Source organism: Sciurus vulgaris, assembly GCF_902686455.1.
Source record: "Sciurus vulgaris genome assembly, chromosome: X".
Taxonomy (NCBI): Eukaryota; Metazoa; Chordata; class Mammalia; order Rodentia; family Sciuridae; genus Sciurus; species Sciurus vulgaris.
Genome location: NC_136471.1, coordinates 49,660,929 through 49,805,107, shown reverse-complemented (window position 1 = coordinate 49,805,107; position 144,179 = coordinate 49,660,929). Strand labels below are relative to the sequence as shown.

General features: G+C 37.6%; 3 protein-coding genes and 1 pseudogene across 7 annotated transcripts; 1 reads left to right on the top strand and 3 right to left on the bottom strand.

The window, feature by feature from the left end:
* Positions 1-21,584: 21,584 nt before the first annotated feature.
* Positions 21,585-28,536, bottom strand: TSPAN6 (tetraspanin 6). The gene is made up of 8 exons (XM_079124178.1): positions 28,339-28,536; positions 27,287-27,475; positions 26,926-27,000; positions 26,175-26,273; positions 25,653-25,787; positions 24,795-24,878; positions 22,994-23,100; positions 21,585-22,001 (listed from the first exon to the last, which is right to left on the bottom strand). Exons 1-7 carry the CDS (start codon positions 28,423-28,425, stop codon positions 23,032-23,034), a joined length of 738 nt encoding a protein of 245 aa, XP_078980304.1. The 5' UTR covers positions 28,426-28,536; the 3' UTR covers positions 21,585-22,001; positions 22,994-23,031.
* A 7,456-nt stretch (positions 28,537-35,992) lies between these two features.
* SRPX2 (sushi repeat containing protein X-linked 2) lies at positions 35,993-60,674 on the top strand. Its single transcript, XM_079124075.1, has 11 exons — positions 35,993-36,318; positions 37,988-38,190; positions 42,566-42,646; positions 50,932-51,123; positions 53,216-53,392; positions 53,680-53,806; positions 53,961-54,082; positions 55,112-55,291; positions 55,627-55,760; positions 58,074-58,195; positions 59,314-60,674. Exons 2-11 carry the CDS (start codon positions 38,109-38,111, stop codon positions 59,492-59,494), a joined length of 1,398 nt encoding a protein of 465 aa, XP_078980201.1. The 5' UTR covers positions 35,993-36,318; positions 37,988-38,108; the 3' UTR covers positions 59,495-60,674.
* Positions 60,675-62,795: 2,121 nt separating this feature from the next.
* On the bottom strand, positions 62,796-129,262 carry SYTL4 (synaptotagmin like 4). Of its 4 annotated transcripts, XM_079124061.1 has the most exons (17): positions 129,130-129,262; positions 93,324-93,497; positions 92,855-93,070; positions 92,422-92,531; positions 92,081-92,183; positions 80,650-80,751; positions 80,091-80,166; positions 79,520-79,610; positions 79,303-79,406; positions 78,639-78,776; positions 75,894-76,072; positions 75,507-75,609; positions 74,593-74,754; positions 69,438-69,546; positions 67,264-67,363; positions 66,296-66,504; positions 62,796-64,443 (listed from the first exon to the last, which is right to left on the bottom strand). In XM_079124061.1, exons 2-17 carry the CDS (start codon positions 93,431-93,433, stop codon positions 64,295-64,297), a joined length of 2,061 nt encoding a protein of 686 aa, XP_078980187.1. In that variant the 5' UTR covers positions 93,434-93,497; positions 129,130-129,262; the 3' UTR covers positions 62,796-64,294. The 4 variants fall into 4 exon arrangements, with proteins under 4 accessions (XP_078980187.1, XP_078980184.1, XP_078980186.1 ...); XM_079124058.1 differs by lacking the exon at positions 62,796-64,443 and having other exon boundaries at positions 65,956-66,504; XM_079124060.1 differs by lacking the exon at positions 62,796-64,443 and having other exon boundaries at positions 65,956-66,504; positions 79,303-79,385.
* LOC306651815 (ribosomal L1 domain-containing protein 1-like) lies at positions 96,361-98,262 on the bottom strand (annotated as a pseudogene). Its single transcript has 2 exons — positions 97,853-98,262; positions 96,361-97,666 (listed from the first exon to the last, which is right to left on the bottom strand). The product of its transcript is annotated as a ribosomal L1 domain-containing protein 1-like (transcript).
* Positions 129,263-144,179: the final 14,917 nt, after the last annotated feature.

Here is a 144,179-nt window from a genome sequence, read left to right as displayed (position 1 = left end):
GAATCAGGCCTAACATTGAAAACCTCCTTAATCAAAACACTCTCAACTACCACCTCATATCCTTTTTCTTCTTCCACTGCTCTGTCTACTCCTGTGGCTTTTCCAGACACCTTAACTTTATTCTCTATTTATCCAGCCATCCCATTTCCTTTAGAATTGTCTCTTAGTAATTTGAAGACGTTGTTATATTCCATTTTCTTCTTGCCTAAATATGAAATCTAAATCTTTTCTCTCATTCCACACCTATATAAGTTAATATTGTTCAATGCACATACCCTTTACATATATGTTTAATGTTCAAGTTCTAAAAAAGTAGGTGTCTAGAAACTAGTAAAGACTAAAGCATATGGGTGCTCTTCAAATTATAGACAGTGAGAAAAAAAGATGGGGGAGAAGGTAGAAGAAAAATAGGAGGTTGTAACAGCACACAGCTACAGAGCCCTTCAGACTATTATTATAAAAAGTGAGCCTGAGTTCTGTTCAAATTGGGGATGAAATGTCTTATCTTACTTAAATCCATTTTCTATTCCTCATCCTTTGACAATTTCTACAAGAGTAAGGAATTTCTCTAATCCCAGGATGATCAAAAGCATCGATGATTGCCCACAGCCAATGATATGTTTCCATTATACGAGCACAGGTTTTTGCATTTTTCTCAATTTTCAATGATTTTTATGTATTAAAAGAGAAACAAAAAGCATATCTGCTGTTGAATCACAAGAAATATCATATTGCCTTTCATATTCTTTGGGGATCTAAATTCCAATTAAGAAAAGTCAGGTGAGGCAAATCCATCCATTGCTCCCACTCAGCTTAAGGACACTATGCATTAGTGTGCTCAGCGCCTTCCTGCACACCTAAAATGGCTCTTTGGCAGGACTAGGGGCAAAGGAAATCTATTTTGAGTCTTTATATATAAGGCTCACTGTCTGGCTGAGTCCAAAACTGTCACTTTGGCTCCTAAAGTCTAACGCTGAAAGCTTACTGAGATAAATATGGACCTTCTCATTCAGGCTGTCAGGAAATGCGTGGATCTATTTTATTTATACCCTTAAAAATGATTTCATTTTGGCTTTCCTTTTTTGAAGAAGTTTCATTCTGGGGCTTAATTTTGCTGACAACATGCTGTTCCCTAACAAGAAAGAAAAGTGGCTACATATTAAAATCTAGGTATGATTGTACACAAAAAAATATTGCCCCTGGCATTCCAAAGTGCAGCTCCAAAGTCTCTTAGGGTATTTTCAATCAATTTTCTTGAAACCTACTTACCCAATGTTTGCAATAATTATTAACTTAGGTCAATACTCAATTCTGGCATTTGTCACCCAGTCAGTAAATAGACACTTGTCTCCTTGCTGCTTTGATATTTGGTTTCTATTTACTTCTTTTCTTCCATTCTTTTACTTCATACTTATGCTTATTGTCCTTGATAAAAGGATTTAAAAAGAGAGGCAGATTGAACTAAGGAAAATAGATCAAGGCACAGCAAATCCCTTATCCAAAACAAACAGGTAAAAAACAGTACAACAACAACAAAAACTCTCCAGCAACTCCAAAATGTGGAGATCTCTGACAATGATATGAATATATTGTTTATATTTATCTTTCTCTGATTGACGCAATCATTTGCCATTCTGAATTTTCCACTTACAGCAGCATTTCTGCTGTTCTGTCTTACTACTAAAACACAATTCAGGCTGACACCCATGTCAGTCATCATTGAGCCCAGAGCAAGATGTCTGCCAAGGGCAAGGGATTGGCGTGCGGGCCCTAGACATGGTTGAGTTCCTAAAGCAGAGAATTAAAAGCAGCACTGTGTCTATCTAGAATACCATCTAGCTTATTTATTTTGCAAAGGGACCCAGGTGGCTTGCCAACTCACAAATTCACTCTGTCCACTGAAATCCATTCTTTGAGGTAGGGGGTTGCCTCTTATACAGCAATGTTGTTCTGGACATGTGTATCTAGCGAACCACTGTGATTTAAATTTCCCATGTCCCCAATAACAGCCTTTGATGTTTTGGTTACACTAAATCATATACTAAAATCAGAATGGTTCATGATTGACCTTTTACATTTCTTGTTCCTCTAAATTATTTCTGGGAGTTTCTTCCTACAAGGATGTGCCAACCGGGAGCAACCGTTAAACTAATATCAATGAGAAATGATGAATCTAGCACTCTTCTAAATATAATGACAGCAGGTAGAAAATCATTTTTCCTCTTTGTCGTCCAGTCATTTACAAGAAAAGCTGGCACGATAAGACATAGAGTTTGTAAACAACTAAGAAAGTATGGGAAATTTTTCAGAGGATTCATGAGAGCAAGAATTCTTCACATATGCTTCCCAGAGATCAAAAACCCTTACAAAAGTCAATCAGGATGATTTTCTCAGAATCAGCCTACTAACTATGCTGAGAGATCTGCAAAGCCCGATTTCCCAAAAATAGTTATTTCATTGTAACCTTAGGATCAAGTTCAGCTACATATAACAGAAAAATCACAAAATATGTATCTTAAACCAAGAAAAAGTAGGTCTACTCAAGTTGTCTACTCAAGTGACCCATGCACCTTTCTGTGCCACCATTTTCAATACATGGTTTTCATGCTCAAGGTCACCTCATGACCTATGATAATTCTAGTTCTAGCCATTATATGAACTTCCATTTTGGCACCAGAAAGAAGCTGGATAGGACAAAAGGTAATCCCTATCTTTTAGGGAGACTTTCACTTACATATCATAAATATGATATGACCAAATTTTGCTTTGAAAGATACTGGTATTAGGCTTTGTTCTGGATGCATTATCACTTCAAATGTAACCAAGATTCTGTTAGCAAATAAGAAGATAAGAAGACACACTAGAGAAAGTATTCTGCAATCTTGGGAATATCTAGTAACTTCTCACAAGATCTAGAAGGCCTGTTAAAAAGTCATCCATCCCTTTTATATAAAGTTGCTTTCTCTCAAAATCTCTGTTAAATGCAATTATATTACCTGAATTGTGGTAAAGCATTAACACATTAGGACCAATTCACATATTATTGCATACAAATTCGTGAGATTAACTTTTTCTCTGAAAAATGAAACCATAACAGAACCAAAAACACTCATAGAAAAACAAATACTGGATATGTTAAGGGAAAGCATCTAAAGGACTCTATGAAGTCGAGGTACTACACATCAAAAGGCTGAGGGTGCAAGGTATGGTAGCACACATCTATAATCCCACCATCTTGGGATGCTGAGGCAGGAGGATTGCAAGCTCAAAGCCAGTCTCAGCAACTTAGTGAGACCCAGTATCTAAATTTAAAATTTAAAAAAATGGGCTGGAGATGTTGTTCAATGATTAAGCACCCCTGGCTTCAATCCCTGGTACAGAAAATTTGCTGAGGGTAGGAAGAGATTTATAAACAATATTGCTGACTTCATGATTTTGCTGTAAACTGATTCCATGTGTATAGATGAAACAATGGTATAGAATTGTTATAGCTGAGATATCATACCCAAAGGCAGTATACGACAAGGCAAATAATCCAATTTACTACTATCTTTTACAAGATTTTTATCTGTTTTTCACTTTTATCAGCAAAGAAAGGAAAGTGGCACTAAGAGATTTAGAATTAGTTGGAAAAAGAAGAGAAAACCCCCTTCCAAATAATCATAGTTCTTGCTCTTGTATCAAAATAGAACCTAGTTTTGAAAAAAAAATAAGGGGACTGGTTTTTCTTTTTAAAATTTCTTGTTAGATTTTATAGTAATGCCTTTATAAAATATTATTCATTAAACAGGTTTTTTGACAGAGTTAAATTGACTAGAGAAAGTTCATGTTCTACATTGTGGGGAATCAAAATGTGTCTAGCAGTGTAAATTTCATGACTCATCATACACAGAGCAGATGTGAGAGTCTGAGTCCAGAAAAAACAAGTTTTATTTTACTGTCACCTAGGGAAATTTCCCTTTTCTTTCAAGTAGCCAATAATCCACACTTATTTTTCTAAATCCTCATCTTTTGTACCATCAGTGGATCCCATCAGTCATCCCAATGAATATGACTTTGGAGATATAAAAGGCTGTAACCAATTTATAGACAAATCTCAAGAGCAAAAACCTTTATATTCACAGAAACTATGATGACTATTTAGGCCACCAGAGAAAAACTGAAGAAAAAAATTTTATTAGTTTGAAACTTGTTCAATCTTCAGGCCAACTAACACAAACTCCCTACAGCACATTCATTGTGGACATTCAATAAATATTAACTAACATTCCCCTATGTTTTGACCCAGAATTACATTTAGGCATCTTAAGAATGAGCCTACTTCAAGTACTGAGAGATTGCTTCACAGAAATTCTACATGTCTTGATATACAGTCCACTTTTTTTTTCATTCTAAAACTTGTTTTTACCAATGTCTGCATTCTATTAGTGAACCAATCCTTCTCTTTGAATTCATGGACAGTTGTACAGAAAACACTGATACAGTTTTTTTTTTTTTTTTTTTTTTTTTTGAGGGCAATGTTAGTGGTCACAAACATTTTGACTTCAGGGAGCTGGAGCAAGGGGAGGGAAAGCTGATCCATGTTTTAGCTTCTTTCCAAGGCCCCAAACCTGTGCCCATCCAGGTTTTTTTTTAGATGATACTTAAATGGTCTGCAGGAGCAGAGGAAAAAAAATCCTCCAACCACAAAAAATTTAAATTTATCTTTCATCAGACATTCAAGTATTTCCCTCTAGGTATCTAATTACACATGCCAAAGCACATTATTTTCAAAAATAGAGCAATTCAACGTCTTGAAACTTTTCTTACACGTTTATCTACTTTTCACACCCTATTCCAAAGTGCTCAGTTGGAGCCCACGTTATTCATGAAAAAAGGGCTCTATTTCATTTCATGGCTTGGCATGTCTAAGAGATCATATTTTTATATGTAAGAAGTTTAGATGTGTTTCATTATATGTCATCATTGAAAAATGATCAATCCCACCTGAGAGTCACATTTCTACCCTACAACAGAATTGGTCTTTGTCTCTTAAAGCTATCCAACTAGGAGGATAAGATTTCCATAGTAAAAGAGAGAAAATATCTTCTCAGAATTTTTTGTAATACAAAGTTTAAGATCAATAGACTGACTGTGCTCCCTACTGGTAAAATCAAGAGCTACAGCCAGTATCAAAAATGTACTTGGCAAATACCTTATAGAACTAAGAATTAAACTTTTCTTTACCATGTCCAGAAGCAGAATATCTTGTAGTCCAACTTCAAAAATTACACAAAAAATGTATTCCTTAGCTTGAGAGCAAAAGCAAATAAAGTTAGAGCAGCTCCAGGATCAAGCTGATTTTGGTTTCATAAACTAGTGCCATTTGACATTATTGTCTGTATTACTAGCTACTTGTGCTGTGGCCAAACCATACCTAAATATTTCCTGATCTGCTGGTTCTCACTTGGTAGTATATATCAGAAGTTCCTGGGGCACCTGTTAAAAATATACAATCTTGCTAGGAAAGATGGCACATGCCTGTAATCCCAGTAACTCAACAGGCTGAGGAAGGAGGATTGCAAGTTTGAAGCCGGACTTGGCAGCTTAGAGAGACCCTGTCTGAAAATAAAAAGTAAGAAGGACTGTGGATGTAGTTCAGTGATAAATCACCCCTGGGTTCAATCCCCAGTACCAAAAAAAAAAAAAAAAAAACAAAAACAAAAAAAAAAAAACTCTACAGTCTTGTTTCCATAGTCTAGGAATTCTGATTCAGCAGCTTTGGAAGGAAGCTCTGGAATTTGCATTTTATTAATTTTTCCCTTCACTGGCAATTCTGATGCAAGTAGCCCAAGGATACATTCGGAATAACATTGGTATGTTTTATAAAACATGCTGATAGCATAGACAGAACAATTAATATTATGTAAGCAACACCATTGTCAGAACTATGATCTCCTTGGTGGGACTACGTGAAAGCCTATGGTTTCCTTGCTGTCATCCTTGCCAGCCCTCTACCTCCACCTGCTCTTACTGGTTCCTGTTCATTATGTGAGCAAAGGAGGGCATTTTAAATGAGTAATAATAATGGTTAAATTTTATTGAGTGCTTCCTATTGACCTAATATGGAGTGTTTTTCTTGTATTAACTAATTTAATCCTTATAGCAATCCCATAGATAAGAGGAGAACTATAATTAATCCTATTTTATAAATGAAAAAACAGAGATATTGTTCAAGGTCATGTGCTCTGATAAGTGGCAGAGCCAGGACACCAGAACAGGTTGTCTGGTTCCAGAGTCCACAGGTACAACTGCTATACTATAGTAACTGTCTACATTTCAAAGGGAAAATAATAGTGTTTTTTTTTTCTTGGTGATTATATGATTTTCACTAAATTAACTAAGGTACAAAATTATTGTAAGAATTTTTTTAAAAATCTAAAAATATAATCCTTCATCAGTGGCTTTCCTAACCAATTTCAGTTTCCCTGAAGAATTCATGATCATGGTAAAAACCACTACAGTGCTTTTATAATGCTCTGTGTTTCCTACTAATTGATTGTCTCACTTGAGAATTGGAAACTGAGACATTAATGCAACTTTTCCAAGGTCACCAAGAAGTCTATGGTGACAGCATAGTAAGACCACTATTTATCTTCCATGCTGCCTGTACACTACTCCCCACCTCCAAGTCCCTGTGTGCTACCCATTCAATGCGTTTGCATACTAGCTTGATTTGAGTAACATAATATCCAGATAGCCTGGGAATGGCCATGTATGAAGGATATGAAAGAATAAGCTATGTGTTTAGCAAACTTGGCATGGTTTTTGGAAATGATGCTAGTGCCAAAAGACAACAAACATAATTGAAGACATCAGCTTAAACAAGGAAGGTGTTTTCTTTACAGATGTCATAATAAACTCCCTTTGAACTTTATCTGGCATTTAGGTATGTCAGATCTTAAATGGCAGAACTTCAATTACTTTTCTGACTTTTTTAACCTGCTTTTCAACATCATTATTTTCTCTTTTATAGCAATCTGGACACAATAGTTTTTTTCTCATGTTTTCTACAAAAAAAATTAATGAGCCCAAGGTATGTGCAATACATTCTAGTTGCAACTGTGAAAGAAAAAGGTCACTAGTTGCTAGCTAAAATGTTCATGGATAATGATAAATTCCATTTTATCAGAGATCCAGAGAAATTTATAAGAGGGCACTGCATTTTAGTCATAGCTAAATAAATTAGATTGCACCCCACTCTGAAATACTACATAAGATTGGCATGACCTAGTATAAAAAAAAATCTTTACAGGGGGGTTAGAAGCTGCAAAATAGCTTATAAAATATAATAATAACTAAACAGGTTGGATTTCTGGAAAGGCAAAGTGAGGACCTCTATAAATCACTCCTCCATAGAAGCAAGAAAAATACATATAAAATTATAAAAGCTAACATTCTTGGAAATCTGGAAATTAACAAAAGACCTAAAGCAATCGGTAAAACACATATTAAAGAAAAACTACTGATCTTCTATAAGATCACTTTAGGGCATTTTTGGCCTATTTCCTTGTTCTCCTCAGTAACACAGTCATCTTAATAGCAAGCAGACCCACAATCATAGTAGCTATGAAAAACAGCAGCCTTACAGCCACCAGAGCGGGCTGACTGGGTTTGAAACTCCTCGAAAAGTACCATCCCCAGAGTATTGTCACTATTTGACCTGTCTCATAATTCCCTGGGAAAACCACATTTATAGAGCTTTTTAATTATTTGACCTGACTCAAGAGCTTCCTGAATGAGAAAATTCCATCTGTAGTGCATTTGTCAAAAACAATCGGCTGCAATTGTTTAATATGACAACTGCCTGAATTAATCAAAAAATTAAAAGAAAGATCTAGATGTCCATAGTGGGCTCTAAAGAGCTCTTATCTGTTTCTAGGGATTTAGAAAGTTACGTGCATGTGCAGAGCTGTGTACATGCCCATGAAAGATCTGAGACCATTAATCTCCCATCTCTGGCAAACCAAACTGAGGGTTGAGAAGGGGTTGTAAACTTCCTGTCTGAATGTCAAAGTTGTGCCCCAAATGGCATAGAGCCCCCTCATCACTGGTAAAGGGTAAAAAAATTGTTTTGAGACATTTAAGGAAATATGTGACAAATAATAAGCTTATCATTAAACTAAATGATCAGAGACTTACATTGCCTCATACCATAGGCAATATAAACCTCAATTCAATCCTGAAAAGTCACTAAACGAAAGAACAAAAAATGAACAAACAAATCAACAACAGCAGAAAATCTGGGGGGGGTGCCTTAGGTGTCAAATTATACTATCTATAATTTCCAGTTTTTATCAAAAAATTATAAGACAAACAAAGACACTAGGAAGTATGACCCATATACAAGTTAGGGAGATCGGGCAATAGAAACTCCCTAAAGTAGCTCAGGCACAGATTTATTAAGCAATGACTCAAAGCAGCTTTATAAATATGTTCAATAAACTAAAGGAAATCATGTCTGAAGAATTAAAGAAAAATTTGATGGTGAAATCTCACCAATAACAGAATATCAATAAAATATAGAAATTTTAAAAGATTCAAATTGAAATTATAGCATTGAAAAGTACAATATTGAAATGAAAACTTCAATAGCAGAGTTCAACAGTAGATCTGAGCTGACAAAAGAAGCAGAGGATCCAAAGACAGGTCATGTTAGATAATCCAGTTTGAGTAACAGAAAGTAAAAAGAATGGCTGGGCATGCATGCCTATAATCTCAGAAATTTGGGAGTCTGAGACAAGAGAACCACAAGTTCAGCCTTGACAGCAGAGCAATACCCTGAGCAACTTAGCAAAATCCTCTCTTGAACTAAAAAACACAAAGGACTGGGGATGTAGCTCAGTAACAAAGTACCCCTGGGTTCGATCCCCAGTATAAAAAGGAGAAAAGAATGAAGAAAAAGGAACAGAACCCCAGAGACCTGTAGGATACCATCAAGAATACCAATGTACATATAATGGAAGTTCCAAAAATGCAAGAGAAAGGGTAATGAACCAGAAAGAATTATTTGATCAAATAATAACCAAAAAATTCACAAATTTCATGAACTTTGATTTACATAATCCAAAAGCTCGACAATCACCAAATAGGATGAATAAAAGAATATCTTTGCCCTGACAGATCATAGTCAAACTGTTGAAAGACAAAAACAAAGACTCTTTAAAGAAAGAGGGAAGTAATTTATCAGATAGAAGATATCCTCAGTAAGATTAACAGTAGAACTGTCATCAGAAACCATGGAGGCCAGAGTTGATTAAGATGACATACTCGAAGTGCTGAAAGGAAAAAAATCATCAATCAAGAATTCCTAGTGCTCACTTCAACAGCACACATATTATAATTTGAACTATACAGAGAAGATTAGCATGGCCCCTGTACAAGGCTGACATGCAAATTCATGAAGCATTCCATATTTTTTAAAGAACCCAAAAAACTTAAAACCAATAACTCAATCAATAAATGGGCTAGGGAACTGAACAGACACTTCACGGAAGAAGAAATACAATTGATCAATAAATATATGAAAAAATGTCCAAAATCTCTAGCAGTTAGAGAAATGCAAATCAAAACTAAGATTTCATCTCTAATCAGAATGGCAATTATCAAGAATACAAGCAACAATAAATGTTGGCAAGGGTGTGGGGAAAAAGGTACAATCATACATTGCTGGTGGGAATGCAAAATGTTGCAAACATTATGGAAAGCAGTCTGGAGATTCCTCAGAAAACTTGGAATGGAACCATCATTTAAACCAGTTATCCCACTCTTCGGTTTATACCCAAGGACTTAAAATCAACACACTACAGTGACACAGCCACATCCATGTTTATAGCAGCTCAATTCACAATAGCTAAGCTATGGAACCAAACTAGGTGCCCTTCAACAGATGAATGGATAAAGAAAATGTGAATTCCATCATATACATATATATGATGGGATATTACTCAAACATAAAGAATGAAATTCTGGCATTTGCTGGTAAATGGATGGAGTTAGAGAATATCATACTAAGTGAAATAAGCCAAACCCAAAAAACCAAAAGCCTAATGTTTTCTCTGATATGAAGAAGCTAATTCACAATAAGGGGGGATAGAGGAGAATAGTTATTTCATATTAGGTAGAAGGGAGTGAAGGGAGAGGAAGGAACGATAGTAGAGTGAAACAGACATTATTACCTCATGTACATGTACATGACTGATGTGATTCTGCAATATGTATAATCAGAAAAATGAAAGATTACACTTTATTTATGTATGATCTATCAAAATGTATAAATGCATTCTACTGTTATGTACAACTAATTAAAACAAAATTTAAAATTTTTAAAAAATTTAACACATATTTGCAATGTGAAAAAAGAATTCCTATTTTTGACAAAACTACCTTTCAAAACTGAAAGACATTAACACATTCCCAGATAAACAAAAACTGAAACCATTTTTTAACTAGCAAATCTGACACATAAGAAATATGAATCTGATATAATTTTCCTATTTACATATATGAATAGAGTACAGTGAATGTCAACAGTATGTACATCCACAAGAATGGGGTCCTAACTAGAATAAGACATACTCCATGCTTGTACAATTATATCAAAATGGATTCTAAGGTCATGTATGACTAAAAAGAACAAATATATAAATAAATAGTTCTTTAGTCTGAAATGAAAGGGTTAAGCAGTAACTCAGATCTACACAAAGAAATAAACACCAGTAAGGTAAACACATAGGTAAATATAAAAGCACAAATGCATGTTCATGACTTTGTTTTCTCTTTCCTTATTTTTTTTTATTGTAAACAAATGGGATACATGTTGTTTCTCTGTTTGCACATGGCGTAAAGGCATACCATTTGTGTAATCATAAATTTACACAGAGTAATGTTGTTTGATTCATTGTTATTTTTTCCCTTCCCCCCACCCCTCCCACCCCTCTTTACCCTCTATACAGTGCTTCCTTCCTCCATACTTGCCCCCCTCCCTAACCCTAACTCTAACCCTAACACTAACCCTTCCCTCCCCCCCATTATGTGTCATCCTCCACTTATTAGCGATATCATTCGTCCTTTGGCTTTTTGAGATTGGCTTATCTCACTTAGCATGATATTCTCCAATTTCATCCATTTGCCTGCATAGATTCAAACTAAAAAGCTTTCTCTCAGCAAAGGAAACTATCAGCAATGCAAAGAAAGAGCCTACAGAGTGGGAGAATATCTTTGCCAATCATACTTCAGATAGAGCACTAATCTCCAGAATCTATAAAGAACTCAAAAAACTCTACTCCAAGAATTCAAATAATCCAGTCAACAAATGGGCTAAGGAAATGAATAGACACTTCACAGAAGAAGATCTACAAGCAATCAACAAACATATGGAAAAATGTTCAACATCTCTAGTAATAAGAGAAATGCAAATCAAAACCACCCTAAGATTCCATCTCACCCCAATTAGAATGGCGATTATCAAGAATACGAGCAACAACAGGTGTTGGCGAGGATGTGGGGAGAAAGGTACACTCATACATTGCTGGTGGGGCTGCAAATTAGTGCAGCCACTCTGGAAAGCAGTGTGGAGATTCCTTAGAAAACTTGGAATGGACCCTCCATTTGACCCAGCTATCTCTTTCCTTATTTAAAGTACAATTATATGAAGAAATAGTTATAAAATTATGTTGATGAACTAATAATATATAATGATACAATTTCTATGATAATATTAGCACAAAGGAATGAAGAGGGGATGGAGCCATACTGAAGCAAAGAATATATATACTATCGAAATTATGTTGTCAATATTAATTTGAACCATATTGTTTCTTTTTTTCATTTTTTTATTGTAAACAAATGGGATACATGTTGTTTCTCTGTTTGTACATGGAGTAAAGGCACACCATTTGTGTAATCATAAATTTACATAGGGTAATGTCAGGATTGAACCATATTGTCTTAAGATGTTAATTATAATCCCCAGGGCAACCACTAAAAAATTAACTCAAAAAGATACATAATAAAATACCAGTAAAATGTAACTAAAATAAGAAGAAAGTAATTAAAATAGCACACTAGAAAATACCTATTTATCACAAAAGAAGGCAGTAATGGCAGAAAAGAGATCAAAAAAGGTACAAGACACACAGAAAACAAGTACAAAAATGGCAGGGGCCAGTCCTTCATTATCGGCAATTACATGAAATATTATAAATGGAGTAAAATCTCCAAATGAGAGACAGATTAACAGAATAGATAAAAGGAAGTATGATCAACTATATGCCATCTACAAGAGACACATTTTATATTCAAATATCCAAATAGGTTGAAAGTAAAAGAATGAAAAATATACACAGATATTTTTTGTGTATGCTAAAAGATATACACATAGTAACCAAAAGAAGGTTGGAGTAACCAGGTATGGCAGTGCATGCCTGTGATCCCTGAGGTTCAGGAGGCTAATGCAGGAGGATCGTGAGTTCAAAAGCCAGCCTCAGTAATTTAGTGAGACCCTAAGCAACTTAGCAAAATAAAACAAAAAATTAAAAAATAAAAACAGGCTGGGAATGTGACTCAGTGGTTAGGCGTCCCTGGGTTCAATCCCAGTATGAAAAAAAAAAAAAGCCTAGAGTAGCTATAGTAATAGTGAACAAAATAGACTTTAGACAAAGAATGTTTTTAGAAATAAATAGTTACATTTTATAATGATAAAAGGGTCAACTCCATAGGAAGATATAATTTTAATACAGATGTAGGGGTGGGTGTGTGTGTGTTTGTGTGTGTATATAATAAAAAGGCGTCAGAATACATGAAATTAAAATTAAGATAATTGAAGGGAGAAATAGATAATGCAACAATAATAGATATTTTAGTATCCCACATTCAACAACAGGCATAGAAAGTAGGCAGAAGATCAACAGGTACTAGAACATAAGAATGACACTATCTAACAAATCAATCTAACAGACATCTATAGAACACTCTGCCTAACAGCAGTAGAATATAAATTTTCTCAAATACACATGGAACATTGGGCAGGATAAACTTATGCAGACCATAAAACAAGTATTAGTGAATTTAAAAGAAGTAAAATCATATGAAGTCTATCATGTGACCAAAATGGTATTATATTAGAAACTAAAAAAGACGAGGAGGAGGAGGAAATGTAATAATACATTTCTAAAAACCTTACAGGTCAAGGAAGAAACTCCAAGGGAAACTAGGAAGTCCATTTATCTGAATTGAAACAAAATCACACAAATCAAAATGTATTGGATGATAGACAGGTGAGGTGGCGCACACCTATAATTCCAGCAGCTCAGGAGGCTGAGGCAAGAAGATCACAAGTTCAAAGCCAGCCTCAGCAAAAGCAAGATGCTAAGCAGCTTAGTGAGACCCTGTCTCTAAATAAAATACAACATAGGCCCAAAGATGTGGCTCAGTGGTTGAGTGGCCCTGAGTTCAATCCACAGTACACTACCAAAAATGTATTGGATGTAGCCAAAATAGTACTTAATGGGAAATTTATACCTCTAAATGCCTATGATTAAAAAAAATCTCAAATCATAATATAAACTTCTATCTTAAAAAAGTAGAAAATAAAGGGCAAACTAAACACAAAGGATATTAAGATGATTAGTGTGGAACTAATTGCTTCAGAGAATAGAAAAACAAAGAAAATCAATAAAAACAAAGTTGATTCTTTGAAAAGGTCAACAAAATTGATAAACCTTTAGCTAGGCTGACCAAAAGGGAAGGAAAGAAATCTCAAATTAATAAATTATGAACAAAAGAATAAACAACACTATCAAACTTAGAGTAACAAGAGCATTTATAAGGGAACACTATGGATAATTGTATGGAACCAAAATTAGATAAACAACATGAAATAGATAAATCCCTAGAATAAAATGAACTACGAAAACTGACTCAAAAAAATAGAAAATCTGTATAGATTTATAGCAAGAAATTGAATTATGAATCAATAAACTTTCCAAAAAGAAAAACACAGGTTCAGAACCTGTTTATTAGTGGCTTCACTAGTTAATTCTATCAAAAGTTAAAAGATGAACCAATATCTATTTTTCACAAACTCTTTCAAACATTAGAATGGGAAGGATCACTTCACAATTCATTCTATGAAGTCAATGTTACCCTGGTACCAAAATCTGACAAAGATATCACAGAAAAACTACAGACAAACATCCCTTGTGAATATGGGCACAAAAACCCTCAACAGAATGCCAGCAAACAAATTCCAGCAATATAAGAAAGATTTATACACTTTGACCAAGTGGGGTTCATCCCAAGAATGGAAGGTTGGTTCAACATATGAAAAGCAATCAATGTAATGATATACCTAAAATGATCAATTAAATTATTTTAAAATATAAAACTCAATTACTTCAGTAGACACAGAAAAAGGGTTTGGCAATATGTAATACCCTTTCATGATTAAAAAAAATACTCAGCTGGGGGTAGAAGAGAACGTGTTCACCCTGATAAAAGGGCCTTATGAAAAACCCACGGTTTATCATGCTTGGCTATAGATTCATAGGCACTTTTTTTTTTTTTTTTTTTTTTGCAGTGTTGGGATTGAACTCAAGGCCTTGTGCTTGCAAGGCAATCACTCTACCAACTGAGCTATATCCCCAGCCCCTCATGCTTGTTTATAAAAGACTGAAAGCTTTCCTCTAAGATCAGAAACAAGACCTGAATATCTGTTCTTGCTACTTTCATTCAAAATTATACTGGAAGTTCTATTCAGTACAGTTACACAATAAAAAGAAAAAAATTGTCCAGACCAGAAAGGTAGAAGTACAACTACTCTATTTGCATTTGATATACTCATGTATATAGAAAATCCTAAGGTATTCAAAATAAAATCACTAAAAATATTAGAAATACAGCAAGGCCACAGGACATAAGATCAACACTTGAAATCAATTGCCTTTCAAACACAAGCAATGAACCATCCAAAAATCAAAGAAAGAATGAAATATCACTTAAAATAGCATCAAAAGAATAAAATACTTAGGATGAATTTAATATGCCTACATAAAGACTTGTACAAAAATGCTCATGATAGCATTATTCATAATTGCCAAAAACTGGATACACCTAGATGTCCATCAACCGGCAAATGGATAAACAGAATGTGGTCTAGCCATGCCATGAAATACTATTCACCAATGACAAGAAACAGACTACTAATTCACACTGCATCATCGATGAACCTCAGAATCATTTTTTAAATGAAAAAAGACAAACACAAGTGACCAAATATTGTATGATTCCATTTCTATGAAATACCTAAAAAAGAGAAAGTAGGTCAATGATCACCTAGGTTTGGGGATGGGAATAGCAATTAAGTGTAAATGAACACAGGAGATCCTATAGGGGGCTGAAAATGTTCTAAAATTTATTTATAGTGATGATTACATCACTCAGTAATGTTCCTAAAAATCACTTTAAAATAAGTGAATTCTATGATACATAAATATATTTCAATAAAGTCCTTGTAAAAATTAGAACTGACAACATAGTATTTAGTATGCAGCAGACACTGTTTGAAGTACTTGGAATATAGCAACTCATTTAATAGCAACTCATGAAGTAGATAATACTATTTATCCCCCTTTCCTAAATGAGAAGACTGATGCACAGAGAGCCTATGTAACTAGCCATAGAGCATACAAATAATAATTTGTCAAGATGGAATCCAAATACAGTTTGTCTTACAATCTGTGATCTTAACCTTGGCTTCCTTGTAGGAAGAAAAGAATGTACAGATATACTTGAATATGGCAATGTGTGGAAAGAATCACAAGGAACCTTAATCTGTGATCCCCCCTGGGCAATAAGAATGAGGTAGGCAAGAGAGACTTTCACATATTACTTTATACTTCTTTGAACTGTTTTTAATACATTTTTTAATAATTCATGTGTTCATTTCATGGATAAGCAATATCTATTTTTAGATCAAAACATTGGTTATCTTTGATTTGTTAGATTATACATTTTTAATTTTCCCTGAACCTTTTTATCTTTTCCAAACTCTTTGGGGTATATCTTTATGCCAAGTTCTCAAATAATTGCCTTGACTTGTTTTCTACTGCATTTCATTCTGCCAATGTGGGAGCTCCATGATTGGGTTGAAGCCAAGAAGGGTTGGGTAGGGGACTGAGGGAGACTTCATGAAAGAAGGGCCTGTGTGGTTTGCTCTGCTTGGGTGAAATGGTATTTGGGCTGGATTCAAGGCTGCACTGAGATGTAGTGTGCATCTCTCAACCTGCTGAGTTCCCCTGGGTCACACCAGGCAGGCTGGCTGCCTGGGAAATTGCTGCTGTTCTACAGGAGGATAGATTCTCTGCATGCATGTACACATGTGCAAACCAACCCATTCAATAAAAACATGAGTTTGGATTTGTGCCTATGGGGTGAGAGTGATTCTGCCTCTGGCATGTGTCTGTGCAGCAGAGGTTTATTTAGTTTTGGTTTTTGTTTAACTTAATAAAAATATTCACATGGGAATATACTATGAAAGCAACCAAATGTTTTAGAGTATATTTAGTAACATAGATATTAGTATATAAACTTTAAAAAGCATTGGACAGTGTGACAAGGAAAAGAAAATGGGAGGGGTTAATGTTTAAACTGTAATTACTTCTTTGTAATTATTTCCTTTGTTCAAGAATATGGTGGAGGTCAGCAATAACAAGGGCATGGTATGAGAAAATAGGATACACTTTCATAAGGGTTCCTTTCTAAAGATTTCATATTTAATGGATTAAAAGATATTTTGAAGTAGGACTTTTTTTTATGTCTGGTCCCTGGCTATGGGCTGTTACATAATTCCCTTTGCTATTAAAATGCAATAAAATCAGGGCTAGGAGCAGGGCTCAGTGGGAAAGCTCTTGCCTAGCATGCATGAGGGCCTGGGTTTGATTCCCAGCACCACAATAAAGAAAAAGGTGCAGCAAAATCCAGGGAAGAAGCATGGGCTACAAGCAGCTTTAAATTCAAATCCCAGAACTGCAACATGCCAGCTGAAAGACCTTGGGCAAGTTATTTAACAGTTTTTCGTTTTTCTGGAAAATGAGGATAATGCTACCTCCCCACATAGGTTAGACAATTGGAGCAATTAGTAAGTGCTCAATAAATATTAATTCTCTTTCCTCCCCTCTGGAGAAAGTCTTTGTGCAAATGGTCTTCTCTTATATACCATTTTCCTACTAAGGAAGTGCATGGCCTTCTCAGAGAGAAAAGGCATGCAATGCCATCCCTTACCTCTCAAATTCTATTATGCTGTACCCTAGGTGAGTTGTCCTACCTGTACACATAATGTAGCTACTCTACCTCTCCAGCAATGATTCTGGCTAGTTGTTTCACCTGTTATACACTATATAAACCTACATTTTAATTTATTATATATATCCATATCATATCAATTTGATTTGCTATAAGGATGTTATGACTAGATTGTGTTTTCCCAGGAAAGGTGGTGAGAAACTTCTGTTGCAGTAGGAAAAAAGCCTTTCCCACTCACCATTTTAATTTTTTTAAATAATTTTAAGGATATAGTTATGAGAATACTGTCCAATCAAGTATGATAATCTCACCCAAAGAACTCATGTTCACCTGATAAATGCAAGTGACAGAGCCAATGAGAGTAAACTCTTAGAGCAGCTGCCCCATTTTCCCCAGTTCCCACAAATGGGGTTACTCTGGTGAAAGAGCTCAACATCTAAATGAGTGCCTACTACGGTCCATACACTAGATGTTATAGGAAAGATGTTTTTATATTTTTAAGTGTTCATAATGCAAGGCTTTTAGGTGTTGGAGAGTCAAGGAAATGGAAGCAAGGTAAACATACAACTAAAGCACATGACCTGAAAGTAACACATTAGTCATGTTGATCATCCACATTTAATTCCTTAAAGTAAGATCAGCATAATCTAAGATCAGAAAGCTAAATATAAGCCCTTGGGAGCTGCCACACTGGAAAAAAAGAAGGCAATTCAAATAGTAAACTCAACTAGAGAGAATAATAAAAGGGAAGAAAATCAGAATATTACAAAGTCAAAATGAAACAAGAAAAAATTTCAGTGGTATCAAATCAGCAAAGAATTCAAGAAAGAGAAGCAGGGAAAGTGATTTGATCAGAAGGAAGTTAGCAGTGGTTTCTGAGGTTAAGTGGTTTCTGACTGGGCAGGTGGTTTCTTTTATATAAATAGTGGCTTTTATAGAAAGAGATGTTTAGATCAATATCTTATTTCACACAGAATATTAAAAAGTAATTATAATTACACTCACTCATTCATTCATTTATTCATTGGCATTGACTGTGCTCTTACAAGTGCCTAACTCTACTAAGCTAGAAGAGCAGTAAACTTTAAAATTTTTAAATAAAATCTCAAAGTAGCTTATGTATGTTGTGAAGAAAAGCCGAAATGGTATTTAAACCTTGTTAGATTTTTTTCTACAAACACAAAAATACCCACACAGAATAGTCCAAAGGAACCAAAAGTTTTTTCAGTTTCACACACAAAAAAATGCTTACATTGCCTTGCATCTCATAATTTAACGGATTTGTTTGGCCACATCACTAGCAAAGTACCAACTTGGATTCTGACAAGAGGTTAAAAACAGCAAGTCTGAAAGAATCTTGTGTGAGCTCTGAGGAAAAACACAAACGGTATTTATACCTTGTATTAGGTATTTATTTCCATAGAAGTTTCATGCCCACCATATAAAGCCAACAACCCACATGGAATAGACCAGGGAAAGCCACTAAGCTTTTCACATTTTCAGAAAATATACCTATACATCTCTGCTTTTCAAAGTTGAGTTCAGAGCCACCTTGCAGTGAGAAATCTGGTGTCTGGAAATAAGGCAACCCACAGGATACATTTGGCACATCAAAGATGAAGAATTATTTTAAATTTAAACATGGATATATAGCAGAATAAAATATAAAATTTGCCAGAGTTTTTTTTTTTTTTTTTAAAGAAAACTTCAAAGGAATTGCATTATGAAGACCAAAGTTCAGGCCTGCAACACTGGAGCAAATTCACTCCCTCTGCCATTAGGGATGTCACCATGGAAAGATGCAGATGCACTGCACCAGTGGAAACTGTTAATGTTTAATTTACATCAATAGATAGCCTCACTCTAACCAGCTGTTCTAATTAGCAAATTATTAAAGGCAAATAAACATTTCATTTCTCTAGTTATAATCAGGTGTAATTAATGTACTCATTGCCATCAGATTTAAGGTCTACAAATCAGTAAGCATATAAACAAATGTCAGATGTAAGGGATTTTGGAGCCAGTCATCCAAAATAAACTCACTTTAAAAACAAACCAATGTTTATAGCAGCACAATTCACAACAGCCAAGTTATGGAACCACCCCTGATGCCCATCAACAGATGAATGGATAAAGAAATTGTGACTGATAGAAATCACAATTCTCAAGAAATTGAGAATGATAGATATATAGATACATACATACACATACAATGGAGTTTTTTTACTTAGACATAAGGAAAAATTAAATTATGGCGCCTGCTGGTAAATGGATGGAAGCGGAGAACAATACGCTAACTGAAATAAGCCAGATTCAGAAAATCAAGGGTCAAGTGTTTTTCTCCCATTTGCAGAAGCTAGAGCAAAATAAGGAAATTTTAAAAAGGGATTCTGTGAAAACTTAAGGGAGAACAGTGGAGTAGAGGAAGCACATTGAGGAGGAGGGAAGAGAGATGGTAAAGGGAACTGTGAAATGAAATTAACCAAATCATACTGTGTGCATGTAAGAATATATCATAATAAATTCCACTTTCATCTATAATGTGCCAATTTAAAAAAACAATGATTAAGTAAAATTAAGACCAGTGGAGTAGAGGAAGGAGATCACGGAGGAAAAGGGAAAGGATAGGGAAAGGTAAGTACTGGGGAATAAAATGGAGTAAATTATATGTATGCATGTATATGTCAAATTGAACCCCCTATTATACATTTAACTATTATGTACTAATAAAAACAAAAAATAAATGAATCTACTGGACATGTGATGTGTGATGTTTTTTCTACTTTCGATATTTTAATTTTCCATAATTATTTTTCATTTTAATTAAAGAAGCTGGGGATGTAGAATGTTTGAATAGTATTTGTGAGGCCTGGAGAAAACCTTAAAAGATTTTTCAAGGGGCTGGGTTTGTAGCTCAGTGTTAGAGTAGCTTGCCAAGTGTGTGTGAGGCACTAGGTTCAATCCTCAGCACCACATAAAAATAAAATAAAGGTGTTGTGTCCATCTACAACTAAAAATATAAGGTTTTTAAGGTAGTTCTAATGAAAAATTGCTGATAATCCTTTAAATATTTCTTTACCTTCATTAATCCAAATAGTCAGAAATCTGATTTTACTACATCTGAAGTCACTATTTTTCAACTGTTTTCTTATCACTCTTCTTGTGTCACAAAAGCCACTTACTAAATGTTTTAATGGAGAATACCCTTTTTATGCAATAACTCCAAACATTTTGAGACATGTACCCAGAATTAATTATTCTTACTTAACTAGTTTTGTCCATTTTATTTATAACAGTAATTGACTGCACTTACCATCAATTCAGGAACTATGTGGCAATCAGAAATGAAATAGATTCTAATAGATGCATAAAGAGACTCAGAACACAAGAATTACCAAATTTCAAGTCAAATTTTAGTAACTATTAATTCACTTATTATCCTAAGGTACAGGTTAAGTTTTTCCTATACAGCTTTTTAATACAAACTATACAAACAAAAAAGTCTGCTTTCTAGGAGAATGCTAAGCATATGCTATTTAACAACATGGAATATGATCCCTTATTATAGGAAACAGTTTTTTAAATAGGAACATTAATTTTTTAATAACACAAGAGTTAAGGCCTCAGCTTTCATTTCATACCTAAAAGATACTCCAAGTAGAAACTTTGGGCTTCATTTTCTCAGTGGAAAACAACCATCCCAGAAGACTTTTTAAAAGTTAAACACAATTCTTTTAGAGAAAAACAATATTTATTGAGTGAAAGACTTTTATTAAGTGCACAAAACTAAAACTATTAAAGTTGACCATAATATTGACAGTTAAGTCACATCAATCAGGTAAAGAAATTTTAGCTAAAGTTAAATGAAAAGTTCCATTGAGTTTCTAAGGAAAACACAATAATTCTAGCACCACTAAAGTAATAATTGGAATCTTTCAAACAATAGGGAAAGTATAAACACCAGTATAAACACCTTAATTTGGAAGCAAAAAATGTAGATTGCATGCTGAACTCTGATGTATCACAGAACATGGGTAGTACCTTTCAGTTTCACTGCTTTAGACCAAGGCCTGAGACTATTACCACCACCCAGGAACTCCAATGATAGGTTCTATCCGATGACTAGCTGGAATTAAAGTATATAGTGTGACCCTCTGACTGTCAGTAGAACAGAGACATGGAACATTTAACTTTCTTGGTGTAAATTATACAATCAAACCAGATAACCTTAGCTGGGAATCTATCACACTACATCAACTAGCAAATTCAGAGGGGTCAAGTTTCCCTCAATTACACTGTATAAAAGAGCAAATTTGCAGCGCCTTTCAAAGGCTACACTTTGAGAAAAATAAGTCAAGAGAAACATAGTTTTACTTCATTTTACAATTTACTAGCTCTTCCAGTGTTTCAGAGAGATACAGGGTTCCAAAGGTCTAACATGAATGAGACATCATGGGACAGAAAGTGGACTTAGAACATACTGAACAAATATCTTGACTGAACCAGTCTACTGGTATACTTTTTCAGTCTACTGATGTAGTTTTTCAATCTACTGGTGTAGTTTTTCAGCCTACTGGTGTAGTTTTTCAGCCTACTGGTAACTAGCGACGTCAGTCTTCCAACCAGGCGATTTTATAATTCACAGGGGGGACTTAAGTATCCTAAAATTAAAGAAAAAAAGTTAATTTACTTGTTACCTAAGTTTTAATAACTACAGTCATTTTTTACCTCAATGTTAATATCTATATTCATCTGCCCACATTCTAATCTATTCCTCCTAATGAAGATCTTCTCATCTGTTTCTTTTCAGTGGCTCAATTACAATGTGAAAGGTGCCCTTGGGGATTCAGCCAGCCAACAAGTCTCGCAATATTTTATTTTCCTCAAAATATGGTTCCTGGTTAGGCATGATAAATTGATGGCTCCAAACAATAGTCAACCAAAAACATCTCTTTACCAAGAAAGCAACACTTGAAAGCACTAATTAAGACTGTGGTGAGCCAGGTACAGTGGTGCACATATATCATCCCTGTGGCTCAGGAGGCTGAGGCAGGAGAATTGCAAGTTCAAAGCCAGCCTCAGCAACTTGGTGAGACCCTAAGCAACTCAGTGAGAACCTATCTCTAAATAAAATACAAAAAATGTCTAAGGATGTGGCTCAGTAGTTGAGTGCCCCTGGTTTCAATCCCTAGTACCCAAAAAAAAAAAAAAAAAAAAAAAAAAAAAAAAAAAGACCGTGGTGAATGAAAACTAGGGAAAGGACTAGAGAAAGAACCAATATCGGCCAATGGTCAAATGGTCAAGAGCAGGGTGTACTTGACAGGGAACCTCATGAATAAAGTTGCTACTGAGATTTTCTGCTTCAAATATGTGAGAAAAGGGATGACTACTTATGATCTTTAGGTTGCCATGTGCATGTAAACATGTAAATCCATAGGGATTTTCCTGTTGCATAAACACAGAAAGCTAAGTTCTTCCTTTCTGGCCAGGTCTTGTATACAGAGACCTAACCTACCTAATGCAGGGCTTACACAGCATCAGCAAGATTTGAATATGCTACTGGACAAAGCTTGGCAAACTCAGTCCATGCGATACACACACAAGCTGGAGTAAATATCAGTGCTAACAGAGCTGAGAACCAAAATGAACGCACCTTAAAGTTGAAGAGAAATAAGCCCTTGTTTTTTCTGGTCACACTATCTCATACTGGTTATTTGTTATGGCACGAGAGAGGCAGTAGGCTAGAAAGATTCCGACTAGCTGAAAATAAAATACAAACAAAATTAAAACACACATACACGAGATAGCTTGAAGATCTCAGGATACAGATGTAGTCTCCTTTCATTTGTAATTCCACCAATAATTTGAGTTTTATATAAAGTTATGTTTGATATTCTGCAGACCCTAAATCACATTCAAAGAACATAAGTGAAGTTTTACTACTACTGTGGACCCAGAATTTCACAATTGGCTCTGAAGGAAAATTCAGGAGTCATAAATATTGAAGAAACCCTCGGTTAACTAGAATAAAGAAGAATAGAATAAGCATCTTATCAAGTAAAATCTCCATCTATGAGGGCACTGATTTCCTTGAAAAGCAATGCTGTAATGATGTAAATGTTCTAGAATATTCTAGAATGTGTTGTCCAATACAGTAGGCACCAGGCCCATGTTGTTTTTGAGCACTTTGAATGGGGCTAGAGTAACTGAGATTTTAATTTTATTTATTAATTAGAACTGTTCAAAACGAGTTACTGGATACTGTTATTAGTACAGATTTAGATAGTTCTACATGCTACTTTATATTAGGACTACCCTTGGATTCATCTTCTTTTTAGAGTGTTGAATATAAGAAAAAAAAAAAAGCCCATGTCCTAAAAAAATAATTTAAGCCATAACACAAATTTTTCATGTTACAGCAAGAAACATACTTGGTAAAGACAACTCACCTACAAAATAATGTCTACAAAAAATAATAGGCACATATTGAATGTGAAGTTGCATGATCTTAATTCTCATAGGTTGGAAATTATATGCAACTAACTCACTAAGGCAGCTGCAGTCCAGGAAAGATCCTCATGTTTTCAGAATCTTGACTGATTTCTGAGAAAAACAAGGTTCCCATCCATCTCATGTTTTGTTTAGTTAACTAAGATGTCACTGCATCTTCCTATAGTTCATGCCTTGAAACAACAAAAGCCATGATAATGGTAATAAAAAATGTAGAGAACTCTGCAGTTGTGAAAAGTTGTGAAGGAAAACCTAAGATCCAAGATATACTCCCTTTCTTAAATAAAACAAACCTAAAGAATGACCCAATCACAAATCAAAATCGATACTATGTGTTATGGTTTGGATGTGAGGTGTCCCCCAAAAGCTCATGTGTGAGACAATGCAAGTAGTATTACAGGAGAAATGATTTTGTTATGAAAGTCTTAACCCAATCAGTGAACTCATCCTCTGATGGGATTAACTGAATGGTAACAGAAGGCAGGTAGGGTGTGGCTGGAGGAAGTGGGTCACTGGGGGGTGTGCCTTTGGGGTATATTTTGTATCTGGCAAGTGGAGTCTTTCTCTCTCTGCTTCCTGATCATCACGTGAACTGCCTTCCTCCACCACACTATTCCACCCTGATATTCTGCCTCACCTCGAGACCCAAGGAATAGAGCCTACTATCTATGGACTGAGATCTCTGAAACCATAAGCCCCCAAATAAAGCTTTCCTCCTCTACAGTTGTTCTTGTCAGGTCTTTCAGCCACAGCAGTGAAAAAGCTGACTAAAATGTTATGTATACAAAATAAGTTCAATCATTCCACCGAAAGGAAATTAAAACGATTTCTATACTGTGATGGCTGAAAGTTTTTCTAAAATGTGACTTTTCTTATATTGTTCCCTTCAAGCACTAACAGTGAAAATCTTAGCTTATACCTACAAGGGGAATGAGGAGACCTACCTGGAAGCAAGCAACTCCAAAGGAAATTCCGGCAACAACTCCCATTTCTGACTCTATAATGGTCATCACCTTTATAAAACAACCCTAATGGGAGGGGGAAAAATCATTAAGTATGACACAAGAAATCTGTGCTTTTCTATATGATAATAAATACTTTGATTGTATACCTTTTGCAGAAAGAGAGCTTTAACAACCATTAGCCTGTCATTTTTTTTTTTTTTTTTTTTTTTTTTTCGGTGTTGGGGATTTGAACCCAGGGCCTTGGGCTTGCAAGGCTGCTCTACCGACTGAGCTATATCCCTAGCCCTAGCCTGTCATTTTTACTGAAATCTCTTTTTCTGCAAATGCTCTCAATCCCAACTATTTCCACTTTTTCAATTACATATGTGAGGGCTGGGGAGATAGCTCAGTCAGTAGAGTACTTGCTTTGCAAGCACAAGGCCCTGGGTTTGATCCCCAGCACTGCATCAATTACATATGTGAAAGTATTACTTGTTGTTGCAAGAAATCAAGTCATACTTGCCCTGCCTACTTTAGATTGTGTGCATAAATATGAGCAAAAATTAAATATTGAATCAACTCTGTATTAAGCCCTCAAATATTGTCAAATAAATTCTAAATGGCTCCTTGCCGGGCATGGTGTGTACACACCTGTAAAATCCCAACAGCTCAGGAGACTAAGGCAGGAGGATCACGAGTTCAAAGCCAGCCTCAGCAACTAAGCAGGGCCTAAGCAACTCAGCAAGACCCTGTCCCAAAATTAAAAAATAAAATAAATAAAAAGGGCTGGGCGTGTGGCTCAGTGATTAAGTACCTCTGGGTTCCCCTGGTACCAAAAGAAGAAAAAAGATTCCTTACTTCTTTGTTTACTTTATCTGCATCTTTTTGTGGAGAACAATCTTCAACCTTACAGCAACTCTTGGGAAATCCTGTTTCTATGTAATATTTAGTATCTTTCCAATCACTATAATCGGTGACACCGCAACAATGCAACTGAAAAATCCAACAAAACATAGTTCATAGACAACTCTGGAGTCAGATATTTAACCAGACATTATCTTCTAACGCAATTTGTGCTCAAAACAACATTTATTGTACTCGATGGTCTCTCACCTCAATTGATTCAAGAGATTTCACTTGGTTCTGACACCAAGCATGACAATTTTGGACCGACCTTACTTTCCTGCTATAGTAGACACTAACAGTATTTGTCTATGATGTAATTGGGGAGGGAAGAAAACAGGCACACATGTGAGGAGAGTCCACATTTCTTTCCCCATCACAAGTGAACAATATCTAGTAGCCTGGCTCTATCCTTTTCTCTGAGGCAACATGGGAAATGTTCCCCTCTTTAGAATCCACCACCTATAACCAACTTACCGTACTTTGGATCTTGTCTACTGCTTCACTTCTATAATCTCCCGTAGAGTTGTACTGCTTTAAAGCCTTCTCATAATTATTCTGAAAGCTGTTCTTAATCTACAGCAAAGAAACACAATGCCAGTAAACAAATATTCTACGAAGTTATTTTGATTTCTAGGGTCAAATAAGAAATTCCCGCATGTATCTTTGATGTATGATGTTCAACTTTTATAGTCTAGTCCTATCTTCTTAGGAATAGAGTTTAGCTGAGGAGACTAAGCAAAACATCACAATGTAAGACAATAACCATGATGATTTCAAAGTGCTGTGATAGAATTTATCTATCCAAATGGCAGCTCTGTACTGCCTGTTCCACACCCTTCACCCCCAATCTTTCTCCACTTTAAACTGAGTATAAATTTGATGACTATGGAATTAAGCTATGAAACCTACTTTGGGAGACAGTATGGTTTGTTAAGACACTAATTAATGAGCCTTTGCTATTCATTGAATGATTTCCTAGCAACCCCAGGTACCTTTAATTTTCTTCTGGTGATTGTCAGTCTATAATTTCTAAATTTTCATTCATAAATTCAGTTAAGAGCGGGCCAGAATTTTTACTAGAAAGCCATTAGTGTCAGCTACAGGTTGAAATTAAGGTTTAAGTGACTTTTAACTATTGAAAGTTACCTAATGCTGCTACCTAATCCATTTTTATTGTCTTAGAGGATATATTTTACTACATCAAGATTCCCTAAATCAGTTTTACCTCATGTCTGAAAACAAATCCTACGATGGCAGCAACCAGTTCGACCAAAAAAATGAGAGTCAGAAACATTGCATACTGTGGGATAAAAAGAAAGTACAAGTCAGCATAAATAAGATCACAGCTGCAAAGGGTGGAAAAGTATTTTTCTCAGTCAGTTCAGCATATTTTTATTGAAGAGGGTAGGGAAAGAGTATCAAAATGTCTACTTTGAAAGTGAAAATTGGCAGAACTGTTTCTTGGCAAAATTTTCATAAGGAACAGGAAAAATTGTAAAGGGCTGTGACCAGTTCCAAGAAACAAAGACCATAACATATAAGATTTTCAAAGGCAAGAATCAAATCTAAGGAAAACATGGACTCACCAGTTTCAGCATCCATGCAGAAGCTCGGCAGGTAGCAAAACAGCCAAAGGTGCCCAAAAGAATAATGACAGTGCCTGTACCGATGAGCACGAAGGGGACATTGGTAGCCTTCTCATTTAAAAGTGAAAAATAGTTTTCCAGGCTCACCTTGCCCCAAATGCCAACAGCAAGAAGGATAACACCTGTGATCTATGTGAGAAATCAAGAGAATAGAAAGTTAGGCACTGTATACACAGCATTTTCAAATCACAAACCAGGAAGTATTTAAAATACAATGGGTGTGAAAACTAATTTAGCAGTCTGGTGGCCAGACCATTGTAGCTGGGATATGGCAGATAAGTGAGGAGGGTAGATGAGGGTATGAAGATCTTCCCACAGATGTAGGCCGTGAACAAAGCATCTTATCAAAATTCTTTAAATTCATCAGTTTTCTTGTTGTAAAAATAAGCTCATGGTATATTTGCCCGAGGGATCAAAACTTCCTTCACCCTTTTACTCCAGTCTTTAAAAAGAAAACCTTCCTGAAGCGGGGGAAAACGTGTTTTTGAGTTCCAGAAACCTCCCCCATCCCCACTCTCTAGCTTAGGGTTGAACAGGATACAAAGGGATAGTATACAAAAGCAAACCCAAGAATAGACTGGCGGGAGTGGAGCCAGACTATACTTACCTGAGAGAAACACTCCCCTCTTACGAAGCAGTGAAAAGAAAGACACTAGTAGGCAAGCGAGCCCTCACTGGCTGGGCTAGTCTTGCCTCTCCGAACGTTCACGGACACCCCTCGCGTGCTCCGGGGGTTTAACTCCCTTCCTCGCCTCCCGCATCGAACTCGAACGCTTGGCGTGCCTGCGTCCTAGCTCAGCCAGTCAGCTGCCCCTTCCCGCACCCTGACCCCGTACAGATTCGAAGCCCAGCTACTAGTCGCCGGCGCCCAGGAGCGACGGTCGCTCAAACCCCACCCAACCCTCGACCGGAGTTCCCTCCACTCAGAGTCACACCCCCCCCCCAACTCAGCCCGAAATCCCGGGCCGTTCGTGGGCGCCTCCGTCTCTCACCCAGAAGATGAAAGTGTAGATCAAGAGAACGCTCTTGAAACAAGTAATGACTGGTTTAGTCTGCAGTCTCCGAGACGGGGACGCCATGACTATCCCGAGACCCTGCACCACCGCACCAGGCAATCGAACAGAGCGAACCAGACGCGGAGTCCCCGAATTTCTCCGGAAACTGCCGGAAACTTACGAGCGTCTGCAACTGAGAAGAGCCGGAAACACTGTACGATTTTCTAGAGGGTAAAGTCCGGGAGGCTGTCCGGAAAGTAGCGATGATTTCCGAGCACCCCCTGCCGAAGGTGACCGAAAACTGTATACAAAGGTTCTACTGTCGGAAATTTCTTAGATCTTCAGTGGAGCTTTCTTCAGTTTTTTTTCCCCTCTCCCAAAGAATCTTACCCGCCCCCCACATTCCTCCCGCCCTTATAACTTCGTCCTATTGTTTCTGTCATCAGCACCGCCAGCAGTGCTCTAAGATTCGGCCTCCCTGGCCCTGCTGCCCTAGAAGGAAGAAAAAGAATGAAAAAGGTTAGAAATTATATAAGAATGTTGTTACGTGGTAAAATACCCACAAGAAATATATTTCCAAACAAACAAAACAGATTGCCAAGCAATACACACAGTAGAATTTGTTTAGACAAAAAGTTAAATTTACCTCTAGTGAAATCCGGCTGATTTTACTCCTCACTTTTGCTTTCAATTTATGAACATTGTTTTATGGGGGGGGGTAAGAATAAATGGAGGGAAATAATCACTTTTTGAAAGAATTCCAAAGCTAGGTATTAAAAGAAAAATTTCAGAATGTCCTTCAGGAGTTTGCGAAACTCCATTAACCCACTGGTTAACATAGAATTCAGCCACTAACTGCAAACTTATTAAAATGGAGGATACTAAAGAGAATATCAGGTAAATGTGAAGCCCCTCTGAAAATGTTAAAACTGAAAAGCACTGTGTATTCCAGCCCCCCGATTTTTCCCATTAAGAACCAACTGATCACAGATTAAAACCTAAGGTCACACAGCTAGTATCAAAGCCAAAACTAAGATTCCTGTGCTTTCTAATCCAGGCTGCCTCTTCTATTTTAACAGCTGTTTATGACACTTGGTTTTGGGGTGTCTTTTGGTGAAACTAAATTAGTACGACCATTATGAAAATCATTATGGAGTTTCCTCAGAACACTAGCAATGTTCCATATGGTCCAATTTAGATAAATTTCTTGATGTTTATCTAAAATAATCAAAGTCAGCATACTATAGCAATACATGTATACCATTTTATAGCAACACAATTCACAATAGCCAAGTTACAGAACCAGTGTAGTTGTCCATCAACTGATGAATGGATAAAGAAAATATAATTATATATATATATATATATACATACATACACACACACACACACACACACACACACAAAGGAGTTTTATTCAGCCATAAAGAAGAAGGAAATTATGTCATTTGTAGGAAAATGGATGCAACTGGAGAGCATTATGCTAAGTACACTTAGAAAGTCAAGGATCAAATGTTTTCTCTCATGTGGAAGCTACAAAGAATAAAGGGAAAAAGAAAAGGGACAATCTCATAAAAAATAGAAGGGAGACCAGTGAGTAAAGGAGGAAATGGGAAAGAGGAGATACTGGGTAATGAGATTGACCAAATTACATCATGTGCATGTATGAACATGTCACAATGAATCCCACTTTTATGTATAATTAAAATGTACCAACAAAAAATAAATCCTAAAATACTCAATTTTCAGTTAAGTAGAAAATATATACTTCATGAAACTTTCTCTAGGTCTTCCTGCTTCCTCTACAAAAATATATCCTTATATGGGAAAATATAGTTACCTCAAGGAAATCTGAGTTGAAACTAACACAAATAGTATAGATTCATATGTTCCTCTATCCATACAGTGAAACAGAGCATTGAAGTTTTATAAGTGGACATCCCTAGTAAATTATGTCATTTAAAGAATGAAAGTGAAATTGTTTTCCCTCTTAAATCATGTACATAGGTTCATGTTTCAATAAGTATTGTAAACATATTGATCTATATTGTTACAGCACAGAACGTGTGTTAAGGTCTGATTTCTCAACCAAAGTATTAAGTTTTTTGAGGGCAGAGACTGAATGTCAAATAAGTGTATGTTATCCCTTAGAGCAGTGGGGTTAGAAGGCATTATCAGTTCCCTATCCATCCCATCTCATCATTGACATAAACTTCACATCAAAAGGGACCATTTATTGTGTTGCTAATGAAAAAAGTCCTGTTTTCATGGAGTAGAGGTGGATGCCCACATTTTTCTGCTTGAAATTTTGCTTTAAACATACACCACAGAACCAGAAAACAGGAAAGTTCCATTGATTTGGTCACACAGAGCTCCCCTGTGCTTTGAATATTGACCTAGGACCATTTCCTATAACATCCTGCCAGACATCTGAGGTCCAAGGGAATAACTATTGGAGAATGAATTATTGCACTGCCAGTCTTTATCCTAAAATTAGAAAGGCCTAACACAAAAAGACATAGAATGGATAAATTATATTTTATATATAATTTTAGTTATATATACATATATCCTATGAGGGATCTTTGTACTAAAAACAAGCATCCAGAGAAGTCTTGCTAACTGCTCATCTTAAACAGAAAGTTTCCTTTGAAGCTTAGGTTTGTACCATGTCCTGAAAAGGGTTTTCACTTTGCGCCTGAGAGCAAAGAAATATTTCTGTGGCTGACAGAAAAACAAGATTGCTAAAAGCAAAAGCCACATCTTATTTCCAAGAATGTGTTGACTTTCCTCCTCACCCTTCCTCTGCCACTCACAACGCTGCTTTGTTTGAACAACTGTCCTTGCCAAATTAAACCAGAGACTGACATGGAAATTAATATTCCTATGACCACAACACCTTGCACCAGTGCCTCCCACCCTCCTGCACCCAGTGCCCTCACCCCCCACCTTTGCCATACCACCAAACTCAGACATTCAGTTCAAACCTAGGCCTATGTCCAGGTCCAAACCCAAACCAAAGGGACAACTAATTCTATCTAAGGCAATTTAAGAAGTGTTTCCTTAGGCCATAAGATAAATTTATCTCTTAAAATAGTAACAAAATAACTAATAGTGAGTGCTGACTATGTTACTAGCCACCATTGCTAAGCACTTGACACTGGTTACCTTGTGACTACATCACAAAAGCCCTATTATGAGGTCAGCATTGCTGCTGCCCTCATTTTATAGATGAAGATACAGGTTTGAAGAGACTAAGTAGCTTCCCTAGATCTAAGCCCAACCTTCTTCTGTTTTCTTCATCAGAAACAGGGCCCACTCTCTGATGAGACATGGCTGCTATTGTACAGCTATCTTGACTCAGAATAACCTAAGCAAAGACTGCTGTTTCTCAGACATTTAGCCATAAACAAGGGCTCTTTGGAGCCCCTGAAGCATAAGGAACTTGATGATTGCCCAAATTCTGTCTTGCTCTTGGGATCTTTTTGTTGAGGTTTATTCTTACCTTCCCTTACATAACCCAATCACTCAGGAAGTAACCCTGCCTGTCTCAGAGTGGCAAGGTAGAGCATTCAATGATTTCCAGTTAAACCTCTTAGTTTCTCCTTTCTAAGCACCAAAATACATTTGATATTTAAAAAAAAAAGGAAACTACTTTAAATGGTTTCTTTGGCAGACATCAGGTAAGGGAAATGACATAAACAAGATTTCACTTTTAAAGCAGACCTTCCCTATGCTACCCCCACCTCCCATCCCTTCTAACCACTCCCCTACAACACAAGCTTAACCTATTTCCCACTGCTTTCCCGATGTGAATTTTCTGTTATATATTAAGCCAATATGATTATTCCCCACAATAAGCAAGGCCTGTTTCCCTACTCCCTGCCCACCCAAACCCAATTTATTCCTCTACACAATGTCCATCTTCACCCCAACTAAATGAGAATGTTCCCTTCCCCAACCCCACCTCTTTCTTTAACATCAGCACTCATAGTCTGACCACACAGTCACTCTAACTCGGTCCTTTAATCAATCACTACAGTACCAGCTTTCCATTTCTACTTACCTACTCTACATCCTGCTGTCTAGATGTTCAGAAACTACAGAAGAGCCAGTGTGGCAGGGCTCCTGCATCTCCTTTTATACTACCCTGAACACCCTAGGACATAATGCTCAATTGATGAGCTCACTGGGTGCTCAGCCAATCCCTGTTGTGTTCATTGCTCAAAGGTCTTTGCTGGTCTCTAGGGGTACCTGCACAGTAGTTACTCAAGGACTGATTATTTAAATTAAATAAAAAACTAAGCATTTGAGCCACCCCAGTACCACACTATCATAAAAAAGGAAAATTAAGTTGAACTGCTAGATAAGGTCTTGAGACATTCCTACTGTTAGGAACCAGTGAAAAAACCATTTGCCATTTCACTCAGAATACACCTCTAACTCATTTATGTGAGTTAGCCTTTCATTTCACAAACACACATAATAAACTTTAATTTTCTAGTTCCTTTACTCACATCTCTCCAATTACCCTTTGGCTAAGTGCCTATTATGAAATTTCAAAGTACCTCCTACTCATTTTCTGAAAATGTCATATTTTTATGTTATGATCATGTGATACCTTATCTTTTCATCAGTTAATTCATATCCTCAATTTTAAAATTTCCTGAATAGGAATATATATTCTATTTCCTATTGTCTCTTGTATGTTCTTGTTATTCCTTCCCTGAAATTCTCTTTTGTGTCCAGATTTTGATCACTTTTTCCATCTATTCTTTTCAGATTCTCCATGAAACTTTTCAATTCCTGATATTGTCTTCTTCAAAACTCATAATAATATAGTTTGGGACATAAAGAAATGAAAATTCTTGTTGAATGGTATCAAGCTTCACAATTCAATATCTGTTTTGTGATAAAGTTGTTTCAAGTCTAGCCTCATCGAGCTTTGCTAAGATCTCAGCTAGGTAAGTCAGTTTTTGTATCTAGTATTTTTAAAAATAATACTTTAGTGACTGCCTTTAGGATTAAGAGTCAAAGTTGAAAATGGTACCAAGCTTAAGAAATTTAATTTAATGTGTATTTTGTCTATGTCTTTGTCTTTGTCTTATCTTCCCATCCAAACCCTACAGAGAGGTCTGTTTTTCTTTAACTTTATATCCCCCACAGTGTGGAACATAGTGTTTTGTGCACGTAGCAGTTGCTGTAAAAAAATATTTTAAAGTAACCCCAACTGTTTTGAGTAAGCTCTCCACATTACTCCCCCACTGTTTCTAAGAAATGCTGTCCCTCTCCTCTCACTTATCCTCTTACTTTTATCTCCCTATAATCTCCATATTCTCCCCACTTCACTTTCTCCTTTGACCTTTGTCTGTTTCACTCCCTCTAGCTTTATGTCGGATTGAGGCCTTTTGCATCTGTGTTAGGTGCTCAGAATATGAACAAGACTAAAACAAAGTCCTTGCCCTCTAAGCCCTCACAGTTTACTGGGGGTCAGAGATAAATAAACAACAATGACCATAAGTGCAGGAAGTCCTATAATTGAGATGTACACAGTGTGTTGTGAGAGAAAAAGGCAGGCAAAGTGAACTACCTCTGACCCAGATGAGCTGGAGGAGCCCTCTCAGCAAAGAGGATGGATGCAGTTTCAACAGGCCAAGAAAGAAGGGAAAGGAATACAGAGTAAATATGTAAAAGGCACAAAAGTATGAAAGGAAGAGCAAGGAAATCACTGTGTCTAGAATGAGGAATAACAAGATGAATGTTTAAATCTAGGCTGCAGACACAGGTACAATTTGCTTGTGAAGGATATGGTATGCCATGCTAAGAAGGTCAGACTGTATTCTATGCCAAGAGGAATCCAGTGAAAGTTTATTTTAAAAAGGAAACAACTCTGGTAGAATTTATTGCTTTGCCTGTCCTGTTTCTCATATTCCATTCTTTCCCACTCTCTGTCTGTTTCTCTCTGACACACACACACACACAAACACCCTCATTTCTTATATTCATTTTTTCCTCTAACATATGAATTCAGAATCAACTCCTAAATTGAATATTCTAGCCCAATCCTATTTATTAAATTTTGTTTCCAATCACTCCCCTGTACCATCTTACCAATCAGCCACTCCCACTGTGATCTAACAATGGAGCTCCTGTCTATGTCAATTTCTTTGCCTGAAAATAAACCAAAGCCCACCACTTCCCAGGTACCTCTCACCTCTATCCTCCTAGAGTCCTCAGAGTCTACATACAGCTGCTAGCTCTTAGTTACTGTATACTGTTACATTGTTTTCTAATTATCAGTGCCCCCCTTCTCATCCCTACTAAACATAAATTCTCTGGAAGCTTTAAAGTAAGCTCAAATAAGATGAAGGATCACACGTTTCTTGCTCACCACTGTATCCCATATGCTTACCTTATAGTAGATGACCAATAAAGATTCCCTGAACACTCACACTTGTAATTAAGACTGCTTCTGCCTGATGTCTGTATCCCCCCCTCCATAAAGGCAAGGATTTTTGTATGTTTTGTTCATCGCTGTCTCTCAAGTGCCTAAAATAATGTGAATCACACAACAGATGCTCAACAAATATTTGTTGAATTAATTAGGATGTCAGGGATTTTGTCTTGCTCACCACTATATTCACCATCTTTGTTTGACACAGTACATGCTCGATAAATTTATTGAATGAATTATGCCAAGATCATGTCTTCTGCTACTTTATATTGCTATCACAATTGTGAACACATGGTAGATATTCAATATATATATTTGTGATTAATTAATTGGATATGAAACAGTTTCAACTGGTTACTAAACTTTGTATTATTTTAAGTACAGTTCTTCCCTTGATGATTGAGAAAGAGTTAACAATTTGCTTATATACACAGAAGAGAAACCCTTTCAACCATGGTTAAACATATTTTCATCTACAACTACTAATTTTTCAAGAGATAGAAATATCAATTGTGAGGAAAGAAAGAAAGGATCCAGTGTGTACTATGCAAGAACGATCTCATTATTTCTTTAAACAAGAAAACTTGATTAGTGAAGAGAAACAGCCCTCCATCAGAGACCACTAGGTGACTATTTAGCAATGGCTACCAATATGCCATGCGTGTATCATTTAGATTTGCTTAAATAGCCTCCCACAAAAGCCTCTGTAGGCATGCTTTTCCTCCATTCTTAATATGGAAAAATCAGTCTTGATTCTTCTGATAAGAAATGCATGGTAAAGCTAGTGGGGTAGCTCAGTTGCAGAATGCTTGCCTGTCATGTGCGATGCCCTGGGTTCAATCCCTAACACCATGGTATTTTTTTGTAAAGATAATCTTATCAGAAACTGAAGTCCTGAGAAATTAGGTCATTGGCACAAGGATTTCAAAGTGTGTCTGACCCTGTACCATATAGGTGGAAAGGCAACTTGGAGTTTGAGAGTAGTAAGCAATTATAGGAGAAATCTCCAGGGAATGTCAGAGTCAGCTAACACTCTTCTCTCCGTGGGGTTTTGAGTTTGTGAAATTCCTTTTCATTCAGTCCTGATGTCATGCTGAGTCATAAAAAGTAATGTTCTTCAGCACAACACATCTCTGGAAGCCCTTTAACCAGCCTCTGTTAGTCATCACTACACTCATGGGCTTGAGGCCAGTGCCATTCACACTTCCCCCTGTTCTGCAGCAGACAGACGGAGCTCTTCTAATCCTTCTCTCTCTTCTCCCCCATCTCTCTAAAACTCTTCTCTAAGGGAGAAACAGCTATAGCTTTGGGGATAATATAGCTTTAAGGCAACTTTTGGCAAATGTGAACGTCCTAACATCTGGGCAGTGTTAACAGAATCCCGGAGGCCCGGACAGACCAGGAGCCACTCGTTCTAGGAATGTTAAAGTAGAAGTTGTTATTTTTTCCCCCGACTGATGAGAGGAGCAGAAAGGAAGGAGAAAAAGGAGGAGAGAGAAAGAGCACAAAAAACTATAACACAGGTAAGATCTGCAATTATCTCCTCATACTACTCTACCTCGTTTCACAGCTATGGACCAGTAAGGAGACCCAGGACTTGGACAACATGGCTGGGGGTAGAACGGGGTGATAATCTTTTATGAAATTGGATCTCATGCTGTTTTCATTTGTGCCATGACCTGGTTGCAGACAAATGTTCCCACTAACTTCTCAGCCCACAGTAAGGGATGGCTGACTCCAGTGAGTCAAGTTTTCAGTTTGAGAGATTGGGGAGGAGGTGGGCAGGTAAAGGGTCACCTGAGTATCGAGTCTGAAAAAGGAAAATCCCTGCTGCAGAACAAAGGAACTGAATTGAGGCTAGATGTGGGAGAAAGATCAGTGATTAATTTTATAGCTGTTCATTTTCCTGGATCTTTTTTTCACCCTTTTTTTTTAATTGCTTCTTCTTCAATCCACCTCTTTTCTTCAGATTTTCTTTTTTTTTTTCTAGCATCATTTCTACATCTTTCCACTTTCTTTACCTTCCCCATTTACTCTCACTTTTTTCTCTATCCAGCTTAATTGCCACTATCTAGATGCAATCTGAAGTAAAATAGCAATGAACTACAAAATGTCCTAACGGGACACTGGCCAGAGTCTGCCATCATTTTGCTTTTCCATTTCTGGGACTGACTCCTCCTCTGAGCATGACATTTCATTGAAAGCATGCAAGTGAATGGGTGCTTGCTAAAATGTCCAGTGGCCAGTTTTTACCAATGGGCAGCAAATTTTAACACTGTCATTTATGAAGTTTTTGCCCACTGGGAACCACAAAAAGTTCCCATCCCATTAAAGTGAGGGACAGACTTGGAAGTAAAAGGGCAATTGGAGCTTGCTCACCCTCTCCTCATGGACCTCAGTAGGTCCTACCTAACCTCTCTGACTTCCTGCTGGCTTAGCAAGGTAAAACTAGAAGGTTAGACTGGATTTGAAAGCCAGAAGCCATTACCACACCACTAAGCCTCAAAACCCAAAGCTAGGAACAGAGCCAAGATATAGTCACTGCCTGGGAGACTAGAGAAGGGAAACATCTAGTCCTGTCCAGTATGAAGTTGGTAATAATAATGTTAATACATATTGATTGGTTCCCTATATGCCAGGTAATAATATATTCTTATAATATAAGAATATAATATAATAATATTCTTATAATAATATATTCTTAAGGTAGATGCTATTCTTATTCCCATTTTATAGTAAGGCAATAGAGGCTCAAATAAGTTAAGGAATTTGTTCAAGGTTCCATAGCTAATAGGGGACAGAATTGGATTCCCATCCTGCTTTGTATAACTGTAGTGATCAAGTTCTTAGATCATATATGCTAATGCGCTCTCAGATCAATGGTTAGAAAATAATAGCTGAATAAATGAAACCATTAACTAACAGCCTTTGGATCACAAGATTCCCTTCTGGTTCTGAGTGACTTTTTTTTAGCCTTTTCCCGGTCTTTTACTTCAGTATCCATCCCTATAACTTGGTCCAAGGAACATCTACATCTGATCCCGTCAGGATCAGTTGAAGAGTGTTCATTTAATGTCCAAGGAAAAGGGACCACAAATAACAGTCTTGTTATTCTATAAAGTGGAAAATATTTATGAGGGGGACAATGTAACAGGCATTTATTAATTTTAAAATCTTTCTTCTTCCTCACAGATCCCATATATCTGTCCTTCTCACTTCTGGAAGCTTATAAGTGGCTGGCTTCTGAAAGCATTTTCTGGGTACTTTTGACCACATATCCCTATTTTTACTTCCATAACCCTCCCTTTCAAGGATGGTTGGTCAACTAATTCAAAGAGGAGCTCTTTCTCTGCTGTTCTTCCTAACTCCGGCTGTGACACCGACATGGTATGCAGGTAAGATTTAGAGCTGTTGGCCATTATTTCCAGGGAGGGCAATGCGTAGACCAAGACCTGAAGAAGGGAAGAGTTGGACTATCATGAAAGATCTTTGTTTTAGATATGGAGAAAAACTACTAACAGGAAATCAAGATGACCAAACATTCTAACTGGCTACCAAGGGTAGCCTTTGAGGCACCCTAATAAGAGCTATTTGAAAATAGTTTGTGAGAACACAAAACTGAGAAGGTTGGACAACATGGCCTTTGAAGCTATTGTCTCTCCTGCTTTTGTACTTAGCTTCCTAAAAACTGTGCTCTAAATCATTTCTTTATCAGTTAAATCTTTATTCATATTATGACTCAGTGCCCTTGTCAAGATCACAAAAATGGATCTAAGTGGTCTATTGGATCTAAATGGTCTAAGTGGAACTTAGACTACTTATCTCATTTGGGAAAAAAATAAGGGAGACAGGCAATCCATCGGACTTTTTCTCTCCCTTTCCCCTCCCTCCCAGACCTTATTTATAAGATCATGATAGCACCTTTCTAGTAAAGCTGTTAATAGAAATATAGATCACATTCTCTTAATCAGGAATTCCCCAGCTTCTCTTGTTTTATTCCTTACTTCAAGAAGGGATGGAGATTTCTGGATTCTTCAACGTTTCATCCTATGTCCCTGGAGCCATAGAGAGCTACAAGAATGGACTTAGTGAGGAGAAAAGGAGTGGGGGGGATGAGGGAAGGATAATGAACTAACATATAGAGGTTTTTGATGGGGCCCAGCTGATATTCCAAGTGCTAAGAATATTCTGTGGCCTGCAGTGTCTGCCCTCACAGGAGCTGGGGGTAGGGGGTAGGGGAATAAAATAGGCACAACCCATGGGGTTAGGAAAATATCCAGAGATGAGTAAATAACAAACTGCTTCCATCACAACCACAGTCATTGCAGCTAAAATTTTCCACATGCCCTTAGCTCCTGGTGGAGGCCTTTGGCAGTAGCTCTGTTTGTCTGAAACAGCTGCATCAAGCTTTCATACAAATATGCAAACTTCTTCCCCTTTTTGGCTTAACCTGGCTTTGTAGGGGGTGAAACACAAGGGCTGACATTGAGATGAAGAAATTCAAATGAAGCTCTTGGCAGAGTACACACTGTTTGGGGTTAAAGGTGCCCCAAGTCTCCAGGAGGTAAATATGCAGCTGTCCTCCCCAGCCTCCCCCTTGCTTCAGTTCAAGTATGCAAGACCAAAATCCAGGCAAAGATCACAGGACTAAGGGAGCAGAAATAGATGGCACAAAATCCAAATCTGAATAACTGTGTGAAACCTCATTGCATGCAAAGGCCTTTGCCTTTCCCATGATGAGAGCCTGAACTGTTGGAGTTCTGAGGTCATGGTTGTTTTTTAAAATTTAGATTCATTTGAGGGTCTCAAAGGGCTTGTTTGCAAAGGAAGCGATCACTGCTCCTTGTGAGGAGCCCAAGCTGGTGAGGTGTCTGACAGCCCTACAAATTCTTCTTAGGAGACTACATGATTAGAGACATTTGGGGTTCCTATGATTCTCCCCTACATCGGTAGCTCAGCCACTGAACTTGCCTCCAGTCATTTGTTCATTCATCCAACAAATATTTATTGAGCACTCCCTATACATCCAGGATGTTTTGTTCTATTCTACAGCCTGTGCTCAAGTGGGAATGGAACAATGCAAAGTAGCCAAGTGTGAATTCTGTACTAATCAGGAAAAGGGTCCAGGTATAATTAGCAGAGGGTGGGAAAGGTTGGGAATATAAATGAAGCAAAGAATGGGTTAAAAGTGTGTATTGGCATAGCTGTGCTGTCCAGAAGTCAGACTGTATTTATCATCATAAGCTAAGCATTAATGAGGATCTTAGTCTTCAACTGTCAGTTACATTTCCAACCATTCCTTTATAAATGACTGTGTTTAGCGGGTCTGACTGTGCTGTGGAAGTTGGAGGAACGCAGTAATAGACCACACTGTAACCAACCACCAATTGATCTAAAGAACTGAGAAATGCTGCCCAAGCCCCTCCCCCAGTGCCAGAGAAGGACACGCAGTGGAATAATGTAAAGAGTGTGCTGCTTTAGTTTCATTCTTATACTCCACCTCAACATCCCAATATATGCATACAAATACTCAAAGGCAGGCAAAGAGGAAAAATGGAGAGGTTTAAAGTATAAAGTGGCCTGAGCCCATTCCTGGTGCAAAGGAAACTTGGCACTGGTCTACCTACCTCTGCACTGTGGTGGAGGCTATAATTATCTGATTGAGGCTTCTCCTCAGTTTTTCCACATCCCCTGTAATTCTGGATTGATGTAAAATGCTTGGTGGCCTTCCTCCCCCTACACAAACACACACACACACACACACACACACACAGAGTAAAAAAGCTGGATTCCAAGAAAGACTGTGGTTTTTTTTTTTTTTTTTTTTTTTTTATCCATGGTACACATTGTCAAAAGCTCTCCTCTACAATTATTTTTAGTGGAGTGTCTGACTTTGGTAAATACAGGTCAAGTAGATCTGGACTGGAATGCCCACTCTGCTACTTACTAGCTGAGAGACCTTTAGCAACTTCCTTAATTACTCTGAGCCAACCTCTTCCTCTGTACATTGCATAGTGTTATTAGTATATACCCCATTGAGATGTCACAGTGACAATAACATATGCTTAACACAGAGTAGAAACTGAGTGATGTTGGCAGTCATTGTTGTCTTGTTGTTATTGTTATCCAGTCATAGACTTCTGACACTCCTGTTTTCTCTTCTGGTAAACAGCTGTTTGTTCCCTGCTGAGCATTTCTTCCCAAGCTAGCTCTGTAACAAGTGTGGGGAGTCCTAATACTTTAGGGAGTCACACACATCTGGTCTGTTTACAGGAGCTGTGAGGCTTTGAGGCTAGTACTAAACTGAAACAGCTGACAAGAATTCCATGCCTCACAAAGAAACCTCCCATGTGGGAAAAGAGAAAGCAGGGGAGATGAGGCCTAAGGAGAAATAAAGGGAAGCCAGAAGACATGAATTGGGAAAACTGAAAGAAAAAAAAGAAAAGAGAAAAAATGAACTTTTTCCTTTGGAATGAGGGCAAACCAACAAGGACATGATTTCATAAGGCAAACTTTCAGTTTGATTCATTCCCTCGTTCACCAAGTTGGACTGGTTTCCAACACCCCCCACACCCCCATCTGGATCTGTGGGGAGTAAAGGAGCTTCATCATTTAGCTCATTGCTCCACCCTTTAGTGCAGGGGGCCCTCTGCATCGTCCCAGAGAGGAGGCCTCCAGCTTGTGGTCTGTTTACACAGACACCAAAACCCAGCCTTGTCCTAGAAGCATACCCTCCTAAAAATGGAGAATTCTCTTCAGACTTGAGCACTGGTTGTCTATCCTATTCTTATGCATGCATTAGAGCTTAGGGGGGCTGGAAGAAGGCTTTCCGGAAACTTCACTCCGGAAAGGACCAAGTTGTTTTCCAATTAGTTCATATTCATGACCGATTTCCTGCCGTCTGGTGGAACATACTGTTTAGTCTCCTAGACAGCTGCAGACCTGCCTCCACCAGGGAATGAATCACTTAACTGAATGGAGGTAGATTAAGAATGTTCTCTAGTTCAGCAGCCCCATACTAAAGCTCCTGCTGATTACAGGAACAGGAATTTATCCAAAGGACTCTGCCTTGGGCTGAGATGTAACTCAGTGATAGAGCACTTACCTAGCAAGCATGAGGTCCTGGACTCCATCCACAGCACTGCAAAACAAAACAAACAAACAAAGGAAAAAGAAGGAAAAAAAGTATTCTGCCTCCTCATTTCTCAAAATCAGGACAAAGTACTCATGAGACTGTTTTCATTCCTTCTTGCCTTTTGAGCCATCCATCTCTGCCTTGGCACGCCACCCCCAGCAACAGTCAGTCAGGTGACAAAAATACTCCTGCCCTGTGGTCTAATAGGAGCTTGAACTATTTTCCTCTGAAGACTTTGAGCAGGCCTGTCACTAGGGGAAACACTTAGTTTTTCTTTTTTTTCCTTATACCTGGGACAAGATTCCATACTCTGAGTTTGGTCATCAAGTGTCTCACCAAGAATCCCAAGTCACATCAAGGTCACTTATAATCCAGATTGATAGGAATGATGGATGGTCAAGAATTCTAATTATTTTTCTTTTGAAAGGAGTCTTCTAGTGCTATTGCTGTGTTCCCTGACCATGAGCTTGCCTTCTACAGTGATCCTCTTATATGCTGAGGGTCACCCACAGTAAGTTAATGCAACTTTGCAAGTCACCTGGCTCCCTGTCCATGGAGTACAAAGTTGTAGGGGAGCTGGGAAGAATTTAGGAAGAAATCTACACACCATCTTGATACTGTCTTTTTTTTTATAGGCTCAGGCTACTATCCAGATGAAAGCTACAATGAAGTGTATGCAGAAGAGGTCCCACAGGTCCCTGCCCTAGACTACAGAGGTAATCTTCACTTCTCAGTCTCAGGAACACTCTTTTTCTGGCCTAAGGCCAAGGTCCTTCCCTGAAGCATCATCCTCCAGGCTTGGCTCATACGTGCCAAAAATGCAGCACAAGGAATTATCCAGGCTGATTTCTAAACATGAGCTTGGTTACTGACTTGCTGTGTGACCTCACCTCTCTAGCCATCTATTATTAATCCTTAATATTAACTGAGTACATACTGTATGCCTAATCCTATGTAAGGTAACCCACTTTGTGATGCAAAGTGTAAGATAGGGTTTTATCCTCCTTAAATGCTTGTATTCTATTGGGGATTAAGAGAGGATAAAATTAGCACAAGCCAAGCAAGTAAGCATGAGACTATAGGGTAGCACTAAATGCAATGGGAATTAAGATAAAGAAGTCAGGAAATCATTCATGAATGATGACATTTAGGCTAGATCTTCAATGATGAATGGGATTTTGAAAACTAGAAAGGGGAGGAGGGAAGGGCACTTGGCAAGGGAGGTGGCCAAAGATAGGAAGGTGAGAACAGACCCATTACAAGAGGGAGCTAAAAAAAAAATAGACTGATTGGAGGAGAGGGAATGTTACAGGAATAGTAGAGAATGAAGTTGAATATAAAAAGTGAGATCAAATTAGGAAGGGCTCTATGACATAGGGACCATTCTAAGGAGAGACAGAGGAATACCTGTGAAGAATGCTGAATAGCAATACCTGCATTAAAAGGAAGGTTAAGCCAGGTGATAACTAATATCCCTTCCATGTCTGATTCTGTTTCTATGCTTAGCATATCGTTGCAGAAAAGTTTAGCTGTTGTGCTAAGGGATATAAGGACCATATCACATATTTTTGCAGTGGGGAGTGACATTGTAAATAATAATTTCAGAACGCTAACCTGCTTATTCTGTTCAGAAAGTAAGGATTTGGAGGAGTAGAGCCTGAGTCTGGGATGCTCTCCAGGAGCCAGTTATAGTAAGGTTAGCTAGAGATGATTGAGGGTAGTGGCATAGAAATGGAGAGTAAGGATATGCTCTAGAATGGGCCAGATTGTAGCACAGTGGTAGAGTGCTTGCTAGCATGTGCAAAGCCCTGGGTTCAATCCCCAATACTGCAAAAAAAAAAAAAAAAAAAAAAAAAAAAAAAAAAGAAGAAGATGTACCCCAGATGCATTTCAAAGAAAATGAACAAGACTTGGTACAGATTAGATGTACCAAGAAAGAAAGAAACTGATTCTGAAAGCATCCAGTCTGAATACCTGGGAGAACTGTAAGTCTCCTCTAAAAGACAAGGTTTAAAAAAGAAAACTAGAGCTGACTACAGGGGTGCATACCTGTAATCCCAGTACCTCGGGAAGCTGAGGCAAGTCTGAGGACAACCCCAGCAACTTAGCAAAATCCTGTCTCAAAACAAAAAGGGCTAGGGACAAATCTCAGTGGTAAAACACTCCTGGACTCAATCCCCAGTATCACATGCACACACACACACACACACACACACACACGCACACACACACACACACACAAAAAAAAAAAAAAACAGAAGCAAGGAAGAAAGAAAACAAACTGGTTTGGTAAAGATACTCTATGGACAGTTGGAAGTAGAAATATGGAGCTTTGTGAGTCCCTGACTTAGATGAATGGGCTGTCTGAGGAAGCAGAGGGCCAAAGTCAAAGCCTTAGAAGATATCTGTAGATGTGAGTAGGAAAAAGGGAGCCAACAAGGCAGAGAGAGTTAGCAGTCAGCCATATGAACAGAGATCAGGGTAGTGCCTATCATATTAGCGAAGACACATAAGAGAGTTTTAGGAAAATGGAAAGGTTAAGAAATCAATTATGTCAAGTATTGCAAAGAGATCACATTGAAGGGAGAAATTTTATTTAACAAAAAGGAGGTGACATTTGACAAAACAATTTCAGTAGAAAAATGATCAGAATTTTGGGGTTTTCTATGCTACTTTTTAGCTACTTTCTTCTTATTATCAATGGTCCATACCCACTGCCTCTGTCTCAGTGCCCACTAATTCCTAAACGTCCTGTAGTCTGTTTTCCACCCACCCACTAATCTCCAAACTGCAGCATCTCTTGAAGACAGTGTTGCTCTCCCATGACCAAATCACATGACCTTGAGCTTTAGTCTCCTCAGTCTCTCCAGCAGCAATGAGCAGGCCCCTTTTTTCTAAACTCCTCTTCCTTGGGATCCATGACATTTTACTATTCTATTCATAGCTGAAGCCAAGAAAGAAGATGGACTTTCTGGTGGTAAGAATACAGAGAATGAAACTGGGATCTTGGGTAACCTTGACTGGTCTCAAGCTCCTGGACTAACTCTCCAACTGCTGCTAGACACTTCCATTTGGAGACGTCTAAAACAAAATTCTTTCATCTTGCCTGAAAAAGTTCTACCAGTTGACCTTCCTACTTCTGACAATGGTACCATCATTCTCTTAGCTAGAATACCTTGATATCACTTCTAATCATCGTCATCACCTTTAATAACTCCTTTTCCTCATTCATCAAGGCCTACCACTTCATTATTAATCCATGGGAATAAAACTTTTATTACCTCACACCTGAATAATGGTAGTTGCCCCAGCTGCATTCTCTGACTCATGTTTCTCTATCCCCAAAACCTAGTGTCCCACTATAACCATTTTTCTCTTTTTCTTTTTTCTGGTACCAGGGATTGAACCCAGAGACATTTAACCACTGAACCACATCCTCAGTCCTTCTTTATTTTTCATTTTGAGACAGGGTCTTGCTAAGATGCCCAGTGCCTCACTAAGTTGCTGAGGCTTACTTCAAACTTATGATCCTCCTGCCTTAGCCTCCCAAGCTGTTGGGATTACGGACATGTGCCACTACACCCAGCTCTACTATGATCATTTTTAATCAGAATCTGGTCACCATCTATCTTCACAGCCTGACATCTTTTCACCCTTCTCCCCGCTTGAAATTTGTGCTTCATTCAGAGTGAGCTTTTCCTCACTCTCTCACTCTCACCGAATATTGAAAGGTACTACTATGTACCTCTTCTAAAATCAGCATTTATTGCCTAAACTACTCATTTGGCCTTCATCATATACTGACTCTTTAATCTACTTTTTATTACTCTCAACAAAGTGTCCATTTAACAGAAGGAACCATGAATATCACTCCCACAGAGCCTTGTAACAAGTAGATTCTGACCACTGACATCCTAGGAACAGAAGCCAGATTGCAGACTCTAAATGGGAAAAGTAGATAGTAAAAAAGCAACAAACATAGAAAGTGTTTTCAAGGGATCTGGCAACCCTATGATTAATATTAACTGCCTCATTGGTCATTTTTAAATTAGCAAAAAGGCCTTTAGAAAATTATGAGTCAGCTTGGTGTGGTATTGCATTTCTGTAATCCCAGTGACTCAGGAGGCTGAGGCAGGAGGATTGCAAGATCCCGCAACTTAGTGAGGCCCTAAGCAACTTAACAAGACCCTGTCTCAAAATAAAAATTAAAAAGGGCTGTAGATGTGGTTCAGTAGTAAAGTGCCTCTGGAATCAATCCCCAATACCAAAAAAAGAAAAACGAAAAGAAAAATATAAGTCACATAGCAGCCTTTGGCCTTGGGGTCTAGTGTCTTTAGAACTTACTCTCAGGACATAAAATGAATTGAATGAGGTTATTAATGATGAATGGGAAGGAGTGACCAGGAAAAGTACAACCTGAGGTCCTAGCCTTCCTTCTAAGACACTTGTGACTTCATACACAACAACTCTGCAACTGTAGTGATTAAGGACTTTCTGTAATTTGAAGACGGTATCTCCAGATGACTATCATATGTGTCACAGACACATGCCAAGACACTGGAAGTTACAGTATGTTGTTGCTTGAGGACTGATGAGACAGTGGCTCAAACCCAGACACTGATTTAGGAACTATCAATCGTAGGGCTAGATATTTTACATGTGCAGTTTTAATTGATTATAACCACAGTTCTATAGAACTGATTTATTATCCCTCGTTTTACAGATCAGGAAACTAAGCTCAGGGAAGTTAAATTTAGAGTCACAGAGCTTAGCAGAGACAGAACAGGAATTTAAACTCAGGTCTGTCTGACTCCAAAGCCATACTGATTCCATCTCTTTCATTAAAAATATAACTCATTATCTAAAAAGAAAAAAAGATAACTGCTAAACAATAAAAAGCATATGATTATTGTAGAGCAAACTGCCCACGTAGTTTGGTACCATTTTCACTAATCTTGCATTGCCTGTTTTTCCTTTTCATGAATCCTAATTTGGAGTCAGAAATTCTTCTCTCAGGTGCACCCTCAGTCTACGGGGTTGCTGTGTTCCTCACAGCTTCCCTCAGCCCTGGGAAAACTAGTCACTCTGCCTGGGTTATCTGAAGATAATTACAGAGAAGGACCTTCCAAACCCGTTGCCAGTGCTCTTTTCATTACAGGACTTTTTTTTTTTTTTTTTTTTTTTCCAAAAGAGCCCTTCCATCTCTTTGGCCCTGGACAAACTCTTATTATGTGTCACTGTACTAAGTATTTTATAAATGTTATTTCATTTAAATAAATCACATGGTTACTATGTAGCGATATGGAAACATCTCTAAGATGCAACATTCATCCTATTTTTTAAAAAAGCAATGGTAGTAGCTGGAGGTATAGCTCAGTGCTGGAGCTTTTTCCTAGTACATATAAAGCCCTGGGTTCAAGCCTCAGGAACACACACACAAAAAAATCAATGGTGGAAACAGTGGACATAATATACTGTTCCATGTGTTATAAAGGAGGGGGAAACAAGATGCTATACCAACATTTGCATTATATGCATAAACTATTAACAGTGGGGTCTAAGTGAGAATGAGTAGGATAGGGAGGGGGACATTTTACTGTGTAACATTTTATACTTTTGGGGGTTTGACCCATGTGGATCGACCTCTTCAAAACGGTCAATAAAGCCTTCAAAATAGCTGCTGCAATGGCAGATTTTGTGCTTTGAAAAAACGTGGAATTTGGAGCAGAAAATGCTCGGGTCCAAATCCCAGCCCTATTCTTTATTTGCTGAGGGACCCTGGGCAAATTACTTCCTCATTTGCAAAATAAGGATAAATACCTACTTAACCTCAGAGGGCTGTTGGGAGAACTAGGTGAAGTGATTTATATGAAGGAAAAGTATGTAGTGTGGTACCTAATCACAGTAGATACTCAATATAGACTAACACACATTTCCAAGCAGACATTTTCACCATACAGTCTTTAATTTTTTGTTTTGTTTTAGGGATTGAACCCCAGGTCACTTAACCACTGAGCCACATTCCCCACAGCCATTTTTATCTTTTTTTTATTTTGAGACAGTGTCTCACTAAGTTGCTTGGGCCTCGCTAAGTTGATGAGGCTGGCCTTGAACTTGTCATCCTTCTGCCTCAGCCTCCCAAGTGGCTGGGATTATGAGTGGGAGTCACCACATCCAGCCACCATGCAGTATTTAACCATGTTCTTAGTTTCGTTTTCACACTGGCATTCCTTGGGTACAGTTGTTCAGCCAGTTATGAATCTCTTTAACTGTTTTGTCACCTCTCCCATATTTCTTCATCTCATCCACATCACTGGCATGAAAAGTAATGACACATGCCTCACTTCATTTCTCCTGTTGTACCAGTCTGGTGGCCTTACCCGAAAAGGAAATGAGGTCAGTCTGGAATTACTTGTTCTCGAGGGCTCCTGGAGATCATCACTTCTCTAACAGATCATAAGTCATACATTTAAATATTCTAGAACACTATGCTGTCAGTGTCACCAGGCTATAGTTCTCAGAGGCTACCTTCTTCTTTATTTGAAAATGTGAATCGTTGCTTTGCCCTTCACCAGCCTTCCAACATTTTGTCTTTATGCCAGGATTCCTCTGGGCCAGCACATTTGAACTTATTTACAATAGTTGGGCCTCTCTTACTGTCTCAGTATTTATCTTGAGCTTTCTATTTCCCTTTACCATTCTTTCTTCTTCTATCAGTTTCAATCTGATGTGTATTTTCCTTGACAGAATAAGGGGAAAAAATAGAATGGAAGTGATTGTTGAGGTCCCAGCCTCCCATTTAAGGTTGTTATAATATGTGCTGTGACCTTATAATCAACAGCTCTACAACTATAGTGCTTAAGAGACTTTCTGTAATTTCCAGATGGCAGCCCTGTCACTGCCACAGGCTTGAAACTAATGCTGGAAGCCCCAAACGTGGTGTTAGTTGAAGAATAGTTTTCTCTCTGTCATCCGTCTTCATTCTCCAGCTGCACTCAAGCAGAGACTCAACCCTTTCTTTTATCCTATAGCTCCTGATGTGCTTTTGTTTAAAGTCTCAGTGTTACTTTTTGGGAATCAAATCAGCTCACATGGGGCTTTAGTCTTCCCAACCCTAGGCAAACAGATATGGTCCATGCTGTATAAACCTCCTTGCACAGATGGCTCTCCATTTGTTTACATGTGTCCCTTTAAAATCCTAATCCATTGAAGAGTCATTTATTTTGTACTGTCTGGAGGCATCTTTATGATGCCCTGTAACCTCTTTTGCTCAGTACTGAACTGAGATTGGACTTTCATTCCTAAGCAACCTCCTTTGCTGTCACATTCATTTTCTGACTCCAGTGTATATTTTTGTGTTTTTAAAATTTTTTGTTTTATATTTACATATAGTAAGATTCATTCTTTTGGGTATATAGTTCTGTGTGTTTTAACAAATGCATAAGGTGGGATAACGACCACTATAGTACAAAACACTTACATTGCCTCCGAAACTTGCCCAGTGCTACTCCTTTGAGATTATCCCTGATCTCAATGCCTTATCTTCAACAACCACTGATCTGCACCCTCTCCCTATATTTTTGCCTAAATTATGCCCCTATAGCTTTGTCATATAATGGAATCCTACAGAATGCAGTCTTTGAAGTCTGGCTTCTTTCACTTTCTAATATGCTTTTGAGATTTATTTATGTTGTCACATGTATCAGCAATTCATTCTTTTATATGGATAAACCAAAGTTAGTTTACCACTCACCCATAGAAATACATTTATTGCCAGCTTTTGGCAATTATGAATAGAGTAACTTTAAACATTTGTGTATATTAAAATAGATTTTTATTTGTTCTTTTTAGTTATATATGACAGTAGAATCCACTTTGATATATTTATACAAGCTTGGAGTATATCTTATTCTAATTAGGATCCCAGTCTTGTGGATGTACATGACAGTGAGATTCATTTTAACTTAAAAAATAGCATATAAAAAATACCTTTTTGTACAGGATTTTTGTGTGGACCCAGGTTTTCATTTCACTAGGGAAAATACCTTAAAGTGGATTGCAGGATCATCTGGTAAAGATATTTTTCTTTGTAATAAGATATGGTGTTACCTTTATAACAAACTACTAAGCTATTTTCCAAATAGCTATGTTTTTGCATTTCACAGCCATATATGAGAGTTCCAATTTCTCTCCTTCACTGGCATTTGGTACTGCCATTTTTTAAAATGTAGACATTCTAATGTTTCTACTAATGATATCTCATTGTGGTTTTAATTTGCATTTTTAATGTCTAATGATGCTCAACATCTTTTCACGTGCTTATGTACCATCAGTACTTTGGTAACATGTCTGTTCATATCCTTTGTCCATGTTATAGCTGGATTGTTTACTTTTTTACTGTTGAGATTTGATGGTTCTTTATATATTTTACATATTATTCCTTTGTTGGATATGTGGTTTGCAACTATTTTCTCCCGGTTTGTGCCTTGTCTTTGATCTCTTAATAGTGCCTTTCATAGAGCAAAATATTTTGACAATGTCCACCTTGTTGACATTTTATGAACTGTGTTTTTGGTGTCATATTTTAGACCTTTATGTCTACAGCTAGTTCCCAGAGATTTTCTCCTATGTTTTTTTTTCTATAAGTTTTATATTTTTCTCTTTAAGTGCATCATTCATTTTGAGTTAATTTTTGTATAATTTCTTGTATTAGATTGTTTTTCTTTTTCCCTTTTCTTTTCTTTCCCTCTTTTCCTCTTTTCTTTCTCTCTCCTTTCTCTCTTCCTATGAAGTTTCAATTGCTCCAGCTCCATTTGTCTGCAATGTTCTTTCCTCCATTTTATTGGTTTTGCACCTTTGTCAAAAAAACATTTTGGCACACTAGTGTGGATCTATTTCTGGGATCGCTGTTCTGTCCCATTGATATATGTGACTGCCCTTTGCCAACGCCAGATTGTCTTAATTACTATGCTTCTAGCTTACTTTTCTTCTGTTGCTACAGTCCCCCGATGGTGTTACACATTAAATATCCAGGATGGAGAAGCCACGTGCTACTCGCCAAGGGGAGGAAATTATCACAGTAGCCTAGGTACGCGTTGCGAGCTCTCCTGTGACCGGGGCTTTCGACTGATTGGACGGAGGTCAGTGCAATGCCTGCCAAGCCGCCGTTGGTCTGGAACTGCCTACTGCAGGCGTAAGTTGCGTGTGTGCATATGCTAACATGGGCATAAGAGAAGCCAGCCAGTCACTTTGGGTATCTCCCTGGAGGTGTTATTATGCCTTTCTTTCAAGTGCAAATTGGGAATTTTCCAGAGGCCCTCACTGAGGCCTTTCCTTATCCTAACATTCTACTTTATTTTCTATCCCTGAGGTTACTGTCTGAGCAATATGGGCATTTATTTACATAGCAGCTAGCCTTTCTAACTCAGGAAACTCAGAAAAGCATGTAGGAGGCTGAGGCTTGGCCCTGAGGCCTGATATGGACCTGGACCTTCTTTTGGAGCTCCAAAGGACATATAGTCTCAGATCCTTTCCCATTTGTGGTCAAGTGCTATTCTTTCTGGCCTATAGCCTTAGAAGGCCTTGCCAGTAAAGCTATGAAACATCTACTATTCTTCATTTTCTTCTGAAAGGCAGAAAGGAGAATCCCTAAGGTAGGATAGGAGGATGCTAATAGACATACATTTCAAATTGTGTCTCCCTTTAGCTTCCAAACCCCCAGCTATTATTCAATCTCCATAGCCTATCTCCTTTTAGCAGATGAGCTTTGACTGTTCACATGTCCATCATCGAATACTATTTGTAGGACATCCTCATGTGTGGAGTCCTGTATTGGTCCCTGCAGGAGCTTACTCAATTCCTCACATACCCTCAGGCCACTTATAGCCTACTGGGATAGAAATCCAAATGTGTGCACATGAATGCTGGACACAGAAGGACTGAGCATTCAGAAAAATGAGGTTGGTCAGAGAAGGTGCTGTGGAGTATAGGAGAAGCCTGATAGCCAGAAAGAAGTCACTACAATCCTCCTGGTGACTATAATTAAGTTGTTTAAAAATTTAAACCCCATTATTTCCAAAATAAATTTGAATTGGCCTGACAAGTTGAAATAAACAAGGCCATAAATTATAAACAAGCATAACACCAGTTAAAAGAATGGAGACATACATATTTCCAGGTTCCTAGAGTGAGTTGATTATTACATTGAATACTAAATCTAGCTTTGAGCTTCCTTGTAAGAGAGGAAAGGACAAACACTTTGGATCTATCATTTTCACTGTCATATAATACTAAGCAAACAAATTCATCTGAAGAGACAAACCTTTTCTCTTGACTGATTTCAAGATCATTTTTGCATAGGTCTTTACATAACAGGTATTGGGAAACAGAAAAGGCAATAAACTTCAAGTCTGGTTTGGCCAAGAAACAGAATGAAAATAGCTTATATAGAATCTTTATTCAAGGCTTCAACAATTCAACTTACACAGGATTTGAACTTAGACAATCTAAAGAAATATATAGCCTACTTCTCTTAAGTATCAGGTATCTCAAATAAGACTTCTGCAAACACAGGTTTACAATTATTTCATGGTGGCAATCTCTGGCACATGTGCTGTCTAAAGCACACAGATTCCTCCTTCATCAAATGCCACCACACCTGGCCCTCCAGGTACTGGCCTGACTTGTACTGTCACATGGACAGAAAGCCATCCCACTCTGGCATATAAGTGGGCTTCAACTGAGAAGTGGCTATGCAAGCACCAGAATGATACTCACAACACACTCAACATACTCTTGAACATATGCAAGAGCTTATAGCATCTGATGAATAAGAGATGGAAACTAACAACTGCTTAGGCTCTAAATGAGCCCATAGGTTTTTATGCATTGTCTCTGTTAATTTGCACAACAATCCTGTAAAACATACACATTTTACAGATAAAAAACACCGAGACTTTTTCAAGTCACAGAGCAAATAAGAGTTGGAGCTGGCATGCAAGCTCAGGTCTCACTCTGAAGTTCATGTGTTTGGAGAGATAATTTACTTCTTTGAGCCCCCCCCCCCCCGTTTGCACACACACCAAGAGTGCTTCTGCACCTTATAATGTGAAAATAAAAAAGACAGTTAAGGGGGAAAGCAGTGTGGCATAAAAATGTAAAGCAGTTTGGGTCAGGTTTCTGTATATTCGTTGTCTCTAATATGGTTCTCCCTTGAGCTAGATGCCCAGGCAACACCCCCAGTTAGTCCCATAGGCCACTGAGATTGCCACTTGCTTCTCTCTTAGAGATGAGATGTCATGCACTGCCATTCATCACTAGCGGCACCTACAGCTGCACAAATGGAGTGCTTCTTGACTCCCGCTGTGACTACAGTTGTTCTAGTGGCTACCACCTAGAAGGTGACCGCAGCCGAATCTGCATGGAAGATGGGCGATGGAGTGGAGGCGAACCTGTATGTGTAGGTAAATGCCAGTTGCTCCTATTTGTCTTGCTGCAAAGAGTCATCCTAGCATTATGTCCACAGGCAAAATGGAATTCTAATTGCAAAGACATTCCTGCTGTGAGGGTGGCACCTTGAGCATAAGCTTAATAAAATTATTACTTCCCCTAGAGTCAGGCTTTATTCCCCAGTCTCCCTAAAAACCTTGAACTTTTTACCTACCCAGTGGTGTATGGTATTGTTTCAATGGGTTCCCTCCAGGGAAGATAGGGGTCCCACAAATTAACACCTGATTTTTGACCTTCACAGACATAGATCCTCCCAAGATCCATTGTCCCCACTCACGTGAGAAGATAGCAGAGCCAGAGAAGCTGACTGCTCGAGTCTACTGGGACCCACCTGTGGTGAAAGATTCTGCCGATGGTACCATCACCAGGTGAGCTTCACTAACACATGCCTCCCAAGAGCCTCCCGGTCCCTCAGGTTGTTCACATTGAAGCTGCACAAGCTGAGGCCACAGTGATGATGTTCTTCAGATCTCAATTCTAAGTATCTTTTTCCTTATAGCTCTTTCATCCTGTCTCAATCAGGGTAACACTTCGGGGCCCTGAACCTGGTTCTCACTTTCCTGAAGGAGAACATGTGATTCGTTACACTGCCTACGACCGAGCTTACAACCGGGCCAGTTGCAAGTTCATTGTGAAAGTACAAGGTCAGAAAAAAATTCTTCAGTTTCCACATTGTTCATTGTTCCTGCTCTGCTCTGAGCTTCTAGAAGCCCACTATGACCCTCTCCTCTCTATGCCTCAAACAGGATTCACCAAAACAGGCTCATTCATGAAACTTCTATTACATGTGCATAAAAATGTTACAAAAACCTTGACTCTTTTTTCTCACTCTCCTAAAACTAGATAAAATTCACAAAGATATTCCGTATCCATTTTTTTCCTTGACTTTCAGAATTATCAAATCTAATCAGTCTTTATTCTGAATCATTCACCTCCTCTGAAACAGGTAGTGTTGGCTGCCTGATTCTTCCCCTTTGTTTTGTGTCACATTGTTTTGTTTAGCTTTTCTTATTATAAAAATAATTTGCACTCATTATTGGACATCCAAAAAACAAGGAACTATATAAGATGAAAAAAATCTATGACCCCATCATCCAGAAGCAATTGCCATTAACCTTTTAGCATTTCCCTTCCAGTCTGTTCTCTATGCATACTTGAAAAATATAATATTGAGATTAGACTGCATATTCAATCATGTATCACACTTTTTATTTTTCATTAAAACACAGTTTTCCCATTTTCTTTAAAATTTCTTCAGAAATATTATCAATGACAGCAGAACATTCTGCTCTAAGAACATATCATGGTTTGATTAATCCTTCTCCAAATCATGGACATTTAAGACTCTTCCAACGTATTTCTGCTATTAAAAGTAATTCTGCAAGGTGGTCATTGTCACACAGGGTGTCCATAGAGTCTGCAAACATATATGACAATATTTCCTTTCACAGATTGATAGTTTTTTGAAGGCAATGTGTATATTCACCTCTGTTTCCAATCTCTGCATTTCAAATTTAATTCCTTAAGAAAGGAAAATTCTGGCTCTATCTCCAACCATTGGAAACATAGAAAAGTCATTCATTCTGATTATTTCAAGTGTCTTGCTCTAGAAAACCCAGAGTAGGCTCCTTCTAGAGACACCATAACTCCTAACTTGAATTTCTCCCTCACAGTGAGACGCTGCCCAGTTCTGAAGCCACCACAGCATGGCTACCTCACCTGCACCTCAGCAGGCAACAACTATGGTGCCACCTGTGAATACCACTGTGATGGCAGTTATGAGCGCCAGGGAACCCCCTCCAGGGTCTGCCAGTCCAGTCGCCAGTGGTCAGGATCACCACCTATCTGTATTCGTGAGTGAAACCAGGAAAAGGGGAGAGTGGACACGTTAATCAAGGGTACTTTGGAGGATTCCCCCATGGCTTAGGGGTCCAATAGCAATGTGAATGATATGGGAATAGGGGCTTCTGAGACACATCTATTATGAGGGGCAACATTTCACCTAGAATACTCCTACCCCAAGAAGGGTTAAAATCTCCAAGTTTCTTTCAGGATTTCTCTTCATGGAAGGGAAAAAAATAACCAGAAAGATTAACTCAAAAGATTGGAACTCCTTAAGATGTTAGCATTACCCATTCAGGGTGAAGGAGAAGGACAGTCTCTGACTAACCATCTGCTTCTGCTCTAGCTATGAAGATTAATGTCAATGTCAACTCAGCTGCTGGCCTCCTGGATCAGTTCTACGAGAAACAGCGACTCCTTATCATCTCAGCTCCAGATCCCTCCAACCGATATTATAAAATGCAAATCTCTATGCTACAGGTAAGACCCACTCCCCTCATGAGGACTTAGCTCCTTTGTATTACCCCCTTAGCTTTCTCAAATCAAATCATTGCTCTCTGCAACACAAACCCCACTTCTTCAAACTTTTCATTGACAGCATTTGATCAGTTTTATCATAGATGTATTTACTAGATGGTTAAAAACTGCTGTGTTTTTACTGAAAAGACAACAAGGCCACTGAAGCAGTAGATGTGACTTGAGGGAGACTGGGTAAAGGTTGGGAAGGGAGTGTGGCAAAGCACTCTAGCAACACTCATAAGACAGATATGATCAAATATGAATGCTAGGAATTAAATACATTTGTATTTTCAAGGAGTAATTCCACTAATGAACACTTATAAGTGCTATGTAATAACCAGATTCTGATCTACATGTTTTGCACATACTCATCTAATTCTCACAACAATCCTTCTAAGGTATGTGCTATTATAATCTCCATTAAATAGGTAGGGGAACTGAGGCATAGTCAGATTAAGTGATTTACTCAGAGTCACTATATAGTAAGTGGTACACCTGGCATTGAACCCGGACAGTCTAGCTCCAGAGTTTGTGCTCTCAACCACTACCTGTAAGAAAAGTAAAATTAAAGTTGTGTGATGATTGTATTAGCTTTGCATCACTATGACTGAGATACCTGATAAGAACATTTTACCAAAGGAAAGTTTATTTTTGGGCTTATGGTTTCAGAGGTTCAGTCCACAGTTGGCCCACTCCATTGCTCTGGGCCTGAGGTAATGCAGAACATCATGGAAAAAGGACCAGGTAGAGGAAAACTTCCCAGTTCATGGCAGCCAGGAAGGCAGGGAGGGAGTGTGTGAGCACACACAGGGAAACAGAGACAAAAAATATTTAACTCCCAAGGGTATATCCCCAGTTACCTTCTTCTTCTAGCCACATTCTACTTGCCTACAGTTACTACCTGGTACAGTGGTCCTTTCAAATTATTCATTCATCACATGGATTAATCTACTGATTAGGTTGTATCACTCATAATCAAATCATTTAAACTCCTGCCTTAACATTAGAGCTTTTTGTGGGGGATACCTCATATCCAAACCGTAACAATTATTTTTAACATACTAAGAGATACCTAGCCAAATTCACTGTTGGGGAAGGGAGAGGTAGATAGGATAGAATAGTTAGGACCATGGGGACTTATATAGAGTACAATAGGTTGCTAAAGAGAATTCAGGATGTGCTGACAGGACTAAGTGGTTCTAGGGAGCTGCAAGGGGCCAGATATTTAGGTAAATGAAGCAGCTATGTAAGGGTTTCCTAAAGGTTGAATCATAGAAGTTGTCAAGTTAATGTTCAGAGGCCCACAATGTTGGCAATTTAGCCAAAAGGATGAACCTGGGGGTCTAGACCAAAAAGGATCTTGTTTCTCCATAAATCCAAAAAACAAAAAAAACAAAAACAAAAACAAAAAAAAAGACAAAGGCAACAGCTTACTTTAACAGGAAACAAGATAAAACATGTGAACCTGCCAGCAAGGACAGTGACATTGAGGTCAAGACTAGATGAGGAGATCTAAGGCAAAACAGACATAGGGTACCAGGGAATGTTCAATGCCACTTTAAACCTCACCCTGGCAACTGGCTAGTAGGAGACAAAGAGCCACGAACGGTAGTTACAGGGTGTGCTGCCCAATGCAGAGAAGGCAATGAAGGGAATGAAGAGCATTGGCCATATTTTAGAGAAATCCTGGAGACTAGAGAAGGCCCTGAGATGTAGCCTAGTGATAAAGAGCACATACTCGGATAAGTCCTCAGTTGAATCTTGGCTCATCATCTTATTGTCATACAAATTTTGGCAAATTACTTTTGCCCATTCAGAATAAGAATGACACCAACTACTTTGTTGGGTCTGTTGTAAGGATTAAATTAGATTATTTCTACAAAGTATTAAGTATATGTAAATAAGTAAGAAACAACAGTCATCATTATCATATCACAATAGCCATCCATTAAGAACCTAAGTAATTTAAAACCTATGAAAAGCTAAGCAATGATTGATTATGTTCTTGCAGTTTAGCTGTTTAGTGATTATGTTTTTCTTTTCTATTCCTCATTGTATGACCAGTTTCATACACTTTGGTAGAAGGAAGGGAACACCTTTGCAGGAATGATGGAAGAAAAAGATTTCGTGGATCTCATATTGTGATCTGTGTGACCCTTGCAGAAGTCCCTCCTGTCCCACCCTGCCTCATGTGGTCCCAGAAGGAATCAGTCAAGTAGCTTGAGGTTTGAGTGCAAAGGCCTGTCCCCTCAAATGTTCTCTCCCCCTTTCCAGCAATCCACATGTGGACTGGACCTGCGGCATGTGACCATCATCGAGCTGGTGGGGCAGCCACCTCAAGAGGTGGGGCGCATCCGGGAGCAACAGCTGTCAGCCAGCATCATCGAGGAGCTCAGGTTCGGGCTGGGAGGCTGTAGGGTGGGGGCAGGTAGAAACCCTAGACAAGACTCTGGTAACAGGGACTTGTGGCAAAACCAGCAGGCACTACTGTCTTGGGACACTTGTGTTTGAACTCTTACGGATGCATTAATTGGGCAAGACCAGAGAGTGATTCTTAACACTGGCAGGACATGCAAGTCAAATGGGACTTGAAAATGCAATGACCAGGCCCCACCTTGGTGTTTTTTTATAATAGCACCTCAGGTGACTTTGAAGCACAATCAGGACTGAGACGGTTAACCTCAGATCCTGTTGTTTCTTGACCTCCTCTTTTTAACCTTCTGTCTACAACAGAGCAAAAGGCTTCTTCTTTAGGCACTAAAATTTGCATCATATCCATCAACCCATGAGGGAAGAGAAAGCTAGAAGTGACAGGTGGTAGAAACTGACTCTTCTCATCATCTGTACATTATCGGCCTTCCAATGCTTCCACATATACTCAGGGACAGTAAAACCATCCATGTTGTCTGTTCTAGAAACAACACTGGCTCAGTCTCAGTGGGGATATTCAATCTCAGTTAGAAAGACTAGGAAACACTCATAGGAAGGAGACTTCAGACTTGCAGCCACAGACAGAAGAGGTAATCAGGTAGTATTTATCACCCTCAGGGCTGCCATTTATGACATGCATGCATATCATACTATGATGGGCGCCCCCTGGGGTTATTCCATGCAGGATCTTTTTTTAAAAAAAATTTAAATTTGTTCTAATTAGTTATATATGATAGTAGAATGCATTTATGCCTTTTGACAAATCATGCAGGAGTCTTAGCTTTATGTAATAGTTCTGCTTAAAGGAGCCTACAATAGAAGCCCAGCCTGGGAATAACAAAGCTGCCCAGCTGGGGTGAGGAAAGGTCAGCTTAGCAGTGCTAGACACATAGAAGCAGCAAGACTTGGACCTGAACAGAAACAAAGCAAAAGGACTTGAGGTAGGTAGTGGAGGGGATGGAGACAAGATGTAGGGGTGGATTAGTCATCAGTACAACTGCGAAAGGTCAGAAGGTAGTAGAACCCTGTGGGACAAATGCTCAGTCAAACAAGGTCTCATACCTCCCTGGGCTGCTCTCTCTAGGCAATTTCAGCACCTTACTCGCTCCTACTTCAATATGGTGTTGATTGACAAGCAGGGTATTGATCGGGAACGCTACATGGAACCTGTTACCCCTGAGGAAATCTTCACATTCATTGATGACTACCTGCTCAGCAACCAGGAGCTGATCCAGCGCCGGGAGCAAAGAGATATATGCGACTGAACTTGAGCCAGGGCAAGGTTGATATCAAGGGAAAATTCCCCCAATTAGCTGAAATTGAGGCCTAATTAAAGGAAGAAATGGTTTCCCACAGCTCTAGGGACAGGACTCTGAGGTGAGTGAGGTTTGCCAATCCAGGGATATTTCAAGACATCATTTTAGTACTGTCATAGTTTTCCTAAGCAAGTCTCTGCTTCAAGTGGTACTGGAGGAGCCTAAGAAGCTAAGCAGGGACAGGCTCTGGGCAGTGGACTGGGGGTAGGAAGTCTTCATTTCCTGATCTGGGACTCTGCCCTGCTCTCCAAAGTCTTTCAGATAAGTAAATTCTAAATTCATTCACTTACCAGTTGTGTTTTAAATGGCTCCTATACCCTGAGGTGACAGCAGAGGGCAGCACAATTGCAACAGACATCCAGGACACTTCAAGAAGTGTAGCTCCATTTTCCTTACAATTTAACTATCTCTGTGGCTGGGGTGGGGTGGCATGGATCTAAAAAACATTCTTGAACCTCTCTGTCATTTCCCCTTATAGGGCATTGGGCTAAAAATATTGTTTGAACCATTGCTTCATCAAGAGTTAGAAAAACATTGTGATGGGAGGGAGTTTGGGAAGAAAAATTCAGTCACAGTGTAATGCTGTCTCCTGACCCTTCCAGCTGGCTCACAGGCAAGAACCTCTGCCTACTGAGGCCTCCAGTCCCATAACAAAAGGCAGACAATATTGCTTCTTCATTAGAGAAACCTCCTCCCATCCCATGATCTAGGGTACTTTAAAACCACCACTAAGATAGCAGGGAAAGAAAGCAGACTCAGCCTCATGTATTAACTTCCTCAGACAACCACAGAGCTGGTGGTATCTACAGTGGCACAAAGTCAAGTCTTAAGGATCAGGCCTGAAAGTAAACTAAGAATGGGCTATTGGGCTGTTAGAGAGTGGAGACAGAGTCCTGGGTTTTGTTGTTTTGTGTGTGTATGTGTGTACTGGGGAATCAACTCATAGCCCTGCATAGGCTATGCATGTACTCAACCATGGAACTACATCCCCAGCCCCAGATCCTCCTTCAGTCCTACCCAGTGGTGTGTCAGTGTTTGAAAGAAAAGTTTTCTTCCCCTTGCTGTTGAGAACCTTCTTTTATAAATTCATGGAATTCAGAGTCATAATTAAAACTAAGCAGTCTTTTTCCTTCTGTTTTAACCAGGGGATCATTAGTGGAAAACTAGAGGGGAGAGGAAGTAGACTGGGTGGGAGGCTCAAGCATTCACTGTGTGCCAGGTGCCATTCTAAACACCCTGTTGATTCACTCTGAGGTCTTCACAAGAACCCTATAAGGTAGGAACTGTTATTAGCTCCCTTTTACAGATGAGAAAAACTGAAGCTCAGCAAGGTTAGGCAATCCACCTAAGATAACTAATAAGTGCCGCTTATTAGTGACAGAGTCAGGATTAAAACAGTAGCAGCCTGGCTCCAGAGTCAATGTTCTTAGCCAGTATGCCATCTGGCTACTACTTCTTTTTCTACTTCGCAGTTAAAAACAGCTGAATGCTCTAAGCAAGAAGAAAGGTTCCATCTTCTAAAATCCTACTCAGATATAAGACTCAGAGTAATCCCTGGAGGAAAGAGGGAAATGAAAGTCTCACCACCCAAGAAAATTCACTCTTTAAAGTAGTGATGGGACATAAATCATGAGTCCAGAACATATGGGGTTAGTAGTGAGTCAGACAGAAGCTATTTCCACTGGGGGTATAGTGGAAATCTCATTTTCAAAATGCAAAATAAAATGTTAGGCAGCTTCTGGGTGGAATGGAACATGGAAGAAATGATCAAATTTGGAAAAAAAAATTCCTCTTCCATCTTCCCTCCAGGGGAATACAGAAACTTTGAAAGGCCAAGGGCAAGTTATGGGCGGAAGGCAAAATACAATGAGTTCATGTGGGAAATTTCTGGTTAGACAAGGTCTGTGGTTCCAAAGGCAAAGATGGCACACTGGGAAAGATAAATGCCCTTCCTTGTCTTTATCACTAATACTCCAAGTGGCAAGTCAGGACAGGCTGCAAGCCAAAGACCCAACAGATAACAGAGGGGGCGCATTACCTCCTGAACAGAGTTCCCACCTGGACCTGATTCTTCCATGTAAATGTTCCTCTAGCTTAAAACAACTTAAGAGCTTTTATTTCATTTTGAGTAGCAAAGTCAATCTTGCTTTTTTTAACTAGTTTTACTATAACCTCCTTTGTAGATTATGACTAGAGAAATCCCAACTCCTAAAGCAGGGAAAAGAGACTGGAGCAGAATCAGCCCCACAGCCAGACCCAAAGGGACTAGCAAGACCCTGATATATACATATCTCTCTTTCTCTCTCTGAACCTCTCTGGCCCCACATACACACAGTTACACATGTATGTGCACACACACACTCTCAGTTTCTCTTTCTCTATCTCACACACACATACACACACACACACACAACACACAAGCAAGCTATAGTTACAAAGCTAAGTAATAACCCAAACATTCTGGTTTTTCTACTTTGTAATTAAACGCACTTCTCTAAGATATTTTAGAAGAGATGAGTCATCCCTTCCTCTTTTTCTTCCCATAACACACATACCATTCTCACATGCTTCAGTAGAATCAGACCTTGATTCAAATCTGTACTCTGTTATAAGGACTCAAGTTTCCTGTAGGAAGGGAAGATTCCTACTGCATAAAGTATATTGGAAAGATCAATATATAAAGCCTTGTACACAAAAGGCATTTGATAAATATTAACAACCTTTTGGACAAGAGATCAAGAATCACTTGGGCTCTACCCACAAACCCAGCAACTAATTTCAGAGATGGGTTACTTAGCATCTGTGTTATTTATCTCTCAAAACTAAATGATGGTAGTAGAAGTAGAGGAAGAAGTCCCCAATTCCCAGAAAAATGAAAGAATACAGAAAGAAGTGCTTATAGCAGGGAATGTCTTCCCTCACCTCCTATGTGAATATCCCCCCCAACAAGGGAGTATCTATAAAGCAAAAGATGGACTTCCCTTGGTACCTGAGAAAGAGAAAAGTGGTGCCACTTTTAAGATGGATTCTCAGTTCTCTCCTTAGATACCAAACATACAGGACACAGGATTCAAACTCAGAAAAGGTATCAGGCAGCAATGTAAAGAAAGGCAAATTTTCTTCAAATCAGCACAGGATAATTAGGGAAAGGCATTTGTCACTCTGGTTCTTACCCTTTAGGCCATATGTAAAATGAATAACAGTTAAGTCAGTATATCATAGACAATGGCTTCCACAGAACTAACAAATGAAAACATCTGACAAGAAAGCTTTATTGAAGCACATATTCATGTCAGCAGTGGAAAACAAAAGAACAAGTTACAGCCCAGGATCCCAAGTTATGCTTTCCATTACAGTATCAATGCACACCAAACAAATCTTTTAAAACATTCCTCAATTTAGTTCACACATACAATAGAAACTACCATACCTGCCCTCAATCCAGTGGCCTCATAGAAACATCAGCTAGCAACTGCCTCTACTGAAAGGTATTTCTTTTCTGGTATAGACTCCCTTCTACACACAACTTTGTATGGAATACACTCACATGAATAAAAGGTCAGTTTGGAAGAGTATCAGAAAATGAGTTAGTTTACTAGAACCCTCTTCAAAAAGCCTCAACACCACCACACCCATGTTACATGCAGGTCAAGTTGAGGAAACAATAGAAAGAAATTAGAGCTGAAACCATATCAGGTAGGAGGTCAGAATAACTGGGAGATTATCTATCCACATTCTCTTGGAGCACTAACAATCCCCAGCCTGGGGAAGCACTGTGCCATTTAGACATTCTTTGGCTCTTCTGACTGACACAGAGGTATGTAGTCCATAGTCTGCATGGCAACACATCCCAGACACAAACACTGAGAAAGATGTGGTACATGAGAGTGAAGATGTCTCATCTTTTATTAGAGAAATGAGGAGTTCGTTCTCTCTCAATTAACTGCCATTATCAGTTTAAAATGCAGAGACATCAGCACGGGCTGTGAAACACTTTACCCTCAGTCACTCAGGTCCTCTGGAATCAGCCAGAAGGTCTCGCTGGGCATGTTCATGACTCCATCAAAAGGCCATTATCTAATTAAAGTGCTTTTCTAAACCAACTCCATTATAAGATTTTCCCAAAGGTCCAGTAAAGGCATCTAGAACTGGAAGGAACTGGGGAGTTTTCTTAGCATTTCAAAGAAAACCATATACCCAAGCAAGGTGAAAACTACTTAAAAACAAGAAAAGATAAATTTTCCAGATAGAACATGAATTAAAAGTGTAAATTAGAGAGAAGGAGAAGAACTATTTACCTCTCCTGATATTCCCCTCTTTAGTGACCCAACACTGTTTCCCAGAGTCTTAACCTCAGATCAGGCACACTTTGAACTACAGACTGAAACTAATGGCAAAGGTAGCCAGGACTTCCTGGAGAAATAGGAACAAAGATATTAAAAAAGAAGGTAGAGAGTTGTTTTAAAAGATTTTTAAGTTAATTAAACCTCATAATTATGCAAGGAAGAATCTGAAAATATACTACACTGTGCACAAATAAAAACATTTCAAAGAGGCCCTTTCTCTTGAGCCTGCTTTTAAAAGGGGAACAAGGCCACATCACTCTAGCTAGTGTAATGAAAGTTTCAGAAATAGTGCTTGTACATACACATCTAACATACACATATTAAATTAGAAATCTTTGCTCTTAGTTTTGTTACTTCCTCTGATTTGCCATGGCCAGGGCTGGACCTGTAGAAGGACAGGAATTCATAAACCCAGCTTCTGCTTGGCCATTGAGGAACGGAGTTGCAGAGTCCCTTCAGCCCAAGACCCTGGGTATTGTCGCATCTTCTGCCACAGGCTCACTTCTTCCCCAGTCGAGTCCATCCAGTCCACCACTTCCCCATTACTGATCCCTGAGGAGAAACACCAGAGAATGCTGACCAGGGACCCCACTGCTTGACCCATCAATGGTGAGTTATACAGCAAGGGTAGCTGCTCCAACGACAGTGTGCTATGAAGGTGGGCTGATGGGGACAGCAATCTGGGAAGTGTTCCCTGTTGATCCTGCTCAGAGTTTTCTATGCTCCTGAGACTATCAGGAGATTCTGGGTTGGTGAGATAGTACTACAAATACCACATGGTCACTAGAGACTTCTTATTCAGAGGATGTTACAGAGTTCTGAAGTCTGCCACCCATGCCAGAGCTACTGTCATTATATTATTACCAAATTGATTTAAATTTCTTAACAACTCAACAGCTTTTTCTCTAGCTGTAGATTCTAGCCAGCCTAAAGTTAGAATTATATGGCGTAATTCCTATTCTTTTGTTCATTCATTCTTTCAGTAAATATTTACTGAATACCTACTATGTGCCAGGTATTCTTCTAGGCTCTGGAGATACAATGATGAAAAAAGTTGAAAACTACCCCTGGCTTCAGGCAGCTTTAATTTGAATAAGAAAGAAAATAAAACAAGGAAATTAATTAATGAGATAGTGAGGATAACATTATGAAGTAAATCAACAGGGGGATTTAGAGTGTCTGGATCAGGACTTACTATAGAAGGAATGGTTTGAGGGACTCACTGAGAAGGAGACATGTGAGTTAGGACCTAAAGGATGAGAAGGAGCTAGTCTTGCCAGACAGAAGGAACAATAATTCCAAAAGTTCTGAAGTGGGAATGAGTTTGGTATATTTAAAGAAAAGAACTAAATCATCATGGCTGGATCACAGTGAGCAAGCAGGAGAGTGATATGAGAAGGATCAGAAAGAAGAGAGGATCCATATTATGCCAGGGCCTGTAGGCTTGGTACAAACTTCTCTTGTTTTCTAAATATAACAAGTCACTGAAGGATTTTAACCAGGAGACTGACGTGAACTAGCTTATATGTGTAAAACATCACTCTAGATGCCTTATGTTAGTTATTAAATATAAAAATAATATTTAAGGCCATGGGAACACAGATTGTGGAGAGAGAAAAGAAGACCTGAGACTAAGCCCCAAGAAATACTAACATTTAGATTTTGAGTATAGAATGAGGAATCCACAAAGAAAACTGAGAAGTAAGCAGCTGGGTAAAAGGGAATCAAAGAGTATAATATCAATAGAAGTATTTCAGGAAAAAGGGAGTGATCAGCTATGTTAAATAGTGCTAAAAATTCTAGTGAGATGAGAACAATACTTGGACATGAGAACAAAGGAAAGGTGAGGAAGTGGAGACCATTCTTTTTAAGAAATTGGGGGATGTGTGGTCAAGAGAAGGTTTATTTTTTATTTAATAAGATTTAGAAACACCAGAACATATCTGTATTCACCTCCAATAAGTAGGGAGAATGAAACTGATCATATGGGACAGATGGAGATTAAAGAAGTGAGGTCAGTGAGAAGGGGAGAGGGTGGTACAAAACACAGAGAGATTAGCCTTTACAAGTGAGAACCTTCATTCATTATGTTAGGATAGAAGATGATAGTGTTATACGTACAGGTATGTAGATAGGTTTGTAGATTGTGTGTGTGTGAGTGAAGATGATAGAGTTCATGGCTGTCAGGGTCACAATTATCTGTACACTTAATATCAATGAACTCAGCCTTGCTCTAGGCCTGGCACATAGAAGGTACTCAACAAATATTTGTTGAATATTACCTGAAAGGAAAGAAGACAAGTCCTGTCATAGAGAAGCTTTATGTTTCTGGAGGTGGGAGTTGCCCTGAGTGAAATAGACAAAAGGCCTTTAAGGCAACTGAAGATGGGAAGAAGAATCTCACCAGTGCCAACACCTAGTCTGACACCTCCCAGGAAATCATTGCTGGCAAGGGGCTCCCGGTCCCACACAGTAAGTTCCAGGCACATGTGTTGTAGATCTTCCAGTCTCACACCATGGTAGACAAATGTATGGTTGTAGTGGGGATTCAGAGTCTTCTTCATCACAGGAGTTTTACGCTTACTGTCCTTGTTCCTCGTAGGAAGGAGGTATCTGGCAAAGGGTAGGGAATAATCAACACCTACTCAAAGCTGGCAGTATGTGTCTAAATTCCCCTTTCCCCTACCATAGGCCTAGCCCAGTAAGATGAGTCAACAACCAGATCCCAGTGCACACACCCCTCCTTTGAATCTGCTAAAGTAGAGTTCCTACTCTTCCCACCAGATACTTCCCCTGATTTAATTCCTTTAACTTGGAGAGAAAATGAATATATTGTTAATCAGGCTTTGTCTATGCTCTACCAAAAATGAGTTTTAAATATTTGGTTCCATTCCTCCTATGTAAGGTAAATAAAACCAATAGTAATATCTATTGATTTAGATTGGTTTGGTTTGGCTTAGCTGAACTGATTTGCTAGAGAGCATAATAAGTCAGTGAGTGATCTATAATTTGGGGAAAGCTAGCATTGCTTAAATATTATGGGAAACAAAGCCCTGAGTCCCCAAATTTAGTCAGGGAATACAGATTCTTTCTTAGGATTAATTAAGAGCATGAATCAGAGAAAAGTCAGAACCTATCTGTCTACCACCCTCCTCTTTGTATATTAGCACAACAGCCAAGTCCAAATTGAGCTCAGGCCAATGCAAAAGTGGTGGTGGAGGTCATTCCATCCCCTAATTTCAGAAACATAGTTTGTTCCTGGGGATGGTAGAACACACAAGCAGAGCATCCACAGGGAAAGGTTCAATTGGATTCCTCTGTTAACTCTCTTATCTTGAAACTGGTTAGTTTGCTGCTGGTCCAGGGACTCACCCCTTGACAAAGCTATCTGAAGTCCCTCCTGATTTGGCAGCTGTCAGGTTCTTGGCTTCTTTGATCCATACCTGGAGCTCTCCTCCTTCCCCACTTTTACCTGTAAGGGATGTTAGACATAGCAAGTAAGCTTCCAGGTTTATCTTGAGATTTATCTGCATAGTCCTGAAGGTAGCAAGATCCATAAAATAACTGAACCATGCCTGACTTGTACTCTCAGTACCTATACAGTGCCTGTAAGCAGTAGGTGCTCAATTAATTACAACCCCAATAGCAATAAACAGTCACTGAAAACTGGCTATGTAAGGGACACTGCCTTAAGCATTTAATTCTCAAAGCAATCCTATGAGATACACACTATTATTGTCACTTTATACATGAGAAAACTGAAACTTGGAGAAATAAAGTTGCCTGATGTTTGCTGAGTGATTTAAATAAGAGCTAGGTATGGTGGTGTACTTCTATAATTCTAGCTACTCAGAAGGCTGAGGCAGGAAGATTACAAATTCCAGGCAAGTCTGGGCAATTTAGCAAACTCAGTGGTAGAGCACACTTGATACAAAAAAAAAAAAAAACAAAAAAAAACAAAATAAGAAAGAAAGAAATTAATTAAATAATTAAAATTTTTTAAAAAAGGGAATTCCTCTGCTTGACTTCTTGATCCCATCCTCACTTCACAGAACTAATCAATTTAAACCCCCATGACCACTTTAATATATCTTTCTTCACTGATCCCCTCCTGTTGGTCTAAATATATGCTAATTTCACCTCTTCTTCGTTAAAAAAATCAATTTCAAAGAAGACCTCCCTTCAACCTTATCTATTTTTCAGGCTATTCTCCATAGCTCTCTTTTCTTTCACCATCAATCACCCTGGAGGGGAAAAAGCCCACATTTACCACCTCTACTTCTTTGCCTCACTCAGCCTAGTTTCTAGTGAAATCGGGTTTCTGCTTCCATGAATCAGCTGAAAATGCAATGAAATGCCAACAAGCTGTGTCCTCTCAGTCCTCATCCAGTCTGACCTCCCTGTAGTATTTCAGTATTGTTAATACTATCAACAACCCCTGCCCCCTTCTTCCTGAATCTCTCTCTTGAAGTTTCTCTCTCGATAACCCCCTACCTCACTGACATTTCTTCCTGTCCTGTCAAACTGTTGCTGCTCCCTATGCTACTCTCATCTCTAGTCATTCTGCACACCCTCCTTGGGGACCTCATCATTTCCCCAAATCCTCTAGATTAGCCCTGCTGAAGGTATAATTTTAAGAACTCTGATTTCCCATTGCCAATGAATCAAGTTGAACTTACATTCAAGGCCCTTTTCACTGGGGCTCATCTCCAATCCCAGCCCCAATCCCACATAAACAAATACACACCATAACGCCAGCCCCACTGAATGAAGAGTTTCATTCCCCAACATTCACAAACAACCCCACATTTCCCAGGCATTTTTGTTTTGTTTTGTTTGGTTTGGTTTTGGATTGAACCCAGGGCCTTGTGCTTGCAAGACAAGCACTCTACCAACTGAGCCACATCCCCAGCCCCACTTTCCCAGGCATTTTTTAAAACCTGTAATCGTGCTATCCCTTCTTCTGAGCATGTTCTTATTTCCTTGTCCTCCCTCCTCTTCTACCTGGCAAAATCTGAAGATCTAATTTCAATGTTAATTCTTCTTCAAAGCTTTCCTAAATGTAACCAGACAGAATTCATCACTTCTGTATCTGGATGCCTTTTAGCACATGACTATCTTTCTTGCTAAACTAACCACCTCAAGGGAAAGCAAATATTATGTCTTATTCATCTACATATCTGTAGTCACTAGCATAGTGCTTGGCAAGTTGAATAATTCTTCCTCAGCCTTCAACTGCCTGTTTTTCATACTTTATCCTTTCCAACCACCATTCTCAGCCTCTACGGTTTTGCTGTCTTTTGCCCTCTTAGTACTTGCCATAGCTGGATCAAGACCAACTTAGTTTTAAATCCTGAAAAATGATTTTTCAAAAATGAATGCCAACCCTTAAACATTCCCTTCTGGTTGAAAAATGCAGAAAAAGCTTCTAGGGAAGAAAATCCAAGGAGCATCCTAATATGGCTTCTTCAACAGTGCCAGAACCAGCCTCGCACAAATCCTGTGCAGAAGATAAAGAGTTAATTTGGGACCCAATGAAAACTCACTTTTTTTCCTGTCACCTCCAGCAGGGAGTTTGGAGGCTGGGATGTATTTCAGTGAAACCACCAACTCCCCTTTGTATGAAGGCACACCAGTCGGAGACTCACCACTGATCTGAAACACAGGGAAACCCAACAGGTCAAGTCAGACTTCTCAGTAATTGCAGGGACTTCACTCTGAGGTGATACTAAAATTATCCCCCAAGAACAGCTTTCTGGTATAAGAGAATCCTTCTACTTCTGAATATAATCCAGGGTCCCTAGGCCATGGCAGCCACAGGCTTCTAAGGCAGTTTCTTCCAGAAGAGAGGCAGAAGAACCAACAAAGCCTCTTCTACAATACCCACTATTGTACCACTTTGGCAAGACAGTTTCCAAATTCTGATACTCTGGCAGAGCATGGTGGTGCACACCTGTAATCCCAGTGTCTTGGAAGGCTGAGGCAGGAGAATTACAAGCACAAAGCGAGGCCCTAAGGACTTAGTGAGACTTTGCCTCAAAATAAATTGTAAAAACAAAGGCCTGGGTTCAGTACTTAAGAGAACCTGGGTTCAATCCCCAGTACCAAAAAAATAAATAAAAATAACCAATACTCAAAAAGGTCTACCAGCATAGTTGCCATATAAACTCAAAAAGGATTGACACCATGATGAAGAATCTTGCTACCAGAATGGTCATTAATAGCCCCAAAGTGGAAACAATCAAAATATCAATCAATATAGGAAGGGTTCGACGAGTGATTTTAATGCCTTCATGTGGTATATGACATGCAGTCGTGAGAAAGTATGCAGGCTTTGAAGGTGACAACTATCTATGATAACCCAAGTAAAAGTAACATTGGGTGGAGTGCCACTGCAAAAAGAAAATATTTCTTTGGATAACATCTTGAAGATGGACTTCCTGTGACAATCTGACAGGTTAAAACAGGAATTACTTGCATGATTCTAGCTACAACTAACTATTTTGGCTTATGTGTTTTTGTACCTTCATAGAAAATGATTTTTTCAGGTTAGAACTTGGTTATAGGTAAGATTTACTTAATCATACGCCTACAAAAAGTCTACCTTATATTGGTGAAAAAAAAAGCAAATTTTGTGGTTTCATTTTTATTCTAAAGAAAAAAGAATGCTGACATGTAAACATATCCAACACATACTATTAAATCAACAAAGCAAGATACAGAAAAAACTCACTTGTATCAAAATATATTCATGTGAATATATACATATGCAAATAATAATTATCATAATCACTTTTATAGCACTTATGATGTGCCAGACACTGTTACAAGTTTTTTTTTTAATCATTTTGCTTAATCCTCAATATAGTCCCTATGGAAATAAGTTTGTTATCCCCATTTTACAGGCTATGGAACAGAGGGATTAAGTAACTTGCCCAAGGTCACAAATCTAATAATTGGCAGCACCAGGATTCAAATTCAGGCAGACTGGATCCATAATGCTTTAATCATTATATACTACATAGCAAAACCCAGAAAGATCTGGACAAACATTTGTTTCCTCTAGGAAGGGCAGCAGAATGGAGAAAGGAAAGAAGACTTTTCCTTTTCACTCTATATTGACTTCTATAGCGTCTTTTAAAATGAAAATATATCACTTGTATGATTTTTAAATACAAAATATATATTTTTAAAGAGGGCGTGTGGTATGAGAGTATAGCCCAGTGGCAGAACACTTGCCTAGAATGCACAAGGTCCTGGGTTCCATCCCCAGTGCCAAAAAAATTAAAAATAAAAGAGGGCTTAAAACCATTTGAGAGCAAGGTAGAACTCTGTTATGAGGTTTGAATATGCTATAATTTTTAATATATACTTATTATAGAATTTTTCTTAATATTTGTCTCTACTATTAGAATCTAGATGCCAGGAAGACAGACTTCAAGTCTATTTTTGTTCATACTAATTTGTCCAACCCTTAGCCAAAGTACCTGGCACATAGTAGATACTCCACAAATATATATTGAATGAATTTATTGAGTGAATGAATGAATGTCTGGGATGAACCTATCATCTCTGACTTTGAGTGGCAGAACTGTTTTACCTTCTTGGCTCTTTCTACAAGAATCTCCTCTTTATTTTTTTTAATTAAAAATCATAAATTTACATAGGGCAATATTGTTTGATTCATTCTGTTATTTTTTCCTTCCCCCCACCCCTCCCACCTCTCTTTTCCCTCTATACAGTCCCTCCTTCCTCCATTCTTGTCCCCCTCCCACCCCCCATTAAGTGTCATCATCCACTTATCAGTGACATCATTCCTCTTTTGGATTTTTGAGATTGGCTTATCTCACTTAACATGATGTTCTCCAATTTCATCCATTTGCCTGCAAATGTCAAAATATTATCATTCTTTATAGCTGAGTAATATTCCATTGTATATATATACCACAGTTTCTTTATCCATTCATCAACTGAAGGGCATCTAGGTTGGTTCCACAATCTGGCTATAGTGAATTGAGCAGCTATGAACATTGATATGGCTGTATCTCTGTAGTATGCTGATTTTAAGTCCTTTGGGTATAGGCCGAGGAGTGGGATAGCTGGGTCAAATGGTGGTTCCATTCCAAGCTTTCTGAGGAATCTCCATACTGCTTTCCAGAGTGGCTGCACTAATTTGCAACCCCACCAGCAATGTATGAGTGTACCTTTTTCCCCACATCCTCGCCAACACCTATTGTTGCTTGTGTTCTTGATAATTGCCAAGGAATCTCCTCTTTATGATTTGGCTTTCAGATCAGGAGCTGCTACAGACGAGAGGTACTCTTTCACCTGCTGGTGTTCATTTGGGTTCCTCTAATCTAGGCCTTCAGTGCTGAGCATAACCTGTGGGGGTTATGCTTTCCTACCATCTTAAGTATCTAAAGCATTTGGCATGTAAGTCATTCTCTCAGTTTGGATCAATATATCACATATTCAGAATACATCAAATTTAGTATATGAGAGAGGTACAAAAGAATTGGGAGGGGTAGGCCAGCAAGAGAAAATAGAATGGAAGAAAATGGATTGCTAGGGCAAAAAAAAGGAAATATCCAAAACAATAAGTGTAGAATGTTTTAAATTAAAGGAGAGGACTGGGGTTGTGGTTCAGTGGCAGAGTGCTTACATAGTATGTGTGAGGCACTGGGTTTGCTTCTCAGCACCACATATAAATAAATAAAAGTAAAGGACCATCTACAACTAAAATATATGAAAAAATAAAGGAGATATGTAATATGGGAATAGTGTTTTTGTTGTTTATAAAATGTCTACACAATTTATTAATTTTTATATTGTAAACTTCAGTGACCTCTTAAAATGGAAGTTTAATATTTTTTTCAGTAGTACATTTTTATTCTGAACCAAAATATTTGCAAACAGCAAGTAACTACATTTTAATGCAGGTTATATCTTATATTTTTATATAAGATATTTTATTAATAGTAGTTCATGATGGTTTACAGTGACATTTCCAATATATATATAAACTGTAGGTCACTTAGATGATGATTTTCCTGCCAAATGCTTAAGAAATTCTAAATTTAACAAGTTAATAATAACATGTAGTAGCTTTGTTAATAATTGCTTTCTTGTTTTTTTATGTTTTAAAATGAAGTTAATGCTATTAATTGTTTTAGGACAACAGCTACCAAATTATTGGATGTAAACTTCATTTGACTCAGCAACTCCACCACTAGGAATTTCTCTGACAGTTATATTCACAAAAGAAAGCATAGATATATTACAGTCTTAAGAGCAAAAAATATTAACAATTTAAATGTCTATTAGTGGGGAAATGGTAAATAAATTTTAACACAGGCACATGATGGAATTTCATGCAGCAATTAAAATGAGATAAATCTGTAAATGGTGACATAGAAGGATGCCCAAAATAAATTGTTAAATGAAAAAATAAGAAATACAAACAATTTGGCTCAGGTGAGCCTATTTGTGTAAAAAGAAAAAATATCCATAGATGCGTATCTGTGCTCCTTAATAAAATCCTAGAAGGATACCTAAGTAGATGTTACCATTGGTTATTTCTTTTTTTCTCTTCCATATTTTTATTTATACATTATAATTATACATGATAATGGGATTCATTAACAGTAGTTATTTCTAATAAATGAAATTCAATTCTTTTTATACACTTTAAATTGTTTTAATTTGGAATTATATGCATATAAATTCTTTATGATTAATTTTTTTACATGGTAAAAAACTCAAAAGTGTTTAAAAGGGCATATAGGGAAAACTAAATCTCCCTTCCATCTCAGACTCCCTTCCTCTACTAGTATTGTGTCTACACCTCCCAAAGATATCCCATGTTCCATACATTGTTAGCATAAAAATTTTTGAAGAACCTTGTTTTCATATAGTTCTGATAATTAAGAAGTTACTGACTAATTTATCTGTTTTGGCAATTTTATCTAACCAGAATGACAGTAACCTATTGAATGTCCATTATGTGTCAGGTACGACCGGTACTTTCCATAGCTCCCTGCAAAAGAGGAATAGTATTTTTATCTGTATTTTATAGATGAAGAAATAGAGGCTCACAGAAATTAGGTGACTTCCCTAAGTTACTTTATAAGTTAAGTGACTCACCTAGCTGGAAAGTGACAGAACCAAGATTCCAATCCAGGTCTGCACTCAGATCCCAGGCACAATTATGCCACACTGCTACACTCTCATTTGAGGTGCCATCTCCAAAGTAAAACGTTCCCTAGCCTGTGTAAGCAACCAAGAGTACAGAAATTGGAGCTCTGTGAATTGCCTTATTTGCCACTTCTTTGGCAAGGTTAAATTGGGAAAGGGGTGCAGATGAGGATGCACCCAGGTTAGTGTGAAGAAGAGGTGCAAGTTAAGAAAGTTAGGATACACCCAGATTATGGAAAGTTAGGAGGCAAAGCCTGGCACACGTACGAAAGACTTTCTGAAGCAAATCCATGGCTGCATACTGTGCCTGCCTTACACAGAAGAGATTTCTCACAGTTGACATACAAGAGCTTCTAAAATTGCTGTCAAACTCAGAAATGCCATCGGGGTGCGCTAGAACTCTACAGAAGACTACATTCAAAGCTATTACCAACAGACCAGCAGAGGCCACTGTGGACAATTTTACTTCAGATTTAAGCTGTGGAAGAAACTATTAAAGCAGACTACCTTTCCATGTAAAGGGAGACAATGATCCAGTTTCTTATCAAGCTTCCAGGAATCCATCTGGACCTCTGCCTCTCCAAGGAAAGTGTTTCTGCCAAAACGACCATGATGCCAAACTGAAAACTGCAAGGTTCTTTGGGCCAGGAGAGATTCTGGGATTTCATACTATGAAGGGAAAGTACAAGTCCAAGATAATTAGTTAGTAGTAATTCCTCAAAAAAAGATTTTTTTCAAACCCTAAGCAGCCCATACTTAAAATCCATAGTCCTAAATATCAAATTACTTAAGTCCCTAAGCACTTTGAGTTTCCTCACTCAAAAAGCCTCAACTTACCCCATTTCACAAAAACCTACCACACTCCATGGGAAGACCTGGAAATTTAATTAATTTTTTCATTGAGTGAATGAGAGGACACTGGAGCATAGCGAAATAATTTCTAAGGAGGCTTTTTATTCCTAATAGCTTTTTTTTATTGTAAACAAATGGGATACATGTTGTTTCTCTGTTTGTACATGGAGTAAAGGCATACCATTTGTGTAATCATAAATTTACATAGGGTAATGTTGTTTGATTCATTCTGTTATTTTTTCCCTTCCCCCCACCCTTCCCACCCCTCTTTTCCCTCTATACAGTCCTTCCTTCCTCCATTCTTGCCCCCCTCCCTAACCCTAACCCTAACCAAATAGCTTTTTAAAATGAAATTTGTGGCCACCTGAATCTCTAACCTTGCAATAATTCAAGAAAGCCAGATCACCTTTTCTCTCTTCTCTAAGAGCTCAGAATTTGAACAGATGCCTAGAGCAGATCCTCAGACACAAACATGGTTCACTGAAACACACATCAACCAGCCATGTTGCGGGCATAGCTCCAGCCTAGCACACAAGACAGAATAAAGTCTTCCCCCTCTAGATACTTACCCTGAGGATTTCATCATATAGTGGATTGACAGTATCCCGTTTGATGCTAGTTTTTCTTTTTCCTTGGCGAGATTTATCAGGTAGAAGATAAGTCTTCACATATCTAGCAACCAAACAGAGTACTGAGTAATGTGCTGTCTTTTCTCAAGCCCCTTATTCACTTCTCTGCTCTCCATATAAATATGCCATGATGAAATGCAATGTCAAAGATGTCACATCAAGCCCTATAAGATATGCTATTCTTGCTTTTTCCCAGTCCTAGGCCCTTTCCTACATCCCATATATCCATCTCTCCAGGAAGTGATAATCTCAGTTCAAGAGTACCCAGACAAATGTCAGGGTCTAATCTATCATCTCAGAGCATCAGTTAAGTTTCAGAAGACTCACGGGTTGGAACGTTTCTTGGCTTCATCAGCATAGGCCAGCTGGTGGCACTCCTTCACATGGATGACCAGAGTCTGTGTTTTCTGCTCAAACTTAAGGGAAAAGGCAATCTTGCCAGTCACAAAGATGTTCCCAAAATCACCAGCTTCACTATAGATGCTCATCATGCTGCCAATGGTACTCTGAAGAAAAAGCACCCACAAATGTCTGAGGAGGGCACACTCTGCCACCCACAATGCTCACACATCCCATTATAATAAAATCACAGTCACTTCCAAAGCTCCTTCAAGGAGCAAGTATTTCCAGCAGTCAATTACCCAGAGGATGAGTCAGAGCTAGCAGCACACTCACAATTGTTCAGGTTAATAAATCAGTTCATGGCACTTGTTCAGGTTAATAAATCAGTTCATGGCACACCAAGGTTCTTAGCTTCTCTTTTCCCCTCCTTTTACATATTTTATTGTTAATTTTTCATTTGCCTCAGAAAGTGGGCAAGGAGTAAAGGTAAAGTGCAGTTAAGTCTATTTATGGTTTGTGTTATATATGTTAAAACATAGGGGCTGTGGCTGTGGCTCAGTGGTAGAGTACTTGCTTAGCATGTATGAAGCACTGTGTTTGATTTTCAGCACCACATATAAATAAATAAATTAAATAAATAAATAGATACAAGTATTGTGTCCATCTGCAATTTAAAAAATTTTGAAAACATTGGCTAAAAGAGGTTAGTTAGTAATTTAAACAATGTGCCTTTATTATCTACATTATATCTATTAAAACCTATACAGAAAAGAGACTGCCAGAATTGGGGACAGGGATAAGGAGGAAACACCACCTGAAGTGCAAAGGCATCTTCCTCTTTAGTAGTGATTAGCTGTGTGGGTCTGGCATTCTCTTCCTATGTGAGTGTGAAACTACTCACCCTTGTTCCCAACTGTTTCCCCTAAATAATATCAATCCTTATACACATCATAGAACTAGGCCAAATTTTTTTTTGCTTTTGTTGGTGCATTATATTTGTACATAATAGTGGGGTTAATTTTGACATAATCATACATTCATGGAATTTAATTTATCCCATTTCAGTCCCCGGTGCCTCCCCTTTCCCTTTCCCTTTTCTCCTTCCTTCCTGATTACGCTTCTACTCTACTAGTCTACTTTGCACTCATTTATATATTTTTAATCTGTTTTATAGATATGCATAAAAGTGAAATTCACTGTGGCATATTTATAAATGCACATAGGGTATTTGTCAAGTTCATTCCACATTTCCTTCCCTTTCCTATCCCTCCTCCTTCCCCCTCAATCATCTTCTACTCTACTGATCATACCTCTCTCTTTGTGAGATCTGACGCCCACCCCGCCCCGCTTTTCTCCCTTATTTACTCTAGCTTGGCTTTCCGAATCTGGCTTATTTCACTTGGCATGATGTTCTCCAGTCCCATCGATTCACTAGCATCTGTCATAATTTCATTCTTTGTGGCAGAGTAAAACTCCGTTGGGTATATACATCACATTTTCTTAATCCATTCTTCTGTTGATGGGCACCTGGGCTGGTTCTATAACCTGGCTATTGTGAATTGTGCTACTTAACCATTGATATGGCTGCATCACTACAGTATGCTGATTTTAAGTCCTTTGGGTATAAACCAAGGAGTTGGATAGCTGGGTCAAATGGTGGTTCCATCCCAAGTTTTCTGAGGAATCTCCACACTGTTTTCCATAGTGGTTGGTTGCAGTCCCACCAGCAATGTATGAGTGTACCTTTTGCCCTACATCCTTTCCAGAAATTATCATTGTGTTCTTGATGATTACCATTCTAACTGAAGTGAGATGAAATCTCAGTATAGTTTTGATTTGAATTTCCCTGATTGCTAGGGATGTTGAACATTTTTTCATGTGTTTGAGTTGCTTCTTTTGAGAAATGTCTGTTTAGTTCTTTTGCCCATTTTATTGATTAGGGGGTTTTTGGTGTTAAGTTTTTTGAGTTCTTTATACATTCTTGATATTAATCCCATCAGAGGAGTAGGAGGCAAAGATTTTTCTCCCACTCTGTACGCTTTCTCTTCATGCTCTTAATCATTTCCTTTGCTGGGAATTTCATGCTGTCCCACTTATTGACTCTTGGTTTTATTTCTTGCAATTTCAGAGTCTTTTTAAGGAATTTAGTGCCTATACCAATATAATGAAGTGTTGACCCTAAGCTAGGCCCTGATTCTTAAATATCACTTTAACTTCATGATCCTGACTTACGGTATTATTGATATTTAACCATACCTTGATGCCAACTAACCCTGCCAGAGCCCTTCTCAGGACACTTACTTCCCTTTACTGTGAAAATCTGGAGTAGACTATGATGAAGAAATCTGTTCCTGTTCATTTCATAGCTGAGTACTACTTAAAGGGAAAAGTTACAGTTACTGTTCACAAAGCTATGATAAAGAATGTCCCTAATCCTAATTACCTAACGTAAGAATATCTAGGGTAGAGGTTCAGGAAATCATATAGATACACACTAAGCATAAGACCATAACCAACTGGCCCCGGTTGCTTTGGGTCTATGATTGTACAGTATATCTTTGCTTGTGTGGCACAGAAAGCCCATTCATTCACCTCATGGTTGAGGATAAGTACAAACAAATGCTTAACCTAGAAAAGGTATTTAGACTGATTATCCCAGGTACTGAGTCTGCTCTAGGGAGGATCTTCTTTCCTTCCTGGAAGTGTCTAACCACAGAACTAACAACTTACCATGGAGGAGCCACTTTGCATGCTGCTTCTAGCTAGTTTCTGGCGATGCAACTTTACCAGGTGGTCAATGTCTTCTTCTTCTTCCTCTTCTTCTTCTGCTTCTGCTTCTGCTGTTTCTTCTGCTTCCGCTTCTTCTTCCTAGAACAGTAAATATAGATTAAGAATTAATAAAAATAAGAAAAGCTTCAAAAACTAATATATTTCCTTTAGTGGAAACCATAATTGCTGCAAAGCTCTGAGATTTCATGTAAACACATATGCACTTTTTTATTTTTATATGTTTCCCCATTTCTGGCTTCCCAGCAAGAAAGCCATCTTTCTCATATTTAAAAAAGAATAAGCTATAAGTACTTAATATTTACCATAGGAAGTGTAACTCTCCCAACTACTCCAACCCATCCATCCCTTTACATTTTTTAAATAGGTATTTATTTGAGCACTTAACCATATATCCAGCAACATATTAGAAGATAACAGAGAAAATGGTCACTTCCTTTAAGCAAAACAGGAATAGGATTTACTTCAGAAATTGGGGGCAATCAATATTCATGTTGCCTTTTCCTTAATAATTAAACAGGTTGACTAAGAATATAAAATACTAAAATCACCTCTACATTTTAAAAAAGATGAATATATTAACCAAATGAAACATAGGGGTACTTACCATATCTACACTGAGGCCTGGGACAGATTTACTTCTGCCTCCCAAGGAGCCACTTTCATGCCCCATATCTTCTGGGCGAAGATCTATCACAGATTGAGTGTATTCTGAGTGGAAGACCAAAAACTCAAATCAAAAGAGACCCACTATACTCCATACCAAGAACCAGAAAGGGTACTCGAAATTTCAGTCCCAAAGGCCATAAAGGGAAACTGGCTACCTGAAGGCCTGAGGATTTTTCTGGCATTCTTCTTGAATATCATTTCACTCTCATCAACAGATCCCACATTTTGACCCCCTGGATGAATTTCCTAAGAAGGAATAAATATAAGAAAATGGAAAAGGACAGTTGAGCAGGTGGTAGGAATGAGTAAAGAAAGATAGCCTGTAGCAGAATAAGGCTCAGATTTTCAGTCAACTATGACAAATTTACAAGAAAGATTAAATGTCTGGAAGTACCACAAAACCTATTTTCTCATGCATTTCAACTAAAACCTTAGGAAATGCTTCCAGATGAATCTGAAGTGAAATTTGTTTAGCTGAATTCCTGATTTAAATTTGGCCTGAGGGGGCTGGGGTTCTGGTCGGTGGTAGAGCACTTGCCTAGCATGTGTGAGGCACTAGGTTCGATTCTCAGCACCATATACAAATAAATAAAATAAAGGACCATTGACAACTAAATATTAATAAATAAATAAATTTGGTCTGAGAAAAGAAAGAAGAAGGGAGATGAGAAAGAAAGAAGAAGGGAAGGAAGAGAGAGAAGGAAAGACAAATAACCTTAAGTTTACCTTTTCTACTTGAGATTTAGGGGAAGACATCTTCTTCCATTCTGGAAAGAGGCCAGATTTATCCAGAGAGTCTCTCCTGGAAGCAGAGTCAGAAGTTAGAACTAAGTCACCTCCTCCCCATCTTCTCTTAATCAAGACTCAAAGCTCTAGCAAGGAGAGAGTCACTGGCTTGGGGTCATCACAGTAACCAAATACAAAAGATACACTTCACATCTGATTTATCTTGAAGGAATGCAGAAGATCAAATATGCAACTTTGTATAAACACAAACACACTCCCATTCCTAAGGGACAGTGGCATCAATTGCTGCTGGGTTAGTAAGAATCCTCCAAGGTACAGCAGACTGGGGAACTTAACACCCTCCAGGAAGCTATGCCCAGAGCCAAATCAGTAGAAGTTCTACTGAAAGACTTCTGGTGAGAAAATACTGCATTCTATTTCCTGAGGACAGGAATCAGGAACACTCAAGGCATAAGAGACATGCATTCTGATGCTAGAGATCAAAATGGGAACTCAGGTTGAGCAGAGGGAAGGGAAATGGGAAATGGGGGAACCCAACCTGGAGGTGCTGTCTGAGTCAGCTGTGTAGCTATCCAAACTCTCACTCTCAGCCTCTAGTGCACTCTTTCCACTTTTCTGCTTTGGCACTTCAAACGGCATGCTAGAATAAAAAGAGTCAATATTTAAAGGATGTAAGCCTTTCTGCCTCCAAGTTGGGCCTCCTTCTAATTCATTCACAACTGTAGCCTGAGTGATTTTTCTAAAATTAAGTATGAGAAGATTTTAAAAACTTCACTGGTTCCCCATTTCTGTTGGGATTGAATTCAAACTACTTGGCATGGCAAGAAAATCTTTATGATTTGAACCCTGCTCACCTCCCCAGCCTCATCTTTCACCCTCCACTCCTCTTTATACTTTCATTCTGGAAAGATGAAGTCCTTTTGGTTCCCTGAATATCCCAAAGCTCTTTTCCTTCCTTCTTTTCTTTACCTGGGATTTTCTTTTCACAATGGCCACTTTTCTTTACTGAGCTGAATCTATTCCTTCGTGAGATCTCTCCATACACCAATTCCTCCAGATTTCTCTGACCATATCCTAAGTCTAGATTTAAAAACTTGCTCCCAAAGTATCCTGATTTCTTGGTAGCATTCAAAACATATGTAATTATGTCTTTAAAACAAATTATTTATTTTGTTCAATGATTTAAACAAATTATTTATTTAATGTCTTTCTACTCAATTAGACTAAGTTACATGAGATCAGTGACCACATATCTTGTTCACTGCTGTGTTCCCATTGCTTAGAAGACAGATTAGCATAAATCCGGTACTCAAATGGTTGTTGATCAAATTCTTGAATAAATTCCTTCAGTGAGACTTAAGTATATCCACCAATAATCAGTATGTCTTAAAGGCAGTATGAGGAGGTCCAGAGCGTCTTTAAAGCTTAATTATCTTAGTGAAGGATGACCCTAGGCATTTAAAACAGCAGTCCTCTTATTCTAATAGGTTCCCACTCCTGAGGTTGTACATGATATAAATTCACTGTGGTATATTCATATATGTACATAGGAAGTTATGTCATAATCATTCCATTGTCTTTCCTGTTCTTGACCCCCCTCCCTGCCCTTCATTCCCCTTTGTCTAATCTACTGAATTTCTATTCTTCCCCTCCCCACCTTGTTGTGTGTTAGCATCCACATATCAGAGAGATCATTCAGCCTTTGGTTTCAGGAAATTGGCTTATTTCACTTAGCATGATAGTTTCCAGATCCAGCCACTTAGTGGCACATGCCATAATTTCATTCTTATTTATGGCTGAGTAATATTCCATTGTGTATATATACCACAATTTCTTTAACCATTCAACTGTTGACAGGTACCTAGGTTGGTTCCATAGCTTAGCTAATTGTAAATTGAGCTTCTATAAACATTTATGTGGCTGCATCACTGTAGTATACTGCTTTTAAGTCCTTTGGATATACACCAAGGAGTGGGATAACTGAGACAACTGGTGGTTCCATTCCAGGTTTTCTAAGGAATACCATACTGCTTTCCAGAGTGGCTGAACCAACTAAGTCAAATTATACTCTACTGTCATGTATAACTAAAAAGAACATTTTTTTTAAAAAGAGACATCTGTACCCCCATGTTTATTATAGTTCGCAGTATCTAAGAAGAAGAAGCAAACAAAACGTTCATAAACTGATAAGTGGGTTGAAAAAAATGTGGATATATACAATGGAATACTGGTCAGCCTTTAAAAAGAAGGAAATTCTGTCTTTTTCTACAGTATGGATGAACCTGGAATACATTATGCTAAGGCAAAAAGACAAACACAGAAAGACAAATACTGCATGATCTCACCCATGTGGAGTGTAAAGTCTAACAGAAGCAAAGAGCAAAATGGTAGTTGATTTTGAGAGTACAATGGTGGAGAATTACTGGTGGGGATGAGGATGAAAATAATCAAAGGGTAAAAATTTCAGTTAGATGGGGGAACTTTAAGCTTTGGTTAAAAATCTTTTATTTTTCTTGTTTGTTTCACTAATAAAGGATTGTTTTAATGTTTACATTTTATAATGAATACATATTATCTTTGTATTCAGATAAAAGGCAAAGAAATACTATTCCCAAGTTTTAAGGATTAAATAAAATACAAGTTTTGGTTTAAAAATAATAATAATAAAATAGCAGTCCTCATATCTAAAAGGCAAAATATCATTCCTGGGCCTCTTATCTCAAAGAATTAATGAGAAAAGCGGGAAAAGTCATTCCACTTCAAGTATCTCAAGTAATTTCCCTTGACTCCCAGGACACTATACCCCCAGATTCCTTCCTTCAAGCTCACTGGCTGCCCCTTCTCAATCTCCTTTTCTGGTCCCTCCTCCTCTCCAGGGACTCTAACATTTGGATTGTGTCCAGGCTTCTTCTCTGGATTGCTTCTCTTCTCTATCTAGAATTACCGCTAAGTGATCTCATCTTTTTTTTTTTTGTGGTACTGGGGATCGAACTCAGGGCCTTGTGCTTGCAAGGCAAGCACTCTACCAGCTGAGCTATCTCCCCAGCCTGATCTCATCTTTTATTGTGGCTTTAAATATCACCTATAAGCTTATAACTTAAATGTATCTCTTAAATACAGACTTGTTTTTCCAATAGGCTACTCAACATCTCCAACTTGGATGGGTCAAACACAAGAAGTCTAAAACCAAAGCACCAATCTTCCCCCAAACCTGCTCTTCCCTCAATCTCATCAAATGGAAACTCCCTTCTTTTACTTCTAAGGTTGAAAATCAAGAATTATCCTTGACTCCTCTCTTTCTTTCAGAATACAAATAAAATATGTCAGCAAATCCTCTTGTCTCTATCTCCAAAATATATCTAGAATCTCATCAGTTCACATCCCCTTCCACTACTATTACCCTGGTCCAAAGCACTACTGTTTGGCAAGTGAATGGTTCCAATAGCCTCCTAACAAATCTCCCTGCTTCTTTACCTGTCTCCAGTCAATCTATTCACAATTCAATAGCCAAAAAGAGCCTTGAAAATATAAATCAGACAGTTAGCATATGATTCAGCAATTCTACTCCTAGATGTATGTATGAGAGCATAAAAAACATGTTCATGCAAAAACTTAAATGTTCATAACAGCATTATTCCTAATGGCCAAAAATGTGGAAATAACCCAAATTTACATCTACAGATGACTATATAAAAATGTTGTATATCTGTACATGTAATATTATTCTCCCATAAAAGAAAATGAAGTTCTATGGTGCACTATGAATGAATCTTGAAAATGATATGCTAACCGAAAGAAGCCAAACACAAATGTAAAACACAAATATAAAAATGTTGTATATCTATACATGTAATATTATTCTCCCATAAAAGAAAATGAAAGTTCTATGGTGCACTATGAATGAATCTTGAAAATGATATGCTAACCGAAAGAAGCCAAACACAAATGGCCACATTTTGTATGACTCTGTATGAAACAGAATACAGAATAGGCAAATCCACAGAGAAGGAAAGTAGAAAATGGTTAGTGGATGCTTACTGGGTACAGAATTTCTTTTTGGGGTGATGAAAATAATCTGAATTTAGACAGTGGTGATGGTTGCACAACATTCTAGAAGTACTAACAACCATAATATTGAACACCTTAAATTTGTTAAAATGATGGTTTTATGTTATGCAAATTTTATCTCAGTTTTTAAAAAGAAAAATGAGATCATGTCACTCACTTAGAACTATCCTTCTCACAGAGTAAAAGACAGTCCTTTCAAGTGTCAATGTTCTGTATGATCTGCCCCATCTCTGTCTTTATCTCCTCCCATTTCCACCCTACTTACTCAGTTCCAGATTATCCAAAAGTATCAAACACAAAAATCACTTTAGGATATTTATACCTACTGTTTTCTCTTCCTACGATGTTCTTCCCCTAGATACCCTCAAAGTTTGCTCCTTCATTTGCTTCTTGCCTTTGCTCAAATGTCGTCTTACTAAGACTTTCCCTAGCTATCCTAAAGAAAAGGGCATATATATACATGTGTGTTCCTGGCACTCCCTTTCCCTTCAAGTCTACTTAATTTTCTCCATTGCACTTGTTGACATTTGATATACTATTTGTTTACTTAATTATTTGGTTTTTATGTTCCCTACCCCCAAATTTAAAGTCTGCAAGTAAGGGATTTTTATATATACCAGTGTATCCCATTGCCTAAAACAGTGCCTGCCACATAGTAGGCATTCATACACATTTATAAAATAAACCAACAAAATAATAAGTGAACAAAGAATGGTAACCAAATCTGTACTATCCCAGTGAGTTAAGAATAAACTTTCTAAGTTGTCACATCATGTTAGAGATAGTCTGTAAATACAGACAGCAGGGGTTGAAATCCTAGGGCTTGCAAGAGGTGAAACAGCAGTCATTCCTTAAAAAAAAAAAAATGGGTTAGCTTTATAAGACACAGCAGGGAGCTTGATTTTATATTTTTGCTTTAAAACAATCCCCCCACACCTTTGCACCTAAGAAAATAGAACTCCAAGCAAAATCATTCCCCCAGAGAGGTCGTTTAACAATGACCAACAGAGAGTGGTTTTTGCTTGTTTTTTTTTTTTTTTTTTTTTTTTTTTTTTTTTTTTTTTTTTCCCCTAAAGATTAAAGCGTACTGATTCAGAGCTAATACAAACAACCCCAGGGCAAAAAAGCAATTATTTGACATCTGTTTGGCAAAAAATAAACTAAGAGACAGGAGTCCTGTGTTCTAACTATCTGTATGATCACAGGTAAATCACTTATCGTGCTTTCTTTTCTATAAAAATAAGGGGGTTAAATTAGATTATCTCTGGGGCTCCATAATTTTATGGAAAAGATCACTTATGTCAATCTGTTTCCATGTTTAGGATAAATAAGAATCTTCTTGGTCCAATGAGACTAGAGGTCATGGACAGCCAGAAGCAGTAAGTTTCAGAAATTACATTCTGACCGATGATGTCAGATGTGTTAATCAATTTCAGCAAATAAAAGCCATTCTTATTCTTATCCACAGAGGAAAAAGGGCCCTCTTCACCTAGAACAGATGAGTCACCCCTCCCCCAGGGCTGTGTGGATAAAATCACAGTGCATACATATAATGAAATACCACACATATATATCAAGAAGAATGAGTAGACACTTGGTGCAGCATGGAAAAAGTCTGTTATATTTTTCAACATTTTTTCCTTTTATTCCTTGAGTTATAACTGATATAAATAAGTTCCATGTTCAAATGTGCAACTTGATGAGTTTTTAAATTTTTTTAGTTATAGGTAAACATGATACATTTATTTTATTTATTTATTTTCATGTGGTGCTGAGGATCAAACCTAGTGCCTCACACATTAGGCAAGTTCTCAACCCCTGAGCCCCACAACCCCAGCCCCAGTTGATGAATTTTGATGTATGTATATACCTATGAAACCAAAACCACAATTAAGTTGAGGAACATATCTGTCACTCCAAAAATTTCTTTATGTTCCTTGATAATCCCTCTCATCCCCCTTAGCCCTGTCCTCAGACAAATAAGAGTCATATTTCTGATTTCTGATTATCTGATTTGTCATGAAAAACTAGTTTGTATATTTTTAGAATTTTACATAAACAGAATCACACTGTAGGTAGTTTTGTTTGATGTTTTATACTTGGTATGATTATTTTAAAATTTATCCACATCATTACTGCACGTAGCAATAGTTCATTCCTTCCATTGTATAAACAAGGCCAGTTTATTCATTCACCTTTAATAGACATTTGGATTATTTCCAGGTTTTAGCTATTACAAATAAAGCCACCATGAACATTCCTGTACAATTCTTTGAATGAAAATATGCTTTTGCTACTCTTGAATAAATACCTAGGAATGGAATGGCTGAATCACAAAGTAGGTATACAGTGAACTTTTCTCAGGACACTGCTAAATTTTTTCAAAATGGCTGCACCATTATGTGTTCTTATAGGGAGGTTATAAGAATTCTAAGTGTTCTACATCCTTGCCTATAAGTGTATGGTCAGTGTTTTTAATTTTAGTGGGCACATAGTAGTATCTTATTGTGACTTTAATTTGCATTTATCTAATGACTAAGGATGCTGAACATCTTTTTATGTACTTATTTGACATCTATACATTGTATTTGATGAAAGCCTATTGAAATCTTTCCCATTTCTATGGGACTGTCTGTACTATTAAGTTTTTAAAGTTCTCTTTTTTTACTTATCATACATATAATGTAATCTGTTTTAAAAAGAGCGATTAAAAGTTTAGGTATTCAACCCAAATATGTGTGCTTAGACAATTTGGTAATCCATTTGCCAAAACTATTAATGACTTATAACAATAATTGGGGCAGAGGCAGTTAGGTTCCTGGAGGACTTAATTTATATATTTTTTTAAAAATCATATAAAATATCATGAAATTCTTTCTCTTTGGTTGAGGGAAAGTTAGGGGGAAAAGGTACACATGCGCGCGCACACACACGCGCGCACACACACACACACACACACACACACACACACACAAAAGCTTAAAATTCAACAGCAGCAACCAAAGAGGCAAGGTATGGCCTCAAGTATACAGTTCAGAAGTTCATGGTAAAAACAGAAGATTCAGCTCAGAAAAGCTTCTTAACAATGCTTTCCAATGGTGGTACAGTGCAGAGTATGTAAGTAGGCAGTCCTGAGATAGGTCAAGTAAAACAAAAGTCCCCAAGACATAATCCCATGTTCCACTGTAGAACCTCAACAGAGACAAATGAGACTACTCCCCGGACACTGGCATCAACTTGAGGATACACCCAGAGGTGGGCCAAGTAAACCCTGATGAGGACATTTAAAATAATTTCAGGAAATGAAAACCAAGGACCACAGGCTGCTTTCCAAACCTTCCATCAAGTTACAAGAAATGACAGACATTGTGGTATATGCCTGTAATCACAGCAACTAGGGAGACAGACAGGAGGATGACAAGTTCCAGTCCAGCCTCAGAAACTTAGTGAGACCCTCAGCAACTTAGCCAGACCCTGTTTTTTTTAAAATAAGGACCAGGGATATACTCAGTGTTAAAGTACTCCTGGGTTCAAACCCCAGTACAAAAAAAAAGTTACAAGAAACGAAGTACAATAATCATTTCAATAAATGGTGCTGGGAAATTGGATATCCACATGAAGAGGAGTGAAACTTGACCCCCATCTCTCATCAGTTATAAATTTCAACTGAAAATGGATTAAAGACCCTAATGTAAGACCTGAAACCATGAAACTCATAGAAAAAAACATAGAGAAATGCTACAGAACATTGGAATGGGCAAAGATTTTTCGGGCAAAAATCCCAAAACAAAAGAAATGAAAGCAAAAATAGATAGGATTAGATCAAACTAAAAAGTTATGTACAGAAAAGGAAACAATAAACATAGGGAAGAGACAACCTAAAGAGCAAGAGAAAATATTTGCAAACTACACATATATCAAGTGGTTAACATCCAGAATATATAAGGAACTCAAACAACTAAATAAAAACTCAACAAAAATAATAATCCAATTAAAATGAGTAATATATCTACATAGACATTTAGGAAAAGAAAACATACAAATGGATGATAGGTTTATGAGAAAATGCTCATTAAGACCATAATAAGATTATCATCTTACCCCAGTAAGAACAGCTATTACCAAAAAGATAGAAAACAGCAAGTGCTGGCAAGAATGTAGAGAAAGGGAAGTCTTGCATACTGTTAGTGGGAATGTAAATTAGTATAGCCATATGGAAATAGTATGGAAGTTCCTCAAAAAATTAAAAGAACTACTACATGATCCAGTAATCCTGTTACTGGATATTTATATAAAGAAAATGAAATCAGTATGTCAAAGACATCTGCACTCCCATGTTCACTGATGCACTATTCACAACAACCAAGAAATGGAAAACAACCTGAGTGCCATCAACCTATGAATGGATTAAAAAATGTGGTTCATACATACAACAGAATACTATTCAGCCATAAAAAGAACAAAACTCTTCCATCTATGGACAACACGGATAGAACTGGAGATCACTCTTTTAAGTGAAATAAGGCAGGCACAGAACTAGGGCTGCATGATCTTATTCATATGTACAATCTAAAAATGTTTATCTCATACAAGTTGAGAGTATAATGGTAGTTATCAGAGGCCAGGGAGAACAGAGAGAAAGGACAGTTGGGGAGAGTTTGATTCATGGATACTAAGTTAAAGTTATATAGGAAAAAGAAGTATTGATGTGCTATTATACACTTGTCTGACTATATATGATGATAGTGTATTATTTTGTTTTAAAAAATAGAAGATTTTTTAAATGATTCCATCATAAAGAGGTGATGACAGCAGAGATATGTTTACCTGATTTGAACATTACACAATGTATGCATTAATTGAAACATAACATGGTATCCCATAAATGTACAATTTTATATATCAGTTAAATTTTTTTAACTTAAAAATAAAACTTTAGATCATAAGCTACACAGTGCTATTTCAGTCAATGATGGATTGATGATCCATAAAGTAAGTTATATCACTCAGTGACATCATAGCAATCTTAGTTTGTACATGTGAACTCTCTGATGCTCATATGACCACAAATCACCTAATGATGCATTTATCAGAATGTATCTCTGTCTTGGAGCAAAACATGACTATATACAGAAAGCAGTGTTGAGTCCTTATACTACAGTAGAGCTAAGTATGGTAGAGCAGATAAATTATTTCAAACTGATGTGAGAAGTTTGTCCAGAACAATCCACATATCCTGTATCAGGGCAAACAAAAGATATAGACAAAACTTTCCCTATTAAACACTACAAAAATGAAGTAAAGTGATCTGGCAGACATAAGTAGCCATGGAGTAGGGAGAACAGAAAAAAAACTTGCGAGATAGGCAAAGAACATATTATGGAGCAGAATATAAACCTAGAAAAATGAATAGTTTTTCGTGAGTACTTTACACTATAGGCAACTTAATAAGAATACAGACTTGATCACCCCAATCAGAATGGCGATTATCAAGATATACAAGCAACAATAAATGTTGGCGAGCATGTGGGGAAAGAGGTTCACTTATACATTTCTGGTGGGCCTGAAAATTGGTGTAACCACCTGGAAAGCAGTATGGAGATTTCTTAGAAAATTTGGAATGGAACCACCATTTGACCCAGCTATTCCACTCCTTGTTTTATATGCTTAAAATCAGTATACCACAGTGATGCAGTCATTTCAATGTTTATAGCAGCTCAATTCACAATAGCCAAGCTATGGAGCCAAACTAGGTGCCCTAAAACAGATGAATGGATAAAGAAAATGTGGTATATATACCCATTGGAATATTATTCAGTCATAAAGAATGAAATTATGACATTTGCCAGTAAACAGAACTGGAGAATATCATGCTAAGTGAAATAAGCCAGTCCCCCAAAACCAAAAGCAGAATGTTCTTTCTGATATGTATATGCTAACCCATAAGGAAGATTGGAAGTTCATTGGATTAGACAAAGTGGAATGAAGGGAAGGGAAGGAGGATGGTAATAGAAAAGATAGTAGAATGAATCAGACATATCTTTATTATCTTCACATATAAATACATGACAAATGTAATTCCACATCATGTACAACCATAATAATGGGATCCTAATTGGAACAAGTTATACTTATTCTATGTATGTATAATATTTCAAATTATAATCTACTGTCATGTAAAAATAATAATAAATGGTAAAAAAAAGAAAAGAAAAAAGTTTGGAGAGCCCAATTAAACAAAACAATTTCAAAAAAGAATACAGAGTTGATTAAAACAAGAGCTCAAATACAAGATGATAAAAGAAAATAAGAGAAAAAAGAAGACTTAGAGCAAAGAAAAAATATTGAAACCTAAAAAATCAATTCACTCAAGTAATTAAAATTAAAAACAGTAAGAGAAAGGAAAAAGGAGAAGGAAATGAGACAAGGAGGGGGAGAGGAGAAAGAAAGAAAATAGTAAAAAAAACACTGATAGCATGGAGGATCAAGTTTGGTTAATCATGGTTAACTACTTTCATTTCTTTCTTTCTCTCTCTCTCTCTCTCTCCCCATTATTCAGTAAAAAACAAAAAGAATGGGCAGAAATAGACTATAAGGATTTCCAATACTCCTGAGGGGTGAACTTAACTAATAAAACAAGAGAAAAAAAGAGTTCAGAAATATAATTCAGAAAAAATTCCAACAATGAAAGAACCACAAATCAGAAAAAATGATACAGCAAATCCAATCTCATGTACACAAATACACCCATGGGCATACCTATGCACATATACACACATGTATACAAAGGAAGAAAAACAAATTATGCTGGCATTAGACTTCTTCATAGTTATATTCAATGGCATAAGATAATTGAGCAATGTCTACAATATTATGAGAGAAAGAAAATGTGACCCAAGAATATCCAGCTAAGATACCGTTCAAATACAAAGACATTTGGGAAATGTTCTTACCATGAAAGAATGCAATAAATACTGCAAGACCTTGTTGAAGGAACTTCTCAATTATGAAATCCAAACAACCAAGAAATAAAGAATTCAGGAATAGAGAAACCATGATACAATTATCAGCATATAATTCTTTTAAAATTAAACAAATGATTTTAAAAAGCTGATGATTTATGGTTGTATAACAATTTAAATGTTATAAACCCAGATAAAATATAAATGACTTGAGTGACAAACAGGAATAGGGCAAAAGAATTGGAAGGAAATGTAAGAAATCTAATCTCTTCCTCTTTGATAACAGAGAATCTAATGATATTGCTTAATATTGAAACAGGAACATTAAAAAATGATTAAATGACTGCTAACCAAAGATTAGCAGTTCTTCCATTCTAGTGTTTTATTCTGTTAAATTCAAATAAAATTAAATGGAATGATTTGGGGCTGTGGATGTGGCTCAGTGTTAGAGCACTTGCCTGGCATGTATTAGACCCTGGGTTTAATCCCCTGCATTGCAAAAAAAGGGAATGATTTTAATTTATTATATTATGATCCAATATTTTGAAGTTTTTTCAGTCCATTCAGTCATCTCTCTATAGATAGAAGATATCTTAAATGATTTGCACATAATACATAATGTGAAAAGGGGTAAAAAGAATCTCAGTGATTTGTGGCTTTTTCTTTCTCATTTCCTATACTGTTTAATTTTTTAAATAATGATTACATGTTATTTTTATTTATCTTCAGCTTGTTCTTATGAAGTAAGTAAGCCAAAATGTTACTGTTTACATGTGAGTAGTAGAATTAGGATTGATTTTTCCCCTTTACTCTTTCTGTATATTCCAAATATTCCTATAACAAACATCTATTATTTTAGAGGCAGAAGAAATTTAAAAGAATAATAAAAGAATTAAAGGAATGTTGTAGCACTGTCTTAAATAACTACTTGGTTCTCACCTGGGTTCCTGCTGTTGCTCCTGAATGATCTTTCTTCCTGGCCAGATATCACCCATCTGTGTCTGATGAAGGAGGGACTGTCCCACTGTCTCTCTTTTATTTGCTTAAAGATTAAAAAAAAGCATGTCAGGGTGATGTTGATGAGGGCAGGAAAGGGAAACAACCCTCACAACTTCTGCCCCCAAAATGCATGACACTTGAAGAACGGATGGAAGTATAATCTTTTGTATTCCCACAAACCAGTTAAGCCCACGGAGTTAAGATACCACCATTCATAATACACTAGGATCTGTCACTGAGGGTAAGTCCAATAGGGAAATATCCCTAGATAAGCCCAGTACCTGCAGGTTTACGTCGCAGGGACATCCTGATTATCTCACTGCCTGTGCGATAAGCAAAGCGGTTCACTTTCTGGTCATAAAACCAGTCTCCAGTTGCTTTCTTCAGTTCTCTGGGAAGGAATGGAAGAAATACCAAGGTGCCAGGTATGGTTGTGCACATCTGTAATCCAAGTTACATGGCAGGCTGAAGCAGGATTACAAGTTCAAGGCCAGTCAGGGTAAATTAGTGGTACCTTGTCTCAAAATAAAATCTAAAAGGGGCTAAGGATATAGCTCAGTGGTAGAGCACTTGTCTAGCATAGGTTTAGTCCCCAGCACTGGGGAGAAAAAAAGGCAGAATGGCTCTTGTCATTCAACCAACAAAGGCTAAGGAAAAGAATTTAATACCATAGTCAGGACTCTTCTGTCTACTCAGCCATAGGTTAACACTCACATTTCCTTGGCGCACACCTTGCACCTCCAGGTACCATTGCTTTCCTGGATGCGGCAGTCCCGACACACCAGGTGATTACAACTCCAACAAGTATTGGTCTTGGGAGTCAAACGGCCCAGGTTCTCTTGGCACCGGGCACAGGTCCGGTCACTGTAGTGTTGGCTACCCCGCTTGGCCCCTTTCCTTTTGATTTCCAGTAGTTCATTTTTCAGTCGCCTGTCAAGCCCCAAAAGAGAAGCACAAGTGGATTCAGGATCTGTATAGGTTGGATGGAGAAGAGTTGAGGAGCAAAGATGGTAAGACTTTTTGATTCTGTGAAAGCAACAAACTCAGAGCCCAACTTGACCCAATAAGGAGTTGTAAATGGTATGTATAAAATTTCTCTGAAAGTCAAATGAGAAGCAAAAGGGAACACCTAGATATCACTGATTAAAGGAATGGGATTCCATAGTCTTTCTGGGACTCTTACCTAATCCTTTTCTCATCTGCTTTCCGGAGCTCCTCATCCCGCTGTAGAACATTAAGGATCAAATCCCTTTCTACCTCAGATAGAAAAGAGAGGTCTAGTATCTCTGACATGATGGATTCTTTCTCTTGTACTCTTCTTTCTTTAAAGCAACCAATCAAGACCTCCCAGCGTTGCCTGAAATGAAAGAATGACTCATTTCACACAGATGATTTATCCACAATAGGTCCACAGCTCTAGAGCCTTTCGATAGGCTACTTCCCTCTTGAACTCGGTTAAAGAGACAAAAGTATCTGACCCATTTACCATTCCTGTTCTGACTTGAATAATGTCCTAAAAATTAAGAGGTTTTGATTTTTCAAGGAGTTTTTCATAACCGTGGGAAAGGATTGGGTCTTTCAGCATAAGCACCACAGTCTAGATGAGCATAGAGAAGTCAAACTCTCCATCTAACAAATGGATCCTCAATCATTCAATTTTTTTTATTTTAAATTTTCTCAAGTACCAATACTATTAACTGAAATAAACAGGCAGCTGGTCACTGTAGTAGAGGGAAAAAGTACATGAGGACTCCTGCCAGTTTAGGCCAACTTTTCCACTCCTGACCAGCTTCCATGTTCCTGGATTCAGTCAGTTTTTGGCTATGCTTCAAAAAATTACACTACCTACTCTATCTCCCAAAGTTCTTGTTGCACTATCACTACCATTGAAGAATATCTTCCCCATTTCATGAAGATGTATAAAGCACCACTCTGTCAGGAATTATGCAAAGTGCTAGAGATAGAGATATGAATAAGACTCAGCTCCTGCCCTTAAGAAGTTTGCAGAGTAGAGGAGGAGACAGACACACTGGAGCATAGTACAATGTATCAAGTGCCATCAGAGGTATTACAAATTATCTACTATGGGAATTTACAGAAGGAAGTAACTAATTCTATCTTACACAGAGAAGGGAGAGAGAGCTATATACAAGGGAAGGTTTTACAGAAGACATGGATTTTGCTTATCAAACAGAGAACATATTTGTTGGTGGAGGAAAATGATAGGAAAGATAGATTGGGACACAATCATAAAGTTTAAATATTCTTAAAAATGAAGAATTTAAAAATTTATTGTATAAACAATAGAAATCCAATAAATATCTTTGGTTTTGCTTTTTAACATAAGAAAATGATATGATTTAATTCATTTTACAAAGATCACTATCTGTAGTGTGAAAGATTTATTCAAAGAATTAATTGAAGGGCATTTTGGTAGCACCCAGCACATTCTAAAATAGGCAATAAGAATCTACATAAAAAAGTAGTCATACAAATATTATGGAAAGGCCTATTTATAAAAGTGCTACTGCTACATTATTTTTAAGAACAAAAAAGTTCTTTAACAAAGAAATCATTAAACAAAATAATACTTCCTGGGGCTGGGGCGATAGCTCAGTCGGTAGAGTACTTGCCTTGTAAGCACAAAGCTCTGGGTTTGATCCCCAGCACCCCCCCCAAAAAAAAAATAATAATACTTCCATATAATGGAATACTATGCAGCCATTCAAAAAATGTGGTAGATATGTACACACATGGAAAACATGGCCATGAGTGACAAAAAAGTAACTTTAGGACAATACAGAATTATCTCTTTCATAAAATATCTAAACATTTATATATGCAAATAAAAAGATATAGAATTAAAAAACATCATCATTGGTTTTTCTTAGGGAGATTTACAAGGAGACTGTTTTAACCTTTTACTTTATATAGTTCTGATTTTTTAATCTGTGTCTTCCCTTTACATTTGAAAGAATAAAATAATTCAAAGGAAGCAGAGAGATTATTGCAATGGTCTAGGCAAAAGAGAACCTAGGATTAAGAATTGTGCCTCTAATTGGACAAATCATTTTATATCTCTAATCCTTTGGTTTCTCATCTACAAAAGGGTGTACCTCAGAAGGTTGTCAGGAAAATTAAATAATGTCCATTAAAGGGCCAGTAATGCTTGGAATACTTATTTGGAATATAAATGCTTATTGAATTTTCTAAAATTATAAATGCCTGAGCCAGGAAGTTGGATGAAGAAACCAAGAATAGGTTTGAGGAGAAGAACTGATGGAATGGAGTGACTGAGTAGAGTGGATGAAGAAGGTGAAGCCAAAGATGTCTGGCTCACATGTCTAGGTTAAACAACAAGACTGGCTAGTGACAGCCCTCACAGTGATAGGAGATAAAAGAAAATAAACAAGTTTGGAAGGCACTAAGTTTCCTTTTAACCATGTTGTTTGTGCTGCATACAGGATATCCAGGAATTAGGCCCAGGTTGTAGTTGGAGTTACGTGGGCCTTAGGAGGAGAAATTGTTCTGAAAATATAGATTTGGTAATCATGGCAGTCAAAGAGTCCAGAGTAGACAGATTAGGAAAGGGAATGAGAATCATGCTTACCTTCTCTGCTCTCCCCTGAAGCTAGAAAATAAGCCCCTTTCACTTTGTTATTTTTTACTAATTGCCTATAAAACAATAAAGAGTATAAGCAATACGGGAAAGCTACACAGGTTCCTAAAACCTCAATATTTTCTTGACTTGTCAATTTTGCAGTCTTTATTGAATGATAAGAACCAAAACTTCTTTCATAAACCCTTTCTTAAATAGTCTTGAGAAAGTCTCCTTAGTTCTTTACCCCAGGGGAATATATACTCTCCAGGTAAGCAAGGGCTTTTTCAATATTCTCTCACACATCTGGCCCAGCACCTAATGCAATATCTGATAGATAATTTTTCATATGACACCAATATTTTTGATTACCATCACTGTCCCCATCACCCCAACAGTTCCATTTATTCAGCATTTACTAGATTCCAAACAAATACTTTGCATATGAACTAACTAATTTAATTCTTACAACACCAAGAATGAGTGACTATTATTATCCTCACTGGATAAGGATTCAGGGGACATGAGGTTAATTTGTCTAAGAATAAAGTGAACTTGCTGAGATTCTAGCCCAGGTGATCTGATTCTAGAGCTAGTATTCTACTGGCTCTATCCAGGCAGGTTTTAAAAAATATTTAGGTAAAGGCCTCACTTTTGGAGAAGGTTGCAATGCAGGTTAGGACTGAGTGTTTTTATTTTAATTTCTATTTATTTTCTGTGGTGCTAGGGATGGAATCCAGGGCACTGTGCATGCTATAGACTTGTACTCTACCACTGAGCTACACTCAAAGCCCAGGACCCAAGTATTTTTGGGAGAGCTCCTTCTGGTTGAGTCATTGATTTGGGGTTGACTGGGCCACTTTGGGCTTCTTCAGCCTCTGTTTGGGGGTGTTGAGAGTTTTCCTTGCAGATTTACTAGGAGCAGTGAAGAGATTGGCCTCTGGCTTTTTAGGAGTCTGTTTTGGGTCTTTTTTCCCCAGTGCAGATTTTCTTTCTTTCTTTTTCTGTTCCACTTTCGGCTTCTTTACTGGGCCTTTACCTGGGGTCTCAGACTCTGCAGTTTCTGGGGTCTCTGTAGGTGGCAGGGCCTTTCTCTTCTTGGCACGAGGTGTGCTGGGACCAAGACTTTTTTTTTGGAGACTTCTTTTCTGTGGCCTTGACATCTTCTTTAGCCAGAGAACTACCTATTCATACTAGTTGTGGAGTTTCTTGGTCCGATGCATCTGCTGCTTTTAGCTGGGGCTCTACTGGCGTGGTCTTTTTCTTCTGGGACCCAGGCCCTTCACTGGACCACCAGTTTTAGGTGCCACGCCACCTTTACGTAGGGCTGCAGCCTCCCTAGTCCGTCGCCTTAATTTCTTGTTTTTCTTCTTCAACTTCTGTTTTTCACGGATTTCTCTCTCTTTCCCTTTTTTTTTTTTGTTTTTTTTTTTTTTGTTTTTTTTTTTTTTTTTGCCTCCTCTTCCTTCAGTTTGCGGAAGGACACTCTATTGTTCTCACCCTGACAGCTGACAAACGAGGAAAAGATGGGAAGGGAAACTGACTTCTCAGTCTTCACAAAGAGGAGTTTCATGCTGTCCCACTTCTCTGGCAGTTTTTCTGAGAGACTTTTTGTGAAGGCAATCATGTTTTCAATGATGTACTGAATCTGCATCCCAGCGTGTCCGATGCGTAATGTACTGCAAGAGCCACTCTTGGAGATGTTTAAGACAGTTCCACCTACACAGCTGTCGATCACTTTCGATAAATTCTTGGCCAGAAGGTTTACAGGCACTGGAACTTTCTTCCTGTGATAGAAATGCCTCCCTATGTGTGAGGGCAGAAGCTGCCGGATTCTGTCATCAGCAAGGAAGAAGTCAAAACTACCCAGAAGGCGCAGCTTGGCTTCATAGGCTTTATATTCCGTTTTTAAGGCCCTGAAAGGGATAATCCGAGAGATGGTTTTATTTTTTTTTTTATTGTAAACAAATGGGATACATGTTGTTTCTCTGTTTGTACATGGCGTAAAGGCATACCATTTGTGTAATCATAAATTTATATAGGGTAATGTTGTTTGATTCATTCTGTTTTTTTCCCTTCCCCCCACCCCTCCCACCTCTCTTTTCCCTCTATACAATCGAGAGATGGTTTTAATTCCGTGCTTGTTCAAAAGTTTTCTGTAGAAACGTTCCGTCTCTTCAGTTGATTTGCACTCATCCTTAGTAAACAGACTTCCGACAAATCTGATCGAATTCCATGAGGCAAGGACAATCTGATCCTTAGTTCCTTTTCTCGAATTTTCCATAATACCACCATTAAAAATAAATTTTCACTTTCATTCAAAAGCAATCCATTATCATTTTTTCTGGACTTGGAATGTGTCAACAGAGCTTCCAACGCCTTTGTAATTCTTTGTCCAGCTGGTTCCGCGAGGTCTGATCAGTTGGAGTCGCAGTGGAGGTTGCAGTGGAAGCCGAGGCCGCAGGTGGGGTAGAGGACGAGCCCCCCATCGCATCCTCACCTCGTGCGCACTAGCGCGGGGAACCATGGCACTGGTTTCTGGTGCGCATGCGCGAGCGAGCTCTTTCTTTTGTGCACTTCAACTATAAGGCAAATGGGCTTTCTCTGCCACACCAGCAGAGAAATGGGGCCAACTTATCATTGAAATCTCAAAAACTGTGAAACTAAATAAATATTTTCTCTTTATAATTTATCTCAAGTATTTTATTATAGTAATGGAATGTTGACTAACATAACCATCATCCCTCTGCCACAACTGCCCCTGAAATTTCCAAACTAGTATCAATGCCTGCACTGTTTGCCAGCATATCCACGTACTATGCAATTCCTGATCTAAAGTCTCAGCTTTATCCCTGTTGTCAACCACAAATCCAGTTTCTTGTACTTTTTCAGTTTGCTTACCCTTTGGGTTCTATTTTAAGCCTTTGCTTATTTTACATTCCCACTTTCCTTCCCTCTCGACCGATTAGGCATCCTTGTCTCACACTTGAAAAAAAAAATTTTAAGCCCATCAACCATGAATTTGATTAGCTCCCTGCTTTCCCTTCCCCCATCACGTGCCAATCTGTCTCCCTTCAGAAAAGCTTTATCACACCCTAAACCTATCTTCAACCACGGATAGCTGCTATTTCCAAAACTGACCCTGCCTGTATCAGAATCAGTAGTGGGGAAAACAAAACAGAATAAGAAGAAAAAATGCAAGTTAGAGTAAGGAAAACATAGGGTGTAAAAGACAAAGAGAAAACAAGAGGTAAGATGGTGAAAACATTCAAATACGTCAATAAATATAAAATACACATGAGTAAAACCCTTTAAATACAGAGATTAAGAGATTCAATAAAGGCAAAAACACAGCAATGTGTCATTATAAGGGAGATATCTAGAATATAAATTCAAGGAAAGACTGAAAGTTAAAAAAATGGAAAAAGACATACCAAGTAAATGCTAACCAAAAGAAAGTTTAGGTAGCCATATTAAGATCTAAATGTAAAAATTCAAGACAATAAAGAATAAAGGAGAGAGAAGATCACAACATACAGATAATAAGCCTGGATGCACTAATAAAACATCTTCAAATACATAAGGGAAGATTAAATACAACTACAGAGAAATTTAAAAACTGACCATCAAAGTGGTAAGTTAGCATACCTACAAATCATTGCTTCAATTATTAACATTAGAAACAAATTGAAAATTAGTAAATATATAAGCAAGCTGAAAAACAAAATGAGTTTAACTTAATGGCCATGTAAAAATTCTATATCCAATTGGAAAATTATATTATTTCAAGCACATATGGAATATTTACCCCAAGAATTAACCATGTATTCAGTTGTGATGTAAGTCTCAGTTAATCTTTTTTAAATCATTTTCATACAGACCATGATCTTTGACGTCAAGGAAATTAAATAAGAAATCAATAAAAAAATTTTTAATCTCAACACTTTTCAGACATTTAAGAAGATACTTCCAAATAACCTGTAGGTCAAAGCACAAACCATAATGGGTCTAAATATTTCATTAAATCTTAAAAATGAAACTTGCCTTTTGCCTCACCCCCACCATTCCCTATACTATGGGACAAAATATTCTCTAGAAATTCTAAAAGGGAAATGTAGAATAAAAATAATGCTTTCATGTACAATGAATTAAGTGATTTTTTGTGATAAATGGTGCATCACATTTTGAAAACTCAAACTCAGAAAAATAATGTAGGTACAAATATAGGTATATATAATAAGAAAACCAGACAGATGTGAAGTTAGAGGAGTTAATGACCATAAAGATACTATGAATTTACAGATACTAGGGTTTAAGAGAGAAACCAAAGCTCAAGAAAACTTGTTAAGGCCCTTTATTTTCATTCAGTCACAGGTACATAGTCAAAAGGGCAATGATTACCTACTGGGAAGGCCACACAACTCAGATAACATGAGTGTCAGAACCTGAGCTTTGATGGACAATTTGTTCCATGTTAGTCCTGCAGCGTCAAGACTCAGATGAAATATCTTAATATAACATCCTTGTGGGACCCATGCTCCCCCTACCCCCCAAAAAAGATATTTTAGAAAAGGTAGCTTGTTATTATGTACATTTATTGCTAAAAATCAGGTTGCTATTTTAATGAAAATACAAAAGCAAGGGGGAAACTAAACTTTACCATCAAAATCAGAGACTAACATATTTCTCTCAATTACTGATAGTACAAGCAGTTAAAACTTACTAAACATGTAAGCAAGTTAAACAACACAATAAGTTTGATTTAATATATATATATATATAATTGTACATATCTAAACCTATAACCTAATCTTATAGATTAAGAATGATGAATAAACATTAATACTAACATTCTTACAACTGGTTTTCAAGAAGGGAAGGAAAGAGTTATCTCAAATTATCTGAGATTCTAAAGACCAGTTTTAAAAATGTAAAAGGAAGCATGGAATAATGAAAATGGTGCTGTAAAACAGACTTGAGTTCAAATTCTAGCTCTGCTATTTGTCACCCATACAATCTTGGGCAAGAAACTACAATAGGCAAGCACAAGGCCCTGGGTTCGATCCCCAGCACCGCAAAAAAAAAAAAAAAAAAAAAAAAAAAAAAAGTTGCCAAAAGTATTCAATTCCATATAAGAATAGTACATAGATTAAATATTGTTGGTTTTCCAAAATTGAAAACTTAAGTGAATTAGGAAAACACCAAGTAATAACTCTGCATGGGGCAGCAAATATACATTTAACTCTGTTACATTTGTTGGAAACACTAATCCCCCTACTTTCCCAAACATTCAGGCTATGTATAAATGTAAAATGATAATACTCAAGTTCAAAATAAAATTTCTACCACAGGTGATTTCCTCGAAGGCAAGGCCTGTATCTGGATCTTATACCTCCAGGGGCTTAGCATAGTGCTTGATACACCATATGAGTTGAATGAATATTTAGTGAATGTTTTCACTCAGAAACCTATTTGTATCTATGTGTTTAAATTTAAACCCACAGAAACTGAAAAGCAGTATTAGAGCTGAGAGGAAAAACATATTTTTTTTTGTTTTGAGACAGTATGTGTGTTGTATTAGAGCTGAGTAGAAAAAAAAATTTTTTTTGTCCTGAGACAGTATATGTGTTGTGGTTAAAATCTTGGACTATGGAGTCAGAATGTCTGAATTTGAATCCCAACTTCACCACTTACTAGCTATGTGACCTTAGGAAAGTCACTAAACCTTTTGGTGACTCAATTTCTTCATTGGTTAAAAAAAAGATAATTGTATCTACTCATTTTGGCTTGTATTATACAGATTAAATGAGTTTTTAAAATATTTTAAGTGTTTAAAAATGCAAACACAGAGAATGCTCAGTGTTAGCTAATTTATTTGAGGAGCTAGAGATCAAACCCAGATCCATGTTCAAGCTACGCAAGTGCTCTATCACTGAGCTATATTTCAGCCCATATTTTGTCACTTTATATATGTGAATTCATGCTTGCAGACTTAACTAGGTCTTAGAAAATAACATTCATTTCCTTTTAGATGATACAGATAAATTGTGAGTTAAACTGTGTCTGGACATCATTTAAAATTTCAGTCTTTGTTTTTAGATTCACTATGTTGTATTTATATATGTATATAGGAAACATGTCAGATTTCAGGCCTTTTTGAATGAGGAATTATGCTGAAAATCTTATAGGTAAAAGAATAATTTCTGAAAAATTAACCCATGCTCATGGTCTAAAAAGTTGAATGGGCATTAAATTATTCCTCTAAATTTACAAACTATAATTATATGGCAGTTTTACATAAAACTCTAATGGATTATCACTCATATTCTACCCAAGTGATATGATAAAAGTATTTTGTTGTTTGGACTAAGGATGACAATTTTGGTAACATTTATACCTAAATGAACATGAAAAGTAAACCAGACTCTTTCAAAGGATTTTAGTTTAACCAAGAAGCCCTAAACTGAACTGCTATTGTTAAGTGATAATACATATTACACAGAAAGTGATTTGTGATTCATTTATACTGCTGCATGCCAGCTTTGTATACATTTTAACATATTTAGAACTGATTTAGCTATGTCAAACAAGATATGTGATGGCGTCTACATTTTTAAAAGATGATACTTGAAATTGGGCTACAAATTATAATTGGTCACAATAATTGGGGATTACAAAATGTCATTTGACATTTGTGAAAGATGAAATAACAAAGAACGAATTACTACCCTGCCTGAAACAACAACAAATGGACAAAATACATAAAACAATGGGTTTCAAGACATTGAACATCAGTCAATGCAGGACTGTGGTCTCTGAGAGATGGGAAACAAATGAGTTGAACCTTTTGATTTTCCCAATTTGCTGTCTTAAGAGAGTTTTCAGGAACCAAGAAGCCTGGGAGAAGTTGGAGAACTCTCCAAGTTGAGAAAACAGCACTGAGAGTCTGAGAAAATCCAAATAGCTAGAATTCATAAGATATAGTATTGCTAGAACTGCATAGAGAAAGATATTTAGAGACCTACACTTAGTCTCCCTGACATATTCAGCAAAGGACTGATCAATGCATGGGATACCTGTGAGGAAACTACTCTAGGTTAGGAAAAGAATCAGCTGAAAGGATTCAAAATCACCATACCTGTTGCTTACACAGGGTCAGGAACAGTGCCTATTCTCACCAAACTGGAAAACCTCATGATTTACAGCATACCGACGAGAGTACTTGGAGTCTCACCTCAGTTAGGGGAAATAATTAGTCCTAGACTGCACTGCTCTGGTCCTGCCTACCAAATCTAAATGGAAAAACCTGAAAGGATCAATCTGTACATCCCAGAACAGAACTCAAGAATATTTACAGTAATATAAAAATATGTAGAACCCAACAAGTTAAACTCTCAATAGCTGGTACCAAATAATATTTAGCAGGCATGCAAAAAAGGAGAAAAATAGAATCTGTAATGAGGAGAAAAATCAATTAAGATGACCAAATGACATAAATGTTAGAATTAACCAGGTCGTTAAAGTAGCTATTATAACCACATTTTATATTCAAAAAGTTGAGGAGAGACATGGAAAAGATTTTTAAAAACAGACTCAAATCAACCTAGAGATAAAAACTATAACATCTCAGATGAAAAATGCACTGGATGCAGTTAACAACAGATTAAATATTACAGTGAACTTGCAGACACAGAAACTATCCAAAATGAAACATAGAAAGAAAAAATTTTTAAAAAAACACAATTAATGAGCTATGGGACAACTTCAAGCTACCTAATGTACATGCAATTGTAGTCATCGAAGGAAGTTGAGGCACTGAAAAAAATATTTAAAGAAATAATTACCTGAATTTGATGAGCACTGTAAAGTCTCAGATCCAAGAAGCTCAATGAACTTTAAACACAAGAAATAAAGAAAACCATGCCACATGATCAAACTGTTTAAAACCAGAAATAATGAGAAAACTCTTAAAGCAGTCAGGGTAGGAGAAGTGGGACACTACATAAAGATGCACAAAGATAATGATGAAAACAAATCTATCATTGGAAACAACTTAAGTATGACAACAATGGAAGAGTACCTCTAAGATATAAAGGGAAAAAAATCTCATAAATCTAAAATTCTACACCCAACAAAATATCATTCAACAATAGAGGAGAACAAAAAGGTTTTTCATACATGCTAAAGTTGAAAGAATTAATCATCAGACCTGCTCTATGAAAAATGTTAAAGGAAGTCCATCAAGCAGAAGGAAAAGAATACAAAAAAGGAATGAAGAATATGTGTAATGGTAATTATGTGAGTATAAATACTTGTATTATTTAAATTTAATTTTAAAATATAATTGATTGCACATTTACTGAAGAACAAAGAGCCCATTCAACAAACGGTGCTGGGAAAAATGGAAAGCCACATGTAACAAAATTAAATTAAACCTTTATCTCTCACCCTGCACAAAACTCAACTCACAGTGGATCAAAGACCCTGTGACTACTGGAAGAAAACATAGCCCCAAATCTTCATCATGTCAGCTTAGGATTGGACCTCCTAAACAAGACCCCTAAAGTTCAAGTAATTAAATCAAGAATCAATAAATGGAGTGAATTCAAACTAAAAAGTTTCTTCTCATCAAAAGAAACAATAAATAATGTGAAAAGAGATCCTACAGATTGGGAGAAAATCTTTACACATGCACCTCAGATAGAGCATTAATCTCCAGTATATACAAAGAACTCAAAAAACACCAAAAAACAAATAACCCCACCAAAAATTGGCTAAAGAACTGAACAGACACTTCACAGAATACAATCAATTAATAAATATATGAAAAAGCATTCAACATCTCTAGCAATTAGTGAAATGCAAATTAAAACAATTCTAAGATTTCATCTCAATCCAATCAGAATGGCAATTATCAAGAATACAACCAACAAAAATCCCAATGACGTACCTTACAGAAATAGAGCAGGCAATTATGAAATTCATCTGGAAGAATAAGAAACCCAGAATAGCTAAAGCAATCCTTAGCAGGAAGAGTGAAACAGGGGGTATTGCAATACCAGATCTTCAACTCTACTACAAAGCAATAGTAACAAAAACGGCATGGTATTGGTACCAAAATAGAAAGGTAGATCAATGGTACAGAATAGAGGACACGGACACAAACCCAAATAAATACAATTTTCTCATACTAGACAAAGGGGCCAAAAATATGCAATGGAGAAAAGATAGCCTCTTCAACAAATGGTGCTGGGAGAATTGGAAATCCATATGCAACAGAATGAAACTAAACCCATATCTCTCACCATGCACGAAACTAAACTCAAAATGGATTAAGGACCTCGGAATCAGACCAGAGACCCTGCAGATTATAGAAGAAAAAGTAGGTCCAAATCTTCATCTTGTTGGTCTAGGACCAGACTTCCTTAACAGGACTCCCATAGCACAAGAAATAAAAGCTAGAATCAACCACTGGGATAGATTCAAACTAAAAAGCTTTCTCTCAGCAAAGGAAACTATCAGCAATGCGAAGAAAGAGCCTACAGAGTGGGAGAATATCTTTGCCAATCATACTTCAGATAGAGCACTAATCTCCAGAATCTATAAAGAACTCAAAAAACTCTACTCCAAGAATTCAAACAGTCCAGTCAACAAATGGGCTAAGGAAATGAATAGACACTTCACAGAAGAAGATCTACAAGCAATCAACAAACATATGGAAAAATGTTCAACATCTCTAGTAATAAGAGAAATGCAAATCAAAACCACCCTAAGGTTCCATCTCACCCCAATTAGAATGGCGATTATCAAGAATACGAGCAACAACAGGTGTTGGCGAGGATGTGGGGAGAAAGGTACACTCATACACTGCTGGTGGGGCTGCAAATTAGTGCAGCCACTATGGAAAGCAGTGTGGAGATTCCTTAGAAAACTTGGAATGGAACCACCATTTGACCCAGCTATCCCACTCCTTGGCCTATACCCAAAGGACTTAAAATCTGCATACTACAGAAATACAGCCACATCAATGTTCATAGCTGCTCAATTCACAATAGCCAGACTGTGGAACCAACCTAGATGCCCTTCAATTGATGAGTGGATAAAGAAACTGTGGTATATATATACTATGGAATATTACTCAGCCATAAAGAATGATAAAATTATGACATTTGCAGGCAAATGGATGAAATTGGAGAATATCATGCTAAGTGAGATAAGCCAATCTCAAAAAGCCAAAGGACGAATGATATCGCTAATAAGTGGAGGTTGACACATAATGGGGGGGAGGGAAGGGTTAGAGTTAGGGTTAGGGAGGGGGGCAAGTATGGAGGAAGGAACTACTGTATAGAGGGTAAAGAGGGGTGGGAGGGGTGGGGGGAAGGGAAAAAATAACAGAATGAATCAAACAACATTGCTCTATGTAAATTTATGATTACACAAATGGTATGCCTTTACGCCATGTACAAACAGAGAAACAACATGTATCCCATTTGTTTACAATAAAAAAAAAAAAGAATACAACCAACAATAGATGTTGGCGAGGATGTGGGGAAAAGTTCCACTCATAAATTGCTGGTGGAAATGCAAAATGGTGCACCCATTATGGAAAGCAGTATGGAGATTCCTAAGAAAACTTGGAATGGAACCACCTATTTCACCAAGGTTTATACTCAAAGGACTTAAAATCGGCATACTAAAGTGACGCAGCCACATCAATATTTACAGCAGCTCAACTCATAATAGCTAAAGTTTGGAACCAACCTATATGCCCTTCAACAAATGAATGGATAGAGAGAATGTGATATATCATACACACACACACACACACACACACACACACACATATGATAGAATATTACTCAGCTTTAAAGAAGAATGAAATTATGGCATTTGCTGGTAAATGGATGGAATTAGAGAATATCATGCTAAGCGAAATAAGCCAAACCCAAAAAATCAAAGGCCAAATGTTTTCTCTGATATGCAGATGCTAATTCACAATAAGGGGGGCAGTTAGGAAAGAACAGAGTTACTTTATATTAGGTAGAGAGGAGTGAAGGGAGGGGAAGGGGCATGGGGGTAGGAAGGATAGTAGAGTGAAACAGACATTATTACCTCATGTACATATATGACCATATGACTGATGTGATCCTACAATATGTATAATCAGAAAAATGAGAAATTACATTCCATTTATGTATGCTCTATCAAAATGTATGAAAGCATTCTACTATCATGTACAACAAATTAGAACAAATAAAAAATTTAAAAATAAAATATAATTGCTTAGAGGAAAACTAATCATGAGGTTCACAACCTATGTAGAACAAAATTCAAACTCACATAACTTGATTTCAAGACTTTTTATTCATCTAAAGTAATCAAGCAAGTGTGATATTGACATGAAGATAGACAATAGATCAATGGAACAGAATAGAGAGTACAAAATCAATTCTCATGTTTAGAGTCACTTGTTTTTCTTTATAAGGCTACAAGACAGTACAGTGGAGAAATGATAGTCTTTTCAACAAGTAGCACTGGGAAAACTGGATAGTCGTATTTTAAAAATGCAAAGATTTATTATATGAAGACTAAAATATGATACAGAACTTAATAAATTAGACTTTATCAAATTAAAACTCTGGCTATTTTAAAGATAATTAAAAGAAAATTAAAAAATCATATATTGGAAGAAAAAAATTGTGAATAGCATGTCTGATTAGGACCAAATATCTAAAGAACCCTCAAAACTCCATAATTTTAACACCTCAAAATTTTGAAAGTGTGCAAGATATGAACAAATACTTCACTAAAGAAGATATGCAAATGGCAAATGAGCACATGAGAAGATTCTCAATGACATTAACTATTAGGAAAATACAAACTGAAGCTACATATCTCTACATGATTTGTAGAATGGCAAAATAAAAAATAGACCAAATGTTGGCCAGAATTTGAAGCAACTGGAACTCTCATGCACTACAATGACATGGACAAGATATAAAATGTAAAATGGTACAATTGCATTAGAAAACAGCTTATTAGTTTCTTAAAAAGTTAAATATGCATTTCCCATATGACACAGGCTTTCCACTTTCAGGTACTTACCCAAGAAAAGCAAAAGCATATGCCCACCCAGAAATGATTTGAATGTGAATGTTAACAATGACATTATACATAATAGCCAAACTTGGAAACAATACAAATGTCCATTAAGAGGTGAATGGACAAACAAATTGCAGAATAGGCATTCAATGTTGTACTATTCAGCAGTAAAAAGGAATGAATTACTAACATACACAGTAATATGGATGAATCTCAAAATAATTATGGTGACTGAAATAAGTCAGGCAAAAAAGAACACATATTGCAGAATTTAACTTCTATAGAACTCTAGAAAATGCAAATTAATCCATAACGACAGAAAACAGATCAGAGGTTGGAGGTAGGCAATAGAATAGGGAGGAACAGGAAGGAAGGTGACAGGATCATACCAGAAAACTTAGAGGTGTCATAGCCATTTTGTGCTGTTGTAACAGAATACCAGAGATTGGATAATTTATAAATAAGAAATTTGTTTGACTCACAGTTCTGGAGACTAGAATAAAGGAGCCATATCTGGTAAGAGTCATCTTGCTCCATCATCCCATGGCAAAAGATAAAAAGGCAAGAAAGTGCATGCACACAAAAGAAACAAGACAGGGGAAAGGAAAGGACAAGTGGGGTCAAAATTACTTATATAACAAACCCACTTGCACAATAATGACATTAATCTATTTATGAGGGTGGGTCCTCATAACCAAAACACCATTAGGACCCACCTCCCAACACTATTGGATTGGAGAGTAAGTTTCCAGTACATGAACTTTGTGGAACATATTCAAACCACAGAAGGACGTGATCATATGTTCATTATCTTTCATGGATATTCATAGATGTCCAAATTCATCAAATTGTATAGTTTAAAATATGTATAATTGAAGGGGCAATCCAAGATGGCGGACTAGAGGGTGACTGCATCTCCAGTCGCCCCAGAACCCAGGATTCAAGAAGGGGAGGCATTGAGAGACTCGGACTAAAATAGAACCACGGGGTGAGTCTCCCCCACCCAGTGAAGCTCAGCTGGGCGGCAGGCCCGGATTCAAGTGGCTCATTAGAGTAGGACAGGGCAGATAGCGTCTCCCCCAGGCAGCTCTGTGCAGTCTGGCAGTGGGCTCCTCCCACAGGGACAGATCCTCCAGCCTCGCAGAGCAGGCCCCCCAGTGAGAGCCCTTCTGCACAGAAGCAGCACGGCCAGCTCCGGTCCGCCCCGGCCAGCTCCGGCCTGCCCCGCTGCCAGCTCCGGCCCACCCGCAGGTTGCTTCAGTGACCAGCACAGGGCGCCAGGGACTTCCCCAAGCAGCCCAGCACCCTCCGGTGGGAAGCGCCTCTCTAGGCTAGCTTCTCGGGGCAAACTGCCCAGTGAGAGCCTGTCTACACAGAGCCAGCCACAAGTTCCCAAGCCAGTGGAGACCTCCGACCTACAACCAGCCTCTGGGACCAGGGCTGGGCAGCAAGAGACCTCTCCAGGTCTCTCTCCCTGGAACCAGTAGCGGGCTAGGGGCAGCGTTCTTCGGAAGCACTGCATTATCAAATTAATCCAAGACTTCTGGCTACTGAAGGCTGGTAGGTGATATGCTGGAAATCTACAGGGACACTATAAGCCAATAGAGGAAATCTACAATATCACAGAGTCCCACTGACATCTGACTAATATGAGAAAACAAGGGAAGAAAATGTCCAAAACAAACCTAGATACTATATCAATAAAACCCAAAGACAGCACAGCAGAAGAAATGTCCGAAAGGGAGTTCAGAATGTACATAATTAAAACAATCAGGGAAGCAAATGAGGAGATGAAAGAACAAATGCAGGCGTTAAATGAACGCACCAATCAACAGTCAAAAGAGCAAATAAGGGAAGCAAAAGAGCATTTCAATAGTTAGAGATACCGAAAAAAAAACCAAACGGAAATCCTTGAAATGAAGGAAACAATAAACCAAGTTAAAAATGCCATAGAAAGCATAAAAAATAGGATAGATCACCTGGAAGACAGAACCTCAGATATTGAAGACAAAATATTTAATCTTGAAAACAAGGTTGACCAAACAGAGAAGATGGTAAGAAATCATGAACAGAATCTACAAGAATTATGGGATATCATGAAGAGGCCAAATTTAAGAATTATTGGGATTGAGGAAGGCTTAGAAAAACAAACCAAAGGAATGAACAATCTATTCAATGAAATAATATCAGAAAATTTTCCAAATCTGAAGAATAAATGAAATGGAAAACCAAGTACAAGAGGCTTATAGGACTCCAAATATGCAAAATTACAACAGACCTACACCAAGGCACATTATTATGAAAATACCTAACATTCAAAATAAAAACAGAATTTTAAAGGCCACGAGAGAAAAGAATCAGATTACATTCAGGGGGAAACCAATAAGAATATCAGCAGATTTTTCAATCTAGACCCTAAAAGCTAGAAGGGCCTGGAACAACATTTACCAAGCCCTGAAAGAAAATGGATGCCAACCAAGAATTTTATACCCAGCAAAACTTACTTTCAGATTTGACGATGAGATAAGATCCTTCCATGATAAACAAAAGCTAAAGGAATTTACAAAAAGAAAGCCGGCATTACAGAACATTCTCAGCAAAATATTCCATGAGGAAGAGATGAAAAACAACGATGTAAATCAGCAACGGGAGGAACTAGCCTAAAGGAATAGCCAATTAAAGGAGAAACCAAATCATGTCAAAAAAAAAAAAATGAGTCCAATGACTAGGAATACAAATCATATCACAATAATAACTGTGAATGTTAATGGCCTGAACTCATCAATCAAAAGACATAGACTGGCAGATTGGATTAAAAAGAAAAATCCAACAATATGCTGCCTGCAAGAGACCCATCTCATAGAAAGAGATACCCATAGACTAAAGGTGAAAGGATGGGAAAAAACATACCATGCACATGGACACAGCAGAAAAGCTGGAGTATCCATCCTCATTTCAGATAATGTGGACGTCAAGCCAAAACTAGTCAGAAGGGATAAAGAAGGACATTACATACTGCTTAAGGGAAGCATAAATCAGCAAGACATAACAATCATAAATATCTATGCCCCGAACATTGGCTCATCAATGTACGTCAAACAAATCCTTCTCAATTCCAGAAATCAAATAGACCACAACACAATAATACTAGGTGATTTTAACACACCTCTCTCACTGCTGGATAGATTGTCCAAACAAAAATTGAATAAAGAAACCATAGATCTCAATAACACAATCAACAATATAGACTTAACCAACTTATATAGAATATACAATCCAACAAAGAACGAATACACTTTCTTCTCAGCAGCACATGGATCCTTCTCTAAAATAGACCATATATTATGCCACAAAGCTACTGTTAGCAAATACAAGAAGATAGAGATACTACCTTGTACTCTATCAGATCATAATGGACTGAAATTAGAAATAAATGACAGAATAAAAAACAGAAACTTCTCCAATACTTGGAGATTAAGTAATACACTATTATATGATGAATGGATAACAGAAGACATCAGGAGGGAAATTAAAAAATTCTTAGAAGTAAATGAGAACAAAGACACATCATATCAAAATCTCTGGGACACTATGAAAGCAGTACTGAGAGGAAGATTTAATTCATGGGGCGCATTCAACAAAAGAAGTAGAAATCAACAAATAAACGATTTAACATTACAGCTCAAAGCCCTAGAAAAAGAAGAGCAGAACAACACCAAAAGTAGAAGACAGGAAATAGTTAAAATCAGAGCTGAAATCAACGAAATTGAAACAAAAGAAACAATCGAAAAAATTAACAAAATAAATAGTTGGTTCTTTGAAAAAATAAACAAAATTGATAGACCCTTAGCCACGCTAACAAAGAGAAAGAGGGAGAAAACTCAAATTACTAAAATTCCGAATGAACAAGGAAATATCACAATAGACACGAGTGAAATACAAAACATAATTAGAAGCTATTTTGAAAATCTATACTCCAACAAAACAGAAAAACCTCGAAGACATCAACAAGTTTCTAGAGACATATGAATTACCTAAACTGAACGAGGAAGACATACACAACTTAAATAAATCAATTTCAAGCAATGAAATAGAAGAGGTCATCAAAAGCATACCAACAAAGAAAAGTCCGGGACCAGATGGGTTCTCAGCCGAGTTCCACAAAACCTTTAAAGAAGAGCTCATTCCAATGCTTCTCAAAGTATTCCATAAAATAGAAGAGGAGGGAACCCTCCCAAACTCATTCTATGAAGCCAATATCACCCTGATACCTAAACCAGACAGAGATACATTGAGGAAAGAAAATTTCAGACCAATATCCTTAACGAACATCGACGCAAAAATTCTCAACAAAATTTTAGCAAATCGCATACAAAAATATATTAAAAAGATAGTGCACCACGATCAAGTGTGTTTTATCCCAGGGATGCAAGGTTGGTTCAACATCCGGAAATCAATAAATGTCATTCACCATATCAACAGACTAAAAGTTAAGAATCACATGATTATTTCAATAGATGCAGAAAAAGCATTCAATAAAATACAGCATCCCTTCATGCTCAAAACACTAGAAAAAATTGGGGTAGTGGGATCATTCCTTAACATTGTGAAGGCCATCTATGATAAGCCCATGGCCAATATCATTCTAAATGGTGAAACACTGAAAGCATTCCCCCTAAAAACTGGAACAAGGCAAGGATGCCCTCCTTCCCCACTTCTATTCAACATTTTTCTTGAGACTCTAGCCAGAGCAATTAGACAAACCAAAGAAATTAAAGGGATACGAATTGGAAAAGAGGAACTCAAACTATCCCTGTTTGCTGATGACATGATTATATATTTAGAGGAACCTGGAAATTCCACCAGAAAACTCTTAGAACTCATAAGTGAATTCAGTAAAGTAGCAGGTTACAAGATCAATGCTCGTAAATCCAATGCATTTCTATACGTAAGTGATGAATCTTCAGAAAGAGAAATTATGAAAACTACCCCATTCACAATAGCATCAAAAAATAAAATACTTGGGAATCAATCTCACAAAAGAGGTGAAAGACCTCTACAATGAGAACTACAGAACACTAAAGAAAGAAATTAAAGAAAACCTTAGAAAATGGAAAGATCTCCCATGTTCATGGATAGGAAGAATTAATATTGTCAAAATGGCCATACTACTTAAAGTGCTATATAGATTCAATGCAATTCCAATTAAAATCCCAATGATGTACCTTACAGAAATAGAGCAAGCAATTATGAAATTCATCTGGAAGAATAAGAAACCCAGAATAGCTAAAGCAATCCTCAGTAGAAAGAGCGAAGCAGGGGGTATCGCAATACCAGATTTTCAACTCTATTACAAAGCAACAGTAACAAAAACGGCATGGTATTGGTACCAAAATAGACAGGTATATCAATGGTACAGAATAGAGGACACGGACACAAACCCAAATAAATACAATTTTCTCATACTAGATAAAGGGGCCAAAAATATGCAATGGAGAAAAGATAGCCTCTTCAACAAATGGTGCTGGGAAAACTGGAAAACCATATGCAACAGAATGAAATTAAACCCCTATCTCTCACCCTGTACGAAACTCAACTCACAATGGATCAAGGACCTCGGAATCAGACCCGAGACCCTGCATCTTATAGAAGAAAAAGTAGGTCCAAACCTTCAACTTGTTGGCTTAGGATCAGACTTCCTTAACAGGACTCCCATAGCCCAAGAAATAAAAGCAAGAATCAACAACTGGGATACATTCAAACTAAAAAGCTTTCTCTCAGCAAAGGAAACTATCAGTAATGTGAAGAGAGAGCCTACAGAGTGGGAGAATATCTTTGCCACTCATACTTCAGATAGAGCGCTAATATCCCGAAACTATAAAGAACTCAAAAAACTCTACACCAAGAATACAAATAATCTAATCAACAAATGGGCTAAGGAAATGAACAGACACTTCACAGAAGAAGATGTACAAGCAATCAACAAACATATGAAAAAATGTTCAACATCTCTAGTAATAAGAGAAATGCAAATCAAAACTACCCTAAGATTTCATCTCACCCCAATTAGAATGGCGATTATCAAGAACATAAGCAACAATAAGTGTTGGCGAGGATGTGGGGGAAAAGGTACACTCATACATTGCTGGTGGGGTTGCAAACTAGTGCAGCCACTCTGGAAAGCAGTATGGAGATTCCTCAGAATGCTTGGAATGGAACCACCATTTGACCCAGCTATTCCACTCCTTGGCCTATACCCAAAGGACTTAAAATCAGCATACTACAGAGATACAGCCACATCAATGTTCATAGCTGCTCAATTCACTATAGCCAGTTTGTGGAACCAACCCAGATGCCCTTCAGTTGATGAGTGGATAAAGAAACTGTGGTATATATATACAATGGAATGTTACTCCGCCATGAGGAATGACAAAATTATGGCATTTGCAGGCAAATGGATGAAATTGGAGGATATCATGCTAAGTGAGATAAGCCAATCTCAAAAAACTAAAGGACGAATGATCTCGCTGATAAGCGGATGAGGACATATGGGGGGGGGTAGGAGGGGTTAGTGTTAGGGTTAGGGTTAGGTTTAGGGTTAGGGATAAGGAGGGTGGTAAGAATGGAGGAAGAAAGGAATGTATAGAGGGAAAAGAGGGGTGGGAGGTGAGGGGGGGAAGGGAAAAAATAACAGAATGAATCAAACAACATTGCCCTATGTAAATTTATGATTTTTAATTAAAAAATAAATAAATAAATAAAATATGTATAATTTATAATGTCAATTATGCCATGATAAAATTATTTAAAAATTTTAAAGATTATATATAACTAAACTTTCTTCTTGTACTGATAAATTTTACAATCCCAGAATACATATAAGGCACCAGAATATTTTTAATTAACTGAAACAAAATATTTTATGCCACGGTTTTTTTAAATAGAGAATAAACAATATGAAGTAGACTTGAAACATTTCCATTATTGTATAATTTTATTGCCTAAAAGATGTGTTTCATCTTGTAACTCTTTCAAATGAAAACTTTCAATGAATTGTAAACAATTTGTTAAAAATGTAAAATGCAACATGCTCAGAGCAGGGAAGATGGTATAGCAACAAAACATTTGTATAATTGGTTCCTGGAACTAGAATATTACTGTGATTACTTACTAAGTGTATCCAACAATGTAATTCTTTTATTTTTAGACAAATATTTTGTGAAGTATATCATTAAAATCAAGTACAAAAATAAACAGAATTTAGGGGCTGGGGTTGTGACTCAGTGATAGAGCACTTGTCTGGCATGTGTGAGGCACTGGGTTTGATTCTCAACACTGCATATAAATAAATGAATAAAATGAAGGTCCACTGACAACTAAAAATTTTTTTTAAATAAATAAATAAAAAATAACCAGAAGTTAGAATTAGATCTTCAAGTAATTGTATCTTAAACCAAGATTTTGTTTAAATGAAGCATACTTAATGTCATTGCTCTCATCAAAATGAGAGCAAGGTTACTGGACCGTTAATAAATATTAAAATTAATATTAAACACTGTTCATCTTTTATCCTTTATTTCCAGCTTTGTACATGCTTTATAATATACTATTAGTATAATGTTAAATTTATAACATATATAAATCTATATATTTTGGATAAGAGTGAATGATCAAAAAGTTGGAGAAATTTTGCTAAAAGGATAGTTGAAGGAAACCATTCTTACAAACTGCATATGTTTTCATGATTCTGCTTGTATACAGAGAAAATCTATTTTAATTAGGAAAGAATAAGTCATTCTGATGATTATAATCTTTGCTGCCATAAGGCATATTCCAAAGCGGACTCTATTAACTAGCACCAAGGTAATGACAATATCTGAATCAGATCAATCGAAAGAACTGTCATAATTAATATTATTATGATTGTGGGTTTCCAAAACACAGGTGAAGCGTAGCTCTAAAGGTTACCAAAATCTAGTACCCAAGGTATGGGCGAAGCTGCTTGTTTTATAATCTAAAGGTAAGAGTTGATTTTAGAGCATGGAAAAATGAAACCAAATCTGAGGTGTGTGCTTAAGTGTACAGAATCTGAAGAAAAAAATCCATATAGAAAACAAAGCCTCCAGGGCCAGGCACAATGATGCATGCCTGTAATTCCAGTGACTAAAAAGGCTGAGGTAGGAGGATCAAAAGTTCAAGGCCAGCCTCAGCAGTTTAGTGAGACCCTCAGCAACTTAGCCAGATCTTGTTTCAAAATTAAAAATAAAAAGGGCTGGAGATGTAGCTCAGTAGTAAAGCACCTCTTTGTTAAATCCTCAGTACAATAAAAGGAAAAGAAGAAAGAAAGAAAAAAGAAAGCTTCCAGGAATCAGAAATCCCCTTGTCTGGATCCAGCCATCTATACACACAGGTACTAGTTGATAACATCTTGCATCTTACTGGTAATATCTGATAATATCTGAATGAGCATGCAACATTGTTTATAGTCAATACAATATTGACATTGGGATACTGTGTTTGTATTTTATGAAATGTGCCATTCAATTTTAGGGTGATTCCTCTCCTAGTAGTTTATAAATATGCTTATGAAAACACATGTGTTTTAGCTGTGTATTCTAGGCTACTCAAACGCAAAGTAGATTCAAATTGCAAAGATGCTAAGTCTAGTTTCTCAAAAGTTTTAAAGTCTTTCAGATATAGACCCTCACCCAAGCTCCTTCTGGCTCCTGAATTAAATAATGTAAATAGATTCCTCTGTAATACCTCCTTCTGCTCTCCTGGTAGTTATAGCTGAATGTCCGTGTGGCTTCTACTTCTTTCCCTGGCCTGAAGCTCTGTATTGTGCACTGTTTATAGAATGTGCACTAGTTAGGAGGCCATCACATGCTAAGTGCTATGCTAGCTGGCAAAGGATAAAAGAATAAAGCATAGTCCATGGCCACAAAGAGCTCACAGTCTAGTGAAAAGAGATACTTAAACAGGTAATCATATAAAAACATGGGCAAAAATATATATGCATGGAATATTGTGAGAATATGAAGGTAGTGCACTTAATCCAGTGTGGGGAAAGGGAACAAAAAAGGATATCCAGCAGACGCACATGGATTGCAAATTAATGTGTAACACAGTTGGTTAACCAGGAGAAAGAAGGCTTTCCAGGAAAAGTACTTAGCGTTTTCAAAAGCATGGAGGCATAAAGCAATGTGGTATGAGCAAGCAGTGCAGTGATGCTGGCTGGTAAGTTATAAGGGAGAATGTGGAAGGGGTAGGTGAAGATCACATCACAAGAGGCAGGGGGAGTTCAGTATGCTATGTTCAGAAACATGGCTAATTGACTTTTGACAACAGGAATCATTGAAGAGTTTTAGATAAGGCAAGGACCTGTTAGGTGACCTGTTAGGTCACATTCTGACACTAAGACAGAATGTGAATTTGAGGCGGATATGGCATAAATCTAGGGGGGCATGATGAAAGCCAAGAATACAGAGTAATGGTAGGGAAAGGGGCACGTTACAAACACAACAATGATGTAAAATCTGAAGGACCAGGCTGGAGAGATAGTTCAGTTGTTAGAGTGCTTGCCTCGCAAGCACAAGGCCCTGAGTTCGATCCCCAGTACTGAAAAAAAAAAAAAAAAAAAAATCTGAAGGACCTGTGAGTGTCCTGTAACACAGGAAAAGTCTCTTCTACTATGACCAGGAGTTCTGATGTGCTACATTTCTAATTGAGGACAGCACAGAAAGTGCTTAAAAGTGCTGGGTCTGGACCCAGGATGCCTGAGTTTAAATCCCAGCTTCACTACTCTTTTAGTTGTATGAACTCTGGGCAAGTTATTTAACATCCGTGAGTCTCAGTTTCCCCATTTCTAAAAATAGCAATAATAACTCCTGCCAAAGACTGTGAGGATTTAAGTATGTACCATGAGTAAAAAGCATGGAATAGTGAAGTGGCCTAAAATAAGCACCCAATATTAGTAGCTGTTTATTATTAACCATATGCTTTGGGAAATATATGAGCATATGGCTATTTTGACATCTTTCAATGAAATTTGAGAAGTCTAATCAGCATTCTTGCCCAGATGGAAAGTCACAGTACCTCTCTGCATGAGGGTAGACTGACAAGCATAAATATTAAGCAAATGCTAGTAATTAGATATGATCAGTTTAAAAGATACTTATTTATACACTGTTCCAGACAGGATTTAAAGTGACTTACAAAGATGCATAAAACATAACAAAATAGCATAAATTTAAAAATTTGGATCAAAAGAAAGAAAAACAAGAATTGGGACAACGTGAAGGAGTCAGAATCAAGGTTCCAACACCAAAAAGCAACTTAGGCTTCTCAGTGATCAACTAAGGTCTATACCCCCACTGGTCCACCCATGGAGCATATTCATGGCTCACATAACAAGGTTTGCCCCCACTCAGTCCATTTTTCAGAAGTATTATGGTAGAAAATTGAATTTTGTTTTTTCCTAACATTGAGAAATTTACAACTCACTCAATTTTGCAAGATTCTGATTTATGTTTTGCACTAAGATTTTGACTCCCAATGATTCCTTTCAAAATTTATTCCATAAAAGTAGAGTTTGCAGGTGCTGAGGCATTTTGCAATTTTTGCTTCTTTTGAGATATGCACCAACTAATGAAGATGATGGTGATGATGATGACAGCAAACACTTCTATATTGCTTATTATGTGCCAGGCACTTTCCTAAGCACTTTATATAGATGAAGTTATTTAGTCCTGACAATCACACTAAGAGAAAGTTATTATAATTGTTATATCTATTTTACAAATATCGTTATATCTATTTTATAACTATTATAATTGTTATATCTATTTTATAAAATGTATTATAATTGTTATATCTATTTTATTTTATATTTGGAAAAGTGAGTCCCAAATTGAGTAAATAACATGCCCAAGGTCAATACCTCAAAAGTGACAGTCTACTTTTTGGACCGAGGCAATCTGGCTCCAGAGTCATTATGTCATTATGCTATAATATCTTTTCAAACTCTGCAAATATTACTCTGTGTGGTAATATTTGGAAAATGAGATATTTTACCATTGGGAACTTGAGGTGTTTTTTTTTTTTTTTTAAGCTCTCAACTACTAACAGATCAATGATTGAAAGGCCCTCAGTATGGCTTACTTTCTCAGTTCTGTGAAGTGTCCTCTACATACTGGAGAAGATTCATTCTCCTCATCTAGACATCTCTTCTGAAGGATGGCAAAAGTAATTAAATAAAATCTCTTTTGTTAGCTCTTAGAATCATACATGTGGACTATTCCTTTAGATAGAATCCACATGTTTACCTTTCATTAAGTTAGATTCATAAGTGGTTTGAGGAAATTCCCACTTCAAATAATATATACTTCTCTAAAATAAGTCCTACAGGGAAGCTGGATATTATAATCTACATATTTCTCCTGCAGAGTAGTTATTTTGGATATGTGGAAAAGTGGTCTTATTTTCATGATTTCATACATTTCCCCCCATTTCCTCAGCAGTTCAAGGCATCTTAAACTCACCATCAATCTTAGGGAGCAGACCTCCATAAATGTGATTCATAAAAGTACAAAATATCATAAACTGAGGCCATGTGTCCAAACGCCCCACCTGGCCACAGGGGAAATACAAATTAAGATAAATCTCAGGATAGGGATATAGCTTGGTGGTACAGTGTTTGCCTGACGTGCATGAGGCCCTGTGTTCAATCTCCAGCGCCACAAAAATGAAAAAAAAGACAAATTACATTTAGCTTTCTGAAAGCTTTTGAAACCTCCACGGGAAGCTTCTTCTCACATAAGCAGGGCAGGCTCCACAAGATCCCCATAATACTGTTGATGGGTAAAGAATAACCAGTTCACCCTCTCTGCTGCCAAAGCCCCTTTCCTTAAGAGTTCAGGAGTTTTAAAAGACCCAGAAATCCCTAACTAAAAGAAAAAGGGTATAGCTCAACTTAGTTGGCATAGCACTTGCCTATCATGTGGAAGGCCATAGGTTCAAGCTCTCACTCTACCAAAAAAAGAGGATGTTGTAAAATCAGATCATTTATATGCACAAAACATTTTTTTGAAATGTTTATTTTTTCAATCAGCCCCATTACTACATAGAACACCACTATCTTTCCTTAGTTAACAAGCTTTGATAAAGCAGCACCCCCACAGGGAAGACCCTCTTCTCCTGCCAGGATCACAGATGGGGGAAATATCTAAACTGAACTCTAGTTAGCATCTGATTGCTTCTTGCAGGCTATGTCACCTAAAAATCACACACACGCAGTCCCCTTAAATGAGAAATCATGAAGGTTTGTGACTAATCCAGCCCATGTTCACACATAACTGTGATTTCATGCATTTGGTTTCTTTTTAATTTTAGAGATGCTGTGATCTAGCTATGGTTACCGAAACTTTAAACACAACCAAATAACCTGTAGCCAAACTTAAATAAAGCTGCATACATGTCAGATGATTTTAAAGTGATAAGGCCTCTAAGACATTAAATAAATGCTAATTTCTTTCAAGTAAAATATTAATAAACATACATGAGCATATGTATACAAATGGCTAGGTATAAATTAGAAAATAATATAAAATAAGTGTAAGGTATTAACTTACTGCAAGCCCTCTTTCCCTCCTAAACTGTTCAACCATAATTACTTTACACATTGCATCAAATCCCCTTTGCAAGATTAGTACATGTATTATCAACATCTGGTCTACAGCTAGAAGCAATGTTCTCATATTTACAAAATAAAGTATAAAAATTAAAACCACTAAACTGTTCAAATTAGATTTGTATATATTTGTTTATCTTCAATACTGACATAATACATAAAAGTACCTTAATATTCTAAGGAGGAAGAGGTATGAATTCTCATAATTCAGTTAGTAGAACTTAAGATAAAACAAGGCACCCAAAATGTTTAGACATAATTTCCTAGCCCCATGTATGTAATATTTGACCCCAGTATTATTATTAATTCTGAATAGACTTACACATGCAGGAAACAGCACATCAGTGAAGATTCCTTTTATTTTATAAAAGTGAAGACTCTCTACAATTATTACCTGTGAATTAAACATTTTAAAAATGAATAATCTCCCCCAGTACATTGTAGGTTATGAGAGAAGGGACTTGGTGGTTTGGGGGCGTGGGGGTGCAGGATTTCATTTTGTTCATTTCTTCAATGCCTAGGGTGCTGCCTGGCCCTAAAATGCACACAGTAAATATTTGTTGAGTAAATATTTGTTGAATGGCATCAAGAATACCATGTAACATTCAACCACACCCAAGAGCTTATCATTTAGGAAGTCGCCACCTTTGATATCATTAATTCAATTCTACTCTCTGACTATAAGCCCCTAACCTTCTAGTCTGCTTACTTAATGACCACCCTCCAGCTCCAAACCTATTCTCAGTCCTCATGGGGGCAGTCCTCCATAGATCCTTCTACTTTCATCTTGTCAGGTCCCTCCTGTCTTCCCTTCCTGTCCTAAAAAGTTTGCATTCTATTATTTCAACTGCACTCTCATCAATATCCTCAATCACTCATAACTGCATTACAAATATCTGTGGTATTTTATGCCTACACAGGGACTCCTGATATCTAGTAAAGAGCAAAATCCATCTGGTAGATCATTATCCATATGAATTATTGGTTACCAAGCTTACCTCAACACTCCCTGGCACTGCAACTATGCTTCCCTGGTCCTAGCTTACTCTCCTGTTCTCCACAATAACTATTTCAAACCTTCCTCAAACACTTCAAATATCCAACCCAAATTCTGTCCCATCTCAACCCCTGCTCTAAGAGACTGGTCTTACTTTTTACATCATAGAGAAATATAAATGCCATCAGACAAGTGCCTCCTGCCAAATATATAAAACTATTTTCAGGATAATTTACCTCCACTTCATTCTCCCATCTGGCATAAGTACTTTGCTGAATAAGGACTTTATCATTTATCCCTTCCTTCTCACTAGCCTTTAAAGATATTAAAGTCACTCCTGTTACTACCCTTTCTCAGCTCTTCAGAACCAATTTCCCTAAGGAATTATCCATATCCACTCTTTCCACCTCCTCATTTCCCCAATTACTTCATAACCCACCACAGTCCAGTCTTCCACCTCACATTTCCCCAAAGGCTCTAACTAGGGTCACCAAGAGTTTCCTAATCCAACGGAGAATTCTTAGTCTTTATCTTCCTAGACCTTTCCTAGTCTTTAGCACCACTCACCCTTTTTTGACAGAGCCATTCTATTTTGTAAACCTTACTCTACTGAACATAATATAGTCAACATATACTATACATATATACACACACATATATGTATATATGTTCAATGTCTGAAACAGCAAAAAATTAGAGAACATAAATATCCACCAATAGAAAGCTAGTTATGGTACATATACACAATAGAATATTGTACAGTTGAGAAAAAAGGAGATAGTTCTATATATCTGACACTGAACACTTGCTATTGCATATTAAGCAAAAAATACCTTGTGAAACATATACTATGATTCCACTTGTATTTCTTTTTCTACCTTTAAGTGTAGACAGACTGGTTGGATGAATGGATAGAAATATTTTATCTAGGCATGGAAAAAGGTCTGGAAATCAATACAAATTTAACAGTGTTGCTTCTGAGAAATGAAATTAGCAGAGGACAACAGCTGATTATACGTTATCTTTTACTGGGTCAAGTAATAAAACAAAATACTCAGATCTGTCAACATACCAAACTAGGTAAGAAAGAAGTTCAAAGGAGATCAAAAATGAATGGTCACGAAGACTTGGGGGAACGACTTTGGGATTTCCAGAGGTGAGAGAGGAAGAAAAGAAGGGTGATTAATAAGGGTTTTAAACAGGAAAGAAATCTACTAAACACAAGGAGAGGTAAATATCCAATAGAGATCATGAAGAGATAATTCTTAAATGAGAAAAATCAAGTAGCCAATAGATGTCAAAAAGAAAATGTTTTATTCTTACAGGCAATAAAGCTTTTTTGTTTGCTTATCAATTCAGCAAAATTTTCCCCATAATGTCCTTTATGGCTAGTTTCTTTCCCACTCCTGATCCAGAATCACACTGAGTTGTCAAAACTTGTTGGTCTCTGCCTTAGTTTGTTCAGGCTGCTATAAGGAAGTGTCACAGACTGAGAGTTCTAACAATAACAGAAATAAAACCCAGCTCTCTGTATATGCAGGTTCCATGTCTACAGATTCAACCAACTTCAGATATTCAGAAAACTGCATCTGTACTGAATGTGTACAGACCTTTTTCTTGTCATAATTTCCTAAATAGTGCAATATAGTATAACAACTGAGTACAACTGAGTACATTGCATCAGGTATCATAAGTCATCAAGGGATTATTTTAAGTGCATGGGAGGATGCATATAGGGTCTATGCAAATAAATTCAGCAAAATTTTATAAAGACAATGTTCAGTTTTTTAAAAAGAAGACTTAAGAGGTACTCTCATACTTTGTTGGCAAATATAAATTAGTAAAACATTAGAAAGCAATATAATAATTTTATTTCTAAAAATCTGAACTTCCACAGAACTTACCACAACTGCAATTAATAATTAATTACATTTAACATATGTCTCCTCTGCTGAAATAAGCTCCAGGAAAAAAAAGTCATTGTCTAACTTCATCTCCACTACATCTCAAGTACATGGATGAATGAATGGATAGACAGAGAGACGCACTGTAGGATCCTGGCATACTGTAGGCCATGAGTGGGCAGATTAGAGGTACTCAGTAAATTAATCCATACTTTCTGATAAGTTGCTAGCAACAGTTAAATATACTGACACTAAAGCTATTCTAATGCCTGAACTGATAGAGCTACAAACAAGAAACCCTGTAGATACCATGGAAATGTCATATCTCTTAAAAAATTATTCCTGTTCAAGGTTTACACAGTCACCCAGATATGAAAGTCACAGTGGCCCAACATTTCAGCTCTTATTTTGCTAGCACCATTCAATCTCCTGCCTTCTCATATTTTAGTCATAGTCACCCAGACAAATACCTTAAACTAGATTGTCTGTACTTTGTTTCTAAACCTGGGCAAATGAGTGCCACCTGAAAGAATGAGATGGAGACAGGGTTCTGTGACTGAAGGCAGAGACAAATTCAAATTTTCCAAGCCCCTTTTTATTTATTTTTCCAGCTTTATGGGAGTATAATTAACAAAACTGCAAGCATTTCTGGTGTACAACATGATACTTTGATCTAGATATGCACAATTTTAATAATGTACCCCTACAGAGTTCTTTTCATCCCACTCAAATGCCATTCCAGACCTTCATAAACACAGGGTGTCACCTTCAAAATCCTATCTTTGCACAGCTCCTCCACAGCTTCATCAGTCCTGCACTCTTTCCCTCCCATTTCAATGAAAGAAGTACCTCCCTTTCTCTAAGGTCAGTCTTTTCTCCTTTTTCATTCTGCATCACACACACACCCTTCAGCTTCCTCAAGGACCTTACGTCATCAAGCTCTATGCTATCTATACATAAATGAGCTCATCTCTCTCCTACAATCTCTCTCCTATAGTTAAAGCAAAACAAAATTAAAAGAATTTTCTTGTTCCCTGCACCCTACTATGTCTCCTTCCCATAACATCAGACTGGCAAAAAATTAAAAAGACTGTCGCAGACTAGGGGTGTAATTCAGTAATAGAGAGCTTGCCTAGTATGCATGAGAGGATGTCACTTTGACTTTGCCTATTCAAACTGTTAAATATATAAATATTTTATTTATTTATTTTTAATTGACAATGATAATTGTCTATATTTATGGGATACAATGTGATATTTAGGTCTATGTATGCATTCTTAGAAAGATTCAGTTTAGCTAATTAACATACCTATCACCTCACCAACTTATTTTTTCTTGTGGTCAGAATGTCAAAAATCTATTCTTGGGCTGGGGATTACAGGTCAGTGGTAGAGCGCTCACCTAGCATGCACAAGGCCCTGGGTTCCAACCCCACAACCACAAAAAGAAAAAAAAATCTATTCTTTTAGCAATTTTAAATATATTCTACATTATTATTAAACATGGTCACCATATATTGCTATAGGTCACTAAAATGTATTCCTCCAGTATAACTGAAACTCTGTACCCTTTGATCAACATCTCTTGACCCAGAAATTTTCCAACTAGAAGTCAACTCTCAGAAATACTTGTGCATGTGTATCCTTGCATTATGCAAGGATATTCATTGCAGTCCTGTGGTTTGGACTAGGGTCATAGGCAGAGGAGATGGGGACATATGGCAGAATACATCATGTAGTCTGAAGATCAGATTGTCAGGACTTCCTCATGAATTAAATGTGGCAGTGGTGTAAGAAAAAGAAAGGAATGAAGGGTGACCCTATGTTCTTGGTTTAAGCAACTAAGTGGATAATGGTGCCATTTTACTGAAATAAGGGAGGATGAAGGAAGGGGTTGAGAATGTGAGTGCAATGAGGAGTTGTTTCAGCTATGTTATATTTGAGATATTATCAAACAGACAAGTAGAGATGTCAAATAGTTTAGTGAATGAAGCTGATGCTTAGAAGAAAGGCCCAGGTCAGAGACAAAAATTTGGGAGTGGTAAGTGTCTTGATAGATACTATTTAAAGTTTTGGGGTTAAATGAGAGCCTGTAGGATTAAGAAAACTCCACTGACTGAGTTCTGGGTAACTCCAAATGTTTGAAGTTTATGGAGATAAATTTAAAAGAGACTGAGCAGTTTCTTGTATAAACTTGAGTTTTAAAGAAATTGCTACATATTAAATGGTAAGAATCACATATTTATCACCTTTTCCAGGGTTCAAGTCCTTCCAAGTCTGTTTTTAATTCCTTCCAAGTCTGGCCTTTTCCTGAACCTTTCAAAACACATTTAAACAAAATAGCTCTCTTTTTTTGTGTGTGTTTTATGTCACACAATGGTTTTCCCACAGTTGCATAGTCCTCCTAGTATAGAACTTAGTATAGAAGTAGTTCAAGTACTACACAAGTCACACTCAGCTATTGATTTACCATAAAGGTTATAATTCAGTTACTACCTCATACCTCAAAGGCTAAGGGTGACTTGAGGGCAGAAGCCTAATTTATGGCATCTTTTATTCTTTTGAGCTGTTCACTTCCCTGTTGCATAGTAACTTTCTTCAACCTCTTCCTGACCTTGCCAAATGCCCAAAAGGTCTCAGGACATCTGACAATCCACACCCCGTCTTCCCAATGCAGCCCCCATTTCTACCACCAAGAGGCACAACATCTTTGCAATTTTACTTTTAAACTTTAGAAGTTTCCATCCAAAGACCTATACTTCAGAAAAAGAGGAAGCACTTCCAACTAGGTCAAAGTTGTCATCAGGAATGTAATCTCAAAGGAAAACTCTGAAGAAGGAAAGCTGTGAGAGAGCTGTGCCTGGGGCAACCTTACACCTGTAGGATGACAAACTGGGCAGGCTTAGTTTCAGGCCCAGGAGCATACAAAGAGTGCCAATTCCTAGAATGGGAATGTCATTCATTAATTCATTTAACAAATATCTGTATGCACCAATGATATTCCACACAGACAGCAATCACTATTCACTTGAACTTTATGTTATAGAGGGGGAGGAAACAAATAATAAGCAATAACAAGGTAGGAAAGGGGTATAAAGAATGTTCAGGAACAGGTTGCAAGTTTAAATACAATGGTCAAGGAATGCCTTGCTATGAAGGCAACACTTCAGTACAAACTCCTAACAGTGGGGATTTTAAGTACCTCAGGATGGTGTTTCAGTCCCACCATCACCACACCTCAACCCCCTTGAAGGCATGGTATCCCCAGTTCCTAGCACAAGTTAATCTTTTGTGCTTAAGACAAAGAGAGTTCCAACATCCAGCCAGACCTTGCCCTGGATGGTTATGACCTTCCAGGCGGAAAAACAACCAAGAGTGGTGTTAAGGGCTTTATTGAGATGTAAATAAATTGCTTTAAACAGGATAACTAGTAATTCTGCTTGCGGGAAGGAAGTGTGGGTTCAGTAAGTTTGTCACTAAGGAAGTGACTTTAGAGTTAAATCTTGAGATGAACAAGAATTAATGACAGGGATGGGGGATATGGGTGATAAATTAATTTTTCAGGAAGAAAAAAACAGGAGAACAGTTTGCTGAAATTCCCAAAGCTGGAGTTGGGGAGGACATCCCCCCCAGAATATCATCCCACAATAAAACAAGCACACCATCACCCTCATGCTGTATGACCTGGAAGATGGGAAATTCTTATCACCTGCCACACCATCATTTCTCCCCTAGCCATCAGGAGACAATGAAGTTAAGTCAGATGTGCATCCCTAGAATCCAGGGTCACATTATTATAACTTCAGGACAATTAACACTGAGTTAAAAACCCAAGTTTCCTTCATCCAGGTATGCTAGAGTGTGTTCTTATAGTGACAATATAGCAAGTAGTCTTACATGGGAAATGAAGTGAGTAAGACATTAGAGTAGCAAGTAGTCCAAAGCCCCCACAGTGCACCTACGATGGAACCAAAGGCCAAAACATGTTTGAGTTTAAAAGGGAAGTTTTTAATTACTTAGTCCTCACCCATGAGCTATTAGTGTTCCTAACATCTAAGACGGTAGTGGTAGTGTGACAGGACAGGAACACAAGCTCTGCCCCATCAGAGTGTGATCTGAGGCAAGGCACTTAATCTCTGAGTCTCCTTCATATCCTGGTTATACCTATAACCTACTGCATTGAGTTATCTTGAGAATTGTAGAAGATAATTATGTAAAGAACTTATTACCATACCTAACATAATGAATTCTAACAACCATCATTAGAAGCAGCCTTTAAGGGGAAATGCTCAGAATACCAACCAGAATGCTACATACACTCATTGATAAATTACACTAGAACAGGCCTCCAAGCGCCATGTCCCTGCTTTAACCTAGAGTGAAGCATCTGAAATTGTGTTACCAGAAATACTCATCCCCTTCCCGAGAAGAGTCTCAAAAGTCAAGTTGGTGGGCTTTTTCTAGTAGGATTTCTGGAAGGTGCTTTTACACACACACACACACACACACACACACGTGGGCAAGGGGGTGGGAGAGAGAGAAAGAACCAGAAATTTTTATCAGGGACACAACTCTGCAATAGACATAGTTATTGGGGGTAAACATTTTAGGTCATTATTTCCTTACAAGTAACGGATTTATGAGTGGTGGGGGCGGGGAACTGAAAGAGCAGAAAAGAAGCCAGTTAAAAATAGGAGGTCCAGGAAGTACTGAAGACTAATTTCTGCCACAAATGTACAGAGTCTACGGTCAACCGGCCAGAAGCAATATCAGGAACGCTAAATCATCTGGTACTGAAGAAGCAGAGTACTAGGGGAAGAAATGGTTAGTGAGGAACCCATCATTTTTTCAAGCCGCCAAAATTCTAACTGAATTTCCCCACTAAAACCCTATCTTATTCAACGTTAAGGGCAGGAGAAATACCTTCTACCTCTTTACAAAGCATCACAGGTGATAGAATTGCTCTGTGTCCCTAGTGCAGGCTCTGGAGGTGCTCCCCCAGGAGCAAATCACCACAGCCTGCTTGACGAGCGGCAAGATAAAGCAGTTCAGCTCCAGAGAGCAGAGCGGGACCCCATCCCCAAGCGCAGAGGGCTCACCGAGGCAGAACCAACCGGCCTCCAGCTTTTATCTGTGGCTGACCAGTCGAGGCCAGGAAGACCAACGCCTCGAGGTCTGAGTACACATAGGGCAGGACAGAGACCCCGTGCGACTGGGGAGCGCTTCGAGAGAAACCAAAGAAAAGGTGACTGCACGTCTGCGAGCATAGATCCCGCTAGGAGCTCGGCCCCACCCCCGCCCCCAGAGCCAACTCTCTGGAGGGGGCCCGACTGGCGGGAAAAGACCGAGGACACCGCGCCAGGGATGACAGGGATGAGGCAGCACCCAGAGAGATAAGGTCGGCGTTGGCTCCGTGTGGGCGAAGGAACCGGACTGAAGAAGTTCAAGAGGAAAAAAAGTGGCAGGGAGGGACCGCCCCAAGCAGACGGGACTCAAAGCGTTGGGGGTGCGGTCCAAAGAGACCTATAGGACGGAGGGTACAGACCGTCAGCTAAGGAGGAGGAAAGACGGAAGGGGGCTAGAGAAGGACTTAGGTCCCTGATATGGGGGTGGGGGAGCCTTAGCAGCGAAAAGGGGCTGGGGGCCCAGAAAGAGTCGTGGACGGAGGGCGAGGGGGCGGCCACTGGCTGCGGACCTAACCTGTCACCTGCAGTAAGTGTCACAAGAGGGCTAGTCGTCCCAGTGTCGGATTCTAGGGAGGGTCTCCGGCTCCGGGAAGACCGCAACCCTGCGCCGGGCGGCTGTCCCAACTCACCCTCCCAGGAGGCGGAAAAAGCTGCAACTTTCCCTGGAGCGGGGAGGAGCTGGACTCTTAAAGGGGCCGCATAACGCTCCGGGCTCCTTAGTCGGGGACCCACTCGGCCTGAAGGTGAGCCAAAGCCTTAAGACACTGGAGGAATGTCTTCCACGGGTAGGAAAAGGAGCTCAGGGACTGGGTCTAAAGCTCGACGTGCTTCCTCCCCCGTTTACTTCCATCTGTGGTCACTCTTAAATAGTAATATCACCTACCTCTCTTCTGTTCTGCTGAGCCCAAAGTTGTCAAATTGTCCTGTATTTCTAAGAAAATAAAAGATTCTAAACTATACAACCTGGGAAAATAAAATATGTGGCATTCTGGTTCTTCGACTTTCAGCTTTTTATGATAAATATAAGTGCCTTCTATTCTAAAATAGAAACGTTTTGGGCAAAGGACATAGACTACATTCACATATTCGCGCTCTAGGACACAACTGGTTGCAATATTCAACTCACTAGTAATAAAAGAAGAGCAAATTAGAATAATGAGATTATTTGACAATTTCTTGGGTTTTTAAAATAACATTTAATAATGACAAAGTGACCACCAAACAAATTCTCTCAAAATTGCTGCATGTTGTATTTTGTATGTTTGTAATTGGGTATGTTGGTTTAAAAACCCTTTTAGAAAGCACGTGAGAACCATCAGTCAATAGACTTTAAAATGTTTATATCTGCCCTTCTTCTCTGTTCCCTCCTTTCTTCACATCAGTTATTACACATACTCAAGTCTCTCTCTTCTCCCATCCCCAATTAAATCTGTTCAAGCCTCTATCCTACCTATATATGAGGCTCCTCTTCCAGTTCCCCTTTATGGGCGAATTTATTGAAAACGTATTTACATGTTTGTTTGCAACTTTCATTCCCTTACTTTTCATTCATTTTTCAGCCCTCAACAGTCTGACTTCTTCCCCCACTGAAACTGCACTTAACCAGATATCTAACCAAAGACCTCTGTATTAACAAATCCCTCAATAAATAAATAAATAAACAGGGCATTATCAGCCCTTGTCTTTCTAGACCTGTCCCCTGCATTTAACAGTGTTAAACATTTCATCCTCCTTGAAACTATTCCTGGAGCATCTATGACAACATTCTCTTCTTCTTTTCCTCCTGCTACTTTGCCCTCTCTTCAGTCTCATTTACAGGTTCCTCCCCTGCTATCTGACCTCTGAAAGTCAAACACTCTCAGGGTGAGAAAAAATATAGTCTCTCCCTAAATGATACTCTTCAATCACATGGCTTTAATTATCATCTATATGACCCAAACTGCAATTTTCTAATTATACCCAGACAGCTTCTATTTTCTTGACATCTCCACAGGGATGTTCTGTAGTTACCTCACACTCAACACATCCAAGGCTGAACCCACCATCAATTCACTTAAATTTGCTATTCCTCCAGTGTTTCCTATCTCATTAAAAGACAGCGTGCCACTCAAGGCACAAACCTGGCACCTAGCATAATATCTGGCACATAGTAGGCCCTCAATAACAATAATATAACAAATGAATATATGTGTCCCCAGGAAAAAGAGATGCACACAAATTTTTGTTCAACTACATTAATCCTAATATTACATGGAATAATAAAACACTAGGGGGAAAAAACCATGATTCAATGGTTGAGTAGATTATAGAATAGTCATAAAATGGAACATTATATAGACAGACTGATATTTCCATGTAATTTATTATGCCAGGGAAATGTTTATGTTATAATATTAGTTGAAAGTAGGATACAACATTTAATATAAAATATGATCCCAACAATTAAAGGAAATGGGATATACATGGAAAAAAGATTAGAAGGAAATATGCAAAATACTAACAGTGAATATCTGTAAGTGATAAAACTTAGTGGATTTTTTGTTTTCCTCCTAATTTTCAATGTTTTTCAATTTTCTTATAATGAGCATTATGGCTTTGATAATTGAAAAATCTTTTTTGAAAAATCTTTAAAAGGCAAAAATCATTTTAATTCTTGCAGACTAAACAATAAAAATCCAGTCCCAAGCTCTGAAACCTGGTAAACTGTTTTCTTTCATACCTTAGCCTCTCAGTACCTTGCCCCCACCCCAAAGTGTGAAAAAAAAAAAAAAAGGAAATCCTTTTGTTTTGTAACTTTGCCAACTCAGCCCTTGAGTGGGGTGTTCTGCTCAGCCTTGGTCTTTATATGTGGTCCACTCCCCAAACATGGACTGTGGGAACTCCTTTGCAAGTGGTGCTTGACAGGAGCTGGAAACATCTTCAGCTAGAAGTAACATCAGAAAACATTTAGCCCAACCCCCTTATTCCTCAGCAAGATTTTGTTTTTACTTCTTTCTATGTGTGCAGTTTCTCACTCTCCAAGGTCCACTTCACTGAAGAGGATGTGAGAATCTGACTCCCCTAAGTGGATTTCACTGACCCACTTGCAAATATACAGAGTGTGTCAAACACCAACAATAAACCAAAACAAAGTTAGAAAAGTTAGCACATATTCTGTGCTTTGCAAACCACTGTCTGTTTTTATTTGATCCTACTTGTCTGCCACAAGAATTCTGTGCTCAAATTTTCATATTAAATATTGTGAGACGTCCAAAGCAAACAAGTCCAGGCACTATCCTGTGCAAAAATGTAAACAGGAACTTATGGATTATGATCCTACATACAGTATGTAATCTCCTGTCTGTAGTGAATGATTGGATTCAATGAGTTGTTCGATTTTGCCACGTTGAGAGTGTTCCGGCTACAGCAAACTTGAAAATATGGAGATTTTCTTCAGCTCCCAGAGAGAGAATACTCAATATTTAGCAATTTCTTTTGAAAAAAAAAAACTCTTAGAAGTTTCAAAAATACATAAACATATGGGGAATAATATAACAAAGATATGCCCACTACTAAGCTAAAGAAATAAAGTATTACTAATACAATTAAATTCCCTTATGTTCTTCTCCATTGTAAGTATTTCACTATCTCAGATTTACTCTTGATCATTTCTGTGTATCTACATACATTTACCACATATGTATCTATCTCTAAACAATATTTAATACTTTACATAAATAGTATTACTCTGTATATACCTTCTGCAATTTGCTTTCCTCAATTTTATGCTTATGTGGTTTTTCCTTGTTGATAGATGTAGCATAGTTCATTCATTTTCATTGCTATGGAGCATTCCAGGGCACAAATATATTGCAATTTATAGTCTCCTATTTATCAGATACTTTTTTTAAGTTTCTTTTTTATACCTTTATTTTATTTATTTTCATGTGGTGCTGAGGATCAAACCCGGTGTGTCACATGTGCTAGCCAAGCACTCTACCACTGAGCTACAACCCCAGCCCCTATCAGGTACTTTTTAATTGCTAAAGTTTTAATTCTGGTTTCCAGGACACTCCCTCTTCATCTCATATTGAGTAATAGTTTACTTTTGTAAACAGAGTGAGAGAGAAGAAAGAAAAAAAAAAAGAAAAAAGCAGTCTTCCTGACAAAGTAAATTTAGTGCACTAGTTGTCTATAGGGAGTCAGTGAGTACAGGGTATAAAAATTAGGTGCAGTCTCTCAGTCAAGATGAGGAATTATCAACTTGTACACTTTTAACATTTTGGACAGGAAACTTCTTTGTTGTAGGGTATAGTGAGCCATCCTGTGCATTGTAGGATATTGAGCAGAATCTCTTACATCCATTCATTAAATGCTAATAGCATTGTTCCATTTGTAACCACCAAAAATATCTCCACATACTGCCAAATGTCCCCAGTTGAGAATATCAACATATACTGATATGCTCCATATGCAAAGCACTTTAGTAGGTGCTAAGAGAAAATAGAAGAACAAATGCTGAAAACAGTCCATTCATTCAGAGATATGTATCGATCACTATGTGCAAAGTATACTGTGCTAGGCACTGGGATTTGGATGATCCTTTCCTCAGAAAGTTCACAGTTTATTGATTGGTGTGGGGAAAGGCAGGCAAATTATAAACATAAAATGATAGCAGAATACAGAAAATGCGAAGCTGAGGAGGTACCTAGGTTATGTGGGAATGCCTAGGAAAACCATTTGCACCAACCTGGTGGGAAAGTAGTCAGTGAAGAGTCCCTAGAAGAAGTAATAGCTTCTCTGAATCTTAAAGGATGAATAGGAATTAGTTAGACCAGAAAGATAGAAAGGCATTCCAGGGCAGAAAAATAGCAAAAGTCAAAGCATAAAGGCTAAACACTGGATATGTGCAAAGGAAATACAAAGAAGGTGGTATTGCTAGAATATAAGGGAAAAATAATGATAAATGAAGCTAAAAATTGTGTATTAGATTTTTAGGCCTGTCATAACAAAGTACCATAAACTGAGTGATTTGACAACAAAAACTTTTTCTCACAACTCTGGAAGCTAGAAGTCTGAGATCAAGATGTCCTGAAGGATGTGAGGAAAAATGTGTTCCATGCCTCTCTATTAGTTTCTGGTGGTTTTCTGGCAATCTCTAGTATTTTTTTAGATTGTAGAAACATCACCCTCATCTCTGCCTTCATTTTTATATTGTGTTCTCCTTGTATGTATGTTTCTGTGTCCAAGTTTCACATTTTTATAAAGGGTAAATAATATTGGAAATAATGAGCTTTTCTTAATTATATTTGCAATGACTTTATTTCCAAATTAGGACATTTTTTAAAAAAATTTTAGTTGTAGATGAACATTTATTTATTTATTTATTTATTTATTTATATGTGGTGTTGAAAATCGAACCTAGTGCCTCACACATACTAGGCAAGCGCTCTACCACTGAGCTACAACCCCAGCCCAGGACATATTTTGAGGTACTATGGATTAGGACTTGAATGAATGAATTTGGAGACACACTACTTAACTCATTACAGATGGGCAGAGGCTAGAATTTCAGAGATGTTGTGAATCATGTTAAGAATTTGAGCCAAGCATGGTAGTGGATACCTGTAATACCAGTGGTTCAGGAGACTGAATCAGGAGGATTACAAGTTCAAAGCCAGCCTCAGCAATTTAGTGAGACCCTGTCTCAAAATAAAAAAATAAAAAGGGCTGGTATGTAACTCAGTAGTTAAATGCCTCTGGGTTCAATCCCTGTTACCAAAATAATAATAATAATAATTTGGGATTTATCCAGTAGCTAATTGTAGTCTTTCATAAAGCCCTGAATTTCCCTACTCTGCCCTTTTTGTTACATCACTCAAATCAGTTTTCAACCTTTTTATGGCTAAATATTATTCCAATATAGGATATACCACATTTTGTTTATATAATCATAAATTGGTAGACATTTAGATTGTTCCTAAATCTTGGCTATTACAAGCCAAAGCAATCCTGAGCCAGAAGAATGATGCTGTAGACATCATAGTGATTGACCTCGAATGATACTACAGAGCTATAGAAACAAAAACAACAGGGTACTGACATTAAAACAGACATGAAGACCAATGAAACAGAAGGCACAGAGACAAACCCATATAGATATGATCATCCGATACTAGACAAAGATGCCAAAAACATGCTGGAGAAAAGATAGCCTTTTTGACAAATGGTGCTGGGAAAACTAGATATCCATCTGTAGAAGAATGAAACTAGATCCCAGTCTTTCACCCTGTACAAAAGTCAACTCAAAGTATATCAAAGAGTTAGAAATTAGTCAAAAACTTTGCAACTACTAGAAGAAATCAGTAGCAATATTCCAACACATTGGTGCAGGCACCGACTTCCTTAACAAGACCCCTAAAAGCTCGAGAAATAAAACCAAGAATCAATAAGTGGGACAGCACTAAATTTAAAAGCTTCTGCTCACCAAAGTAAACAATTAAAATCATGAAAAGAGAGACTATATAATGGGAGAGGATCTTTGCCAGTGTATATCCAGAACCTATAGAGAGAACTTTAAATACTTAACATGAAAAAACCCAAATAACCCAATTAATAAATGGGCAAAAGAACTAAACAAACACATCTCAACAAAAGTAGTACAAACAAATATATGAAAAACAATCAATATCCCTAGCAAACAGGGAAATGCAAATCAAAACTACATTGAGATTTCATCTCATTGCAGTTAGAATGGCAATCATCAAGAATACATACAATAGGGGCTGGGGAGATAGCTCAGTTGGTCAAAAAAAAAAAAGAATACATACAATAGGCTGTAGCAACCCCAGTCGGTGCCCTTAGGACACTTTTTGTGCTTTGACTAATGTGCTTTGACTCACAGGGTCTTTGCTAGCCCATTTGTGGTCAATGGCTTGCACATATACCTTGCAAGTGATGGTGCCATGGGTCTGACTACCCAGTTGAATAGATTACAGCAGTTACCATTGCTGCTGCGACAGCTACAGTTGGTTACCTAGCTTACAGAAGATTCTGTGCTAAAGATCATTGCAATAAAGCAATGGTGAACCTTCACATCCAGAAAGACAACCCCAAGATAGTACGTGCTTTTGATAAGAGGATCTGGGAGATAAAGCTGTCTTCTGCTGTAAGGCCCCCAAAAAGGAAACCCCAACTCTGTCCCATGGATGGACGGCAACCCCAATCAACCGCAGGAGGCGTCACTTGATGCAAACCACAAGAGGTGTTTATTCCAGCACGCTGGGACCCAACTCCAGGAGTCGAGTCCCTAGCAGAAAATCTTGTAGGTTTATAAAGGCAGAAACCACACATCAGGAGGGGTCACACATGAAAGGGGGAAAAGGGGGAACAAAGCTGCCAGGAAATTTCAAAGGGGGTCTGGGTTTGCTGACAAAATGTTTCACAATGTTTTACAACAGGCTGTAGATTCTGGTCAATAGTTTCTGGTAATCCTGTTTGAGCACTATCTGGCTATCAGGCTCAATTTACTCTTTTACTCTCTGTTTGGGAACACAGAACAGCTTTAAGGGCTTTGTTCCCATTACTGGGAGGGAAACCTTAGGGAGTTGAGATAAAACAGACAGCTTAAAAAAAATGTCCATTCTTTCACTGCCATTGCTGGAGGTCCAAAAAGTTCCCATTCTGTGATGGTTCTCACACCAAACATAACGAAGAGACTGGAGACAATGTGGGGCCTCTGATTGTCAAGAAAAAAGGAATTAAATGGACAGTTTTGATGCTGCAGACCAACTTGTCATGATGTTACCTGATTGTTTAATTAGAATGACTACCACTCTGTCTAATTCACCTCCCCTGGGTTCTAGATGTGGTATATTGCAATCTTCAGCTTTCACATTCATGGCATTTGCCTTACTTGTTGAAACATCATGGTGCACATTTGTTTAAACAAAAAAAAAAAAAAAAGGAAAAACTAAAACCAACCTATGGCTGGGTTATTTTGGTCTTGTAAGGATCCATTTCTTTAAATTTGAAATAATGGTATTAGACTATAGCTGTATCTTGAGGTTAATATATTAAATTATTCTCAAAATCATGTATCTGCAGATTGTACTTGTGAGTTTCAAAGAAATTTTATCACCTTTCTATATTGCTTAGTTAACCTAAAAAGTAAACAGGGTGTGATTAAGCTACATTAATTTCTTAGTATAATCTAAGAAAAACCTGTTATAACCTTGATTTTCTTCTTGACAGTGGTAATAACTCTAAAAAAATATAGCTTCTGTGTTTTCAAAGTTTTCAATCAAAATGAACTTGATGCCACTCTACTTAATTATAAGTTGGTCAGGTCAGTAATAAAAGGGCAGCAACTTCAAAAAAAGAATACATACAATAATAAATGATGGTGAGAATGTGTGGGTGGGGGGAAGGTATGCTTATACATTGCTGGTGGGACTGCAAATTAGTACATCACGTTGGAAAGCACTATAAAGATTCCTCAAAAGACTAGGGAAAGAATTGCCATATGACCCAGGTATCACACTCTTCCATATTTATCCAAAAGAACTAAAATCAGCATATTCTAGTAATACAGGCATATTAATGTTTATAGCGGCACAATTTATAATATTCAAGTTATTGAACCAACCCAGATGTCCATCAACAGATGAATGGATAAAGAAAATGCTATATATGCAGAGTGGAGTTTTGCTCATTCATAAGGAAGAATGAAATTATGGCATTTGCCGGTAAATGGATGTAACAGAATATCATGCTAAGTAAAAGAAGCCAGACTCAGAAAGTCAATGGTTGAATGTTTTCTGTCATATGTGGAAGCTAGAGTGAAATAAGGGAGGGAACTGAAGGGATATACCATGAAAACAGAAGAGAGATCAGTGGAGTAGAGGAAGGGGATTGAAGGGGAGGGAGGAGGGACAGGAAAAGGGAGGAATGGTAGAATGAAATTGACCAACTTATGCTATGAACATAAATGAATATATCATTGTGATTTTCACTGTTAGGTGTATCTATAAAGCATCAATTTTTTTTTAAAAAAATCTATAAATGGATAAAAGAAAGACCAGTACAATAGAGGAAGAGGAATAGGGGGAGGGATGAAAGAAGGAAAAGAGGAAGTACTTGGAACTGAAGTGGACCAAATTATATTCTATGCATGCATAATTATGTCAAAATGAACCCCAATAGTAGTATAAATATAATGCCCTAATAAAAACATTAAAAAGAAAAATGGCTACTGCAAATAATATTCCCATAATCATTCACGTATGAAGTTTTTATGAACGCTTGTTTTCAAAACACTTGTGAATGTACCCAGTAATAGAACTGCATGGTAAATTTATGTTTAACTTTTTGAAGAATCATCATACTGATTTCCAAAGTGATTACCCCATTTTCTATTCTCAGTAATAACAGATGAGGGCTCCAACTTCTCTACACACTATTTATTTATTTGTTTGTTTGTTTGTTTATTTATTTATTTATTTTTGTTACTGGGGATTAAACCTAAGGGTGCATTACTACTGAGCTACATTGCCAGTCCATTTTTTTGTTGAGACAGTGTCTCACTAAGTTGTATAAAGTTTCACTAAGTTGCTAAGGCTGGCCTCAAATTTGCAATCCTCCTGCCTTGGCTTCCCTTGTGGTTGGGATTATAGTCATGCACATCGCACCTGGCTTCTACATACCTTTTATTTTCAGTCTTTTTTTACTACAGACATTTTAATCAGGAGGGAGTGGTATCTCATTGTGGTTTTGATTTGCATTTTCCTAATAACTAATAATGATGATCATCTTTTCATGTGGTTAATAACTTTTAGTACATAGTCTTTGAAGAAATATCTATTCATATCCTTTGTCCATTTTTTATTATTGTCTTTTTTATTATTGAGTTATAAGAGTTTCTTAATATTTTCCTTGTACTTTTGAAACAGGTAGGAGGAAGGGAGAAAGCCATTATTGGAAGGGGAGGTGTCATGGAGTAGTATACAGTCATAAACAGTCATTTTGTTGTTTGATTCCAGAGGAGATTTCAGTTCATGGGCAAACTTACTGAATTGTATTGAGGATGGGTCCTTTGTCATTATGGTCAAAATTGCGTACATTCAGGACCCATTTGTTCTTTAGAGGTTGGTAATGCAGGGCTGAAAACTTTTAATACTAATTTTCAAAGATTTATTCTGAGTAGCCATTCATTTTAATTATAGCATTTTTCAGAATCATTTTAAGGAAAGCAATATTTACCAGGATATGAAAGCAAAAAACTGGGCTACTTTGTTATAAATGCAATGATAACTTTTATTTTCTTTTGACCTTCTAGCAATGTTTGACATTTGCCTGGTTGTTCCTTGCTAAAATCTCCTCTTCTATGGTTTCTGAAACATTATGGCCTCCTGGTTCTCCTATTTCTCTGGCTGTCTTTCCTAATCTTTTCAGACCCCACTTTTTCCATACGCACCTTAATACTGAAGGCTTTCGAATTAGTTTATTCAGAATAAGTTTGAGAGCATTAACATTTGCTGGTACATACTATATGCACTTTCTAGAAGCTGGAAATGTAGCAGCAAATAAACAAGATTTTCCACACATTGGACTTATATTCTAAGTCAGAAAAATAAACAATAGCACTAATAATAAGCACCCATAGTAATTACTACTATTCTAAGTACTGTTCTAAGGTACTAATCTAAAATATACAAACACACACATGCACACACACATTTAGTCCTCATAAAATTCCTATGATATAGATACAATTATTATCTTTACTGATAAGGAAACTGAAGCCAAAGAGGTCAAATGGTTAACTCAGGATTTGAACTCAGACGGTACAGTTTCAGAGTCCATATTCTTAACTAGTTCTCTATGTCCACCTCAACAATAAAAAAAATCATATATATGAATACACACATACACATACACACAAGATATATATTTGTGTGTATATATATGTGTGTGTATGTGTGTGTGTGTGTATGTGTGTGTTTCTACATAGATATGTAAAAAGGTGTTCAATGGGAATTTTTCTGTTGTTTTCCAAAGTTTTGACTGAGTTCTCCAGATTAAGGACATACACTCTAAGGTTAATCCTGCATTCTAAAGAGAGATGCTACACAAATTCCCACAGACTTGCTAAGAGGTAGCCAAACTAGTATTTCAATTATTAATCCCCGTTACTCAATTCCAGCCTATAAAAGATAATTCTAGAGATTAATAAGAGGAACAAAGGATTTTAAGGGAATTCATGGGAGTAGAAAGCACTGCTCTCAAGTCAAGAAAAAAAAAAAAGATCCAAATTAAAATTTCAAAGGGAAAATACTGGCACCTTACTCCCAGTTTGGAAGCTTGATGCACTCCAGTAATTCTTAGGTCTGCCTATATTGCTACTGAAGCAGGAAGAGTTTGTGGAAGAACATCACATGTATCCTGTGGTGTGTGGAAAAAAAAAAAAACTTATTCTTGACTTTTACCTAAAGTAGTCTGAAGCAGAAGGCTGGTTGAATTTGCTCACAATGGCAGGGCAAAGAAAGAGATCTGTACTTCCAATGGACCATGTTTTCTATGGGCTGGTTATTTTCTTTTGAGTATTACTGGCAATTCTAGCATAAGATGAGGATCCCATAAGAAGCAAATTGTATGGACCAGGGTCAAGAGGAAATGCAACCAGACTCTATATTTTTCCTATCAGGGAATTGTACAGGGAAGAGGTCCCCACTAGAAAATTGAGGAATGAGGGGTAGGGTGTCCTTGAACAACCCATGAAAATACACTGCTAGTTTTTCCTAACTGTGACCAAAATACTTGACAAGAACAACTTAGAGGATACAAAGTTTATTTTGGTTCACAATTCCAAAGGTTTAGTCCAATGTCACCCAACTCCATTACTCTGGGCCCAAGATGAGGCAGAACATAATGGTGGAAGGGCATGGCAGGGAGCACTGCTAACTTCAAGGCTACCAGGAAACAGACAGAGGGAAAAGAGAAAGAACCACTGGGAAGATGAACTCTACCAGGACATGCTCCCAGTGACCCACCTCCTCTAGCCACCTGCCTACAGTTACCATCCAGTCAGTCCATTCAAACTAGGAAGAATTTATTAGGCTACGACTGTCATAATGCAATCATTTTACCTCTGAACACTCCTGTGTTAACACAGGATCTTTTGGGGGACACCTCACATCTAAACCATGAAACACAACACAGGACAAGGCAGTATTTGGGTATCTCTCTCAAAAAAGGATACTGCTAGCAAGATTACACCTGCACATCAATTAAGCTTCTCACCATTCCTTTAAGACTTCCCTGTTCCTATCCTAAACCCAGAGGATTCCAAAGCAGAAGAGCAAGTAGGGGAGGAAGAGAAACAAGGAGAATGGAAGAACTTATCTAGTCACTTTTCTTCTCTGGAGATCTGTGGGATCTCTAGGCAAATTGCACTGGAGGTTGGGGACTGAAGGAGAAATTCTGAGTTGGATATGAGATGAAGTTTTTTATTTTGAGTGGTTGAACTTTTCAATGTCTGCAAATTAAACTTCTAAAAATGTTCAACAGTAACCAAAAGTAAATGGGCTATATACACAATATAACATAGCAACCAAACAGTGTAAAGGAATAGAGATTGGCAGGGAGAATATTTTAGGTATGTTAGTGTATTAGTTTGTCTATTGCTGTAATGAAGTATCTGAGGCTGGGTACTTTATAAAGAAAAGAGGTTTATTTTATTTTATCTGGTACCAGTAATTGAACCCAGGGTCACTTAACCACTGAGCCATATCCCCACCCCTTTTTATTTTTAGACTGGGTCTTGCTTAATTGCTGAAGCTTGCTTTGAACTTGCAATCTTCCTGCCTCAGCCTCCTGAGTCACTAGGATTACAGGCTTGCACCACCATGCCTGGCAGAAAAGAGGTTCATTTAGCTCATAGTTCTGAAAGCTCAAGGGCATGATGCCAGCATATGCTCAGTTCTGGTGGAGGCCTCATGGTGATGGCATCACAATGGCAAGAGCATGTGCAAGAAGGAGAGATCATATAACAAGACAGAAGATCAGAATGAGGGGGAAAGCCAGTCTTGTTCTTTCTATAAAAACTCTTTCATGACAATTAAATCAGGTCCAAATAAAATTGCCTTAATCCCTTCCAAGGGTAATGCTCCCCATACCCTTATGACCTCTCACAAGGCCCCACCTCTTAAAACTCACCACCTCTTAATGTTGCCACTTTGATGACTAAGTTTCCAATAAATGAACCCTTGGAAGACACATTCAGACCATATCCAAATCACAGCAGATAGCCAAGGAAAGCCTCTTAGAGGAGGTGACACACACGAAATGAAGAAGTGAAATGAAGAAGCAAGTCTTGGGAATATTCTTGACCCTCATCTGTTTTCATTATACACATTCTCCTCAGATGAAAATGAGATCATCCATTCCTATGGTTTCAATTTCCCCTAATGACTTTTTCTTTTCTTTTCTTTTTTTTTTTTTTTTTTTTTTTTTTTTTTTTGTTACAGGGACTAAACTCAGAAGTGCTTAACCACTGAGCCACATCTCCAGCCCTTTTTATTATTTTATTTTTGAGACAAGATCTCACTAACTTGCTAGAGCCTTGCTAAGTTGCTGAGGATGGCTTTGAACTTGTGATCCTCCTGCCTCAGTCTCCCAAGCCCCTAATTACTCTTAATATTGCATCACTTCCATAAATTTTCTCTTTATCATCAGATTCATATTTAATTCTACCTATTCCCCACCTCAATGGTCACAATCACCTCAAATTCAACTTTTCTAAACTTAATCTTCCTTCCAAACCTCTTTCGTCACTAACATCTATCCAGTAGCATCACCTAGAAACTGTCCCCACATCCAACTAGTCCCAGATCCTATTCCCATCACCTATACAGATCTTGAATTCCTTCCCATTATCATTACCCTAAGTCAGGCCATAATCATCTCTCACCCTAACTACAATAACCTCCTAATTGGTCATCCTATTTCCAATCTATTTTCCACACTACTGCCAAAGTAATTCTCCAAATTGGATCATGGAGAAACAATCATTGGCTCTTAATGACTCTCAGAATTCAGTCTTTTACATGACTAGAATTACTTTTGTGATATGTTCTCTATCTTGCAAATCTTTTCTTCTACCACTCCTTATTATTGACCATTATGTTCCCCGCCAACTAAATGATTTACATTTCCCTCCAAACACCAAAGTCTCTCTTGTATCTCCTATCTTCCTTTATCTTCTCTATGCTAATCTATATGCAACCTTCAGCTCAGATATGATCTCCTGTGGGAAGCTTTTCTTATACCCATCTAGGGTGAGTGTCACTCCTCTGAGCTCCCATTATTCCAAAGCACCCTGCATATATTTCTGACATAACACTTACTACATGATATTCTAATTATCTCTTCAAATGGTTGCCTTTACCACTAAAGTGTGAGCTCCTTGAGAGCAGAAACTGTCTTATTAATCTCTGTGTTAATAAGTCCTGGCATATAAAATAGGTTCTCCTTCAAAATCCAAACTGTTCCTCTGCCTGAACTCTTTTTTCCCCACCACCTATCTTGCCCTTTGAATTTCCAATGACATCCAAATATTCAATTTAGCCTACCCCTACAAGGTGTTTGTATGCCAAAAAGCTAACTATTTTGCTTCTCTGAGGGCTTCTTCTCAACCAGGGACACCATCCCAAGGGGATATTTGGCAATATCTGGAAATATTTTTAGTTGTCAAACTCAAGAGAATGGTACCAGTGGTATCAAGTGGGGTAGAGGCCTGGGTGCTGCATTAGTGCACAAGACAGCTCCCCACAACAAAATATGTAGCCCCAAAATCAATAGTATTGAGGCTAAGAAACCCTACCCTAGTACAAGCAAAGCCCAACAACCTCTGTAACTTTGAGCCTTTTTTTTTTTATGCTGAATTACAAAGTTGCCTGTGAAATTCAGCCCTGTCTCTGGAGTCTAAGATAATGAAGAAGAGGAAAAAAAGTCATAAAGATAAAGTTCTTTTGGTTAGGGTTCCACTTTATCTTTCTGGATGAGCAAAACACATTTCAACATATGCTAAGACCCATATTTGAGGAAACAGTCACTTACAAAGAGATGGGTCATTTACAAAATGGTTTTAACTAAATTCAGAGAACTCTTTAGAGGCAGTATTTTTTTACTCAAGCTAAGCATATTAGACAAACTCCTATACAACTGGAAAAGGAAAGGGAAATCATCATTTGTTGAACTACTTCTATATGCCAAACACTGTTTAAAGTGCTTTACATGTGTTATCCCTTTTAATCCTTGTAATAGCACTGTGAATATCTCCATTTCACAGAAGAGGAAACTGACTCAGATAAGTGAGAAACACATTACTACTAAGTGAATAAATAAGGGCTTAATTTCAGTTTCTATTATACCATGATAGGATGATCCACTACTCAAAGCACATCAAAATCAAGTTCTCAAAACAGAAGATATCTTCCAATACTTTCAACATTTTGTTCTGTCAGGTTTAAAAAAGATAAACAGAGGCTGCAGTTGTATTTCAGTGGGACAGCACATGCTTAATAT

What these genes read in the sequence shown, in the direction of transcription:
- TSPAN6 (XM_079124178.1), bottom strand. Translation starts at nt 28,425, where the DNA reads ATGGCGTCCCCGTCTCGGAGACTGCAGACTAAACCAGTCATTACTTGT. An exon ending in TCTACACTTTCATCTTCTGG is followed by an intron (nt 27,476 to 28,338) that starts GTGAGAGACGGA and finishes TTTCTCACATAG; the next exon opens with ATCACAGGTGTTATCCTTCT. An exon ending in GATTTGTTTTCAGACATGAG is followed by an intron (nt 26,274 to 26,925) that starts GTAAAACTGATT and finishes TCTTTGCTGTAG; the next exon opens with ATTAAGAACAGCTTTCAGAA.
- SYTL4 (XM_079124058.1), bottom strand. Translation starts at nt 93,433, where the DNA reads ATGTCAGAGATACTAGACCTCTCTTTTCTATCTGAGGTAGAAAGGGAT. An exon ending in GAGCAACAGCAGGAACCCAG is followed by an intron (nt 80,752 to 92,080) that starts GTGAGAACCAAG and finishes TTTTTATTCTAG; the next exon opens with CATGCCGTTTGAAGTGCCAA. An exon ending in CAGGCCTCAGTGTAGATATG is followed by an intron (nt 78,777 to 79,302) that starts GTAAGTACCCCT and finishes TTACTGTTCTAG; the next exon opens with GAAGAAGAAGCGGAAGCAGA.
- SRPX2 (XM_079124075.1), top strand. Translation starts at nt 38,109, where the DNA reads ATGGTTGGTCAACTAATTCAAAGAGGAGCTCTTTCTCTGCTGTTCTTC. An exon ending in GACACCGACATGGTATGCAG is followed by an intron (nt 38,191 to 42,565) that starts GTAAGATTTAGA and finishes TTTTTTTTATAG; the next exon opens with GCTCAGGCTACTATCCAGAT. An exon ending in ATCACCACCTATCTGTATTC is followed by an intron (nt 55,292 to 55,626) that starts GTGAGTGAAACC and finishes CTTCTGCTCTAG; the next exon opens with CTATGAAGATTAATGTCAAT.